Raw genomic sequence first — 139,524 nt, 5'->3', positions numbered from 1 at the left:
TTATCGATTTCTCCTACAATAACTTTTCGGGTAATCTCCCTTTGAAGTATATAACTAGTTCAAAAGGAATGGAGATTTCGAACACGACAGTGTTGACGTATTGAAACACGTAGGTAACCTTCCCATCAATCGACAATGTTTGGGCTCTTGAATTTTTCTTTTCCACCACGTTAACCATCAAAGGTAATAAGAGAGACTACTCAAGAATCCAAGAGTGTTTTTGTGAGTTTCGATCTCTTCAGCAATAAATCTGAAGGCGAAATACCAAATCTTATCGGCAATCTAAAACGTCTTCAATCTCTCAACCTTTCCCACAATGCACTTACTGGCTCCATCCCATCATTGGTGGAGAATATGACTCAACTTGAATCTTTGGACCTATCACACAACCAACTCTCAGGACAAATTCCTCAACAACACTCACAACTTGATTTCCTTGCAGTATTTAACATTTCTTACAACAATCTCTCTGGTCCAATGCCGCAAGACAACCAATTTAACAATGTTGACAACAGCTCCTATGCCGGGAACGTGGGATTATGTGGAGATCCATTGTCAAAAAAATGTGGGGATTTAAAGCCACCTTCAACAGGCTCTAACGAGGGTGAAGATGAAGGATATGATCTTCCCATTGGGTGGACAGTGTTGATTGGATATGGATGAGGAATGTTTGTTGGAATGATTGGGAAACTTCATGCTTACAAGGAAGCAAGATTGGTTTGCAAAGACCTTCAAAATTTGAATGCTCAAAAACTGGGAGGACTCAAGGTGAAGGAGAGACCCTGAATTGGCTAGACAATTGAAGAACGTTGAAGAACACTAATGCTCTATCTTACCGTTTTGTTTTTTCTGTTTTTTCTTTTCTTACACATATAAAGATATAGCACTCTTGATGTAATACAAAGAATAGCATAGGGAACTTTGGTTTAATACACATGTAGAAATCTACATTCCTATAATGTGTTTGATGTATCAGGATGCAACTTCTCAGGGACTATTCCTTCTTCACTTGGAAACCTCACTCATCTCAAGATATTAGTCCTTCATTCAAACAAATTCAGTGGCCAAATTTCTGTTTCCTTCAAAGACCTCACTCAGTTAAACTTCCTTCATCTCAGCTCCAATTATTTCACTGATGCAACACTGTCTTGGGTTGGTATGCAAACCAAACTTGCATATTTGGGTCTTGCCATATATCAGCCAAATTAAAAATGATGTATGATGTTCTATCTTTACTTTGAAACTTGAGTTTTCTTATTTACCTTGACATTTCTGGTAACTCCATTGGTGGTTTGCTTCCTGGTTGTATGGGGAATTTCACTTCTTTGGAAGTTCTTAGACTGAGCGATAACATGGAAGCATTCCTGACATGTTCATCAGCGAAATCAATCTACGAGCAATTGATTTCAGGCAAAACCAATTTCAGGATCAAGCTCCAAGATCTTTAGCAAACTGTCAAATGTTGGAAAACATAGACCTCAGTCACAATCAACTAACTGATGTTTTCCCCTTTTGGTTGGAAGCTCTTCTAGAATTGAGACTCCTAAGGCTGCAATCCAATCAATTCTACGGGAATATCGAAGATTGCACTTTATTGATCTTTCTTATATTAACTTTTCAGGTAACCTGCCACTCAAAGCATCAGTAATTGGAATGCCATGAAGATTATTACTACCCCAACTACCAAATCATCAAATATGAAAGCAAATAGTACATGTTTCTTTTTTGCAAATTATGCTTGGGCACTTGAGTATTATTACTCGATTACCATAATCAATAAAGGCTATGAGAGAAGCTTCTCCAAGATTCAAGAGGCTTTCACCAGTATGGATCTCTCAAGCAACAGATTTGAAGGCGAAATCCCAGATGAAATTGGCGAATTAAAGGGTCTACATTCTCTCGGTCTGTCTCACAATACACTTAGTGGTCGAATCCTACCGTCTTTAGGGAACATAACACAGCTTGAATCTTTGGATCTTTCAAACAGCAAGCTTTCAGGGGAGATTCCAGAAACATTGGCTCAGCTCACTTTCCTTCCAACTTTTACTGTTCCCAAAATAAACTCTTGGGTCTAATACCAGAAGGGAATCAGCTTAACAACATTGAAAGGAGTTCATACGAGGGAAGTGAAGGATTCTGTGGGAAGCCATTGGGGAAGAAATGTGGGGAATATGAGGCCAAAGACAAAGAGAAGAGAAGCGTCTTTGTTTGATTTTGGTTGGAAAAATAGTGTTGATTGGATAGCGTTGTGGGGTATTGTTTGGAATGATAGCTGGGATTTATGTAATCAAGAGAAGGGAAGCATGGTTTTTGAGGATTTATAGAGTTTGCACAACCAAAGATAAAGGTGAAAAGAAGAACAAACAATTGAAAGAGATGATAAAGTTCTTGTTTTTCCACCTTGTAGCTAGAGATGATAAGTGAGTTCTGTGATGTTTTCTAGAATAGTAAAAAGTGTTTTAAGCACTGAAGTGAATATAGCACCACTTCTTCTAAAAGTATTTATACAAATGTTTCACTTTAAAAACACATTTTCAAAGCATCTCAAAGTCTCTATAAGCATAAATCCCTAAAGAATGGCTTGAGTTTCAGTACCCTTTGTCTTCTATTTCCCTCCATAGCCATCAACACAGAAGAACTTAAACTTAACTGTGTCAAAGTAAAAAACAAAAGAACAAAAAAACTTTTCTGTTTCTATTTCCTATATTTCTTTTCTATAAAAATAAGTTTAAAATATTATTTTGATACTTTTCGGTTTTTTTTTGTTCATTTCGATCTTTATACTTCCAAAACTTAATTATAGTCATATTAACTCTAACATTTGGTCATTTGTGTGTCCATTCTTTGAAAACAAACAATCTTTTTCTTTTTAATTCTTATACAATTAAGAGGTGACCATTTAGGTTCAATTATTTGGATTTCTATCTCATTCCTTTTATCGATATATACTTTAGCTAGACAGAATTTGTTCACTAAATTTCATAAAATGCAGCCATAAATATGTGTTTAAAGAACTTTTCTATTGTGTATCAAGTTTGTTATTAAAATTATGAAAGTAAGGTTAAAAATAAAATGGTCACTTCTTAAGGGTGGGTTAAAAAAAATATTTTTGGTCCTAAGCTATTGTAAATATCGTTGGAATCAAATGTTGATCGTTGTCATACCGTGTCAAATCACTGTCTTGAAAGCAAAATTCGGTGTAACTTCAGTGCTAAATCGCATATGTCAATTGCTCCTGTTAACACAACTCCCCAACTCAAGCGTGCACTCACATATGTCGGTTGCTTCACAAGATTAATACAACTTTCCAACTCAAGTGTGCAGAAGTGGAATCAGAGAAGAAATTGCTCAAAGAAAGTAATTAGAATTTTTGGTGAGAATTCCACGCCCCAAAATCTTTTCTTTAAAATATATATGCAAAAAGAATAATGTTTTTAGAATTATAAAATATATTAAATATATCATTATAACCATAGAGCGGTTACAATATTTATAATAATAATAATAATAATAATAATAATAATAATAATAATAATAATAATAATAATAATAATAATAATAATAATAATAATAATTAATTTTCAATTCAAACATCAAATATAAATCCGTACAATAATAGTTATTACCAACAAGTAGTACAATTTAGTTTTTAAACTTGTTAGTAAAGATTTAGTTCGTATATTTTTAAATTTGTAACAATTTAGCCTTCGTACTTTAATAAGTGACCATTAAGAAGTTCACATACTTTAAAATTTGTAATGATTTAGTGTGTGAAATTTTCAATCAAAATTAAGCGTACTACTTTATTTTATAATGGAACGTTTACAAAAATAGCAAAAAAAAAAAATTATGATAATAGAATCCATGTCACACATTTTCTAAGTTGCAAAAATAACAAATTTAAAAATTGATAACCCTTTTACAACTTTATGATAATCGTCTGATATATATAATTACGCAACGTAAAAAAAAGTGTCATAGATTGTTATTTTCTAAATTTTTTTGTCGTCTAATATAATCTTCCATTTATAATTATGTAAATTTGATTTCATATTAGTTTATCAACTGTTGCATAAGAAATTTCATTAAAATCATACTAATATATTTTTTCGTAAATTACTATCAATCACAAACTAAAAAAAAAAGGACTAAATTGTTACATATTAAAATTGAGTTATAAATTTGAAAACACCATTTTAGAACATGTCCAAGTAAAGTTGGTATTTTTATACACCATTTTTCATAGGAGAGATGGGAGGGGGAGAGAAAGAGATAGGAATGGAGGGAGAGAGACAAAAAGAGAGAAAAAAGAAAAGGAAAATTCCTCCTAATAATGAAAAATCAATACAAATGGTCACCTCATTGCATTACAAATTTGCTTAATCATTATGATATGTTATTTTTCGGTTAATGAAGTTATCTTTTCAAATTTGAACGACAAAAATGTTTATTTTAAAACTTTATGAACTAAATAGACACAAATCTTAAGCTTAAGAATCAAAGTGTATTTTCAACTTAAGTTTAAGAGTTGCATCAAGAGGATAAAATAATTTAACCTAACTCAACTCAGATCAACATCAAAGTAAGACTAAGAGATCAGATTAGATAAAAAACACTTAACACATACGTAGATTGAAGTTGAAAGGATGTTTAACTAAAAATTCTAAAGCAGGACAAGGGAGGTTCGAGGGAAGGAAAGTTAGAGAAAGATCCAAGAAAAATGATCTTATTTTTAGCTTTCAAACATAAATTTTATGCTATTCATCGTCACTTTTAAATATTAAAACATACCTCTATCAATGGATATCTCATGTGCCACCATTGTCCAACTTTCTCGACTAACTAGGAGTTAAGTTTATGAGTCATCTACATGCATACTTTCTTTTTGTTCTACTATTTATTTTATTGATTCTTGTATGGGTGGAAATAGTTTGGTTCGGTTCGGTTCGGTCATCGAGTCGAACTAAGTTGATTTATTGGTTCAAACCGAATCGAACTGAATCATATTTGTGTGGTTCGGTTTGATTTAAAGTTTAGTTTTGGTAATTTTAAAACATTTTAAGAATAATTTGATTCGGTTTTAAATTCGGTATTGTTCTTTAAATTAAAAGTAGTTCATTTTTAATTTAGTTTTACTCTTCTTTTATATATAAATATAAAAATAAATATATAATAGTTAAAAATTGTTTGATTCTATTTTTAATTCGGTTTTAAATTTCTTTAAATTGGGTCGAACCGAATTTTTCGGTTTCATTAAGTATTCGGTTTGGTCTTAGGAAACGGCTCGATTTTTTGCTATTCGAATGTTCACCCCTAGATCCTTGAATTTTGATATGTGATCGTTTAGTTCCGATACGAAAAAATTAGTAATATTTGGTTTCTATTGCGAATAAATTCTTAAGATTGAGTGAGACTTCTTACATATATGTTGGTCGATAAACTAGATCGATATAAATGACGATAATGTCTTAATCGTAATAGTAGTAATGGTGATGATGATAACAACAATGTTAAGATTTAGAAACTAAATTGTTACGGAGTTTTAAATACTAAATTATATATCTCCTAATAACGCATAGATATACAAATTCCAAATACATTTGAAATGTGTCTCTAATAGATTGAATTATGAAAAACTATCGATCACACTATAACATTTTTCCTTAAAAGATTACTGTGGATATAAATTGTTTTTTTTTTCTTAATGAAATGATAGAAATGGTGACTTTGTTATTTAAAGAAAACTATGTGATAAATTTTTTTATGGATTAGACTACATTACTTGGCTATGAACTATATGATATATTATCAAATGATTTTTGGTTGTTAAGTATTATGATTATTTATTTGATATATTTTTCATATTTTAATATATTCAAGTTTTTAGTATAATTTTTAAAACAATGTTTCTAATTTTCTAAAAATAATTTTTTTTTTCAGAAAATAAGGTAGGAAATAGAATAGTAAATTTAGAGGTGTGTTTCACACCAATGATATCAATGATTATTGAAAATTAAATAAAATTGAAAATTTGAGTTTTGGTATGAACTAAATTCATAATTAATTATATTATTAATTATTAAAAGAATCTCTAATAGGTAAGGCTCTCATTAGTGACCTATTTAATGCATTCTTATTGTTTGTGTTATAGGAGGCATTAATGATGATACAAAGAACCATAGATGTAGGTTAAAGTTTCTCCATAGTAATTTCAAGATAATTTATCTTATAAAAAAAACTTGGTATTTTATTTTTATTCTTATTTAGTTTCTAACGTGGTCCTTACTTTAAATGAAAAAACAACGGTACGGTTCTATCATATCCAACATGTAAAAAAGATAAAAGAGGAATTTACAAGATCAGTGGTTTGATTATAGGAAGTTCAGTGGTTCTCTAATTCTCGAGCAAGAAGTTGTCTACCTACAAAATCAATAGGGACATTCTACACTCACAAAAGTGTTATTTAATGATGTGTATGTGGTACTAGCTTACACAAAACCTAGAAAGAACATGCTTGTTTTTTCAATGTTGCTAAACTATTACAGGAGAAGTACCCTCAAGATAACGTGTGTAGTTTAGGTTACATGTAGAACCAAGAAAAGAAAGTTCAGTAGTTCTCTAATTCTCAAGAAGGAAGTCGTCTACCTCAAAGTCGATGAGAGTTTCACACTTGCAAAGTGTTTAATGATAGTCGATAGTACTACATATGACCTAAAACAAAATTGCATGCACTTGTTTAGAGTTTCCTCGAGACTACTAATAGTTTTGGATTATATATAAAAAAGTCTATGAGTTCTTTATTCTATTTCTTTGCAAAAACTCAATCACATGACACTTTAAAACCAAATTTAAATTCTCATCGTAATAAAAATATCATAATACAAAACACATTCCCTACTCAAACTAAACAACACAACTAGCTTTTCATATTAGGTTTTTGTTACATCACCTCAATAGCACAAACACAATATCTAGTTATAAAACTTAATCGAAACTAAAGCTAATATACTCAAACTTTTAGTAGAATATAGATTAAGTTAAAATAGAGGCTAAATATTACATAGTGTCTAAAGTTATAAGTTATATAACTTTAAAAAAAAAAAGGTTTGTTAGTTATTTGTGATCATACAACACATAACTATAACAAACTATGCATATAAAATGCATGAATTAAATCAAAAACATTATCATACATTTGAAAAATGACATTTGAATAAATTTAAACAAAAAAAAAAAAACAGAGAGAGAGAAATGAAATCAATTCCTACTTTTTTTTTTCTCAAAGATTCAAATGGTAAAAATCTGATTTGATTTTAATACAAGCAAAAAAAAAAAAAAAGAAAAAAGAAAGAAAAGGAAAAATAGTAATATTCTTTATAATTATCTATAAAAGAATTAAAAATTAGAGTACAATTTAGATAAAATTAATTTATAGTTAATAAAAATGGAAAAAAGAATTAAAAGGGGAAATAATTAGTGACCTACATTATTGATTTTTAGTTTAAGCAATAAATTAATCTAAAATTATCTGTTTTCCACTGTTGATTATAATTTATAAAATGGAAAATACGAAAAAAATAAAAATGAAAATGAAAAATAATAATAATAAAGGAAAGGTGAAAATTATATTATTATACATTAAATATATATATATATATATATATATATATATATATATATATATAAAAAATGGCGCACGTTAGCAGGACGCACCATTAAATAGGATATTACAAACCCATTTTACAAGATTATATTTCATTTTTATTATTATTACATTACACTAATTTTTTTCTCCTCCTAATTTTTCCGACCGGCGGCGATCGAGGGCCTCTATCTCCAAATTCCTCGCCGCCGCATCTTCGGAGCCAGAGCCGGGTCCGGTCCGGATCTAATTCTTCCATGTCCGACCTTCAGATTTCCTCAATTTTATGAACCCTAATTTACTCTTCTGTGCACTTCCAGTTGCATTTTCCCCTCTTTTTTGAAAAAAGGGGGAAAATCCTTTTTTTTTAGGGAAATTTCTTCGGTTTTCGCGGTAGGAAGTTGGTTTGAGTGGGTTAGTGTCTCTGGTACAGTGAGATTTGCCTACAGGTGAGCTTAATTTTGCTCGATGTTCTAAGTACACGTGGCGATCTGGATAGTTACCACCTCCATTTTGCTTGCTCGGATTTCAGTGAGCTTTTTTTAGGTATTTCTTTTTTTTTTTTTTGTCTTTAATTTTTTTGTATTTGTAGCGTATGGATTCTTTATATGTGCTGTTTGGTATTTTAAATGTATTTCCTTTTTGGGTTTTAATTGAGTAAATATGGGTATTGATTTGAAAATTAAGCTGAATTTTGTGTTTTTCAGTGGATATGGATTTGTTACGAAATGGGGTTTGTGGTTTTGGTGTTAAGTGTTTGAATGCTGAGGAAAATGAAGACGGTGATGGGATTTTGAGTTTTGTAGTTGTGACTGTACTAAGTTTACTGAGAAATGAAAATGTCGATATCGTCGAATGATTTGAGATTAGGACTGGTTGATTCTTTTACTTCAAAGATCGAGATTCTCAAGACTTTGATTTTTAAATTCCGGTTACTGTAGCCAGCTGCTAAAATATCAAATATGCATGAATTTCCAGTTCAAGATCTTGTGTTTTTATTTTCCTTCCTTCTTTTTGATTACCATAATGAGAATTCTCCATTTTATTGACTCTGAGATTTTACCTTTTTTGCGTTGAAAAAAAAACTGTACAGGAAGTGTTGGTTTTCTCAAGCTTATATTCCCGTGGGAACGTTGACATTTGTGCCAACTATTAAGGAACGTGGAAATGTGGATATGTTTGAGAATGTGGCTTCATGAGCTGTTAAGAACAACTCACTGGTCATAGCCTATTCTGTCTCCCAGTTTTTGGTATTTCACTGATTAAGATTTGTAAATGGAAGTGAACAAAGAGGAGGCTCTTAAAGCAAAAGAAGTTGCTGAGAAGCGTTTCGGCAAGCGAGATTTCAATGGGGCAAAGAATTATGCGTTGAAGGCCAAAACTTTGTTTCCAGAGATGGATGGGATATCTCAAATGGTGGCAACTTTTGATGTTTACGTTGCTTCTGAGATTAGATGTAATGGAGAGGTGGATTATTATTCCATTCTTGGATTGAAGCCTTCTGCAAACAAAGAGGCTATTAAAAAACAATACAAGAAGATGGCTGTGTTGCTTCATCCTGACAAGAATAAGACCGTGGGGGCTGATGGAGCATTTAAGCTTGTTTCTGAAGCGTGGGCTCTACTTTCAGATAATTCCAAGAGAAATGCTTATGATATCAAGAGAACCTCACAATTGGGATCTGGAGTCAACCACCAGCCAAATCTATCTTCAGCTCATGCTTCTGCGGCTACAAGTTTTAACAACTATGCCAATATGTCCATGTCCCACGGTAGACTTGATACCTTTTGGACCGTTTGCACCTCCTGTAAAGTTCAATATGAGTATCTTCGGAAATATGTGAACAAGAAACTTCGGTGCAAGAATTGCCGTGGTGTTTTCATTGCTGTTGAAACTGGAGCTGCCCCAGTGAATGGTTCTTTTCCTTACTGCTCATGGTCAAATGTTGCTGGTAATCGATATGGAAGTCATGGGTTTGAGGGAGTTACGTATATCCCAGGAGATACTAGCTTTTATACTGGGCATGGTTATGAGTATGTTTCAAATGTGTCATTCCAGTGGAACTCATCATCTGGAGTTTACACTCAAACGTTGGGCCCGAATGGACCGTCTTCGGTTCCTATTGATAATGTTGGTCAAACCAATGGACATTTCAGCATGTCAGCAGTGAAAGACAAGGCAAGAGTCAACGGAAAGCGCGCTACAAAAAACAAGTTGGCCAATATGAATGCAAGCACACCCTCTAGCTGTATTGAGATTTTGGGATGTGATTTCAATGCAGCTGATAAGAGAAGGAAGGTTGTTGCAGAAGCTAGTTTGAGAAACGGTTATGTGGAGAAGGGATCATTGCCTGCTTCAGATTCAGGATTAGCTAATGGAAATGCTACTGTTAAGCATGAGCCTGTAGCTTCCTCTCCGACTGAGCTTTCAGCTAAGCGCAACCCTGTTCCTCCTGCATTCGACGCCAGAAAGCTGTTAATTGAGAAGGCAAGGACTGTAATTCGCAAGAAATTGGAAGAGATGCGGATTTCTTCAGCCAATGCAGCACATGAGAAATCAAAGACGGGGCCCCAAGTTAGTATGGTTGGAAAGACTGGACGGGCACCTAAAACGACTAATTCTGATGTATCTGGCCGTTGGTTAGAGAAAGATAGAGCTGGACCTATCTCAATAAATGTACCTGATTCTGACTTCCACGATTTTGACAAAGATCGCTCAGAAGAATGCTTTAAGGCAAAGCAAATATGGGCACTGTACGATGAAGAAGATGGTATGCCTCGCTTGTACTGTCTGATTCGTGAGATCATCTCAGTTAAACCATTTAAGATTCTTATAAGTTACTTAAACTCCAAAACTGATGCGGAATTTGGATCAGTCAACTGGTTGGAATATGGGTTCACAAAATCCTGTGGAAATTTCCGTGCTTGGAACTCTGACGTTGTTGAACATATCAACATCTTCTCTCATCTCTTAAGCCGTGAAAAAGCTGGTAGGGGAGGCTGCATTCGGATATATCCTAGAGGTGGAGACATTTGGGCTGTTTATCGTAACTGGTCATCCAACTGGGACAGATCGACTCCTGATGAAGTGAGGCATCGTTATGAAATGGTGGAGGTTCTTGATGATTATTCTGAAGAGCTTGGTTGCTGCATCTGCCCCCTTGTCAAACTAACTGGATTCAAGACGGTATATCAAAGAAATGCAGATAAAGATGCCATTCGTTGGATTCCAAGGAAAGAGATGGTACGGTTTTCCCACCAGGTACCCTCTTATTTACTGAAGGGAGAAGCTAATAACTTGCCTGAACATTGTTGGGATCTTGATCCGGCAGCTACTCCTGACGAACTGCTCCACACTGCAACAGAAAATGAAGGGTTGACTGAAACCCAGTTGAGCTAAGCAGGAGAAAGAAGATGATAATGGATTGGAGTCAATCTAAGCAGTCTTAACCAAAGTTAGGTCTAACTGTACAAATATGTCTCAAGAGTTTGGCCAAATGCCATTACAGACAAGACGAGAAATCTACAGTTGATTTGGATAATGCTCGCTTCTACGACAACGAATTTAGCTTCAAGTAAATTTCACTTTTACGAAAGGACTATCTCTTATCTGGACTTAATCTTTAAAGGAGCACTTGAAAATTTTTCGTTGGCGAGCAACTTTGAGGCTTATTATCCTGAACTGCAGCACAACAAATACAACTATTATGCTACGTTCCCTGCCTTGTTAATCAGAAGAGCTTTGTTTTTTTTTTTTTTTTTTTTTTCTTTTTTCCAGATTAGTTTCTCTTACTTTGTTCTAATGGAAAATGATCAAGAACTTGGATGTTTAATCGCTTGATTTTGTTGTAAAATTTGAAGCTTCAATGCTTTGAGGCCTCATTTCATACGACAAACCACTGTTCGTCTCATTTCCTTTATGCTCCATGATTCTCCTCGTTCACATACTCAAAACGCCATAAGTTGTGTCAGATTAAATTTACCATAATCTCTCAGCGTTCGTCAGGGAGTAATATCCATATCCTCTGTGTAGTACAATCTGAATTCTCATTCATTAAATCAAATGAGATTAAGTAATCTTTTGCTTAGAAAAGTCAAACCCATTGACCGGTCAGATGAACAGCGCCGGTCAAATCTTCAGGTTCTGCAGATAAACAAAATGGATAATGAAATCAAACAAGCAGGAGAAGAAGACCCCTTTTTCCTTTATCTTTTCCTTTTTCATTGTCTTGGGCCGATATGTCGGCTGTGGACTCAAAGCAAGGAGAGCGACAGGTCGTTTTAACTTCAAACCAACGTCATCATATGGGGAAAAAAAAGAAAGAACCTTTCACAAAATCCCTCGTCGAAGCAAACCCAAAAGCAAAGAACAAGATGAACCCACTTTACTGGCACAAAGTTGCTGCGATTTCTGGTAAAATGATTTTCCCTTCGATTCTCTTGTTGTAGCTTCGCGATTATGATTTCGATTTGTGATTTGATTTTGGCTTTAACAGGCGTTGCAGCTCTTGGATTGGGCACGTACGGCGCTCATGGTTTCAAACCCAAAAATCCAGCTTATAAAGAGGTTGATTTGATTCGTCTTTGATTCGATTTCTTTGATTTGTTCTTCGATTTGATTTTGATTGTTGGTTTGGTTTCAATGTTGTGAAGGTTTGGCAAACGGCGTCTCTGTACCATTTGGTTCACACAGCGGCTCTTCTTGCTGCCCCGTCGACCAAGAACCCTAACATTGTAAGTTTGTAGCACCACCGTTTTTGTATATAAATTTTTTCTGATCATTTTGGGTGAAGTTTATTGATAATCCAAACTTTTAACAAACGATTATTCATCTGGTCTTACCTGAAAGTAAGCCCTAATTTTAAAGTTTTGGGTATGGTGGAATTCAAAGCACGAGATGATGTTAGGTTTCTTGGAATGTTCAAACCCACAAATAAAACTACTTATATGTCTAACCCTAACTTCTTTTTTCTTTCCTTTTTTTTTTTTTTTTTTTGTTTTTGGAAAGGATTACTTTCTCACAATATGATTAGATTGCAAAAACATAAATGAGCTCTTGAAAACTATTTTATTTAGTTTTCAAAAACTGTCATTTTAATTGATCATATAGTTATCAAATGAGACGGTACATTGTAGTTTTTAAATTTAGAGGTATTCAGTTCAGTAGAGATTAATATTGAGGCTTAACTTACAAGTTTAGGTTCTTTCGAAGGGAAAAGGAAAGAAGGTCTTAGCCTATGTTAGGTAAAATATTACACAAATAGAAATATAGATAAATTAGTACAAACACAATTATACATAGTTTAATGTAAATGGTACTCATTCACATCACATGTTTACAAATATTTTATAAGATAAAGGTACTCATTCAAAATTCTCCTACTATTTACTTTGTTTGGTCCTTTGATTTTTTCTTCCCCTTTTTTCTTTTGAGACAGTTTGGAGGCCTTTTGACGGCTGGAATCCTTGCATTTTCTGGCACGTAAGTTACCCGTTTTCTTTTCCATCTTCGATGTTTGTTTGGATCTCTTCTTTTTAGCTCTAACTTTCTATGATTTACCTTTTACAACATTTCGTACTCAATTTTTCCCCTGAAGTGATAAGCCCAACATTTTATTCAAATGATAAAAAATATCCCGAAGAATACTTGATCGACTGAGTGTAATTAGATGAAAAAGAATATATCGTAAGAGATCGATAATGAAGTGTTTAACCCAAAAGCATTTGATAAACCACTTATTGGTTACTTCTTTACTAAGCACTTAGTAAAGTGCTTGATCCAATCCTCCTGGAAGAGATACTTAAATAAGTCATTTCAAACATATCCTAAATTTTTGCATAATGACTAATAGATTTGATTTCTGTTATTTTGTTCCCAACTTGATGAAAGTAAGCCATGAATAAACAATGATTGTGCAAAAGATAGCTGTGGATTCAATTTGAGATGTCCACCAGTTTCCTTCCTTTTGGCAATGCTCCATATTGAACTCATCTGTTTGTTATGTTTAAGAGATGAATAATTAAGAATGTGGGGTTGCATTGCAGGTGCTATACTGTTGCTCTTCTTGAAGATAGAAAATATTCTTCTTTAGCTCCATTTGGTGGCTTTGCTTTCATTGGTGCATGGGCTAGCTTGCTCTTCTAAATTTTCCCAGTTTCGATATGTTTACATTCGTTACTTAATACTTATCACGTCAATGTTTTTTGCTAGAGGTATCGGATTCTTGATTCAATCCATGTGTTGTGTTAAGATTTCAAAAATGGGAAATGATCCAAGTGCAGTATAAATAGAGTTAGCTTATACCATTTTTTTTGTAAAAGGTTCAGAATAAATCTAGCTCATTGAGCATACTTTCCTTTTGGGCAATCTGTACTTTACAAAAGAGAATAATAATACTTTTGTTTGCTAAAGTATGGCAATTAAACTTTTGGAACATGTGTAAGGGAAGTTTGTTTTTGTAATCGATTTTACTTTAAGGATTACAATCAAATGTTTGGTGAAAACTAATGTTTATTGCATGTAATGTTAAATTAAAATCATAAATTTATAACTGCAATATCGATTTATTGCTTAGGGAATAGTTGATGCAATTTTAAATTTAAGAGGTATCAAACAACGTTGAAACCATATATTTACTACCCTCGAAAAGGGTTTAACTTAAAAAGAAAAATAATTATTTTAATTTTCGTAGATTAACGAATGAAGTTATGTTCTTCTCTTGTTTTGTTCTCTAGTACATTAACGTACGGAGTTTAAATCACAACTTGATTTTGTTAAATAATTGTGAAGAGGAAATTTAATTATCTACATTTAGACTTATAATAAACATATTATTAAATTAAATTAAAAACGGTTAAATAGAGGTTTTAACTTTCGATTTTTAAATTTTAAACTAATCAAACGAAAACAAATAGTCTAAAGTATTATTGAAAAAATATAAAACGAAAATTGTTAAAAAAGGAACCTTAGATAAAAAAATTTATATATTTATGTAGTTTAGTTTTAAGAGGGTAAATAGTTTGTGAAATTTTTCTGTATTTTTGAAATAAAATATTAAATAAAATCCAATTTTATATTAATCTTTGTTTTTTTTTAATGTTATCTAATTGGATTTTATTTTTTGACCAAACCTCTTGCTATTATACCGAAAAATAGAAGGTTTAATACAAATTAAATCAAATAAAATATTTTCAAAATTTAATTGTAAAATTAATCTTCAACCTTGTTAAAATTAAACCTTCAATTTTTATAATTTGGAAATCCAATTTCCAAACTGCCACCATATTTGTAAGAATAATTTAGGACTAATTTTGGAATTAAAATAAGAAAAGCAACAAGGGATTGCTGGAGGTGAGTAGGCTTGACCACACTGGATCATTATTATCTCCGGCCGGAGTCTCCCGCTTTCCCGCTTTTCAGCTTTCATTTCTTTCACACTCCCAACCATAAGCCCTAAACCCTCAATTCCATTTCTTCTTCTTTTTCTTCAATTGTTCTGTGGATTAGGCAGCAATGTTTTCTCCCGGGACGAAGAGACGCAATTTAAGCTCTCGAACAGACCGCACTTCCGCTCCAGCCACCCAGTCTGATTCTCCGATTACACCAATCTCAGCCATCCGCAACCCACATCTCGATAATCTGGTCCCCAACCGCCCCGGCACCGGCACTCCCGCTCCTTGGGCTCCTCGCTTATCCGTCCTTGCAAGGTATTACTACCACCATTGCTGTATATGTCTTTAGCTTGTCAGAACTTTAATTTTACTCATTTCAGTGTATCTACTCAGTTTTTATATTCGGTTCATTATCCACAGTGGTAGATAAGTTGGTTTGTGGGCGTTATTGGTAACAAGGTGATGAATCCAATAGTTATTTGTTGAAATGAGATTCCCCTTTTGGTGGCTTTTTTTCTTTTTTTTTTCTTTTTTTTTTAAATTCCCGTTTATTTGGTAATTGGAGTGGGTTGATGGCTATTTTTAGTGGTATTTAGATAATTGTTAGAACAAGAATAATCTGACCAAGTATAAATTATAATATGCCTCTTGTTTCTTGATTTTCCTTGTTGATTTGGTGCGATTCGAGAGTGCTTGTAAAATATGTATCAAGGGTTTATTAGTTAACAATTTATGTTTTAATAGAAAGGTGTTTTCACTCATTTGCTCATCGGTTGCTTCTTGTCGTATAAGTCATAACTTGTTCCCAATGTGGAGAATGTTTAATTAAATCTTTTTTATCTTCCTAGAATTTCACCAGTTAATAGAAGTGATAAGGAAGATGAGACAGATCCAGTTAAGCCTGTCTATGTTGGAGAGTTCCCCCAAGTGGTGCGTGATGAGCAGGCTAGTCTTATACAGCAGTTTGTCACAAGTAATGATGTTAATTGCAGTAAAAAGTAGTTTATAGTTCTTGATGCTCCTATTTTCTTTGCATCATGATTGGTTTTCTTCCCTTTCAGGTGGTGGAAGCATGTCAGGTGGAATGGATGCCAAAACATCCCTTGCTTGGATTATATGCCGAGACAAGCTTTTTCTTTGGACATACTTGTTACCTGTGGCCACCATGAAGTGTGTTGTTCGCGAACTTCCAAAACACATTTTAGATAGCAAAGATATTGGCAGAAATAACAATGATCATTGGTTGCTCAGCGTTGTTAGTTGGGATAGCCAAAGTCGAAGTTTAAGAAAGTCAATTAAACACCAAAATTCTGTTGGTATAATAATCTGTAATAAAAAAACAGGAGCTGTTGCGTATTGGCCTGATATCTTCTCAGATGGAGAAACTGCTCCAGTTACCTGTCTAACATCTTCCCATGAGCCAGCTCCAATTTCGTCATTTTTTGATGGGAAGATCACTTCCCACAGAAATCAAAGTATGAATAGACCAAGGACATTCAACTCTTTGATTGCCTCTGCGGTTCCTGATTCCCAGTACGTTTGTGTCGCCCTTGCCTGTAGTTCAAATGGCCAGCTTTGGCAGTACCACTGCAGCCCTATGGGAATTCAATGTACTAAAGTTTCTCAGGATATATGTGGTCTTCACAGCCAAGAGGATGGTAGCTCGCAATATCTTGTGAATGATGGGTATCCAAGGTCTCTAACTTGGTCTCGTTCTCGGCTTCAATCAGATAAATTTAACAGGAAGTTTTTGCTTCTGACAGATCATGAGATACAGTGTTTTTGTCTTAAACTTTTTCCTGATGTACAAGTGTCCAAGCTCTGGTCGTATGAAATTGTTGGTACAGATAACGATTTGTGCATTAAAAAAGATCTAGCTGGTCAGAAAAGGATCTGGCCTCTTGATTTGCAGGAAGATGAAGAAGGTGCAGTTATCACTATTTTAGTTGCCACACTCTGTAAGGATCGCATTAGTAGTTCCAGTTATATACAATATTCCCTTCTTACCTTGCAATACAAATTTGGGGCAGACATAGATGCTAGTGGTGATAAGAGGATATTGGAGAAAAAAGCCCCAATACAAGTAATAATTCCTAAAGCAAGAGTAGAAAATGATGATTTTTTGTTCTCCATGAGACTTAGGGTTGGGGGCAAGCCTTCGGGATCAGCCCTCATTCTTTCTGGTGACGGAACAGCAACTGTCTCCCATTACTATAGAAGCTCCACGCTGTTGTATCAATTTGACTTACCTTATGATGCGGGGAAAGTATTAGATGCTTCAGTTCTTCCATCTACAGAGCATGGTGAAGGGGCTTGGGTTGTACTGACTGAGAAAGCAGGAATATGGGCAATACCTGTAAAAGCTATTGTTCTTGGTGGAGTTGAGCCTCCTGAACGAAGTTTGTCACGTAGGGGAAGTTCAAATGAACGATCAGTGCAAGATGACACTAGAAGCCTCAATTATTCTGGCAACATTGCTAGTACCCGCAGTTTTGATGTACAGGATGTTGTGGATAGAAAAAAGGCTAATATGGCTGGAATTGCACATCGAACGGCTCGAGATGAAGAATCGGAAGCTTTGCTACGCCAACTTTTCCATGATTTCCTTTCATCTGGTCAAGTAAATAACTCTCTTGAAAAGCTGAAGAATTCTGGTGCATTTGATAGGGAGGATGAAACAAATGTGTTTACAAGGATGAGCAAGTCAATTGTTGATACCTTAGCTAAACATTGGACTACAACAAGAGGTGCTGAGATTTTGTCAATGACTGTTGTTTCTACTCAGCTGATGGACAAACAGCAGAAGCATGAAAAGTTTCTTCAGTTTCTTGCTTTATCGAAGTGCCATGAAGAGTTGTGTTTGAGACAAAGTATGTTTCGACTCATTTTTAATGCTATTTTTCTGCAGTATATCAGTAGATATTTGTTATTTACTTCTAAATTGAGAACCTTTGTTAATTTTCACCTCATATGCGTTTTTTGTTGGTATGTTTTTTAAACTGGCATAAATGGTCTAGATGCTTTTTCTGTCTTCGGATGTTTATTCTAGGGCAATGAGTTTCTATTTCTGATTATTCTTGGCATTGGTTTGGACTCACATCGGAATTGGCTTGATTTGGCACTCAAAATTTTGTTCTTGGATTGGGAAGGTAATTTGTGAAGGTAAAATATCAAATATAAATTAATGAACTTGAAATGTGGCCCTGATACATGCAGGAAATTCTTTGCAAATTATACTGGAGCATGGAGAAAAGCTTGCTGCCATGATTCAGTTAAGGGAACTGCAGAACACAATTTGCCAAAACCGTTCAACTGGACTTGGCTCCTTGACTTCTAATTCAGAAACTCCTATGTCAGGTGCTCTATGGGATCTTATTCAGTTTGTTGGTGAACGAGCTCGTCGAAACACTGTTCTTCTAATGGACAGAGATAATACTGAAGTGTTCTACAGTAAAGTTTCTGAGCTAGAAGAAGTATTTCATTGTTTAGACAAGCAGCTAGATTATGTCGTAAGTGCAGACGAATCATATGTGGTCCAGAACCAGAGAGCTTGTGAACTCTCTAAAGCATGTGTTACCATTATGCATGCAGCTGTGCACTATAAAAATGAGCATCAGTTATGGTATCCACCATCTGAAGGCTTAACACCTTGGTATTGTCAACTGGTTGTGCGGAATGGGCTATGGCGCATTGCTTCTCTCATGCTTCAGCTTTTAAATGAAGTTTCTGAGCTTGATATGTCTGCAAAATCTGATTTACATTGCTACTTGGAACTATTAACTGAAGTTCTTCTTGAGGCTCATGCTGGAGCTGTCACTGCGAAGGCAGAGCGTGGGGAAAAAACCGAAAGCCTTTTACATGAATTTTGGAGTAGAAGGGATTCACTCCTCAGCTCTCTTTATCAAAGAATAAAAGATTCTGTTGAAGCTGAGAATAAGGTTTTTTTTTTCTTGCGTGATGTGTGCTTGTGACCAAGATTCTGGATCTGAATTCATATTAAACACATCGTTTTGCAGGATTTTAGGGGAGATTTGGTGGAGCAAAAGATCGAAAGCCTCAGGAAGCATTCTTCACGTCTGTTATCTGTTGCAAAACAGCATGAATGCTACAGCATTCTATGGGAAATTTGCTGTGACCTTAATGATCCGGAGCTGCTCAGAAAACTTATGGTATGTAGTTCTGTAATTTCATTGCTTCATTTGATTTTTGCAAATTTATATATTATTTTTTTTATAATATATGGTGCTTGGATTTGATTGTTTATCATGGCATGGTGCTGCAGCATGAGAGCATGGGGCCTAAAGGAGGGTTCAGCTACTTTGTTTTTCAAAAACTTCATGAAAATAAACAGTTCTCCAAGCTTTTAAGACTAGGAGAAGAGTTCCATGAAGAACTCTTGATTTTCCTGAAGGAGCATCCTGAACTTTTGTGGCTTCATGAGCTGTTCCTCCATCAATTTTTCTCTGCATCAGACACTCTACATGGATTAGCTCTGTCTGAAAGTGATGGACCTGTGATGGCCCCTGAAGTTGGGACGGAAGTTGAATCTGACCATTCTAATTTAGAATTAAGATTGGCAGATCGAAAGCGACTTTTATACCTCTCAAAGATAGCTTTAATGGCAGGTATTACTCAACTTTGGTCATGCATCGATCCTATCCTTTCCATTGTTTGTGTCCTTCCCCAAGATCTTAACATATTTATTTGTGAAAAGGGATGGAATCCTCTCTCTCATGTGCTAGTCCATCTTCTGGCCGGTTCGCTGGCTTCATTAAATATCATAGTTCATATCCCTTAAAACATTAAATATCAAAGTCGATCTTTCCAGGATTACACATTAGATCTTACTTATAAGTTATCCCTACCTACATGCTCGTAGGAATGTACTCTCTATCTTAAACGCCTGTGTATTGCCAAGATGATTCAATAGTTTATCTCTATAGTCTATGCTATGTATCATATTAGGGAAATACTGTTGTAGTGATTAAAATGTTTATCTGTAGTATTTCCATCACTTGAGATCTATCCTCTATGTATGTTAGTAACGTTGAACTCTGATGTGCAATGGTGATTGGCGGCTTCTGAAACCTAATTATCTTTATTAATTTTTTTTATTTATTTAGCAGCAGCAGGTAAAAATGCCGAGTATGAGAGTAAGTTGATGCGCATTGAGGCTGATGCAAAGATACTTAAGTTACAGGTTGGTCTTCTTTTGTAATGGTGAACTTTATTGAACCTGCTTAAATCTTGACGTCTTTGTCACCTCTGATTTTTGAATTATTTCATCTCATCTTATTCATATGATGCGCGCGCGCACACACACAGTAATATACTTATATAACTTTTTGTTAAATTGTTGACTTTTTTCTTATTCTGATTTAAAACTAAAGATCTAAATTTTGCAAATGTCCAATACTTCAGTTACTTAATCAATAGATATCAAAGAAGAGAAGGACTCATCAAGAATTACTTGTCGTTCTGGAAATAAATAGTTCATAGGTTTGATATTAAGAAAAATGCTGGTCTGCCCTTTTAATTCAAGCATGGAGACTTCAAGCTCTTTTTTCTTTTTCATTAGTTTTTCAACTTTGGTTTATAGACATAATCTCATCCATTGCCTGGTTGTTTCACCTGATTCTTTGTTTCTTATAGGAAGCCATTTTAGATATCTATCATGCCGTCGAAACAGAGCAGCAGCTTGACAGTGAACTCCTCCATCCCGATCGCCTTATTCAACTATGTCTCAAAGCCAAAAACCCAACCCTCTCATTGATGGCTTTCGACATATTTGCCTGGACCAGTACTTCGTTTCGTGAAAACCACCGAAAGCTCTTGGAAGAGTGCTGGAAAAACGTTGCAGATCAGGACGACTGGAATTTACTTTATCAAGTGTCTGTAGCTGAAGGATGGAGTGATGAAGAAACAATAAAAAACTTGAGAGAGACAACTTTGTTCAAAGCTTCAAGTAGATGTTATGGAGATGGAGCAACAGAAGTGTTTGGAGAAGAAGGATTTGATGTAGTTTTGCCCCTAAGACAAGAAAACCTTGAAGGTGGTTCTATACTGAAAGATTGTATGGGTTCTGTTGAGGCAATACTAATGCAACACAAACATTTTCCTGAAGCAGGGAAGTTAATGGTGACTGCCATTATGTTAGGAGTGGAGGATTATGATGATAGAGTGGAAAATGATCCTATTTTGATGGATTAATGTTAGTTTAATTTGATGAAATTGTAGGCCAATTTTGTTTTGTATAAAACTCCATCTAAGTCTTGGCTGCTGCTACATTTTCTCTCCCATCCCCCAAATTTTGTATATTTTCAGGTTTGAGCCATGTTAGCAAAATTTCTTCAACAACTTTTTTGTTTCTCAAAATTTTTAGGTAGGATTAAATGACTCCTAAATTAGAAATCATAAATTAGAAAAGGTAATTGTGTACTCAACTTTGATGTTTTGTTCACACCTATTAGTTTATGATTTCTTTATTATTATTACGTACGAATGTGAAATTATTCTTTTAAATCTTAACCTTGATGTTTTGTTCACAACTATCAAGATCCAAGTACACAACTATCTAATTTCACATAAAGAGATAAAATAAAATAAAATAATCATAAACTTAAATGTTTTGTTCTAAAATTCAAACTATATAGATAAAGTAAAATACACATGTATATATAAATAGATAAATTAAAGACAGTTAAAAAACTATCTTAGGATTGAAAATCAAGAAAAAAACGTTGATGGAAACTTAAAACAAAAATATTGTAGGGTAGAAAATTAATATAAATTTATTTCAAAAATATTTTTTTAATAATTAAAATATACAATTTTGTAGCGAAGTTGGAGGGAGAAGATAACAAGTGGGAAAATTGAGTCGAGAAATTGGAAATTTTCACTTAATTTACCAAATTAGACTTTTCACACATTTTGTTCAACTCTTCATTTTGCTTTTTTTCTTTTTTTTTTTCCTTATATAGAAACATTATCTTTTTTTTAATTTTTTTCATTTTTCATACAATTGAGATAACTTTCTAGTGATTTCTTTGATCAACTTTTTTCAGATTAAACATCAAATATTCGTTTTAACCAAGTCAAAACTATCATAGAAATTGTGATAGTGACATTGCTTAAAAGTCTTGAAGATTATAAAAACAAAAATATTTATAATTATTATTAGCATTTTCATTACATTTTTTTTATACAATAGTTTAGGTTAATAATTAAATACATTATTTTTATTTGATTACTTATTATTTTAGTATGTTATAAGTATAAATTTTATTTTTTAACTTAAAATTTTGATTTTGATTTTATTTGGTGAAAATTAGGATGATCAATCATAATATTTTTTTAACTTTTTTTTTTTAGTGCTCAACGGTATTATAAAATTTTTCTTTCTATTGAAAATTAAAGTATTTTTGAATTTTTTTTTATTGAGATTCATATTTTATTTAATCTATTATTTTATTCTTAATATATTATTATTATGGGACGGAAACTGAAGCACAAAAGAATCTTTTCGTTGGTGAAAACTGTTGAATAGAATGAAAGGAATGTCTGAAGGAGCTGATGGCGGTGGTGATGCTCAGCCGCTTCTGCTGCCTTCCCCCAACCCTTCTACTACTTCATACAAACCGGCTGGTTTCAAGTTCCGGCAAATAGTTTTAGGCATTCTTTTCCTACTCTGCCTCAAAAGCAGATCGACGCTGCCATTTCATACGGTCGTCAACGTCATTGATATAATCCCTTTGGAAGAGGAAAGGGAAATGAAGAAGGGTCGTCTTAAGCAGATTGTGAAAGAGAAGAATTTAGTAGCACTAGAGAAGGAATTCGGCGGTGTAGAAGAGGCTGTTTCGTTTATGCATTCCGAATGGGACACACCGGTAACCATTTTCTTTCTACGGATACTCTAAAATTTTGTGAAAAAATGAAATCTCATGTCATAAAGTTTTCTCTTCTCTTTTCTTTTTAACTTATGTTTGGATCTTCTCTATGCACTTAGCATCAATTTATTATTACAAAAACAGATTCTATTCACGTTTTTAAACTGTCAAAAAGTATTATTCTTGATGGTTTTAAAACCGTCGTTGAAGTCAGTGTCAAGAAAGTTAAAATTCTTGATGGTCGATAAAAACGTCAAAAATAGTGAATGTTGACGTTTTATAAACGTCAAGTATACAGTTTTTCGTGGCAATTTAAAACCGTCAAAAGTATAAGTGACGACTTAAAACTGTAAAAAATAGGAGTATCCATGAAAAACTGTCAAGAATATGAATGTTTATGACATTTAGAATATAAATGTTTATGACATTTAATAACCGCCAAGACTATAAGTTTTCATGACATTTAATTAATCGTCAAGAAAGTGATTGTTTATGACATTGAAAACCGTCAAGAATGCACTTGCTTATGACATTTTAAAACTGTCAAACATTTTTATTATGCTCCTATTGATTCTGTATGGTGATCTAACAATTGTTCCAAAAATACATATAAACGACAATATTCATCAAATATAGTTTTAAAACTCGAACATATATAAATATATAAAACATTTCACCATATCATTTCCAAAACTTTAAATATATGAACATTGCAGATCATTTACAAAACCAATATAAATAATTCCATCATATTGCCAAGAATTCAACTCAACATTCTCTAATTAATTAACCTAACCCAAAAGTATACCTATCTATAATAAATCTAATCTTAAAATTATACCAATCATCCCCCTCCATATGAACAATTCAAAAAATTCACCTATATTATCTATATACATAAAGTTTCAAAATGGCAACTACAACAAAAGAATTTATGCTTCCTCGCAAATCATATGTACGAACCCAAAAAATCAGCTAACCCAACCTGCATCTCATCTAACTTGGCCTGTGAGTATGATTTTTGTATATCAATTTGTAAACATGCAAAATAAACTATTGAAAGCAATTAACAACCTGAGACTTACATGGAAACCCGAGAACGGGGAGAAAGACCACGATACTTTAGTTTTTATTATTTTTCTTATGAACAAAATACAATAGATACAAAGGGAGAATAAATAGAGTACAATAGGAATAAGAAAGAAAAAGATCTAGGAAATATTTAGAAAATAAAATCTTATATATTATTCTTTCCAAAAGTACTCTAGGGCAAAGCCCTACTAATTCTAACACTCTCCCTCAAGTTGGGAGGTAAATATCAATGAGTCCCAACTTGCTAACGCAAAGGTCGAAGTGTGGTTTGAGAAGCCCCTTGGTAAGAACATCAACAATCTGTTGGCTTGAAGGAATGTACGGAATGTATATGCTTCCACTGTCAAGTCTTTCTTTGATGAAATGCCGATCAATCTCAACATGTTTAGTTCTATCATGTTGAACTGGGTTGTTAGCAATACTAATAGCGGCTTTATTATCACAAAAAAGCTTCAATAGTGTCTCACATTCCTGATGAAGATCTGACAAGACTTTCTGGAGCCAAATTTTCTCACATATTCCCAAACTCATAGCTCTGTATTCAGTCTCAGCACTGCTCCTGGCCACAAAAGTTTGCTTCTTACTCCTCCAAGTTACAAGATTGCCCCAAACAAAGGTACAATAATCGGAGGTAGACTTTCTGTCAATAACAGATCCTACTCAATCTGAGTCAGTATATGCCTCAATGGTCTTTCTATTTGTTTTTCTAAACATCAACCCTTTACCAGGTGTATTTTTCAAGTATCTCAGGATTCTGTTAACAGCTTCCATATGTTTCTCATAGGGAGCCTGCATAAACTGGCTGACAACGCTCACAACAAAGGAAATATCATGACGAGTATGAGATAAGTAAATTAATTTACCTACAAGGCGCTGATATTGTTCTTTATCAACTGGAACTTGATCAACAGAGTTTCCTAGTTTACAGTTGAATTCAATAGGAGTATCAGCAGGACGACATCCCAACATACCTGTCTCGATTAGCAAATCAAGGGTGTATTTTCTTTGAGACACGAAAATACCTTCTTTAGATCTAGCCATCTCCATTCCAAGGAAATATTTCAGATTTCCCAAATCTTTGATTTCAAATTCATCCCCATTCTCTGTTTTAGTTGACTGATTTCTGTTTGATCATCTCCAGTCAAAACAATGTCATCTACATAAACTATTAGAATAACAATCTTCCAGTCTTGGAAGCCTTTGTAAATAAAATATGGTCAGAGTGCCCTTGACTGTACCCTTGGGACTTGACAAAGGTAGTGAGTCTATCAAACCATGCTCTCGAAGACTGTTTCAGACCATATAGAGATTTTTGGAGTTTACACACCTGCTGACCAAATTGGGCTTCAAATCCTAGCGGGGGGCTCATGTAGACTTCCTTCACAAGGTCTCTATTCAAAAAAGCATTCTTAACATCCAACTGGTACATAGACCAATCTTTGTTCCCAGCAACAGATAGCAGGACTCTAACAGTATTCAATTTAGCAATTGGAGAAAAAGTTTCTGGATAGTCAATACCATAGGTTTGAGAGAATCCCTTTGCAACTAACTTTGCCTTGTGTCTATCAAGCGTACCATCTGCTTTGTATTTGAGAGAGAATACCCATTTGCATCCTATAGTTTTATGTCCCTTGGATAGAGCACAGATCTCCCAAGTTCTATTCTTTTCAAGAGCCTTCATCTCTTCCATAACAGCATTATTCCATTCAGGACACTCTAGAGCAGTGTAGATATCTTTCGGTATTATGGTAGAGTCAAGGCTTACTGTAAACGCTCTAAACTGTGGAGAGAGATTATCAGAGGAAACATAGTTACAAATGGGATGTTTAGTGCATGATCTAGTACCTTTTCTCAATGCAATTGGAATATCAAGAGAGGGATCATACTCATCAAGTTTCCTTGTATGACCCTGTTCAGCTTCACAGTTACTGGTTTCTATTCTAACCTCAGTCTCATCATCACGGTTCTTTTCTTCCATATTTTCAAGAACAGCAACATCAGACTTGTCATTCTCACTCATTGTATTATTAGTATAAGGTTTTGTAGGGTTTTCCATACCTTGGTCAGGTTCGAAATCTTGGACTGGAGCTGGCGGTTGACTAGTAGGGGACCCAACTTCCTTTCTGAGATTCTTCCTGTAATATGTTTTCCAGGGAACTTGGTTTGTGGGTAAGATTATGGGATGAGGATCAATGTCAAACACGGTAATAGGAGTAGGTTCAACAAATTCAAAGGTGCTGTTAGACTCTTCACTCACATTCTCCCCCTGAAGATGGCTAACGGGAAAGTAGGGTCGGTTTTCACAGAAAGTAACGTCCATAGTGACAAAGTATTTCCTAGACGGCGGGTGAAAACATTTATAACCGCGTTGTGAAGGGGATACCCAACAAACACACAGGCCTGAGCCCGAGGGGTAAATTTGGTCTGATTGGGACCGAAATTATGGACATAAGCGGTGCATCCAAACACACGAAGAGGAACCTCAGAAACAAGACGAGTAGAGGGATAAGACTCCTTAAGACAATCTAAGGGAGTCTAAAGGTGGAGGATACGAGAAGGCATTCTATTGATTAAGTGAGCGGCTGTAAGAATAGCATCTCCCCACAGGTATGATGGAAGGGAAGTGGAAAGCATAAGTGAACGGGCTACTTCCACAAGGTATCGGTTTTTTCGTTCGACCACTCCATTTTATTGAGGAGTGTAGGCACACGAGGTTTGGTGAACAATCCCCTTGGAGGCTAGAAATTCACTAAGATTATGGTTTTGGAATTCCCGACCATTATCACTTCGAAGAATTGCAATTTTTGTATGAAATTGTGTTTTGATAGTATGATAGAAGTTTTGGAAAATGGATGGAACCTCGGATTTATCTGTGATAAGGTAGACCCAGGTAAGACGGGTATAGTCATCAATGAAAGTTATAAACCACCGCTTTCCGAGGAGGTGGTGACCTTGGAAGGACCCCAAACGTCACTATGGATGAGGTTAAACGGTTGTGTAGGTTTATATGGTTGTGAGGAAAAAGAGACTCGATGTTGTTTAGCCCGGATACACACATCACAAGATAGAGAAGAGACATCAAGTTTAGAAAAAAGGTGGGGAAATAAATATTGCATATATGTAAAGTTTGGGTGGCCCAGTCGAAAATGCCACAACATACAGTCTTATTCAGAAGTGCTAAAGTAGGATGACAGTAAACTAACCCTAGACAAACTACTACATGAGGTATCATCATCAAGGATGTAAAGTCCCCTGCTACGCCAGGCAGTGTCAATCGTCCTCCCCGAGCTCATGTCCTGAAAATAAACCGATTCCGGTAAGAAGATAGCTTTACAATGCAACTCACGAGTGATCTTGCTTATAGATAACAAATTGTAAGACAGTTTAGGGACATGCAAAACATTCTGGAGAGCAAAACCGTCAAAGGAAACTATTTTTCCTTTGCCAGCGATCGGAGCTAGAGAGCCATCGGGTATTTGGATTTTTCATTACCGACACACGGGGCATATGAGATAAAGTGTTCCGAAGAATCTGTCAAGTGATCTGTAGCCCCCGAGTCTAAGATCCAGGGATTCTTCCCATCAACGCTAATAAGCCGAAGGGATTGAGGCATGCCTGACTGAGCAATGACACCCAGAGTCGGAGTCTTGGTCTGGCTTGCAGTAGGATCAATTGATTGAGAAGTGCTAGCAGGTGTAGTCTCACTAATGTAGGCACGCCATGAGTTCTGTTGCTCGTTGGAGGACCGTTTCTTACCTCCTAGGGGACGACCGTGGAGTTTCCAACACTGATCTTTGGTGTGCCATTGTTTCTTGCAGTGCTCACACACAGGAATTGACTTCCCATTATTCTTGTCACTGTCATGATTTGAGGACCGAGCGCTAAAGGCAGCCGAGTCAATGGTAGGGGTAGTCAACACACCCATGGCATTAGTGCGATCCTCTTCCAAGCGAACTTCAAAATAAACTTCCATTAGGGAGGGAAGAGGTCTTTATCCGAGTATACAGCCACAAACATTATCAAATTTGGGATTAAGTCCTACAAGGAAGTCATAAACACGGTCAGCCTCTTCAAGTTTAGCATATTGTGTACTGTCATTTGGTGTGTCCCAAACTGTCTCTCTGCACAAATCCATCTCTTGCCAGAGGAGAGAGAGCTTGTTAAAATAGGTAGTTACGTTCAGGGTCCCTTGTTTGCAATTATGGACCTATTTTCGCAGTGTATATAACCGAGAGGCATTCTGTCGTTTCGAGTAAAGGGTCTGAGTTGTATCCCACAAATCTTTTGTTGTGGCTGCATATATTAGAGGCTTACCGATCTGTGGTTCCATACTATTAATTAGCATGGACCGAATAAGTGAGTCCTCTCCTTTCCAGAGTCGTTCCAAGGCGTCTCCTGGTGAAAGACGTACAGTCTCTCCAGTTAAGAAGTCGAACTGGTGTCGACCTTCGAGGAACATCTTTATTGATTGGGACCAAGAAAAATAATTTTGACCATTTAATTTTTCACCTGAAATATTCCCTGTAGACGAACCCAAAGAGCCAGTTATATAATTTGACGATAAATTAGGGAACGAAGTTACCGGGTTCTTAGAATACATCGGCAACTCGGTTGATTTGAAATGCGTCGAAGATTCGCCCGCTTCAATGTCCGATTTGTTCTGGGGTTGATCAATTTTGTTACCAAAAAACATCGATTGTTATAAAGAGTCAATGTACAGCGGCTGCTTACTGTACAGATTTGACAAATTTATGGTTGAGGGTTACTGTCCGGAGCTCATAGGCGGCGCGTGAGGATGCGGATGGCCGAAAGGGTTTGACGGTTGGACATCTGACGGCGCGTAGAAGGGAACGGGCTGGGCGGTGACGTGAAACGACGGCGGCGCGTGGGCCCACGTGTCGGACACGAGCGGCACGTGAATCATCTTCTGGTCAGACGGCAGCGCGTACAGCTGCGAAACCACTCCCGTTGGGTAGATCGGCGGTTTCTGTAGGTTCTGGAGCAGTTTCTCTATGGCGGCGACAGTGATGGGTTCAATTTCTATCTGGGCTTCTCCTAGGTTATTTTCTAGGGTTTCGTTATTGCTTTGCTCTGATACCATATTGAAAGCAATTAACAACAACCCGAGACTTACGTGAAAACCTGAAAACTAAGAGAAAAACCACGATACTTTAGTTTTTATTATTTTTCTTATGAACAAAATACAATAGGTACAAATGGAGAATAAATAGAGTACAATAGGAATAAGAAAGAAAAAGATCTAGAAAATATTTAGGAAATAAAATCTTATATATTATTCTTTCCAAAAGTACTCTAGAGCAAAGCCCTACTAATTCTAACATAAACGAATTAGTATTCATGAAAATTATTAAGATCCTTTTGGCAAAGATTCAAATAGGATCAACATATAGTGTGGCTCAAAGAACTTGGTGTACCATAGGTCAATTTTTTCCTCAAAGGATCAACATATATGGTGTGGCTCAAAGAACTTTCTGCCCTATATTTTGCCTAAAGTGCCTACTTTATATAAAAGGAGTGGCTGCACAAACCTTCTTGAACTTGATAGTATTACAAAAATAAAATTAACATGTAAACAACAAAATATACCAACCTTAGTGCCAAAATGACCAACAGGTTTGTTTATATCAAGGATGTCTTTTTCCCGCAAACATAAACCCGATTGAAATGAGACTTCACTTTGATAATGAATTATATGCCAACCAATTGAAATATTTACGTAAACCAGACTCAATAATTTCCCACAATGACAAGTATACAAAGTCCTCAAAATTTAAAGCATTTGATTAAAATAAAGGATTAAGACGATAAATTTAAACCAATCTAAAATCTAAACATTGATTAGATGTGAAAGACATACTTCACAACTTCAAGACTTCAAGATTTCTAAACATTGATTAACCTTGCAATTGCCTAACCAACTGTAGTTAATTAGCAATTCATGCATAAGTCAGGTGTATCACTACGTGTAGAGATGTCCAAAACTAACCAAAAACAAGTTAAACAAATTGACAATACCTTTTATTCATACAACCATCCCCCTGTTTAGCTTACTCAAAGAGAAACTGAGAGTATAATTATATCTCTCGAAAACCAAAAGAGAAAGCTAACCAACTTCAAGATTTCCCTAGTGCACTCAATGTGGGATCTTTTCTTGTTGGTGTAATGATAATTCTCCTTGCCATTATCAATCTTGTAAAAGCATAGTTACAGCATAAGCATCGAAGGAAATAAAGAGACGACCTTTGTGATATAAAAAATAATTAATGCGATCAAATCCATTAGCAAGCAATTAAATATACTAAAATATAGGAACTAGAACAGTGAACCGTAAGTTCAGTTAAGGAATTAAAAGCTAAATTATATTTTCTTTAAGCATCAAAAGAATAATTCTAACTCTCCCTATTACTTCAACTCCTATCTAACAAATCGAAACCTTAATCTTCAACATACATATAAGCATCAATTTTATAAACAAAACTCCTAATAGAAACAAGAAAATTTACGATAACATCAGTCGACTGCTGAAAAAAAAAGGATGACTATCAAACAACAAAATCCTCCCATTTTGGTGAACTGTGAATCAAAATACAATGCAGTTCAAGTGTAGGGGCCATACTGTAGAAGCCAAATCGTCTACTTCCAATTTCTTGGCAAGTCCAAAATTCCGTACATTAAAGTCATGCAACCAAGCCAAGTCACCACGACAATTCCAAGGATAATTCTAAGTACTAATGTAATTTGAAATTTAGGACCGAAAAAAGTTGTACAACTTACCAAGACGGATATCCTTATCCTAAGTGAGTAAGATGTGGAACACTGCAAGAAAAGTTGACGTGAGCCTTAAAAGTTAAAATTGTAGAAGCACTATATGGTTACAACATCTTCAAACAGTGAAACACATACTTTAATTAGATTGCGATGCAGAACAAAGTTCGTTATACTTTGTGTTGTACTACAACCACAATTTTAGAAATGCTTCATGTAAAAGAAAATCTTAGCATTTCTTATCATTACAAGTACAATAGTGCCCAAGGTATTAGGCAACTATCGCAAATAAAATCCTCAAGGTTACGGGCTTCATGCATTAGAAAGGCAAAATTAGCATAAATATTAAACAGTGAGAGGAAAATTCTATTGTATTCATTACCTATTGCAGAATACAACTTCAAAACTTCAGCTCTAACTGAAAAGTCTGGTTTGACATATATATCATACAAAGTTTCCACCAGTTTAGCATCACTCCAAACTGAAAACCTAGAGAGAAGCAACCGACAGAGTAATGTACTTAAAAGAGAAAAAAGAGGTTAAATGCATTCAATTGGGTTCACAGCTCCAGAAAAATCTCTAATGATGCCAATCAAATGAAGAACAACTTCTAACTTGTTAAGGATCTCCCAAAGTGCTTCCTCACTTTTACTTGGTACATTTGAAATAATCAAATTCAGTGTTGTAGCATATGCTACAGATATTTGTATTTGATGAGAAGTTAGCAAACATGAAAGAGCATGAGAAAGATCTAAAATGAAAGGTTTTTATAGCAGACCAACTTTATAGCAACATTAGCTGCTATACTTGAAGTTGCCCGATTCTTATCTTCAAGAATCCACACCAAAAAATAAACAATATCAGGTAAGGAATCCTGAAAGAAATAGAGGGGTGAAAAAAAAGAAGAAGAAAATGAAAAAAAAAAATAACACAATACATAAGACACAGGTATAGCACAAGGTCTAAAAGCTTGTTTTCCCTAAGAACAAGAAGAAAACAAAACAAAACAAAAAAAGCTCAAAACAGGTAGCAACTTAACAACACAATACATAAGATACAAGGACAGTTACAGAGTTGAATGAATTATTAAGTTTTAAGCAGAATAAGCTTAAAATTAACCAGCAGCATATGAGAAAATAGGAAGAAAAAAGCATCATTGTTCTTTTTAAAATTTTGTCCACATGCAGCCTAAGATGATTAAAATAAGATGATAAAGATTTTGGCCCATAATGACTTTACTACAGGTGACAGTTCAGATACATACCAAAGTATAGTCAAGTTGCTTTAGGTAAGATAAAATTTTTTGTGTAATACCTTCAATTCCAAGAAGTTGACTAAAGCTTGAACTTGAACCATCAATTTCCTACACATTAACATGATTAAAATTGAGAATATATGGTTCTGTTGCCTTAAGAGTGAACTAAGCAAAAATGAGAAGTGAAAATGTACATCTATCTCATAGATGGCAACATTTTCATATAAGCACGAAAAACTACTCCACAATAAACTTAAGTGAACCAATAAATGAAATTGGATGTGAAACCAAAAGATAATGTAGAAGTCTGAGTGATATTGAATGGAAATAAATTAAAACTAGACAAACTTTTAAATCTTGAATTTTGTTGAGGATACCATTATACATATTGAAAATATCGACCAATCTCACAGTTTTTATACTACTCCAATTACCAATTGTTATCTAACAAATTTACCATCTACAAACAAATTAAACATATCAGCAGCATCAGCCTTTGGGACAGTATCAAACATATTGGCAGCAACATGAGGAAGATCAAAATTAATAACTTTAATCCATGGACAAGCCTTCACTAAAATAGTCAAACAAGTCACATCCCTCCTCCAACATCCACCAAACATCCAACTCCGCCAAAAATCTTCCCACACCTGCAATGACCCAACTTTCAAACAAATCAAACATGGGGTTCAGAAGCAACATTCAACAACGTTGTTCAAATTTTAATGAACTCCATTAATCGGGAAACAGCGAATGGAGTATTTACGGCGAGTCAACGACGAGTTTGGCGAGCAAGGGAGCGGCGGCGTTTGGATGGTAGCGGCGGCCTTCAACGACGTTCGGATGGTATCAGGTAGAGGCAACGTTCGGATGGAACTACTTGCAGAGTTGTTGATTGGCGTGTCGAGATCGGCGAACAGCTTGAAGGAATTGTACGTTTGGTCGTTTTCGTGAAGGTTGAAGTCCACTTGACATTTCGTGCGTGTATTGAAGGCAAAGTTTTATATATAAATATTTAATCACACTTAGACGTTTTCAAATTTCAAGAAATAGTATTTTACTTTGACATTTAAAAAACGGGAAGTAAAAATTATTTTTGTAAAATTTTTTGACGTTTTAAAACGTCCAAAATTTAATTTATATCATTTGACGTTTTTAAAACGTCAAGAAAAAATACATATTACTTGACGTTTAAAAAACGTAAAAAATGTTGAGTTTAGAAATATTTTTTATGTTTTAAAAACGTCAAAAATTATTCTTGTTCTCGATGTTTTTAAAACATCCAGAAAAAATACATATTACTTGACGTTTAAAAAACGTCAATAAATCTAAAAATATGTCTACCTCCACCTTTCATCAAAATTCTTGACGGTTTATCTTTCCAATCACCCATTTCTTGATTTTTTTTACTTTCAAAAAAGTCAAGAAATTAGAACCACAACCATCAAGAAAGACCCTTTTTCTAAAGGAGATTATGGGTCGAGGCGGGGTGGTTTTGTACAAAATTCATCAGCAAAAGCCGACCTAGTTAGTTTATAACTTGTGAATCCGACCATCGGCTGCCAAAGCTTGAATCGATCGACCAAATCGTTGGTCGATTCAGTTTTTTCTCCTTTTTTAAGTTTATTAACTTATTTCATTACTTTTAAACTAAATTTTTGTAGATATAGTAATTAGATTCAAAATAATTAAGTATATAACATTTTTAAAGAAAACTACAAATATAGCAAAATTAGTCAAAATCTATAAGTCTATCACTAATAGATCATAACATCTATAACTATAAATTATGTTATATTTGTAATTTTTTAAAAAATATTGCTATATACTCAATTATTATTCATAAACTCTATTACACACATTTATTATTCGCAAAAATGACAAAAACAAAGCCCAATATACATGTGTAAAATGTCACAAATGCCCTTGCTACTAATACACATTTGATACATCTAATATCCTTTGATACACCTAATACTTCTTGATAGATCTGATATTTCTTTGATACATTTGATATATATTTGATATTTCTTAGATAACCTTTGGACCTTGATATTCTTTGATATACTCGATATCCTTTGATATACTAATACTCTTTGTTACACTTGATTCTTCTTGATACTCCTTGTTACACTTGATTCTTTCTTGATACACTTGATACCCTTTTGGCCTTAATATACTTCAATGCTTTATGAATAAGTTAATACACTTAATGCCCTACTAATAAACTTATTATGTCTTATTGGTACACTCAACAAATTTGATACGCTTGATTCACGTGATATGTTTGAACCACCTGATGTACTGCATATACGCTTAGTATTCTTTACTGATATACTCGATTGATTAAATATATTTGATATGTTTGAGGTCCATTTATACACTTAAAACACTATTAATATACACTAGTAAACTTGATTGACCTAATAATGATCCACTTTACTAATATGTTGATATACTTTAATAATACATTGTTGATATACTTTGTAATGATACACTGAGTTATATCGTTTATATACTTACTTAATTAATAAATTACAATAATTTACATAAACTTTGAAAAAATGAAAATTACATAGTAAGTATATGAACTAACTAATACATATAAGTACATCACAACATTAATATATAAACTTGATACAAAATAAAATTAAAAAAAAAAATCAACGTAAATAAATGAAACAAAATCATTTGAAATTAGATTTAACTAAAAAATACACATAAAAAAAGTAGAGAAAAATAAAAAAACAAAGTTAAATTACTTCCATCAACAACCATTATATTTCATATTGGAAATAATGTGTCATTGATATCCTAAAATCAAGATTAAGGTAGGAAAAACAAATTGTTCCCCATATAAGAAAGGATGATTAGGACTTTAAAAAGTGGAGAAGAAATACGTACGTTATTGAAAGAAATGAATTGGTTTTCCTGTACGAGAAAGAATGATTAGGGTCATAAAAAGTTGAGGATAAATAAGTGATTATTAGAGCATTAAAAGGAGGAAAAGAAATAAATTATTGAAAGGTAGTTTCAGAATAATAACAAATTTAAGATATAGAATATTTTAAAAAAGAATTATCATATTTGTAAAATTGTAACAATGTTCTATCTTTGCTATCTGAGTTTGGTTCACAATAGCTGAGTTTACATAATATACTGTGTTTTGCAAATCTGGTCACATAATTAGGGACAAAGTCTGCGTTGGTGTATTTGCTATAAAACTTATTAATTTCATTCTTTTCCTAAATTTCCAACTGAAAACCCAAATTTTGTGATTCCATCCAATTCCCTTAACAAGGGTTTGGATGTTCCGATTCATAAGTATTAAATAATAATTATCTATATACATATATAATATTTTTAAATTTCGGTCGGGTTCGGTTGACATCGATATAAATTTGGTGGTGTTGGTTGACAAATGACAGTTTTAAGTTTGAAAAAAGTGCCAACAACTGATCGAAAGCGTTAGTTCTGTCGGTTTGATCAATTTTTCGGTTTTAGATGATTCTCCCTATTCCTTCTGTCGGAGAGGGAAGAAACAAATCCACTTGATATGGGTGTTGATGGAGGATAAGAGGGGAAGAAGAGGAAATATTAATAAGAAAGTTTCAAACTATTAAAAGATCAAATATCATGCTGCCTCAACTGTTTAGACCAACCTATCAAATTAATCGTTTTTTTTCCTTACTGTGGTGTTTGATAGTATGAAGTTCTAATTCAAAACCAGAGAGTGTTGACATCTCAACATGTAGCTACTTCTGTATTTTCGGAAAAAATAAAAAAAAACAATCTACTTCATTGCTGCTGCTTTTGTTGGGTTCAGTATTTGAATTTAGTTTTTCATGATTACAGAATGATGCAATTGGGGATTTAGCGCAAACAGTTGGTGGGCTGGGATTGCGGGGCTCATTACTCCTGTTTGTAAAAGGGTTTTGGTCATGTTTGTACAACTCCTTAAACAGCTGCACAATCTTGCTCTTGGTAATTGCTGCTGGATTTTCTTTGGCCATCGGATCCATAGAACAAGGACTTAAAGATGGCTGGCATGATTGTGTTGGGATACTCCTAGCTATTTTTCTACTTGTATTTTTCTCTTCGGTTTTAAGCTTTTGCAAGAAAAAAGCAGAGGAGAAGAAGCGTTTGAAGATTAAGAACAACTTGAAAGTGACTGTGAAAAGACATGAAGAACTAGTGGAGATCTCTGTATTTGATGTTAAGGAGGGAGAGATTATCCATTTGAAGAAGGGTGATCATGTCCTTGCAGATGGGTTGCTAACAAAAGGTAAAAACATGATTCTGGATGAAGCTATCAACTCCCACATTGACCCTCATCGAAATCCATTTCTGTTCTCTGGTTCTGTGGTTGAATACGGCGAAGGAGAGATGATTGCAGTGTCTATCAATCGCGACACTGCTTTTTGGAAAGGTCTGCTTGATGTGATTGTTCATCCTTCACAGGAAACATTGTTCCAATCTAGAATCAACAAACCATATGAATTTATTGAAAAATTCTCTCTTGTAATGTATTTGATGGTGCTGCTTGTTGTTCTAATTCGTCTTCTATGTAAAAAGAATGAGCATGGTAATTACTACAATGATAAGCCTGAAAATAAGGGGAAATTGACGGTGGCCTTTGTAGGAAATGCCTTTGAAAGAATGTCCTTTGTGTTTGCGAAGTACAGAGTTTCCTCAGTCGCAACTGCTGTCTTAATCATAGTAGTAGGAATACAGCATGGGATGCCTCTTGCAATCACTGTTTCCCTCTTTTTCTGGAGAGAAAAGATGAGAAGATCTCACAAAGTAAACTGTCAGAATCTGTCAGCTTGCGGAACTTTGGGACTTGTTTCTGTAATCTGTGTTGACATCACAGCTGAGTTGTCATTTTATGATGTTGAGGTTGATGAGTTTTATGTTGGAGAAGAAAAGATCAACCCTGGTATGGAATTTCATCTTGATATTCATCGAGGCATTGAGGCAGCATCCGGAGTTTTACGCTTTGATCCCAAGACTACTGTTCGTTTAGAAAATAAGCTGCTCGACTTCTGGGAAAATTCAGGATTGAAAATCAATAATGAACCTGATCTTGATGAGATGTTTGACATTATTGATCATAAATTCTTGAGCTCAGAGAAGGGCATTGGAGTATTGGTGTACAAAACTAGAGGGGGAGAAACTGGAGCAAATCTTATTCACGAGAACTTTTATGGTGATGCATCGACTATTCTGAATATGTGCTCAAATTACTATGACATGGGAGGCAGAATTCATGACATAGAAAACAGAAAAGATGTGTTGGAAAAGAAGATTAGAGAAATGGAAGAAAAGGGTTTAAGACCCATTGCATTTGCTGGTAATCATACAAATGATCAAACAGTTTTTGAAGGAGAGTTAAAGCTGCTTGGATATATGGGTCTTAAGATCTCACAGCAAGAAGTACTACGTGCCTTGAAAGATCTTAAAAATAATGGTATAAGAATCATATTAACATCAGAAGATAAGCTTTCTACGATCATAAACATGGCTGATGATCTTGGAATTCGGTGTGATCCCAACAACAAGGAGATTGAAGGTGAAAGATTTAGGGAAATAATGAAGATTGATGGAATGGATAAAAATGAGCTAATGAAGTCCATTACTTTGATGGGGAAAGCAACCTCTGACGACAAGCTTGTCTTAGTAAAAGAATTGAAAGCTAATAGAGAAGTTGTTGCTTTTATAGGAGGTTTGACATCAGAAGATCTTCCAACTTTGATAGAAGCTGATATTGGGATTATACAAGAAAACAGAAGTACTAAAGAATGTAAACTGGTTTCTGATCTAAGCTATGAAGATGTTACATCCTTAAACCATACACTAAAATATGGCAGAATCAATTACCTCAACATTCAAAAATTCTATCAAGTTCAACTCGCTGCTTCAATCTCTGGGCTTCTAATAACTTTGATCTGCACCATTGTCTCTGGAAAATCACCCATAACCTCATTTCACCTTACATGGATGACTTTGATTATGTGTCTTCTTGGTAGCCTGATGATGGTAATGGAATCAAGTGATGAGGAAGTCCGAAACCTTGTCGGAGGTGGCGATAGGAACCAAACTCTGATAACTCGAGTCACTCTGAAGAAGATTGTGATCCATGCTCTCTGTCAAGCTTCTGTTTTCTTGATTTTAGAGTATGTGGGGCACAAGATTGTACCCCAGATGAAGGAAGATGTGAAAGAAACCATGATTTTCAATACTTTCATTCTCTGCCAAATGGCAAATCTTCTTGGTGCTATCACCGTGGGATTGGTAACAAATAAAGCAGCTGTTTTTCAAGTTGCGCTCCACATTTTTTGGGTTTTGATTTCTGTGGTTGGTGTATTGGCTTTGCAGGTGGTGGTTATTGAGGTTGATGGAACCATTGTAAATGGTGTGAAACTAAGTGCTTTGCAATGGATTATTTGTTTCCTTTTTGCATCGGCACTTGGATGGGCTTCTTACATATTCTTCCACTTTGTTCTCCATTGAACATTAGAATCATTTTCTTGTCATTGTTTACGCCCATTAACAGGGCATTTGGGGTTGTATGTGATTTATAATAGTCTGTGTTTGAGATGTATAGTATCGTCGTATGAATTGTTACGGTTTGTGTTTGAAATGTAGATTATTATAGTATGCTTATTTTTTTTAATATTATTTTTCGAATTGTATCTCCCACTAATTTATACATACTAGTTGGAATGTATGTCTTTCTACAATTTTATATTATAACATATTTTATAGAAATTAATATGTGATTTAGCTAAATCTTGTTAATTAGGTTGTTCATTTAATAAATTTAACTACTATCTTCACAAATGACTATTAACAAGTAGATAAAATAATTTTGGAAGGAAAAGAAAGCATAAGAAAGTGTATTCTAAAAAATATTATTATAATTAAACTAAGAGTGTATTTGGAACAACTTAGAAAAAGATTTTTTAAAAATTCTTTTTTATTTGAATACTTTTGATAAAACTTTTTAAAATAAAAAACTTTTTTTAAAAAAAAGTATTTGCATATACAAATTTCTTTCTTTATTATATGTACTAAAAATGTTTTTATTAAAATTTTTCAAGATTGATCAGTGGCAATGATGTAAATCGACGTCAAGAAATTCAAAATTTCTAGTAGTGGACGATTGTTGGAGTTGGTTGTCGAAAATTAGCTGGTAAAGTCACTGGAGTTGGTGGTGGGAGATTGGCCTACGAATATCATAAGAGATTAGTCTAAACCCTAAAATTGTTTTCATTAAAAATTTTCAAGGTTGATTGGAAAGGTTGGTTCACGATGATCGTCAAAGTTTGTTTTCAAAAGTTTGTCGGTAGAGTCGTTGTAGGTGGTGGTCAAAGATTGACCGATAATGATCACCGGAGGTGGTGTTCGAAAATTAGTTGACGAACATCCAAACTCTTGAAACGGGAATAGTAATGACATGTAGGTTATTTTAAATTATAAACCTCATGTTCAACTACAACTGAACCTTGCCCCAAACAAGGAATGAACTATTATAGCGCTCATTCTACTCTACTCTATTTTTAGTTCCAAACATTGCCCTAACACTACCGTTTTTTTAACTATTATTAATTATATTAGTTTATTTATTAGTTAGTTGAAGAAGGAATAGGTTAGGAATTCTAACCTCTTAGTCAAGTGCTATGCTTAGCCTCGGGGGTTGCTCCTTTTTTTTTTTTAACACTTGCATAAATAAAATAATTTATTTGGTGGATCTTTTTTTCTTCAATTAGTCTCTCAATTGGATTGTGTGTTTGTGTGTTTTTTCTTTTTTCTTTCTGTATTGCTGTAAATCGAGAATTAATTTCTAAGTAGGTGATTATAATGAATTGTACACATAATATCTTTTTTCTTTTATTAAGGATGAACATTTGTTGGTTGAAGTCAATTTTCTTACCAAGTGGTGAGGATCGGTTATGAATTGTACTCATGATCTATTGGCTATAACGATTTTTTCTAAATGTATTTTCTCAATTATAAAATGAATGCTTATATTCTGATACTTTTTATTACCATTGTTCATCAATAGTTGGTTTGTGTGTGAGATTGCATGAGAGTAAATCGAGATATTTGTCTCCCTCATTAACAAAAGTAAAAATACCCCAAAAAATAGAGATATTTTAATTCTACAAATCGCTTTTTTCTTTTTTTTAAGTGCTTTCTATGAGTAATTACAATAAGTAGCAACTCAAAGAATACTAACGAATTATATAGCAATATTTGCCGATAGACTTCTTTCGCTGTAATTATGATTCGTCCACATTTTGAATATAATTGATAGAGTATTGGGCTTTCGAGGCTTCATGAGTTTAGTCGGCCCATTAAAAGCAGCTGATTTAGTACAATAGAAACTTAACTTGTGGCTATGTGAATGATCCCACCAATATCTTGGATGCCACGTGGCTTAGCCATACGCCATTAATAATCAGCATGAAAATCTGGGTTTAAGCAGAAGGACCAATGGGATGTTGCTGACTTGTAACAATCCTAATCCACTATATCTTTCCATCCCCAATATAACCTCCATTTTCACTACCATCATCCTCATCTAAAACCCACCTTCAGCCCTCCTTTGGCATTGCATCAAACTTCTTAGAAAGCTTCACATACTCATGGCCACCTCTGCTATTCAACAGTCAGCCTTCGCCGGCCAGGCTGCCTTGAAGCAATCCAATGAGCTTGTTCGAAAGGTCGGTGCTGTCGGTGGCAGCCGCTTCACCATGAGGCGGACAGTCAAGAGTGCTCCACAGAGCATTTGGTAAAGTCACTTGCCCTTTAGAAGTTTGTTGTGACTGTTTACATAGGTTTTTTTCAGGATCAAAGGAAGTTTAAAACTGTTCAAAAATTAGTGCTTTAACGGGTTTTTTCTGCATTTCCATGCTCTATGGTACTTTCCTGCAATGATAGGTTGAATAAAAGATCAGTTCATTCAGTACAGTCCATTAAAAGATGTTTAAACATTTATTTAATTGAATTGTGAGCACAGTTAAGTAGGAAAATTCATCTAATTGGGGAGTAAATTTTCATGTATTAGTCATTCATAAATTTTAAGAGGGGGAAGAACAAAGAAGAAAAAGTTTAAGTTTGCGCTAAAAAAGAAAAAGATCAAGTTCCATTTAAAACTCAAACGCCTGTTTTCTTGACATATCAGGTATGGACCTGATCGCCCAAAGTACTTGGGACCATTCTCTGAACAAACGCCATCTTACCTGACTGGAGAGTTCCCCGGTGACTATGGATGGGACACAGCCGGTCTGTCAGCAGATCCCGAGACTTTTGCAAAGAACCGTGAGCTTGAGGTGATCCACTCCCGATGGGCCATGCTTGGTGCATTAGGTTGTGTCTTCCCTGAACTCCTTGCAAAGAATGGCGTCAAGTTCGGTGAATCAGTTTGGTTCAAGGCTGGTTCTCAGATCTTCTCTGAGGGTGGTCTAGACTACCTTGGCAACCCAAACCTTATCCATGCTCAGAGTATCCTTGCAATCTGGGCTTGCCAGGTTGTGCTCATGGGCTTTGTTGAAGGTTACCGTGTTGGTGGCGGTCCCCTCGGTGAAGGACTAGACCCAATTTACCCAGGAGGTGCCTTCGACCCACTCGGATTGGCAGATGACCCAGATGCATTTGCTGAGTTGAAGGTCAAGGAACTTAAGAATGGAAGGCTGGCAATGTTCTCCATGTTCGGATTCTTTGTCCAGGCTATCGTCACCGGCAAGGGACCTATTGAGAATCTCTTTGACCATGTTGCAGATCCTGTTGCCAACAATGCATGGGCTTATGCAACCAACTTTGTTCCCGGAAAATGAAGAAACCTGTAGGAAACAACAATCTGTTTTACCACACTTAAGCATCTCCTGAAAATCATATGTTGATGTAATTTCTCAAGTAGAGACTCCCTGAAATTAAATCTGTATCATTAAAGTTCAAAATTTTCTATGCTTTGTGTTGTTTTCACATATAGAATATCAGCAGCATCTCGGCAGATGGCACACACTATTTATAGGTTTTAAAATACATATACCAATTGATTGATCCATAGGAAAGATAAGAGGTCGACGAAGGGATTCAAAACCACAAGGAAGGCATTTCCTTTGTTTTGTTTGAGACATAGAAACTAAAACCATGAAACTTTAAAACCAAACTTATAACCTCGAAAGACATAAGTTACACTAACTTGCAACGGTAGAAATTACCTGAAATCATGAAGACAAGTACTAGATGAACACGATGCTAGTTGCTCAAGCAGGAAGGAAAGATTTAGCACCAACTTAGATGAGAAGTCACCAAAAATCTTTACATGAACAAGACCCACTTTTAAAGTGATGGAATCGACTACCATCTCTGATAATTATCTCACGGTTATAAATATGAGAAAGAAGTTTAGTCACAGCATGGCAATCGTTGCAGATACGAAGATTCTTTATGATGCGGATAGGACTTCCATGCTTGATATTAAGAAGACCAAAAGCTATTGCTAACCTCTCACTGTGGGTTTCAAGTTCTGCTTCTTTCTCATTATCCTCTTCAAGGCATAACAAAACTTGAGATGTGTCGGGAATATGTCCCGCTACATTCAATTTCTTTTTCATCTCACGTAGTTTGATGTATATCTCTTCAGTTTGAGGATGTGACTTATCTCCCACGATGAATTCATGAATTGACCCTTGATGCTCAATGGAACTGCATCCTGGATCCTTTCTTATTCCTTTCTCCTTCATCATTTCTCTTACTTGCCGAACCTTTTCCCACAAGCCAGTGGCGGCATACATGTTCGAAAGAATAACATAACATCCAGTAGTATCCGGTGCTAAATCAATCAGATGTTGAGCTGCATATTCCCCCATTCTTATGTTTCCGTGTTTCCTTGAACCACTTAGTAGACTCGTCCAAATTACTTTGTTTGCTTTGATGGGCATTCTCTCAATGGTATCCTTTGCCTCTTCAAGATATCCTGCTCTACACAGAACATCGATCAAGCAACCGTAGTGTTCGATAGTGGGCTTGATTCCATAATCAGATGTCATCATCTTAAAGTACCGATGTGCATCTTCTGCAAATCCTGCATGACTACAAGCATTCAACACACCAATAAAAGTAATAGCATGAGGCTGCAAACCAGTTCTGCACATTTCATCAAATAACTCAAGAGTTTGCTCGACCAATCCATGCATTCCCAAGCCTACAATGATAGATGTCCAATGCCCCAATTTCTTTTTAGATATAAACCGAAAAACTCTGAGGGCACTCTTAACGCTGCCACACTTGGAGTACATTTCTATCAGTAACGTGCCGAGCACACCATCTGTTTTGAATCCATTTTTCACTATATAGGAATGAACCCATCTTCCCGTACCAAGACTAACCAATCCTGAAGCTGCAGAAACAGCTCCAAGGATAGTAGTATAATTGGGTGATATATCTTCTCTCAACATGACCTCAAACAGCTTCAAGGCTTTTGTAAACTGCTTGTTCCGCTCATATCCAGTGATCATTGAATTCCATGTAACGAGGCTTCTCTCTGGCATCTGATCGAATAATTCTTGTGCCGTGTTAGAATACCCTGCTTTCATGTACCCATTAATCATAGCATTCCAAGATACAGAATTTCGAATAGGCATTCGATCGAATACGTATCTAGCAGCCTCGAGCTTCCCACTTTTCGAAAGACCATCGATGAGAATAGTCCATGAAAAAGAATCCTTCTCTGGCATTTCTTCAAACACCTCGAGTGCCAATTCAATTTCACCACACCTAGCATACCCATCAATCAAAGAATTCCACGATACTACATCCTTATCTTCCATTCGATCAAACACTTTCCTACACAGCTCAATCTCACCACATTTAGAATACATACTGACCAAACTACTCAAAACAAACTTATCCACACCAAACCCAATTTTCAATACCAACCCATGAATCTGTTTCCCTTCCTGTAGTGCACCCAATCGAGCACAACCCTTTAGAACACAAGGCAATGTAAAAGAATCAGGCATGAAATCACAGAGCAATTTGCAGAACAACGCAATGGCATCATTTGAACGTTGGTTCTCGATGTAGCACTTGATGAGCAAATTCCAAGAAACCAAAGTGGGTTTTTGAATCCAGTCGAAAAGGGACTGAGCATATTGGAGATTGTTGATTGTGGGATGTGCATAAAGAGCCAAAAGAGGAGAAGACACGGAAGGGTGATTCAAGGAGGCTGTTTTGATCGAGAGAGCGTGGAGTTGGTTTGCTTCTCGTTCAGTCCTGCAGTTTTGAAGAGGAAAATGAAGGTTGGGCGGGAGAAATGGTTGGAGGGAATGTGAAAGTGTAAGAGATAGCATCAGAATTCGATTGAATGGAACAAGAAATTGAAGAATGGAGCAGGGTTGTGATTTTTGAATACCCAATTAATTTAAGACATTGATGAATACAATGTTATATAAGAACCAATGTAAATTCAGATTCAACATTTGTTTATCTAATCCCTTCCAACAATTTGTAGACCTCTAATCAACAACCCATTTTAAAGACCCAAAATTTAAGAACATTTTTTACACAAACCATAACTACAAAGAAAAAGACAAATAGAAAAAGAAGTAAAAATCGAGCAAGAAGTGATTTCACTAAAAATTGAGGATAAAGTGGGTATTCGTTATCTTAAAAACTTAAAAGAGAAAAAAGAAAAAGAGGTTAATTTGACAAAATATAAAAAGAGTTAAATTGGCAAATTTTGCTTCTAGATCCTTCCTGTATTCGATCCCACTTTTCTATTTATACTTTAAACCAATCCCTCCTCTCTTCCAGATCTCAACTCTCTCAACTTGCTGCGTTTTTAAATCTAATCTCTCTTTTGGATTGGTACTTTGAGGGCTTCGTTATCTGGTCAGTGCGGATTTAATCTGTTCCCATTTGACTCGTTCCCTTGGAAGCCATATCGATCGTGTTACTTTTTCACAATCTCTCCCTTTGCTTTCCAAATCTTATAGCGTTCGGGAGAACACTGGAGTAGCTACATCTTTCTTTTCTTTTTCTTTTTTTCTTTTGGGCAACGGTGATGAGCCTTTTTGCAGACCTGTAATGATTTGCGAATATGATCGCAATTTCTTATGAACATCTAAGGGACTGAGTTGCTCTTATTTATTTATTTGTTTGTGTGTTTTTCCTTTTTAAAAAAGAAAAAAATTGTATTTTTCTTTCCATTTCGATTTGGAACGAAGTGAGAACCCTAACGTGCGATTAATAAACATTATTGTTGTTGAGAAATTTGGATGAATTTAGGGTTTGGTTGTGTTCTTGAGAAATGGAGGCTGAAGAACCCAGAACAGAGTCGAGAATTTAGGGTTTGGTTGTGTTCTTGCTTTGTTTCGGTGTTAATTTCAGTTATATATTATTATTATTATTATTTTGAACTTCCAATAAGCTCGAATTTAGAGATTTGATTTTGAACATTTACTTTTAATAATGTATTTTCAAAAAATATAAATATTGTAAAAAATAAGATAGAAGTAAAACTATGATAAAATAGAGTAATTTGAAAGTCATTTACCCACGATTTCAATGTGCGTGACTCTATAAATTTTTTTTTCATTATTTAATATAATATATATATTAATATTTAAGTTTGCATTCCACGTATTTTTAACCTATTTAATATATATAATTTTAATATTTAATATATTAGATAAATATTCAAATATTCACATTTCAATTTTAAATAATGTCTTCAAAATTCTAATTTTCAAAATTCTAATTTTTAATTTTAAAAATGATATTTCCAATATTCAAATTCCAATCTCTATAAATTCTTATATATTTTAATCTTTAAATACATTTTTTGAAATTAAAATTTGAAGATTTAAATATTTAACGAAATTTGTAAATATATTAAATAAGAAAATGTATTTTTAAAAGATTAACATTTGAAATTTTTCAAAGCTTAAAACTGAAATTTGAATATTTAAAATATATATATATTAATTATCAAAAGTATATATGTATTAATTAGTAAATATATAAAGATTAATAATTAGATATATATATTAATTATCTTAAAAATAAAATGTTTGATTCACAATATATTAAATATTAAACTTATATATATATTAAATATGTTAAAAAGGTGGGGATCTACTCTATATTAAATACTAATATATATTTTAAATAATGAGATGAAAAAAATTGTGGGGTTAGGCATTGAAGTCGTGGATCCGACTTTCAAGCAAAGTCGTGTACCGGCTACATGATTTTGCCAGACATTATTAAAAAAGAATTCTTTAATTTTGTTTTTAAAAATTTATAGTCCGCCTTTTTTTTTATAATAATTACTTTTTAGTTACTTTGATGATTGTAAAAAAATGGTCATTGAGAAATTTAAATTAAAATAAACATCTGATAAATTCATAATACATTTTTTAAATTTTATAGATATATATATTGAAACCAAAGAAAATAAAAGATAAGTTTTTTTATTATTATTATTAGTTTTTTTATAGTAGAGAGGATTAGTCTACAATTTCAGGGTTTTATGATAAGAGAAACAGTCCGGACATATGATAGAAAGAGTCTTTTTAATTTACCTTTTTTAACTAATTTTTAATTATAAACAATTATTAAAAATATAATTGTAGATTTCAAAATCACTATCAGAAAAAGAAAAAAAATAATACTATGATAAGAATTAAACTCTCAACCTCTAAATTATATGTGTGTGTCTAATACATCAGAACAAGAATTTAGTTAAAATAAATTTATTTAATATATATTTTAATTTTATACTTTAAAATTAATATTAAAATTCTAATCGAGAATATTTTGTTTCTACCTAAGTAATTTCCTCGTATCTCTAGATTAGTGTGTTTGAAATTAGTTTAGGCTACGATTTGTTGACATTAGTTTAGACTACAATTTTCTTACATGGTAAGAAAGGAAGACAAAATATTATATATAAACATATACTTTCGTAAATTCAACAATTTTATCCAAATTATTTTAAATATTTATTCTGATGACTGGTTGAGAATAAGGGCAAGAAAGCCTATAAAGATTGATTTCAAGGCATATCTCGGAGCTTTCTCGACCGCGTTGAAGAACATAGTGGTTTTTGAAATGGAATTGGGGCCAATATGGGGAAGTTCTGAAGGCAGAGAGAGTTAAACAGTGTAAAAGGGAAGAGGGTACGAGGGATATTGAATAGTGCAAAAAGGGAATTAGATAACCTTGGTCTCTAATTGTGGTAATTTGTGGGGCAAACGTGGGGTGGGCTATAATAACACACTCTCACTCTAATACTCACCCCAAATGTCCCCAAAAGTTTATATCAAATTCCGAAATAAATTTAAAATTTACTTATATCAAATTGGAGTTTTTAATTTCACAATCTCACTTTTTGCACTAAACATATCTTAAATGACACTTAAATTCTATAAGGGTTAGGAGATACTAATATAGCCTTTACACTTATTTTTTAATACTGTGAATTTTAAATTAACTTTTAGGGCTTGTTTGAGAGAGTTATAAAGTGAGGATTGAGTTAATCTAACCCTTGTTTGGAAGAAGAGTTATCATAACTTTAGTCTTATCCTTCAACCCTTCCTCAACTTTTCCTTAATTCATTCTTTTTTTTCTCATTTATAATTTTTATACCTATAAATTTTGTTATTTTCATTTTTTCTTTTGTTTAAAACACAGCTTATTTTTAAGTTATCAATTTAGTATAATTACATTATTAAAATTTTAATTTCTTTCTTTATTCTTGAATTAGATAATTTATTGTAATTACAAAATTAAAATTTTAATTTAGTTACCTTCAATCAACTTTATATTCAAATTCTTATCAATATATTTGTGAAATTAAAATTTTGATATAATCTCTATTGTATTTATGAGATTGATATCAAAATTTTAATTTCACAAATATATTGATATGAATTCGAATATAGAGTTGATTGAAGGTAATTAAATTTTAATATCAATCTTAACTTCATTGTTATTTGCACTTATTTACATGTTTACTAGTTGTGTGTCATATTCATAAAAACCAATTTATTGAAATGAATGCTTGAAAATTGTTGAAAATAAACGTCGTAAGTTAAGGTAAATTGTTTTTACGAAAACTATAACTATTGAATGAATTAAATATACAAAATTTGTATATTGGATTTAGAATAAGAATTAAAAAAATTATTCGCACATAACTACTTAAAAAAGTTGAAAATTAAAGAAATTAAGGCAAATTGTTTTGTGTATCAGATTTATAATATGAATTATATATATCAATATATCATAACATTACTTTAGTAACTTTTCTCCCAAACACATTTTATGCTCAAACACATATAATCATAAGAATATCATAGCCCTACCCATATAACTATTCTTCCAAATATATTTTATCATAATACTTTTTACATAACCCTTATTGCAAACACATTTTATCATAACCCTAGTTTTATCGTAATATAGGTTTATCATAACCCAACATTTCCTCTAAATAATTCCAACGGTTTAAAAATGATAAAAAAAAAAAATAGTCATGAATGGTGATTTTAAATATGAATCTAAAATTTTCCCCTAACTTTATTAGAAAAATCTAATGGTTGTGTTTAACTAATTATTTTATTTTAAGTTCGACCTCTCCGATATACACAGAATTTCAAAGTTGTATAGTTTTTGAATAATTGAAACCAAATTGTATGGAAGAAACCAAAATTGTAATATAAGATCGAAACCAAGTTATGTTGATCGAACTGTCTCTCTCTCTCCTTCTACAAAAAGAGTACAAACATGAATTTACAAAAGACCTCAACTAACACTCTGAAGAAAATCTTAAATAAATCCAACTTTACCATTTGGGTATCCTCTCCACTCCTCTTTCAAATTTAGGCGTATGTCGTTGAATCCTGCGCTGACCCTATTCAACCCATTTCTACTCGAAAATACTACGTCTTTGTTTTTTCTTCTCTCTAAGATTTTCTTCTGAATCTCTGTCGGATTGAGTTTTCGTAACCAAAAGGGTTTGCCACTTGAATCTCTGTCGATTCGTCTTTCCTCTTCAGCGCTCTAATATCTGCTAATTACCCTTCTGGTTATGAAACCCAATTCGACCCTTTTCTGATTTCTTGCCTTTCGCGCTGCTTTTATCGACTAAGAATCTCGAATTCGTTTGGTGGGTAAGCTTTTTCTTCCTGTATTTGAGTTGGGAAGTTGATGAATGAATTGATCTGATGGTTTTTTTTAATTTTTTTTTGTTTTTACTTTTTTTTTTTTATTTTTGATCTTTATGTTCTAATGTGTTTCTGTTTCTTACTGAGGTATGAACTTGTAGTGAGGATTTGGGTGTTTTGGGAGATTGGTTTTTTTGCCTCCCTTAAAACGATTCTTTATTCTTGTCGAAGTAGTGGATTCATTGAGCTTTTGTTCAAACAATGCTGGCAGATCTGGGTCCTCAGTTCAGTTGTGATTTCTTGTAGTTGATCTAGTTTTAAACTCGGTTTGTTGCTTGTGGTTCTGTTTCTTTTGGAGTTGGGCTGTGGATATGATTTTAAACGTCTTAGAAATATGAACTCTTTTTTTCCCCATCCTTGAGTACATTGCGGAAGGGGCTTTTCTGCCATGGTTAACTGCATCAGGTTTTTCTTTGAACAATATCCCTGCCTGAGTCTGAAATCTTAGTGCTCTTTTCTTATGATTCTTATCAGATGAGTGATTTTATCACGCTCGGTAATAATTTATTTTTTAATTTTCAAACAAAGACCAGGTTTTTAGTTTTCAAAACTTGGCTTAGTTTGAAAATGTTTGTGTTAGTGATATATAATTAAATTTGCCTAAAACCACAAGCTTAAGCTTTTGGGTGAATGGGTGGTTTAATAATTTGTAAAATGTGGATAATAAAACAAAGGAACTTATGGGTAAAAGTAGTCTCTATAAGTTGGATTTTGAAGAATAAGAAACTGAATGCAAATGGTTACTAAACGAGTGAAACTTTTTGGTTTTGAGGTTAAAAATTAGCTACGATTTTCAATACACCATCGAATTTAGTGTCTTTTCATGGTTCTTTTCTTATAGCAACATTGATGGGCTTTTTTGAAGGATAGAATAACTTAGTTTTCACTTTCTTTATCCTAAAATGGAAATTAGGAGTTCTTTTTAGAATATTGGAAATTAGGAGTTCTTTTTAGAATATTGCCTAAACAAGTAAAGTGTTTAACGTATAGTGAATATTTGTACTTGTAGAGTGAAGGATGGTGATTATTTATTCATATCGTCTTTCTTTTCTTACAGCAAGATTAATGGGTGCATCATCTGGTTCCAACATTCATCACCAGCCTGCATCAAAGATGATTCCCATACGTCAACAGCCAAGACCCGAGGAACTCCAGACCTCCCTTTCATTAGTTTCTTCAGACCCCCAACATTCACCTGAGGTACCCAGATCTAATTCTGACCAAGTTCAGGAGTCACCAGCTGAGAGTGCCAGTTCTCAGGAAACTTGGCCTATTGGTGATGGAGTGATGGGAAAGAAGATGGAAAATGGAAAGGCAGATAATGACTATGTGGAACAATCAGTCATTCATCGTCTTTCTAGTGCTGATAAAATCTCCCTTCGTGACATAGCAAGAGACAGAATTGAGGTAATTGCGGAAAAGATGCATCATTTACCGGAGGATTTTCTAGAAAATTTGAAGAATGGGCTTCGAATTATTCTTGATGGAAACGGCGGTGCACAACAGAGAGACGAGATTTTTATTTTGCAAAAGCTAGTTCAGCGTAGAACTGATTTAACTGCAAAGACATTGATTAGAGCTCATAGGGCGCAACTAGAAATTCTAGTTTCCATCAATACAGGAATTCAGGCCTTCTTGCATCCAAATATTAGCCTCTCCCAGACTACGCTCATTGAGGTTTTTGTGTATAAGAGATGTAGAAATATTGCTTGCCAAAACCAGCTTCCAGCTGATGATTGCACTTGTGAGATATGTACCACGAGAAATGGTTTCTGCAATCTTTGCATGTGTGTAATATGCAACAAGTTTGATTTTGAAGTTAACACTTGTCGTTGGATTGGTTGTGACTTGTGTTCTCATTGGTCTCACACTGATTGTGCAATTCGTGAGGGAAAGATCTGCATGGGCTCCTCAGTAAGAATCGGGACAGCACGGTCTGAAATGCATTTCAAGTGCCCAGCTTGCCATCGGACATCTGAGCTACTTGGTTGGGTTAGAGATGTTTTTCAACATTGTGCACCTTCCTGGGACCAAGAGTCTCTCCTGAAGGAGCTTGATTTTGTCAGTAGAATTTTTCGTGGAAGTGAGGACCACGGAGGGAGGAAACTATTTTGGAAATGTGAAGAACTCAAAGAGAAAATGAAGAGTGGAGCTCTGGAGTCAGCAGCAGCATGCAGAGCAATATTGATGTTTTTTCAAGGTACATTGATAAGGTCTTTATATTTTTGGTTTCGCTTGATGATCATTTGTAATAGCTTTCGTGCACAATAGACTGTTAAAAGGGTGCATGATTCAGTTCCATGTAGAGAAACTGTCTAACATAAATTAATTGGTTTCATTTTCTAATTTCTAAAATGAGCATGATATATTCATTATCCGTCCCCAAGATGCTTTATTTTTCTGTTGATGAATTTACTAGGCAGCTACTCTATTAAATGCTTTGGTTTTCAAAATGTCCCTATTTCATATGGTGCAAACAAGTAGAAATAGAAGAAGATTTTCCTTTAAAAGTAGTCTTTTACTCTCTCCTAAAGTTCGAGGGGTGGAATGTTTTAGCTTATTCTTTTCCATAGTTGGAAGAATTAGTTATATGGATAGCATATTCTTGGGATACTTTGTTTAAGATAGTTTTAGTTGATATAACCTGTCTCTGGGGTGCTATTTCTTTAGAAGTAAAAAGTAAATTTCCTGGACTTCTCTATTTGGTATGGCATGAATGAGCTGAGGTTGATATTGGAGTTCAAGGAGCAATCCGTCCATTTGAGAGGAGCTTTTTTGGTATTTCTCTTTATTTAGTTAGTTGAGCTATCTTTTAGCTGTATTTGCCTTTTCACTTTGCAGTTTTACTAGTAATTAATAAAAATCTAATGTCCTTGGTCTTAATGAAGAGAACGAGACAGACTCTATGAGTAGTGTTGAAAATGGGGAGGGAGGAAGGTTAGCAGCCCCACAGGAAGCATGCAACCGAATTGCTGAGGTGGTGCAGGAGGTTATAAGGAAAATGGAAATCGTTGCTAACGAGAAGATGAGAAGCTGGAAAAAGGCTCGCATGGATGTTGAGGCCTTCAACCGTGAGGTTGAAGACAAAGCCAAGGAAGCAGCTGAAATAAAGCTTGACAGACAGAGAAAGAAGCTACAAATCGAAGAACTGGAGAAAATCGTTAGACTTAAATGTGCAGAAGCTGATATGTTCCAACTTAAGGCCAATGAAGCAAAACGAGAGGCCGAGAGACTTCAAAGGATTGCTCTTGCAAAAACAGACAAGTCTGAAGAAGAATATGCTAGCAGTTACCTGAAACAACGTCTGAATGAAGCTGAGGCTGAAAAACAGTATTTGCTTGAAAAGATTAAGCTACAAGAAAGTTCCAGAGCTTCACAAAGTAGTGGTGGGGCTGATCCGTCTCAAATGCTTATGTATTCAAAAATTCAAGATCTGCTCTATAATGTTTCTAAGCCTGACTCAGCTAAATGAATGAAAATTCTTTGGGATTAATCCCTTATGAATGCTAAGATCTAGGAGCACAATGATATGTACATTAAAATCTTGTTAGTTATGTTGCTTTGTTGTCTGGTAATGTTTGAAGTTGTTTCTCACTGGATCTTCAGATACTTGTATCGTAAATATAATCAAGTCATTGGGTGCTTCTATCATGTCTAACTTAAGTAGATTGTTTATAGCAGACCAAGATTCTGTTTGATGCCGTGGGGCTGGGTTGAAAAAAAAAACAAAAGCATAAATATATTTTATGATGAAGCCAAATAACATTAGGGCAAAATACTATGCCTTATTAGAAAGGTTGCTTAAAACTAGGAACTATTATCTAGAGAATGACTAACAAAGCTAGGTACTTATTTGAATAAACTAAGCTATGTTGATAGGAGCTGGATGAATTCAATGCAGTGAACGGTTCTTCTTCGTTGTTGCAGACGGTAATGATTTTGCCCCTTTCTTTTCATTCCTTTGAACTATAGTTTCAGCTAAATTTTGCTTGGCAGGTAAAGTTTCTGAAAAGGAAGTTTTGTCATACGAAATCGCTGTGCTTATACCATGACATCTTATAGACGAGGTTAAGCATACGTTTGGGGTGACGATTCGTGCCTCGTTTACACACACACCCATCTTTCTGCTTTTGGTTATTTTGATCATTCTGTTTGGGATGCTTGATGGAACCAAGCTGCCGTTTGGGAAGTGTAAAAGATTGTTCAGTAGTAACGATGTGGGGATAGAATGGCTTAAAACGAATTCTTCGAGTTGGTCCAGGGAAATATCAGCTTGAGAAAGTTCCTGATCAGTAGGCATGAAGAAGGTTATATCTGAATTTTGCAAGGTTTTATTGGAATTGTTTAAGATCTTGAGTAGTATGACAAAGCCATGGTAAGATTTTAATCTCATCTCATCCATGGCTGCTTGCAGGTCAGTTTGATTGGTCATTATAGCCTGAGCTTTTGCGAGTAACAAGAGAAGAACAAAAAACGAGGGTGTCATTTGGGATTAGATTAGAAGATCAAAAAGTGTATTCAAGGTACAGATACTAAATCAATGGAGACTTTGGTGAATTTATAGCATGACAAGCAAGTTTTAGCCATTTAGAGAAGGTGGATGGTTTGTGTTTTTTACCATACAATTTGAATAGTGACAATTAGTTTGGAATGGTAGTTCATGCCTTAAAATTCTATTGTTTCTTTTTCTTCTTCTTCATTAAAAAAGCATTTTTAGATGGTAGCTTTGTGGAAAATGCCACAGAAAAGGAATGGCATTAGGAATCTCATACCAAAAGTACAAGAATGAGAAGTTTCACATCAGCAAAGTTTTGCTCCATCCTCAAGAATCACAGCCAATTGGACAAATAAGGGGTTAGTTTCCATGTTTGGAAAATTTAAATTTTCTAATTTTAATGAGATAGTATTCTGCGATAACAAAAGTGAACTATATACAACGTAAAGTAGAGATTATAATACTATTCTTTTTTTTATATTCACATAAAACAGTTGAAGAAGAGAATGAGTTAATAATAATACTCTTTCTTTGAACCCTCCATTAGTGTAAAGATCCTCTGTTCTCGAATGTCAAATTATTTGCTTTGCTTTTTGCAAGTGACGAAAGAGAGAAAACTAAAAAGAAAAGAAAAGATGATACATAAAAAGTACTTTTTTGATCTCTCAATCCACAACACTTGTGATTATCCATTAAAACCTGTTTTATTTGCTTCCACTTTGTTTAGAGGAAAAGTTGGCATGCCCTATAACATTATGCACATGTTTGAAACTCTTCCCAGAGATTTTTGTCAACAAAATCCTTATTCAAATCTTGCACAAATGATTATGGTCAAAATAGCTTTTAGCATTGCAAAAGTAAGTATAGTTTAACGAATATAAGATACATTTTTTCAACCAAGAAATTAGAGGTTTGAATTATCATGTTCCATTTGAACCCAAGAAAAAAAAAGTTATTTACTCTAAAGGTTAGTTTATAGTAACTCAAATGTTGATAGAAGTGCTTTAAGGTTAAATGTGTTTTAAAACAGTTGAAGAGTCATTGGACGTCTTTGTATTATGTTAGTTTTTGTTATTATTTACCTTAGACGTTCAAATCTTACCTTTTGTTAATATTTACATTTCAATCTTGCACAAATGATGATGATGAATATAGTTATTGATATTGTCAAAGTGAAATTCTACATTAAACGTTGGTTTAGAATGACTATCCGAAGTACTCTTAAGTAAAAAGTGTTATGAAATAGTTGAAAAGTCATTCCAAATAGTTTTAAAAGTTTTTTAGTTAGTTTTTGTTATTATTTACCTTAGAAGTTCAAATCTTAGATTTGATTATTATCTACAATGAGATGATGATGAATTTAGTAATTAACATTGCTAAATTAAAGTAAGCAAATACTTTTGACGAAGATATCATAGATTTGAATACTCCGATCTTACGTATAACTAAAAAAAATTGCTAATATTTAAAGGTTGATTTAGAATTACTGTTCAAGTGTTTATAGAATTGGTTTTAAACGTAAAAGGTAGTTTTGAAGCACTTAAAAAGTCGTTATAAATAGATCTTAACATATTTGTATTAAGAATCATTTTCGCTTACCTACCTTTGAAGCTTAAATCTTAATTTATGCTATTTTCTACCTCAGAGATTGAAATCTCTCCCTTCATCTTTGAAATGAATACCACAAGGCACAAAAGTATACCTTTGATTTGGATGTACTTTAATGATTTTCATTAAGTTTGTTAGACCAAGGGGTCATATATTTCAATGTGCTTCTTCATAGACAGCACATTCAACAACTCTACCAATGGGTCTGCCTATCCTAAGAAATCTGTGATGTCCTTTAAACTATCAACCACAACGACATTGGCTTTTAAGACTTTGATCAGCTAACTGATAGATATCGAGATGCACTCACCATTAATAGAGTGGCCAAAACTTTAAAATCATTTTACACTAAGTTTATATGTGTCCTTGGTAATCTTGTATATCTAAAACTCTTCTAAGTTCTCTTAAGAAAATCTGGAAGATGGCTAAAAATCCAACCTCTTGAGACCATGTGTTGTTATATTTAACATATTTGCTAATTTTCACGAGATGGATTGGAATGTCAATTTTCTTTTTAGTCATTCAAACACCTCATGTGGATAACACGTTATGAGAGATGTTGAAGGGGGCTGATTGCTCTGTTATATGCATGCTACTGGAGCAAGTAATCAGTATTGGACATTGGTGGCCTAACAAGGGGTTGGTGTCATTCATGCATCTTTTGGGAATTCGACCGACGAGCTATAAAAATGTCCTTTCATTGTAGCAATGCTCCACCAACCTAAGATAACACCTGTTTCCTTAATGGAATGGAATATAGGGGTGGTTAGACTTTTTGTTGCATATATATATTTTTTGTTTTGTAAGTTATGAGCATATGAATCACCTTACAAATACATCAACTAATCTCAAGAGACAATCTACATGACTATAACATTTGAGTGTCAAGAATTTTTTCTTTTCTTGTTGTTGGGTTACAACACAACTGCTAAGAGTTGTAAAAATGAATATGTATTTCAGAAAGCGCTTAGGAAATATAAGAGGATTTGTTCCGTTGGGAAATGTTGATTAGTGCATTTGTTTGTTTGTTGATAAGCAACCAATTAGAGGAACCCTAGCAAACTTTAACTTTAGTGAGGAGAAATGTACTGAATAGGTACAATTTCATGTTTTAGGCAATGTTATTTACACCTCCCTTGATAGTCAGTCAAATTTTATGCTGAAGTATAGGCCGCCTTGCTGTTATGGTTTGTGCTTGAAGCCTGGTCTCGCTCAACATGTTTATGTTTTAGTGGGTCAAATGAAACTTTAGAATATAGTAACCTTAAGAAACTTATCTTTATTACTATACTGTTCCAACGGATTTGAAGATTGACTGCCATTCCAAACAAGAATCAGCTTCAGGTTACAGGGAAAAGTCCTTGAATCGTCCCGGGGAGCGAAGCGACAATAGCTGCTTCCATTAAACTTTGACTCTCTTTACTACTATGCTGTTCCAAAGAAAATTGTGGTAGTGATTTATCATCTTTTACTAATACTTCTGGTGTATAAGGCAACATAGATTCTCAAGTCTTAACCAACCCCTCAAAATGATTCTCAAGATTCATGGTCGAAGTAAGAATAAGATAAATAAATTTTATGTTTAACACCACAATAATAATTTCATTTCTTTGCACCACCTTTGATATATATGGCACATTCCTTATCTCCTTAAAACAGCTAGCAGACCATGAAATCTTCAAGTGCAATGAAAGATGAGAGAAAACTGCTTCTAAAAACATAAATTGGTTAAGGCTAAGCAAGTGATCATAGACAGTGACATGGAAATTCTTGGTTGATATTTTATAATTATAACATTATGATCAAACAGTAGTATAGGAAACCTATTGAATATCAAAGCATAAGTTACATCAATCAGGTTAAAAATGGCATACCAGAGAGAAAATCCAAGGACTCTAGCATCTTGGTAATTATTAGCTAACTTTTAACAAGCTATCTTTTATTAAAGTGCTATGAAAACCTACACGTTTGATTTTATTTTACCAGTTTAATTAATTTATACAAACTAGTTAATAATCTGACTTTAGAGCTATACCATGATTTGGTGCTGTTATTAATGTGTCTTGATTGATGATACAAATTTGAACCTGGAAGGGCATGCTACCTCTAGCTTTCGATTGCTACTTTCAGCTGCTTATTTTGTTCACTCGCAACTCCTGGGCTAGGATTTACCACCACCCCATCGAGTATAATGTCATCACTTGTTTCTGTTGCATTCAACTTCCCATTCTCTTCAATCAATTTGCCTTCAGAACCTGATTGGACGTGAAATATATTTGAGAAAATATTATCATAAACCTCTAATTTATCTTCTACAGCTACACTATTACTTACTTGAATCGCTTTGCGGATCCTTACTAGCATGAACCACCGTACTAACTGGTTTTGGTTTTGTTTCGTCACTATGGGCTGTTGTGGATCCAACTGAGTTCAACGTCACTGTTCTAATAGGTGGCAGAACATGGTCATGCTGGCCCTCATATGTGGTAAGCACCACTTTGGGATCATGAGACGCCCTCTCTACATGTTTCTTAACTGGACATCCAGGACTTGAGCATCTGTAGTAACTCCTGCCCAAAATAATAGCACAACCATGATTACCAATGTAGTTTGTATTCATTAGAAAAGTTGAACTTACATGTGTTCAAGAATCAAGACTTTAAAAACAAGTAGCTTTCAAGATTGTATGCATTGTAAGGGACTGCCTAAAACCAGACATGGGGCATGCTCTTTCTCCTTGAAAAGATTGATTCCATGTTTGAGTTGGCAGTAAAAGAAAAGAGTATGGTTATTCCCCTCGTCCCCAAACCCTCCCAATATTCATGTGTGTATATATATAACTTCATCAACGAACGAGCGTGATAAACAAGAAAAGCAAAAGAAATCTGCTCGGGTAGAATTAAGAAATTATCGCTCGGCATATACTCATTATCCGAGCACTATATGATATGCGTACATACAACCGTCCTACTTGCTAACTATATACAATCTTAGACAATATTTTGCAATTTATTAATAAATACCTAGGATTTGGATTTCCTTTCACAAATTTCTGTCCATACTTCCGCCAGCGGTATCCATCATTGACGATGTCAACCTCACTAGGAGTTTGAACAACAACCCGAGATTCAACAATTGACTTGTCTGCTACAGTCGTCACGTCAATATTACATCTTTTCTTCCTTTTGAAACTAATTAAGAATTAGTTCACAAATTTATTAATAAAGAGAGAAAAAAAAAAAAAAAAAAAAACAGTCTGTGCTTTAGCATACTCTCGTTTCAGGTCTGGTGTATCATCACTATCAATCTCATCAATAGTCCTAGACCTTTTCGAAGCTTCATCATTAGTCCGAGACCTTTTCGAAGCTTCATCTTTTACATTATCACTGGCTATAACTGATGGCGGTTGACGCATATCAGTAAGCTCCGTTTGTTGAGGAGTTGGGCTAAGCGTAGTGGAGGTTTTATCTTCAAGTACCGAGACAAGGAAATAAATCAAAGAACTTCTATATATAACCAAAACAAAATATGAGTTACACAGTTTCTTTCTTACCTTGAGAATTTCCAGAAGCATGTTCACCTAATTTTTCTTCAACCATGGTAACGACTCCAACAGGAATTGGAATATGAGGTTGAGGTTTAGGGTGATCATGCTGACCAAAGTAAACGGTGTCTGTGATTTTCCCATCATGAGTACGCTCCAGTTGTTTTTTCACCATGCAAGTAGGATGCGTACATCTGTAATAGCTTCTAACAAAGACATTGCCCTTAACCAGTTTCTGACCATATTTCCGCCAGTTATATCCATCCTCTGATACTTTCTCTCGTATACTGGAGGTAATACATACTTTCAAAACAGATAGGGGATTCTGTTCTGCAGTAATTGGCTTATGGGTCACTTTCTCAGTCACTATATTAGAGATGTCTCCTCGATCCACTAGTGCTATTGTAACTTCAGGCTGCTTGACAGCTTCTTCAAGTGTATTACTGGAAGCCCCTGTGCATTTGTGATCTGATTTCGAAGCATTAGTTCCACCAGGATCGTCCTGAGACGCTTGCGGTTGACTATCTGAACTGTTTTCATGATCCAATTGATCGGAATCAACCCCATTCTCTAACTGATCCCCTGTAGAAACCATATGCACAAGTACTGAACTTAGATCATAAGCCAGAGAGCTCTAAAGAACTCTTATTCTCCACACTTTGATTGATACAGAAACTGGACGCCACGCCACGTCTAGCTGTATACTGAATCCTGGTCAGAAATGCAACGAAATGGAAAATTGCTAAAAGTCATTTTGGACTGCCTCCATATAACCAAAATTCAAGAGGCCAGATATCAAACAAACAATTTATTATTGTTATTCGAGAATGATTGTGTCATTGTGTGCGTGGATAATTTACTTTCAGACTTCAGAGTCATGGTCATAAAGAAGACGTGAAGATTTCATGCATACTCAGCATCCACAAATTCATGCATTATATAACCCCAAGCTGTTCCTAATATGAAAATGTGTTGATACTCAAGAAAAGTGGAAATTTCAGTTTAGCCCAAGAACCCAAAAAAAAAAAAAATGGAAACTAGAGTGTCAGAGTTGATTCAGACTATAATACTTTACCATACAGAAGAAGGATTGACTTCGAAAATATACCGTACTAAAATCAAAATATTGAACATTTAAAAGTTTCGGGAAGTGGGATAAGATATATATTATTCAATACATGGAAATAATCTTAATTCTCAATTAATGACCAAAATTTTTTAATAAAAAAAAGAGTAGACATGGAAATCGAGTTCAGTGCACAATAATCCACCACTTGCACACCATCCGATGAATTCTTTCGAGGCGAACAAAGAGAAAACGGTGTTCAAAGTAAAACTCTCACTCCAACTAAGCTTATAAAGAGAAGAAAAACAATTAGCTACTAGTTTCATCCAAAACATACGGTCCAAGTAGGCTCAGTTTGAGCTGAGTAACTAGATTCTCCGGCTCCAGTACGGATCAAAATAATTGAGATCCAAATCACAAAACTCCGACTTCAATTTCAGCAACAAGAGAAAAATATCCGCATACTTATCCCCCACTAAAAAATTACAACAATAATATTGAGTTAGACATGAGAAAGGAAAAAAAAAAAACTCTACCTCCGCTTCACTGCCAAAGCCTTGGAGTTTCAAGCCCTAGAAAATCACAGAGGTGTAGTAATTTGACGTGGAAGCACAGAATTCCGCTGGAAATCAATCACAGCCGTGAATTACAAGTCAGGGTTCGGAATTGGTGCAGGCGAATCAGAGGTGCAGAAGACGAGGGAAGTGAGTAAAGGAGACGAAGAAATTGAAGTCAAATTGAAGCGGAGGCGAAGAAGAAAGAGAGAAGATACCGGGAAGAGGAAGAAGAGGAAGAGGAAGAAGAAGAAGAAGGTAGAGAGAGAGAGAGAGAGAGAAGGAATTGAAATGGTTAGAGTTGAGAAGCAGTGATTGGTGCTCCGGCTCCGATGAAGTTCCCGGCAAAGTTGATAACAGCTAAGAGCATATTCTATGGCCGTTGTTTGGTAACGCACAAGCTTCCGCTTCTTAATGCCATGATTTATATATTACTAATTTATTACCATATTATGTATTTAAAAGTTGAAAAAACAATATTACTTACCATATCATCAATTTATCAGTCATATTTACCATTTTTTTTCTTTGCCCAAATTTTTAGATATTCGATGTCGAACGAAAATAGAAAAATTGATAAAATATTTATACTCTTTTATAAAATTAAATATAACTTTTTTTTGTCTTTTTAGTAATTTTTTATGGAGATAAATAATAAAGTGTAAACGGGAGACATTCTCGATTCAACCTATTTGTTTGGTTGGTTAGATTGACAAACGGAATAACCCCGATTAATTTACCAACTCAATGATTGGTTGGGTTTTTTTTGGTATATTGTTTTTTTTTTCATTCTTAATATTTGTAAATTTTAATGAAGATGTTGTTGTACATCAAATTTTTGCACCATACAATAATCTTTATTGTTTACCCTACAAGCTTTCTAACGATCGTTGAACCTCTTACATGATCGTTTAGCGTTTAGCTTTCTATAGGATCGTTTCGCTTTTAACCTCTTACACGATCAATTAGCTTTCTACGTTCACTTCTTAGACGATCAACTAATTTTTCATACGAGTTTAACTTCCTACACGATAATTTAACAAAATAATATTTCAAAACTTAATGAAAACATAATGATAATTACTAATATATTATTATTAATTCGGGTTAGGTTGGGTTGAACCAAAATTTCCAACCCCCAACCCAACACAAAAAGATAAAGATTTTCAATCCAAAACAACCCACGTTTTAAACTAACGCAAATCTAGTGGTCGGATTATTTAGATCAGACTTACATCCCTAGTAAATAGTTTGTTTTTTTTTTCTTTTTACAAAAACTGAAAACTTTCTCTCAAAATATTGATCGGTGGATATTTCAAGAAAAATTTATAAAAACAAAATAAAATTTAGAAATTTAAAATAATATACTATCATTTTTTACAATTTTTAACAATTTAAGATGTCTATGGTTTATTTTATGTTTGCCTATATGATATTTATGGTTTTTTTTCCTTATTTTATTACACGGATCATAAATATTTTGGGCTTTGTTACATTTATAGAAATTACTCTTTAATTTAGCCAAATAATGTTAAATATGATCTAAATACAAGTGATCATGAATCAACAAATCGCAAGTTCATAGAGCCCACCAGAGAACTCTGTAAATAGAAGAGTTCTACATTAAAATTTTACACCAAAAGTCTAGAAAGAATTCTCTCCACCATTGAAGCTCCTTTGAAGTTTCTTTAATAGATTTATTCAAGTTTTTTTCAAAACAAAAAAAAGTTTGAAACTAGTCAATCTAGCTTTACAAACATGCTTTCTTTCTCTGGGTTATATTATTCTGACGCATCTCATCATCGTCGCCATCGACGATTTTAGAGAATGCAATGTAAAATCTTTAGAGTTTGTCTTCGATTATTATGCCTCAAAGCTCTGGAAAGCACCTCAAGGTTCTTAATAAAGATTCTTACGTGGAAGCGATTGAGAAGATAGTTGAGCGTGATTACTTTTCCTATATTTCAAAGCTTAGATATCATCTTGATTGGCTAGAAGCGAGAAAAGTGGCATGATAGAGTGCGCAAACCTTTATGGGGTCATTTCTAACATGAACCAAACCAATATGTAGGTGTTACTTTGTATGTGCTTGCATGAGGCTTTCAAGGAATAGCTAAAAGATGATGCAAAACGGGACAGAAAATCAAAAAAAAAAAAAAAAGAAAGGAAAAAAAAGTGAACATAAGTTTTTTTAGAGGTTTTTTAAAAAAATATAGCAAAGTAACAAAATATTTACACTAAACAATTTCGAAAATACAAAAAAGGCCTCGTCAACCACGTTGTCAACAACGGGCGCGAAATATATTTGATACAAGCTCGTTTAGATTTGACTATTGTTTGGTACACGATCATTTAGATTTGGATAGACAAATCTAAACGATTTGAATTTTCAATTCTTTGTACACAATCATTTAATTTTATTAAACAATCGTTTAGATTTGGTTACACGACTAAACGATATAAACTATTTTTTTTTCAACATTTGGTACACGATCGTTTAGATTTGTTTATACAAACGATTTTTTTGTATACGATAGTTTATATTTGACTACGCTAATTTAAACGATTTTTTTAGGATTTTTTTGTACACATTCGTTTAGATTTGACTATTTTTTTTTATACACGATCGTTTAAATTTGATTGTTTAGATTTGGGTCCAAATCTAAATGACGTTTTTTCTGAGTCTTTTATATTTATGTTTAGTACACGATCTTGAACAAAAAAAATAAATCTTTTATATTTGATACACGATCTTGAACCAAATAACAGTTGAAAAAAAGAAAGACAGTGGTAAGACGATAAAATTCGCAGGTGAAGAAGTGAAGAAAGACGAAGAAGAAAGACAATAAAAGAGAAGAGCAAACCTGAAATATTTAAAAAATGGCTAAGTATAAGAGCTTTGTTACACGGGTCGTAAATATTTTACTTTTCTGTTATATTTACGAAAATTTCTCTTTTTTTTAGCTCCCTTCGTAGGTTTGGTTTATGCTTGATGACGAAATTATAATCTAATCGACAAGTCCAATATCTAATAAGATTTAGAATTATATAAATTCTTTTTTTAATTAAAAAATCAATTATAAAAGATTTTATCTGGTATAAATCTCGAATTTAATCTTTTAAATTTTAGATTTTATCCCTAATTTTAAATTAAAAATTAACCGTATCACAAATTACACCGAATATCACCCCAAATTCAAATTAACTTGATTTGCCTAGGTTTGTAAGAGATGGTAGCTTTGGCTCTAGGTCACCTTCTGTAAAAGCATGTTCTAATCATGCTTGGTGATGTAATCTTTCCGATCAATATAGAATAAGTGCTTCATGTATTCTAACAATTATGTTTTTAAAGCCCTTCTCAATATCTCCTTTTCTTTTACAAGGTGTACGTTGTCAACGTAAAGAGCTTGCGAAGATCTTTATTTTGGTCATTTGAAGACTAATGGACAATCCATTTGATTGATTGTTCTGGAATCTTAAAATGTAGCTCTTATTTCTGTCTCTTCTGTATTTAATTTTTGTATTGTGTAAACGTTGATTTAATGAATTTCAAGCTTTTAATTACTAAGAACGAGGTCTCAAGCTTTTGATTTCACATTGCACTGGAATGGGAGTTTCATTGTCCAAAAAATGTGTATTGTATAGTTAAGTGCAAGTAGTTCTCTATTGAAGATCGTCGAAAGAACATGAGGTACTAGTAAAATAGTTTTTGGTTGTAGGCTCAAATTGTATTATATATTCATGTGGTTTTCTTTTCTCTAATTTTCTAATGGGAGGCACAACATGGTCATGTTGGCCCTCATATGTTGTAAACACCATTTTTTTCTGGGATCATGAGACGTCTTCTCTACATGTTTCTTAACTGGACATCCAGGAGGACTTGAACATACATAGTAATTCTTGCCCAAAATAATAGTGCAATTGTGATTGCCAATGTAGTTTGTATTCTTAAAAAAGTTGAACTTACATGTGTTTAAGAATCAAGACTTTAAAAACAAATAGTTATTAACATTGTATCGTGCATTGAAAGGGACGGCCCCAGACATGGGACATGCTCTTTCTCCTTGGAGAGACTGGTTTCATGTTTGAGTAGGCAGTAAAAGAAAAGAGTATGGTTGTTTCCCTAGTCCTTAAACTTTTTCAATATCAATGTCTATTATCGACAAACAGTAACATTTTGTTAAATTTGTAAATATTTCCAACAATTTTATCTTCTAAAACAATTACTCTCTCTCAATATATAGGTTATTATATGTATTTAATAATTATGATTTTAGTAATATAAAATTGGTTTTGTTTTATTCAACCCCAACTTCAATAATCTTCACTAGTAATATAATTATGATTTTGTTTTATTAAACTTTGCCCATTAACCAATGAACTCTACCGTCCAACGTTTCTAATGACTCCACTTGTTAGCCACTGTCGATGGTAATTAACTTTTGTGACAAACGACAATTATCTCCCCCTACATGCTACAATGAATATCTTGGTAAGTTGAAGTGTTTTTAAATACAAAATTATAATGAATAGTTTATGATGTTTAATAATCGTTTTATATAGTAGTTTAAATCCCCGTGAGTCTACTTTTGGTTTTACCCAAAAGAACTTATACCATGGGTGATAATTGTTCTCCTTTATATGATTATGAATCATGGTAGTTGATTCAAAATTTTAATTGCATTTTTAACACCAATGTATATGCATAGTGAACCCTAAACTCGAATTTTACATATGACATAATAAAAAAAAGTCCTAAATCTCTCGATGACCAACCATTTTTTGTCAATATTACGATTTTTTTAAAAATTAATACGGTGAATACTACTTTCATTTGAGTTTTTTCTTATAAAAAAATTGATTAAAATTAAATGTCTCCTAAAGTATGTTGAAATGGTAATCAAACAAACCATGAAAAAGAAGTAAATTAAAAAGAAAAATATATAATTTTACCAAAATTAGTGGATCTTGTACAACCAACGTGTCAACTCAATTATATGCATTAAGGATCAAAAGGTTCATGGTTCAAACCCCCACCTTATTTGTAAAAAAGAAAACAAGTCTTATTAGTAAAATGAAGAAAAACGAGAAAAGATTTAAGGAAAAGAAAATAAGAATAGAAATCCATAAAAAAATAAGCAAACTATAGAAGAAAATATTACCCATGATAGTTTTGTTCATGTTTGTTAAAATTTCAATTCCACGGTGTCAAACAAATTTATAAACTTAACTAGAATTAAGGTTCGTTTAGTAACTATTTTGTTTTTGTTATTTGAAATTAAGTGTATCCATATAATAAAACTATTAAAAGATAAAATTTATTATACTTGATTTTTCTATGAAACGTAAATATTATGTCAAAATGTTATATTTTCTACCATTTTTCCTTTAAAAACTTATTATTTTTTAGAATTATAAAAAATAAAATTGTTAGTCAATAAATAATTTCAAACTATCTTATTAACGCTTAGACCCAGGGCCTCGTTTAATATTATGAACAGTTTAGGGAATTACCGGAAATTTCGAAAACTTTAGGGCCTTTCAGCAATAAAATAAAATTTGTAAGACACGCGCGTGTATCAAATTCGCACGTGTTGCAAACCATTGGCCGTATGAGTCGGTAATGCTTCAAATTTTTGTTTCGTAAATTATTTCGAAACCCTAGAGACGCCATAATTTCTTCTCAATCTTCTTCAGATTCAGATCGTGGAATTTTCTCTGTCGATTGATTCAAGTTTTCTTTTTCCTTAAATCGGAATTTGTTAATCTAGCTTTGCAATCATGCTTCTTTCTCCGGGTCATTCTCCTCGGCACATCTCATCACCGTCGCCATCGGCGGTTTCCGAGAACGTAATCCAAAATCTTCAGAGTTCATCTTCAATTACTACGCCTCAGAGCTCTAAGAAACACCCCAAGGTTCTTGATGAGGATTCCTATGTGGAAGCGATTGAGAAGATTATCGAGCGTGATTACTTTCCCGATATTTCGAAGCTCAGAGATCGTCTCGATTGGCTTGAAGCTATTAAAAGCGCAGACCCGATTTTAATCCGAGATGCGCAGTTGAAGATCATGGAGCGTCGTGGTCAGAAGGTTAAACGTTTGAACCCTGATGGTAAGTCTCAAACACCGGGTTCCACTTTTATGAGAAGCTTTACCCCTTTTGATGAATTTGAGGGCAAAACCCCGAAAACACCCGGCTTTGGTGGAAGCGGAGTCGTCGGTGTAACGGAGGAGGGTGGTTCAGATGGTAAGGTGGTGGATGAATCGCTGTCGCTTGATGAGTTTTTTAGACAATATACGAGCGAGGATAATTTTAGTTTTTCGAAAATTCTGGAGAAAGATAATAGGAAGAGGAAGGAGAGATATGCTTATTTGACTGAGGGTGAAAAGGAAGATGTGAAGTCAATTGAGGATGTGAAGAGAGATAGAATAACTGATGGTTATGGGACTTCCGATCAGCCGCCGAGTACCTTGGAAGGATGGAAATATACTGCTAAAAATTTATTGATGTATCATCCGTCGGATAGAGGTGAGGCTCCATTGACAGAGGAAGAAAGGGCTGTTAGATTGAAGGGTCTAACCAAGGAAATTAACCGATCAAGCACTCGGTTCCATGGTAAATTGATGGATTCAAGGCCAAAGGACGATGGCTCGGTTGAAGTGATTTATACCCCAGTGGCTGGAACTACACCGCATCCTGTGCTGGATAGAGATGGGGATAGATTGAAGAAGTATGATTTGGAGGATTTGAGGAAGACCCCAAATCCATTTTATGTAGAATCGGGTAAAAAGGCTGAGAATGGCTACAGTTTTGTCCGAACGCCGTCGCCTGCACCTGGTGTAGATGAATCTCCATTTATTACATGGGGTGAAATCGAAGGAACGCCCTTGAGACTTGATCCTGAGGATACGCCTATTGACATTGGCGGTTCTGTTGATGGACCACGTTATAACATTCCATGTCCAGCTGCAAGAGACGAGAAGGCTCATTCACTTTCAAGGGAGGCTGCAAGAAAGCTAAGGGAGAAATCGAAGATGTTTCAGAAGCCTCCTTTGCCATCACCTGTTAGAGGGGGAAGTGCTAGCCCAAGTGTAAAGAGGACTCTCTCTCCGGCCGCCCAGAAGTTTGTTAGGAATGCAATAGCCAAATCGTCATCTTCATTTGATGAAACCCTTCGTGCCAGTTACAGAGGTGGAAGCCCGAGTGCTGCGACACCGAAAAGCGGGAGGAGTTTGTCTAGGTTTGCAAGAGATGGTAGCTTTGGCTCTAGGTCACCTTCTGTTAAAGAGGGTTCTAATCCTGCTTGGTGATGTAATCTGTCCAATCAATATAGCATAAGTGCTTCATGTATTCTAACAATTCTGTCTTGAAAGCCCTTCTTAATATCTCTTTTCTTTTACAAGGTGTACATTGTCAATGTAAAGAGCTTGCTAAGATCTTTATTTTGGTCATTTGAAAACTAATGAACAACCCATTTGATTGATTGTTCTGGAATCTTAAAATGTGGCTCTTATTTCTTCCTCTTCTGTATTTAATTTCTGTATTGTGTAAACTTTGATTTGATGAATTTCAAGCTTTCAATTACTAAAAATGGGGTCTCAAGCTTTTGATTTCAAGTTGCACTGGAATGGAAGTTTCATTGTTCAAGAAACGTGTATTGAATAGTAGTTTTATATTTGAAGATCGTTGAACGAACACGAAGTACTATTTTTGGCTGTAGGCTTCAAATTGTATTATATATTTCTGTGGTTTTCTTTTCTGTAATTTTCTATTCAAGGCTTAATGGATGACAGGAAGAATCTTGTCTTTGAAGTTATTAGAGGTAGCGTAAAAGGAACAGTTGATTATTAAAGAAGTTGTACAGTATCTCACTCTGCAGTGAACTTAACAAAAGTAAGTTTTGGGATTGAGAAAAATGCTGCAAGGAAGCAAGGGAGGGCCGCGCTTTTTCCAAAGCATTTTCTCAAGCTTTCAGAAGCCGTGCCGTCTTGGGTGTATTAGCCTTTGAAATGTGACTTCTTCCATAATTCAACTCTTTCTCATTATTGTTTAATCTCTTTTACTAATTTTCCTGATTCTTTTTTCCAGGTATTTGTTCCCTGTCAGATCTCATTCACCTGCTCAAATGGGAAAAAAATTATAATATATGAACGAATACAAAGGGATAGGGACGAGTAGAACCCAAAAATATGGTTCACATGACAAGGGAAAGAGGGAGAAAGCCAACCTTATTCTATTGGCCGAGGTGTTTTACAAGTTCAAGAATTCAACTTTTCAGCAACCGAGAACGTTTTTGAAGCCTTAAAATATGGGGTATGGAGATTACACTCGTGTGGATTTGACTTTTGACTTTGAAGGAATAAAAACTGCACGAATGTATGTGGACAAACTTACATTTTTTTCCTCTTTTCTCTCATCCATTTTCCTAATTTAACACTGGTTAATGGATTCTAGAATCTTTGGTTGTACTTATTTCTTCGATTCCTGAGATGGGTGCCTGTCATTTATGGCCATAAGAAGGCATAACGTTGTTCAGTATCAGAATTTGCTTTAGTTCAAAGAATCCCCAACTCACTTAGCTATTTGGAACTTTCATAAATTCTGGTTTGGAGGTCCTTTAGGAGTTCTGTTGATGGCAGTGATCAGCCCCAAAATCAGCTCAGTGGCTTCTAGTCCTTTCACTTCACCGAATATTGGAGTTTTGCTCAAGATCAAGATTATTTCATGGTTGGTTTCACTGTTTTTAAGATTATATTGCTTCATCTATGATTTTACCTTGATTTCTGATTAAGTAGATTATGTCTCAGGAGCCAAGAAACCGGTTTGCCTGTTTCTGTTCGGATTCGAGTTGGTGATCGAATCTTCCACCTCCACAAGGTAAAGATGATCTCTGAAATATACCAGTGTATCCTATTCTCTTCTTTCTTTTTTCTATTTTCTTTTTCCCCCCTCTAAATATCCAACATTTCTCTTCATATTCAACTATGAGAATATTTTAAATTTTTACCATGTTTGTTGTCACCCTGCAGCATCCTCTCCTATCAAAGAGTGGATACTTCCAGAAGAGATTGAATGAATCGACCGAGTATGAGCTCCCGCCGAACTTTCCTGGAGGACCTGAAACCTTTGAGTTACTTGCACTGTTCATCTATGGCTCCTCTACTCTAGTTGATCCTTTTAACGTAGCAGCCCTCCGATGCGCTGCAGAATTTCTCGAAATGACAGATGATTACTGTTCCAGTAACCTATGCGAACGATTCGATATCTATTTGAATCAAGTGGTTTTCCAAAGCTGGGACGATACACTAATTGTACTCCAAAAGTGTCAACAATTGCTTCCTTGGTCTGAGGAGCTGTTAATTGTTAGCCGTTGCATTGAATCGCTTGCCTTCATGGCTTGCATGGAGATCCTTGACCCTGAGAGAAGACGAGACCAACCAGTTGTCACGATGGATGCATTGGCTAGTCAGGTTTGGAGCTGTGAAATCGTGAAAGAAATCTTGTGCCAAGATCTTTGGATCAAGGACCTTATTGCTCTGCCATTTGAATTCTTCAAAAGAGTAGTGGGATCCCTCAGAAGACAAGGTATGAAAGAAAAATATGTCAGCCCCATCATCGTTTTCTATGCAAACAAATGGATTCTTTCGGAAAAAATGCGCCAATTCTGGGAGAGTACTGATGAGAAGATTGTAGATGATGAAGCAAATGAAAAGGTTTCATATATTTTGCAAGGTCTCCTTGATCTTCTACCTATGGGACATAGGACTAGTAGAGTGGTTCCTGTAGGCTTTTACTTTGCATTGCTTTCAAAATCACTTGAAATTGGTCTGAAAAGTAACAACCTTCAAAAACTGCAAGACCAGATAGCATCAGTATTACATTTTGCCCAAGTGGAAGACTTTCTTCTACCGAAAACAGGGGCAGACTCGGTTTCTTCCAGCATCGAGTTAGCTACAATGGAGAAGATACTAGAGTTATTTGTATCTTCTAACATGAAGATGAATCACAACCATTCAGGAAGCAACTCAATTGTGGCAGAGTTGTGGGATGAATATCTGACCTATATTGCTCCTGATCCAAAACTCGAACAGAAACGATTTGTGGAACTCATTGAAAAAGTGCCTGGGGCGTGGCGAGAGAATCACAATCACCTTTATAGGGCAGTAAATACATTCCTGCAGGTAAATCTTGATGAAACTCTATATTCTTCATGACATAACTCTTCAATAATCTGTTTTTCTTTTCTTGAAACGCCATTCCAAATGAGGTTTAGACACATTTACTCATCTGTATAGACCAATAAACAAGATTTTAAAGCATTGATTTTGTCAATTACTACAGTACGAATGAGTCGAACAAATTTGTTTTATCTTGGAAAATGTCAAGGCTCTACCAGCTCCTTAACTGTGAAAGATTTGGTTTCTATCTTTTGTTCTTCAGGCACAGTCGCAACTTTCCCAAGAGGACAAATGGGCAGTATGCAAGTACCTCAACTGCCAGAAGCTATCACAAGAGGCATGCATTGAGGCTGTTCAAAATGAGTTGATGCCCCTTCGTTTGATAGTCCAGGCGCTTTTCGTTCAGCAATTGAATACCCAACAGGTATTCAAAGAGTGTTCAAGCTCATTTAGGTTTGCACGTTATGGCGAATTCTCAGGGAGCCTTTCAAGCTCTAGATTTCCAAACTCAAACAGCCAGAATCTACGAGACAGTCCTTACACAGATGGAGCTGATCCAAACAGAAGAACCTTAAGCTTCTTGCTACAAAAAGACCATGTGATCCAGACACATGAATCCTCTAGAAATGAATACGAGTCGACCAGTTTCCGAATTCAGAATCTGGAACAAGAGCTGATTGCCTTGAAGAAAAGCATTCAGTGGCAGACGTTGTCTAAGAAAACGGAGACGTTGTCGAGCAGCAAAGCAGAAGGAAGAACAAAACTACCTGATGTGGAAAGTAGATACTCGAACAAGAAAAGGAACTCACACGAACAGGTAACGGGGTGCATCGGCTCTGTTAACTTTTCTGCTCAACGGAACTATGCAAGTCGTCTATTTAAGATCTTCAGTGGAATACGTCTATTTGGAAGTAGGAAACAGAAAAGAAAGTCGGGATTTCCGGCCCTTTGGCGCAGATCGATGTATCAGATTAACCATCGGCTGGATTTGTAAATGAAAACTCATAACAGTTCTTTATGGAAAATGTATAATCAATCTCTTGTAACCTTAAGTGTGTTAAGAAGCAAAGGAAATAGCCATTTACTATGAACTTCGACTGCATGTTTGCTTTTTCACCGTTGCATGCACAAATTAGTACAAAGTTGTGGCAGCTTTTATTCAAACTGCACTCAGTTTAAATATTTGAAGTTCCTAACAAAACCGTCAACAAATGAAGTTATCTACGATGTCGTAGATAGCTATGGATCTATTAAGGGCTAGGGCACGTACTCTCTCAAACAATGACATTTTGTACATAGTACATAGTTTTTTCTATAAAATATACAGAATATATAAAATCGAGAAGCCCATAACACCTACCTTTGTACTATCCCTCTCCTTTCCTCTCTATCGTGGATTTTTGGATATACGATTGAACGTAGAACATGAGGCATAGATTAAATGTTAGATTTTTTATTCTTCCACAATTTATTTAAAGATTCAAGAATTTAATATTTTAATTCGAAATTTTTACTCTAAATGGACAAACAATGGTTTGACTTTAAATGGCAAATGCTCTTAATTCTAAACTTATGAGCCTAACATCTCTTGAAGTTAAAAATGTCTATTAGTAGATAGTGGCGGATCTAGGGTTTTATGCAAGGGAGTACAAGTTCATATAAGGATTGATATGATGTTCAAATAATATAATATTGTCAAAGCAAACATAACTGGCTAGCATACAAAAAATTGTTGATCTAAAATTTTCATTTTTCTCAAGTATAAGAGTTGAAAGCTTTGCCAAATTTTAAAGTAAAAACAAGTTTTTTAAAATTAAAAGTCTCGTTTGGTAACCATTTTGTTTTTAAAAATTTTGCCTGTAAACACTACTTCCACCCCATATTTTCTTCTCTTGTCATCTACATTCTATCAATGGTTCCAAAATTTCAAAATTGAAGTAAATAACTTTCATAAAGTTGTTTTTGTTTTTAAAATTTGGCATTTAAGAAATATGCAAATCATTATGAGATATTAAAACGAAATAGACTTAGAGTGCATTTGGATTATTTATGGAAAAAAATGAAATATTTTTTAAAAATACGTTTTTTTTTAAACAATTTCTTTAAAATGAGTTTAAAATTTAAACATATATATGTTGGGTTATATCTTTTTATTAGTGTTTATATAGATAATTTTGTTTAAAAAACTGTTTTCTCAAATTTGGTTTTGAGTTTTTTTTAAATGAATTATTTTTCAATTTCATTTTTTAAAAATGCATTTTGAAAAGTTACCAAATACGTCAAACTTTTTAAAAATAATTTTTTTTCATATTTAAACATTTTATAAGATAATCCAAACACACAATTAATTTTTGAAAACAAAAACAAAAAACGAAATAGTTAAATAGGGTCAACCTTTTTTATTTAAAATTTTTGCTTGATTTTTAAAATCAACAGTAAAAAAAATAGATAACAATAAAAAGAAAGTTCAGATATAGAAGTATTCTTTATAGTCTTAATTTAAAGAAAAAAAAAACAAAAACAAAATAGTTATCAAACAAGATTTAAATAGTTACCAAACAAATTTAAATTTTTTAAAATATTTGTATATAAATGAGTGAAAAATAAAATTGATTTTGTTTGTATGTTATGAATTGTCCTAAATTTAGTTATTACAGCTTAAAAATGATCTCTATAACGAAATTGTTAACAACTAAATAAGTTAGCAAAGAAAACTAATAAACCAACTCTACTAAGATAGAAAATTTAAAACTCATAATGAGGTAAAGTTAACGGGTCGGATTAGGTTATAATATCAATTTCACGAGCGGCAATTTATTTCTCTAACATCAGTTACTATTTTATATCCTGAGAACTTCTTATATATAACAAATAAATTAAGACTATTTACAAAACATAGTAAAAAAAACTTAAATAGGCTAGAAAAAAGTTAATGAATTTTGTTATAGTTTGTAAATAGTTTCAATTTCTTTTTATTTTTTTATTTTCTAAAATTTTTTTACCAAACCAAAAGAAAAAGAAAAATTCTAATTTTTTTTCAAACTAAGTCGTCAAGATGGCCGAGTTGGTCTAAGGCACCAGTTTCAAGTACTGGTCGTCCAAATTTTTTTCTCTTTTCTTTCTATTAAAAGTAAATTCTAATTTTAAAAAACGTTCGATTATAGGAATCACATTTATAAATTATAATTCTTTTGTCACATAATATATGGACTTATTTCGTACGTATCATATTAATCCAACTACAAGATTTCAATGTATACTCACGTCAAACATGTTAAATACTTTACTTAAAGTTAAGTAAACTAATATGTTAGTGTTAAACAATTAATTCCAACATTCAAGAAGCACGATAATTTTAATTTGACTAATGTGTCTTTTTAACACCCATTAGATATTTAGACAATTGTTGGACACGCATCAGACACTTGTTGAGTAGAATAAAAAGTCAAATATATGACAATAATAATAACTTTTTGAGTGTACGATACATTAAGCTAAGTTTTTATAAGCACGTAAATGCATCAACTCATTTACGTTAAATTTTTTTATAATATATATTTATAAAAGTGTATCATAGATTTATAAAAAAAATGGTGTAAATTAATAATCATAAAAATACTTGTCTGAGCCCGGGTTCGAACTGGGGACCTCTAGTGTGTGAGACTAGCGTGATAACCAACTACACCACCCAGACAAGATGCTTTCAAAGGTTTACTAAATAATACATTATATCAAGGAAAATTGTTTTGTTCGATAATAATTTCAAGTATAACAAACTTTACTTTCTAAAGATATATGTCGTATTAGTTTATTTGTATCGTTTTAATTTAATATGAAATAGCTTCTTAAATTTACAAAAGGGTTCTTGTAACATTAGAGGTGTTGGGACAATCGTTGCTAGAGTTAAAATTTTCTCTTTCGAAATAACCATTTTTTCACAATGTTTCTCATCAATTCGTTGAACGCAATTTATTTCGTATGCCAAATATAGTTTTTTAAGAACTCTATGAAATCTTTTTTAGTGGTGACTCTCTCACATGTTTCTTTATGATTTTTTATTCACTCTTTATAAAACTATATGAATTCTAACCGTATGGTCCTTTATTAGAGTACATTATCATCTTATCTGTTAAAGTGACATTGTACTATTGAAAAAGACTTTTGATTCTGTTAATTTTTAAATCACATTTTTGTAAAATCATAGGAGGTAACATTAAATGAAAAATTGTGGAAAAAAAAAAGATAACGTTTTGTTGGGCCATGTCATTGGGTTAATAATAAGCCACATCATAGGAAGTTATTCATCATCAGTGCAATGTCAGACAATATTCTTCCATATAAAACATAAAGTTAAATTTCATACGTTCTGAAATTGTCATATTTATTAGAGAAAAAAAAACTCAACTTTGTGTTTATTTAATAAATCCAAAACTTTTAACTTTACGTCTAATTAAAGTTTATGCGAAAAGGTTTGAGTTAAAAGTAAACAATTTAAAAGATAAAGTTGAAAATAAAAGGAAAAAAATAATCGTCGCCTGAGAGATTCGAACTCTCGCGGGAAAATCCCATGTACTTAGCAGGCACACGCCTTAACCACTCGGCCAAAGCGACAATTCTTTGTGAACCATTCAAAAACTTTACATTTTATACACAAAAACACAATATATATATGATTGTAAATAGATAAATACCGAAAATATTTTTAAAAAAATGAAATTACATAGTAAAATGTTAGATTCTATCAATGTATTATTGTCTATTAATGTCACCGATATATACTGATAAAAGCCTTTCAGTATCTACTAATGTCTATCATTAATAGAATCTAAAATTTTGCTATATTTTATAAGTATTTTTGTTCATTTTATTGTTCTTGAAAATACCCCTATATTGTAGCTCAATAGAAAAAAAAAATAAAAGATATAAATATTTTATAGGTTTCTTTTTAGGAAAATTGCATCAAATGATAAAAATTAGAAAAAAAAGTACCCCATAGCACCTCTTTTTTTTTGCATATTGCAAATATTGCAAATATGATAAGTAATTAGATATATCAGACTATAAGAGGGATATAAAATGGCTATCAAAGAGCTTTCCACTTTTAAATGTGTTACTTTTACAATTTAGAAAATGTAGTGATATAGACCCTATTATCATAAATTTTTTTGCTATTTTTGCAAACGTGCCTTCTTTTTATTACTCTCAAATGTTTGGATGTTTTATTGATGCAAAATCTTTTTTCGAAGGAAATTTTTGGGAAATTACAAAAAAATATAAATAGAATATTTACCCCTAAAAAAATCTATAATGAATTTTGTTTTTAATTGTTTTGGTTTATAAAAGGTAAATAATTTGTTTTTTTTTTTCTAATTTTGAAATAAATCACTTTTTATATATATAAAAAGAATTGATGTGTGAGATAAAAAGATTTAATTTCGTCTATAATAATAAATATTCAAATTAATTGTCAACAGAGGAGGTAAATTTCTAATTCTTCATCTAAATTTTTCGACTACCAAAATTGTACACTTCTTTATCACAAAATCTTTTGCTATATTTACTTTTCTTTCTCAACCAACTTTATAAAGTATTCAACTCAAATTTGAGTAATAAAAAGAACTGTTCCAAATCAACACTCCATTTAGTTCAAACCTTACCAAAGATAGGTATAGAAAATCGTTAGAATACAATGAGTTAAAGTCACGCTTACTCCAAAAATGAAAAATGGTGTAATCTCTTAGTTGATTTCAATTGAACTATAAATCGAAATGGACCTTAATGGTAAATCAATGTGATTGTGATTGTTAGTGTTTTACTCATCTAACTTTTTAAATGCTGTATGATTTTGATTTAATATGTTTATTTCGCATCATCAATTCAAAGGTAGAATAAAAAATGAGTAAACTGCTCTCGTAACACCATTTCAGATGGACAACATCAGACACGTCCCTTCACCAACTTTTCAAAACAAGTTTTTGACTGTTTTAGACTACTCTTCGTTTCAACGCGATTCAACTTGTGATTTTCATTGTCCAACGTGCATAACATATTCTACCATTAACTTTGATTTTTTACTTTGTTTTATCTAACGTAATGATCGTCTTCGATTATCTATTCATACATCTTCAATTAGGGACTTTGAGAAATGTACATGACTCGATAATTTATTTGAAACTTGAACTTGCATATTGCTGTCGTTACTTTCCAAGTATTAATTACAAGTCATCGTTAATCTTGTCACAATAGTTTATTTACTATTCCCTTCGTTTATCAATACTAACATAAAAACTATCTGATGTATTATATGTTCAAATAACACTTATCAACTTAAAAATCAACCTTCTTATAAGCTATTAATATGAATTTGTATTTTGCTGACGATCATGTTGATTAGGTCATCTAAAAGTAAGTTGATAAATTGAAGGTGATAGGTCGATACATTAATATCGATTCATCGATAATAATAAAACTATAACATAATTGATTAAATATGCCATAGATTTATTAGATTAAAAATTTATAGACAATTAAAAGCTCAAAACTTAATAACTATGATATGAAAAAGTGAGGGACTAATAGTTTAAAAAGAAAAGAAAATATTTTAGGGATCTATAGTTGTTTTTTAATTTAATATTTGGAGTAAAGGATTGAAATAGTGAGAAGTAACCCTAAATTTCTAGATCTTTATTAAGATATAAAATCTATTTTTTATAATGGTTTGAATATATAAACTAAGAAGAAAGAGTAATTTTAAGGTATGAGCGAAACAAGTCTTCTATTTCATTTTTATCCAAAATATATATGACAAGAACTTTACTAAAATTTTTAGAAATAAAAATGAAAAAACAGAAAACTCACTATAAATACTTTTTAACCCAAAAATGAAAAAAGCAAAACAATCTCTATATGTCATCTTCTTTTTCATCTTCATTTCGGTTCCTCTAGTTATGGCTTCCACTTTCCTTCTCAGGAACTCCGATCAATCCTTCTCTTCTCATCTTCTCCTCTTGCGATTTTCTACAGAAAACCACCCATGAATTCACCTCCAAACTCACGCAAATCCCTACCAGCGTCGAAAGCCCTAAGCAATACGCTAATTTCGCGTACGATCCACTCGCCCCCATCGCTTCAAATCCTTGGAACACATTCACCGCTCCCATCACCACACATGCGTATCCCACGAAATGATGGTATGATTTCCAATACTTTCTGAATTTGTTCGTCGTTTTCGGCCTGAATAGCAGCGCCAATGTCTGTATTCCCCCCAGCGCAAAAACCCCAATCCCTAATTTTCTATGCAGCGAGTACTCCACTCCTGGTGAAAGCTCTCCCAATCGGATTCCAATCACGAATCCGATTGTTCCTAGAGCGAATCCAGCTAGTTGGACTCCTGCGTGCGCGTAGAACCACGCCGGGCCTAGAGTTTGTACGTGTCGGAGGTATCGCGCTGTTACGGCGCCGATCGGGAGTAGGAGTCCCCATGATATGGCGTTCAGGATGCCGTGGATTACTTTGAGTGTTTCGATGTCGTTGGTTTGGCTTGCGGCGGTGCCGGAGGCCACGTCGAGAGTTGCAATTGAAGAGAGGTCGTCGGATGTGGTTGGATGGATGGTTGGGGAATAGCCTTGGACGTATAATCCGCGGTTCCAGATGAGATGGATTTTCGTTTTGTTTGGGATGAGTTTGAGAGTAGCGTAGATTTGGAGGGCGGCGCCGTTGTGTACGGTGGCCATTTTCCCACCGTACAAAGCTGCGGAGGAAGAAAGTAGACGGATGTCGAGAGGGCGAGAGAGAAGAGGGGTTCTCTGTAACTTTACAGTCGGGTCAAGAACGTAAGGGAGGACAACAATTTGGCCGGAGTTGGGATCGGAGAAGGCGATGAGAACACGAGCTCCGGTCATCCCCGGCGACGTGGGGTTGATTCCCCAGCCGACCCAACCGGAGGGAGAAATGAAATTGCCGAAGAAGACAAGGTCCAAAGTGGCATTGTGAGGGTGAAAAGTCCAAGCAATGGAGGCTTGTTGGGTTGGGAGATTCATACATTGTTGGAAGGTTTTGGTGGCGGTGACGGTGGTGCAATGGGCTGCAAGTGCGGCGGAGATGGAGGAAAAGAGGAGGAGAAGGAGGAGATGACGACGGAGCATGGTGGCCGGAGGTGAAGGAATGAGAGAATGGTGGGTGAAGTGAAGGGGGTAATGAAATGAAATGAAGTGGTAGAAGAAGAAGTGGAGATTATGAGTATGATAATGTTGGTAAACGTAATGATGTATTTGGAATTTGAGCAATTTAGAAGCATTGAAGGATGAAAGTGATGGAACATCATTATGTCCACTTAGCTAATACTTTAGGGAAATTTTCTTTAAAGATAAGTAACCCTTCATTAGTATGGTTTAGTAGGTAATTAACACTCTATTTTTCCACTTTCATAGTTGGGTTAATCTTATATATGATGTCTTTGATCTAACTTCCTTTAAATGTAAAGGTTAAGTTATGTTTTCAATAGCCAATTTTGAGCCTAAGAAATTGCCATTATGTTTTCTAAAATGTTATTGTTGGCTACATCTTTGAAATGTTTATTAGTGAATAGCATGATTATGAATAATTTGTATTATCTATAGCAGAACAATATGGAAAAGCAGAGAAATGACGAAATACATAAGCCTACACTAATTTCACTTAATGAATGAAATGCAAAAGTGATAAATACCCCATGTCTTTCTCTTCTTCACCGGATGTGACTTCTCCTTCAACTTACTTGCTCTTCAACTTTAGTTTTCTTCGTCTTACCTGATTCATATACCACCAAATATTCTTCTTCTTCTTCTTCTTCTTCTTCTTCTTCTTCTTCTTCTTCTTCTAATATAGTGTGTAGTATATAAAATCACTCACAAACCTTTCTCTCTCTCTCTAATATAGTGTGTAGTATATGAAGTTGATTTTAGAACACAAACAACTATAAGTTGATTTTTCATATGCTAATCATTAGAATCAACACAAATGTACATATAATATAAATAAGAAAACATATTTAGTGTACGCTATTTTCATGATGTTAGATGATGGTAATGTTGTATATACACACATACATGCTCATGATATGTATTGTGAAAACTAGAAAAATGATGAAATAAGAATTTAGAAAACATTGAAACAATTAAGTGAAAGAGCCAAATAAATGAAATATTAAATATGTGCATTTAATGTGTAATTTTAAAAAATGATAAATAAATATTTTGAAATATGAGAGTCTTTTAACTTTTTAAGGAAACTAAATTAGTCAAGTCAAACATTTGACTTAAATAGTATATAAGTATGTTATCAAATGATGTGAAATAAACATTAATATCTTAACGAGCCCAAAAAATCAGCTTAAATCCACTGATGGAGGATAACTTGATGTTTAGACGTTCATGAAACTATTGTTGTAAAATTAATTATTTTACTTATTGATGTCTGCTCTCAAATCACTAATTGATCCAAAAAAAATTAAGTTGATAGGTAAGGATAAATTTAATATAACATTTAACAACTACACTTTTTTATAAACTTTGCAATGGATGGAGAACGACCGAGAGCTAATGAATGTGGAAGAGGTTGGGGTTATGAAAGTTATGAGTTAGTATTTGGGAATTTAAGGAATTTAGAAGAATTATGGTGGTGAGAATGATGGATCATTATTATTCCCTATAAGCTAAAGGAAATTTGCTTTGAGGATAAGTCACACTTCATTGGTATTTATGGTTTGGTAGAATATGAAGGATTTCCATTTTTCTTCAATCTTGGGTTAAACCTAAGTTTGGATTCAAAATAATGATGTCTTTGATTTACTCTAGTTTAAATGCAAGGGTGAAGTTACATTTTAAGCACTTGATAAATTTTAAGTCCCCTACAAGAAGATCAAATTGGTGTCTATTTTGTTGTTAAGGCTGTTGTTATTGTCAAAAACTTTTGTTTTTTTAATTTATCGTAACATAAAATTAACTTGTGTTAATGTTAACGGTTAAGTTCATCATTCCATCTAAAAGATCATTCTATTAAAAGTTCTAAGCCTCAACTAAAAGAAATAAGATAAAAGCACCATAAGACATATAAATTATCGGTACACAAATTAAAATTAACAGATAACAAATACAAAATTAAAAGATTAAAAATCCAATAAATGACAATTAGCAAGTAAAATAGCAACATGAACATAACTCAACCGATTTGCAATTTGTTCTATCAATTCTTTTGTTCAATATCAAGAATTTGAAGATAGTTAAGTCAAACAATACTACGAAATTCAAAATAGCTAACAAATATAACAAGTAAGAAAATATAACAAAATTTAGAAAATTTAGTATCCCTAAATCTTCTAAGTTAATGTTAATGGCAATGGCGTCTTTTCCTAGATGAACCCCAAGTTAATTGAGCCCACTCAAACGGAGCGACGGATGTTGGTGGGCTTCTCTTGGAAATGGCAGTTGGGCTTACTCTTCGCCGTCTTTGCTACTGCTTTCTTTCCTCCTCAAATGAGTAGTGTCATCATGAATTCAATCCAGGAAAGTCTCTGATTCACACTGGTTGTGAGTCCAAGTGGGATGGGAGAGATGAAGAAAAATGGGGTGAGTTTAGAAGGGGAAAGGGTAATTTTGGTGCCTTACATGGAAGAACACGTACCCAAGTATCATCAATGGATGAAAGACCCAGCTCTTCTTCAAGCCACAGGCTCCGAACCCCTCACTCTTGATCAAGAGTACCAGATGCAACAATCATGGACCCAAGACCCAAAAAGTACTTCATTATCTTCATTTGTTTGTTTCCTCTCTCAATTTTATCAAATTTTTATCTGGGTTGTTTTTCAAATTCTTGTTATGTTTGTTTTTGCAATGCATCTTATCATGGTGTGGATTTGGGGGTGGCTTTTTCAGAGCAGACTTTCATTGTATTGGATAAGGAATTGGTCGAGGGAAAATTCATCCATGGGAATCCTGGTGTTGAAGGTTAGTTCTTTGGTCTTTAGTTTAACTGATAATTTTTGGGTTGGGGGGTTGCTTTGTTTATACGCTTTGTTTCTGTATTCCAGCCATGGTTGGTGACGTGAATCTTTACATGAATGATCTGGATGATTCTCGTTTAGCGGAGGTCGAAATAATGATAGCTGAATTCAAGAGGTACCAGATTTGATATTTTTGTCATGTGATGTTTTTGTTCCTTGATTGTACGGTAATGCTCTTTTGATCTCTAATTTTCTTCAATGACTGTGGTTTGTGAAGTTCTGTCAATATAAACAGCCATTTATGGTTTGCCTAACTCTATGCCATGGATCTCTTCGTAGTGTCTTGTTTATTGGTTATTGCTTCTTCTATAAGAAAATTTCTACGTTTTGTGTTTTTCTGGCTATTTAAAAGCACTGAAGTACCAAATTATGGGAAGCAATGAAGTGTTCTATTCAAGATAAGAAGTAAATAGTATGCTTGAATGAATCTCCAAATGTGCATGTATTGGTAACCATCCTATTTTTCCAAGCTGACTATAGCTCACTACTTGAGGCATATGCCCACACGTTGAACTAAAAAAAATCCCTTTTTCCTTGCAATGTTTTGGGTTGATTCCTGGCCATGTATGTGGATTATTTTGTGATGAGATTTTGTTCTTCATTTGCTAGTTTCATATATTTTTTGGGATCAATGTTTTACGACGTCCACTAAACTTCCTACATCTATGTTTTTGTTAGCATAGCCGTGGTAAAGGACTTGGGAAAGAATCTGTCCTAATGATGATGGCATTTGCAGTCAAGAACCTCGGGATCCATACTTTCCGGGTTAAAATTGGAGACTCGAATGAAGGGTCTCTCAGTTTGTTCAAGAAATTGGTTGGTTTCTCTGTCCAGAAAAGAACTGATTTTTTGAAATAATATTTATGTCCTACTGCTAGTAGCTAAAATTTTCGTTTGTTGGATACAAAAGAATCCACACCAAACCAAGTCGGCATGTTTTGATATTGCCAACAAATTCACTCTTAAAAATTGATATTGCATTATTGTTAGTTTTCTTTTTCTCTAAAAGATCCCTTTTATTTGGTGTAGGGCTTTGAAGAGACTTCTTACAGTGAAATCTTCAAGGAGGTGAGCTCTTTCTCTATTTTCCTCCTAATTGATAAGCCGCTCCCAAGACAACTTTGCATCTATCTAAAACGATGTGACCTATGCTTTAGTTTATTATTCAATTTAGTGACGTATAACAACTTACACGAGTCTTTTAGGATGTTAAAGATATGCAGATAGCTAAAATCCTGCTGACTATTTAATTTAAGTAAAACCTTCCGTCTTGATTGACTGTGAAAAGTTTATTAATATGAGCCGATATGTCAAAATCTATTTGACTAAGATGCATATGTGGATCCTTTAGTTACAATTTTCTTAAAAGAAAAGAAACCGATCACCATTACTTGTTGATTTATTGACTACACTAAACAAATTTATGTGTGTGTACATATACTATAGTTGGTCTAATAATTGCGAGACAATCTTTTTCACACGAACAAATTATTATTTTTGTTCCATTATAGAAACACTTGATGGCTCGGAAGTTTTTTCTTGTTCTTTTTCCATCTACCCACTTTAGAGTGTTATGCTTTTAGATATTAAGCCTGAACTAAGTAATCATATAAGTGGGCCATATTTGATTCTGACTTAATTTTCTCTTGCATATTTGAAAGGTAACTCTGGAGTTAAAGGTAACAAAGTCCAAGCATGAGGAGCTGCTTGATGTGTTTGGCAGAATAGTAACTTACGACTAGCGCTCCATTGAACTTCCCTGCCGGTTCTAGATCTTCTTTTTCTAACATTAGATGTGGGAAACTCTTGTGGATTATCTGATATTATGTTCAAACATCTGATACTTGAGCAAGAAGCAAATCAATATAATACACAAGAAACCTTCTATAAAAAAGGGATCAAAGTTATGACTTATTTACGAGACATCCTTTCCCTGCTCACCTCATATAAACGTCACATTTTCATCATGTTATGTATTTGTTTGTTTGCTTTTGTATCTTTTGTGTTTCTGTAGGTTTTCAAGATGCTTGGTTTGACCTTCTGATGTGGACTTTTGGAGATCAGTCTAGAAGGTCCAAATCTCATACCCCCCAACAATTTTGGCATCTTCATAAAGACTTAAATGGCTCGGTAGGTATGAAGTCTCTGTTTTAACATTTCCCATCAAATGATATGTCTTTAGTTTCATAGTAACAATTAGAATATATACCTGAAGCTATTGAAATTTCACGGTTTCGTCTATGTGAAAATGTTGACATGGGGCAGGGTAATTGATGTCGCTTGAATATTCAAAATATTCGTCATAATTTTGACAAAAACTTACCCTGTCAATTCAGCATATTTTTATTTTCCTTTGGTGTGAACTCAATGGGTTCGAGATCAATATCTTTGGAACAATTAACATCCAATCCTATTACTTTAAAAGGCTTGATTCTTTTACATATTGTATAAACCCCACTTGATTAATTAAAAATCAGATCAGGAAGACCAATATATCATAAGCACCCCTTTGTTTGGTGATGAACAGATCTAAAAAGTGAGAAAATTTAGACTTGTTTATAAGAAATCTTGATTATTTTATGGAAATCACGAGGAGTCCAAAAAATTAGGCAATTGGAATATGAATTCAAACCATGTTAAAGAGGATATTATGACTTCTTGGTGGTAGCTGCTCTGAAAAACCTAAAAGAAGGGGGGGATGTTTTTGGTGGGTATGAATATAATTCTGAGTTCAAAATGATGGATAAAGGATTTATTTATTTATTTATTTTTCCTTTTGAAAGGGATGGTTTAAGTATTTAATTCCCTAATTTTCCAAGAAAAAAAAAATTGTTTGTACATGGAAATTTTTGGCATGCAGAAAAGGCATAGGTCCAAAAAGGCTGTGGAGGCTGATTAGGGCAATTTCCTCTCATTTTCCACCTCAGCTACCAATACCTCTTGGCTTAGGTCAATTGATGTTTTAGGATCATGGATGTACGAAACGTCTATAGAAATAGACCGCAAATATAACAATTAAAGTTCAAAGTGTTTTTTAGATGTAACACAAAATGCAAAGAGAATTTGTAGATATATAGAGTCCATTACTAAAAGTGCTATCCAACATAATTATTGTACCATCACATTGAGAGAAATTCACATTATACTTAATGAAGTACCTTACATTTTTGCATATAGTACAACAAATGAAGTACAAGAATTCGAACTTTCGATCTCAAAAGAAGTATGACATGTAAATAATCACTAAGTTATATTCTCTTCGATATGATATGATGTATTGCCCGATAAAAAAAATAGAAATATCTAAGTTGGTATGATGAGAAAGATGGAGAATAGTAAAATATGCTTAGGACGATTAAATAAATAATAGAAGCAAAGAGACCAAGACAACAAAGAAAAAATAAAGTAAATGGAGTGGTGGGTCTGCTCCAAATGTAAAACAATTATTTGAACACTTAAAAGATTGTGTAATTGGAATATTAGTTTAAAATTGGGTTAGATAGGATGGGAGGCACAATAAAGAGGGAGCAGTTGGGTATATAATATTTGTAAAGTATCATTATCAACTATATTATAAAAAGATTTCAACCTTATAATTTCAATTAATAAAAGCTTTCAAACAATATAGCCTTCAATCAACTATACAATAACCCTTGAGATGTGATTTTGACTTTGATTTGAGTTGCATCATGATTTTTTTTTTTGAAGAAATTTTAAATTTTCATCGGACATCGTTTTCTCAATTTTTATTTGTATTTGGAGCCAATAAGTTTATATTTAAGATGTAAAGTTGTAAGATCGAGTTTCTTGACTAATTACTCGGTAAATGTGAAAATGTAAACTATAGATACTTGAAAACCTCTTAATGTTAACAAATCTCACTCTAGTTTTAAAAGTGTATTGACGTAGCACTCAATAAATGAAGGTAATATCCAAGTCTTTTTAGAATTCGATTAAGATTTCTAGTGTTTAATTTCTTCATGAAATATAATATCATAAGAATAGAACATTTACGAAAAAATAAGCATAGATTTCAAAATAGAAATTAAATCAAAATCTAGAAGTTATTATATTTTAAAGAATCATAACAATTACAAAGTTGGTTATTGAATAAAAGAGAAAAGTCATGCAAATGCAAAAAAAGAAGAAAAAAAACGTTTTTCTATTTGTTATAAGATTGTATAGTTTTCATTCAACTTATTAATCTCTTTTATTTTCAACCACATGACCTTTAACATTTCAAATTATGTAATCTAAAGAAACTTAATATTTGTTATTAATAAAAATTTATTAAATTAGAGGAATAATCTAAACGTGCAATAAGACTCAAAAATCATAATATAAAGTTAAAAGTTGGTCGAATCTATACATTAAGACGAGAAAAGAAATAAAATTGTTAAAAAGGGTATATTCTAATTTCTAAACATGCATTGAAAATAAATAAAAATTGGACAAGAAAAGGAATTAAATAAATAATGTGGCTAAATACCGATAATAAATAAAGGTTAAGAAAACATTTTTGATTTTTAAAATAAGAAAAAGGAAAAGAGAAGAATTGGAAAATGGGTGTGAACACTTCATGAAGCGACGTCGTTGGAATGAGCAAATGCGTTTTGTAGAAAGTTGAACGAAGCGATCAACACGTTTCGTACCTGCTTTTAGTCAAACTTGTACAAAATCCCCATTCCTTTTTGTTTTATTACAATTAATTCACTCAATATTATATATATTATACATAATAATAATAATAATATATTCATTTTTCCTATTTTTGTAATTACTCAAAAGAAAAAAAAAAGGGTTTAATTTTAATGTCCTTTTTTTTTTTAACTTTGATTCCATTCTTTTCTGTTATTTCTTTACTGAGTCAACAAGTGCTATTCTTCTTCCCTTTGCTTCCTTCCCACAGCCTCACCTAATTCTAATTTTATATCTTCCAATCTTTTTCTTTTCCTTTTTTTAGTTTTTCTTATAAGTAAAGGAAAGTAATAAATATTAGGGGTTCGGTTGGATTGATTTTCTAACTGTTTCATACTTATAAACACTTCCACAACTATCTTTTTATGGAAATAGATAGATTAAATCAAGAATAAATAGTACAAAGGAAAAATGTCCTTGGATAAAATAGAGGGCACTATGTTCGAAAACCCATCACCCTAAAACAATTACTCAAGAGTCTCTCGTCAGAGGAAGAGAGTGAAGTCAAACCAAATACTTATTTAAAGTTCGATAAAAAGTCAATCCAAACACAATCTTAGTTCCATGCGGAATGAAAGACATTGACAATCTCACCAAAAAAATATGAAATGAATATTCCATTTAAGATTCTAAAGCTTGAAATTGGAATGTTGAATCAATTTGTTATTTTGTTTACTCAGCATATACAGTGTTCATCCTAATTTTTAGAAATCATAAGCTCACAGACAAAATGAAAACACTATTCAAAGTCAACATTTAAATCTTACTTTGATTTTTCAACATTTTGTTTGTACCACAGCTATTTTTTTTTTCTAATAAAGAAAACAAATTAAACCAAGATCAAATTAGATACAAAGAAAGTCCCTCAAATAAAATGGAGATCATTAGATTAAGAAAAAATCACTCTAAAACAAATCTTCAAGTCTCTCATTAGGGATAAAGGAGTCTAAGCCTCTGCTGGCACAACAGCATGAGCAACCTTATTGTGAGTCTCATACCATCAACATAATGAACGAGGAGAAGAATATCCTAAGCAACATTTCACATCTCATATAAATCCACACAATCCTTGTTAAAAATTAAAACGATCTCCAAAGAATATGACTCAATCTCTAAAAGGATAGTAAATAATCAAAATTGTCTTTAAAGCATCTCAAGCATTCAAGAATGGCCAAACCTTCAAATCAGTCTCTGATCATTGTTTTAATCATCAATGAATCATTAATATAGTTTTTCATCTACGAAACTAACTATAGATTTGAAATTCCCATAATACCATTAGTCCAAAAGGAAATCTCTTAATGGCCACAAAAATGAAGATTTGAAACCCAAAAGTTATCTTGAAAAGAAAAACAAAACAAAACAATCATAGATCTAATTCAAAACCTAGAGTTAATTAAATGAAGTAATGTGGGTAGGTAAAGGGGTGGGAAAGATTATTTTCAAAGAGAACACAAGACTCAAGGTGGGTGATTTCTTTAAGATTTTTTTAACAATGGTGGAAGTTGGAATAAGTCAACATTTTCAAAGTGTTTTTGCCTTCTCTTTCCCTTTTAGGTGGCTCCTATTCTATAAAAATAGAGAAAAAAAAATCCCAAACACAAGCAAGTTTTTTCTAGAAGAATGGTTGAGAGAGTAGAAAAATTAGGTTAACAAATGTGAGTTGTTGAACATGGACAGAGACACATGAAGCAACCAAGAAGAAACAAAGACTTTCCCAAACCCAAAACAAGAACAATACAAATTCACATAGTTGAAAAGAAACATCCCTTCAAGAATACAAATTTATGAAACTTTCCCTTCAATTATACCCTATAAATACTCACTTTTTTCTTCCTTCTTTCTCCCCCAACCAATAATCCCTATTCCCTCCATCTCAGAAACAACATCTCAACAACAAAACTGAAAACAATTACCTGAAATCCATTCAGTCCACCATGGGAATGAAGCTCCAAAGCTATTTCTCTGTTTTGATCCTCTTCTCTTTATGCCTCTCAGCCTCAGCTCAAACTTGCAGAAGCTACAATGGATTTACCAACAACGAAGTATTTGCAGCTTGTGTAGATCATCCAGTACTCAACTCTTTCCTTCATTGGACCTTAATTCAATCAAATAATACCTTGAGAATTGCTTTCAGACGCCCTTCTACCGGTCCTAATCAATGGATTGCTTGGGCTATTAACCCACAAAGTCTCAACATGATTGGCTCTCAAGCTCTTGTAGCTTACAGAAATTCCTCTGGAATCGCTCGTGCTTACACTTCCAATGTGGTTTTGCCTGGTCCAACCCTGCAAGAAAGCAGCATAAGCTTTGAAGTTCCTCAACTCAGAGCCACTTATGTCAATAACGAAATGACCATTTTTGCTACCATTATTCTTCGAGAAAATCTAACCACAATTAATCAAGTATGGCAAGAAGGCCCTTTGAATGGAGATTCTCCGGCTTCTCATGCCATAACAGATGCCAACAAAGCTTCAAGAAATACCCTCGATTTGCTTACTGGATCAAGCACAGCAGCTTCGGATACCGTTCAAAAGAAGAGAAACGTAAGTGTTCGATTAGGATTTTTTTTTTCCTGATCTGGGTCTGTTGATTGTTCTTATTGGTGAAACCCTTTTGAAGATTTCGTGAAATTTCATCGTCTGATTGAAGGGTTTTAATTTTTCAGACTCATGGAGTTTTGAACGCTGTTAGTTGGGGAACTATGATGCCTATGGGAGCAATTTTCGCTAGATACTTGAAAGTTTTCAAAGGAGCAGATCCAGCTTGGTTTTACCTTCACGTTGGTTGTCAAGCCTCCGCCTACGCCGTCGGTGTCGCCGGTTGGGCCACCGGTATAAAACTCGGCAGCGATTCCCTCGCTGTTGAATACAACACTCATCGCAACATCGGAATCACCCTCTTCGTCTTCGGAACTCTTCAGGTAAAAAAAAAAAAAAACACACACACACACACACACAAAAGCCCTAAAGTTATCAAAAATCAAAAAGTTCAAAAAATTGTTGAAATCCTCACTAATTATGATTTGGGGTTTTTCCATTTTAGGTTTTCGCTCTGCTTTTGAGGCCAAACAAGGATCATAAATACAGAATTTATTGGAATATTTACCATCACTCTATCGGATACAGTGTGATTGTTCTTAGCATCATCAACGTCTTTAAAGGATTAGATATCTTGAACCCAGATGGAAAATGGAAACGAGCTTACACCGGAATCATCATCTTCTTGGGCGCCGTCGCCGTCGTTCTTGAAGTCATTACATGGATCATTTGCATCAAGAGAAAGCGATCCAACTCTGATAAGTTTCCTCATAACATCAATGGCGTAAATGGGATCAATGGAAATGCTACAAGAGGAGAAAACAGAGTTTGAGTCTAATCTTCCCTGATTTTGGAGGGTTTTCTTTTTGTGTTTGATTTACATTTTGAGTGTTCTTTATTTCTTTTTTTGTGTTTTTCTTATTTGGGTTTAGTAGTAGTGATGATCATATTGTAGAATATTAATTTTGTTATTATATTTATACATAATTCTTTTTTTTTTTTTCTTCAAACTCATTTATCTCTGTGTTCTTCATGATTCCATTTTTATGAAGTTGAGTTATTAGTTTGGAGGTTATAAATGGGAAGAAATGGGGGAATGCAAGTAATCTAAAAATGTAAGAATTTGATGGACAAAATGGAAAAGAAAAGAATGAAGTGAAACAGTGGATCTATTTGCAAATTGAGAAGCTCTAGTTTTAGCTATAAAGAGATAATGTTTGTATTGTAAAGGAATATAATGGAATGTAATTTTAGCTTTTTTGTAATACAAGTTTTTGTAGATTCTTCCTCTAACTTCTAATTTATAAATGCATTTTATATAGAGAAAGTTTTATTCAAATTGAAGAGTACAAGTTGAGTGAAAAAGACGAGGAATTTGTTTATTTGACAATTTGGTCTCTGCGGAGATCGTGTAAGTTAATTGCTTTCTAAGACTAACAAGCAAACACATATCTTCTAACATGTGCTCGAAGTAGGGTGATTTGAACTATCGATCTTATTGTTATTAACACATTTGTATGTCAATCAAGTTATGCTCGTTTTGGATGGAAAAACAAGTTTTAAGGTTAGAGTGTGTATAAATTGCATATAAAACTAAAGAGAAGACTAGCTCTTAGATTAGTGTAAATTTATATTTGTGAAATCAAAGTCAATGATTTATTTATCATTAGGTTGAAATGGACAAACTTAGTTTAGTATATGCAATAAAAAGTGAGCATATGCATTACAATTCATGAAAGGTAAAGTTAAGTTGGAAGTTGGAAGTGCTTCCATCCACAAACTTGTTAAATTAAAGAGAAAAAGAAGACTAATTGATTTGTAGATTGTTGTTTATTTCTATTTCAAAATGCTCTTAGCAACACAATTTGCTTTTATAAAATTAATTTAAATAATAACAATAAGCTTTTCAAATGGATTATTTTCAAATTTTAGTGACTAATTAATTATTTCTTTGTGGCATTTTTTTTATTCCCTTGTCACTTGACAAGACTTTGCCATTTGGTAACATTATATCAAAAGATTCCAACAACTCTTCATGAACTTTTATTTCTTTAAAATGGAAATAATTGAGAGGCTTTTATTAAAAAAAAAAAAAAAGAAATTATAAAAGTAAGAATGAAACAAAATTTTGAATTAGGTATCAATTAACTTAGGTTCACTTTTATATATTATATATAAAAGTTGTGTTGAAATTAAAGAATATTATTTGAGTGATATAATCATAGATTCACACACACGCATGTATATTTAGAAATCATGGAATCATATTTGGTAATTAATTCTCTTTTAATTTTGGGCCTTTCTCCACTAACTAAGCCCACTTTGTTAGATGTCAATTGGGACTCGACCCATATTTTTGGTGATTGCAGTGGATAGTAATTTTTAGAATGATTATTAACTATGTAATAATATTTTTAAAAAATTACAAATGTAGCAAAATCTATCGGTGATAGACTTCTATCGTTGATAGACTCTATAGTTTATCGGTGATAAATTCCTATCATTGATAGATTTTGACACTCCTATCATTGATAGATTTTAATAGATTATGCTATATTTACCATTTTTTTAAAATGTTGCTATATACTTAATTATTTTGAATATAATTGCTACCTTTGCAATTATCCTTTTACTTTTTTACTTTGTACGCATATGCCTATCTAACACAAAAGTTTAAACTTTTCGAAAACTTTGGCTGAATGTTTATCTCTTTTGTCCTCTTTATCATTAAGTTTTTTCAATATACATATACGAGAGAGAGAGAAAGAGAGTGTGATAATCGTTGAAGTACACAAAATAGTGATTATGGTGAAGTGAAGGTGGAGGTGATCTATATTGTCAATGTAGTTTTGAACCTATTCATATGCTAGGAGAAGACGTGTTATTATGTTTAAAGCGTACATCATTTGACAAAAACATTAAAAAAGTCAATATAGTATATGAATTTAGGCTATAAAAAGATTAATAAAGCTCGTCACGGGTATGTTAACAAACATTTTGTGTTTACAAGTGATGCTAAGCAAGGGTTTTACCTCAACGATCCTAAAGGTGGAAATGATTGAAAAATGGTGTAAGTAGTCCAAGATAAAAGTAGATGGGACGTCCCAAAAGTAGAAGATAAGAAAGTGAACAAGTTCAGTTGGTACAAGTTGCAAATGACATTCCTAGCTTGTACAATTTATGAATTAATTGTTTGAGTTGAGGTTCTAAATAAATTAATTTCAGTTTCTTGAAACAAGTTTAAATTTTCTCAAACCACCTTACCTTATTCTTCATCTAGTGTAGTGTTGTCATGCAATCTTACAAATGGCCTAAATTAAACTTGTGTTAAATGGTTAAGAGAGAGAAGAAACTACAAGTGAAGTTAGAGAAACAAATATAAGCAATTTATAAATACAATACAAATTATCAATAAAATGAATAACTATATGAAGAATGTGTATAAAATGTAGACTTTACATTGCACTTTGGTGATTGATATATGTACTTGAAAAAAAAGGTACATATGTATTCTATCAAATTTCTATGAGTATAAATGTAGATGGTATAAAACATTCTGCATGATCGTTACACATCTCTCGTGCTTTTCATGTAAATAAGTAGAAAATCGGTGGGCCGATAATTACCTTTGCTCGCTTGCAGTTGCAATAACAAAAAGATGCATCTGAAGCCGAAACTAACATTCGATCTCATAGTTTTACGTTTCTGAGGACGATGGATCACTCGACTCGAGAAGGGAGATTTGTCTTGTAATCTCAGCTTTATCTTCTTCGAATCCTTCATTTACTGAAACCAAAAAGTGATGAATCATCCATATATATGTAAGAAATAATATTAAGTAGGTAGAGAAACAAAAAGATATTTCGTTGTTACCTTTATCTGATTTAAGATCGTTGAGAAAACGGAGGAGTTTGGTTCTATTTGCTACAAGAACACTTGTGATCTCCGGTGGCTTGTTTTTATTTGCAACAAATAGCTAAGTAAACAGGAAAAAGAAAAAACAACATTCTTAGTGGAACGAAAAAGAAGTTAATAGTGTGAATTGTACAACAATCTTCAATGACAGTACCTTGAATACATCGAAGGCGTCTCGTTGTATTGCCTTGTTTGGATCCTATATAAGTACAATATATGTGGTGTGAGCAAAAAAACAAGTGTGTAAATCCTTAGAAAGTTTGTATAAAGGTGAGAGAGTTTACCCTGAGAAGGTTCATCAAGACCCTCATGTTATCCAATGAGCTCACATATTGAACCATCACAGCTGAATAAGAATTATCAAGTAGTATGTCTCCCAGCAACTGCAGCAGAGTACCCAACTTTAGGATCATAAAATGCAAATGCCTTCTTGAAAAAATATGATCTTTGAGGCAATAAAACCAGAAGCATCGAATAATCGGTGTAACGTAAAGGATATGTTCATTAGTTGAAAATGCAATAAAGTGAATCGAAACGTGTAAGTAAATAATTACAATACTTGCTCATTCTCTTTACCTTCACAGCCTGTCGTTTGGTGATGTAATTAGTCGATTCCAACAATTTCACATTGTACTCTTTGAAGAACTGAAAGTTAGGAAATATTGAACATTAACTTCAATGAGCTTGTTCATCCAAGTGAAAACCAACAATTACCGAAACAGTGAGATAAAATAACTTCTAATGCTTACCCAATCATAATTTTTAGTAAAGAACCCAGCGACGGTAGATTTATGCCTTGTCAAAAGTTTCTGCATAAAATTAGTTCAAGATGTTTTTAGCTAACAAACATCATTTTCTCAATATGCCAAACCGGTAGTACACATCAAAGAAAGTTATTATTCTATTTTTTAGTTCAACTACGTATAGAATGAATGAATTCAAACCTCTAACCTCTTGATCGAAAGCATAGACTTTTACCGGTTGAGCATGTTTAGGTTAGCATGATCGTGTGGTTATTACCATCATGAGCATTTGATATATAAAAAGGGTTTTATCGTTCGCCAAGTTCATTAAATTGGTGTTAAACAAATCAATTTCAATACTAAAAACGATTAAAGTTTGCACATTAATCGAGAAAATCGATATTATAATTTGCATTCCAAACATATAATTCCTAACACCCAACTTATTAACTCTAGACTTCATAACTCAACTCAATGCCCCAAACATGTTAAAAACACCAAGCTAGAAAAGGCATAATAGACATAAGATATGTTAAAATAGAGAATATGGAAGAAATTCACAATCTTACTCAACTCTAAAAGTTGCAGAAGCATCTGATGCTACGTAAAATATTGGATTTTGAATGTAATCAAAGAAATTCCTCATATGCTCTGATTCCAGGACATACCTGAACCGTGTAGGATTAAGGGTAAATAAGAAAAAGGAAAAAGAAGATCAAGATATGATCATTACATAAAGCTATTCACAATGCCATGGTATATACAGCACTTAATAGTTTTGGCTATTACTCAAGATTTTTTAAACATGAGCACAGAAATGTAAAAATGATACTTCTATATAGATTCAAACTCAATGCATTGCATCTCAATGAATAATCTCTCTTTGAGAAGGATGTTTGCATTTTGAAGAAACAAGTTTAACTGGTTCATACTTAGCAACACACTGATGTCGGATGCATTCTCTTGCAATTGAGCCATAAGTTATAGCAATGTCGCAGTCTTCGTACCTAATCAAGCCAATCATAAAACCAACAATGGATGTATTTGTAATGTTAAGTTGTTAACAATGTAATGTTCAATTCAATCTCAAAACAACATCAACTTCTTACCCTGGTATAAGAATGTCCATAATGTCCATGTTGTTTTCAAAGTACTCGGAGGCAATTATCCGCGACTTAACCTGCTGCCGCTGCAGATTGGCAAGAACATGAGTTGCACATTGTCGCAGCTGCACGTAAGGGAAACATTAGTCAAGCTACAAAACTTCAGAACTTGAAGGTTTATGAAATGAATCAAGGGGAGGGGACTTATCAGAAACAACATTTTAAATGAAAATATGACGACCATAATATAGTTGCAAGTTAAAGCACATTATTTATTCACCCCAGAGTTCAGCTTCGGAATGCAAGTGACAAAAAGGCGGAACATATTCTCCTTGAAGAACTCTTGAGTCAACTGAGAACAAGCATCTGGACTTGGTTCTGCTTCAGCATCTCCATAAAGAATCGTTCTCATTTGAGAGATGCTTTTGTTCAGTTCAGATATCTGCATAAATTCAAATCCAAACACAAAAGTCATTTTCAACATCAAGAGAAAACAATCATAATTCACACATTCAATTTCTTGCCAATGGGTAATAACAAAGGTCATTACACGAGTTCAAGATTTATAAGAGCAATAGCAACAATCAACAAACAAAATTCCAAGAACAATACTCCATTCTCTAGCTTAAAGGGAAGGAATAATGAAGAACCCAAGGGGCAAACATCGCAGAAATCGACAAGCATATAATGAAAACAGAGTGACCCAGATGAAAATTTCAACAAAATAATGAATAAGAACATTAATAATACCTTCTCAGCTCGTTTTTGCTCCCGAACCTCCTCATTCCTGTCAATGAAAAGAAGAAGCTCTTGCGAGTACCGGACGAGCTCCACCGGGGATCGTATCTTGGGCTTGAAAAGTCCTTTCATGATTTTCAAATGGGTTGTGATGAATTTTGGTGGGGTTCTTTGATCTTTTTTCTTCTTTAAGGCTACAGAACCTGGGAGGGAAATGGGGAGATTAGAACATTGGAAGAGAAGAACGGAGCGTCGTTATGTACCGGTTTTGTTGGGCATTGTAGAAATGAGGTGTTCGTTACAAATATAGCAAAAAGGAATCGGCTTTTCACTGCGGTGGCGCGTGAAGTTTTGAACTTCGATCACAACCGATGATTCTTGCAATCCTAAAAAAATAACTTCAAAATATTATGATTTGTTTTACTAATCTAATTAAAATATCATTTTCAATTATTCCAAATCATCAAACTAAGTCTGTTTTGTGAAGACTAAAAAAAACCAAATTGTATTTCATGGTTTTAGATCTTGATTTAGTTACAAACTAGTTGCAGTTATCCACAAAACAATAGATTAATAATAATTTGTTAATACATATTGTTATATCATATAGTGTATAAAATAAATTGGAACTTTGATCCCAATAGTTTGGAATATATTAAACCTAGATTCAAGATTTAGAATTATAATTTATCAAACTATATGAACGAAGTTCTAAATTTTATAATAATGGTATAATACATATTTTAAATTTTTAAAAAGAAAAAAATTAAATTGGACATATAACATAAACATGTTATACTTTTAAATGTTATTTATCTTTAATATAATTCTATTGTATAAAATTTAAATTATTTATACAATAAAAGCATAAAAGTATTTGTTTTCAATTTTATACTGTTTAGACCACAAAATATAAATACATTTTTTTAGAGTACTAAACACATATTCTCTAAAAACATAAAATAGAATTCAAATTGTAAACCAAAAATAGACTAAGTCTATGGGAAAAAAGATTCTTCCGACCTCAATCCATTTTATAATTATATAAAGTTATGTATTTATTATTATATAAACAATACATTAAATTTTCAAGTTTGATTGTTAATCAGGTAAGATGATAGTTTAACTAATTTATCTCTAAATTCAAATTGTAATATAATAAGCAATTTAGTGATACTGATATGTTTTAATTATTTTATTAAAATTTTTCAGCACAAGTGATTTAAATTTATTGATTTCTTTCAAAATAATCATTGAGAAAAAAATTTCCACAAAATCTCGATATCCTCGCAAACTCCTCCACTCACGTGAAATTTCATTCATAGGAACAGAGAATGATATCCCTATCCCACCCCACCCTTAAATATCTCTATAAACGTGAACTTAATTTAACGATAATTGACTTGAAAGGACGTGGTAATATAAATTTGAGAAGGAGCTTATAAAGATTCAGTTAGTTTGTAATCGAAAATAACGAGGAAGCAGTTTAAGTCTAATCCCATTAAGGGTCTACAAATAGTGTATCAAATTTCCAAATCAAATCCCTATATAATTGGGATTTTATTTATTCATTTTGAAACATATAGGATTCTCATTTTCAATTTAAAGATTTCCCTTTTCTTTTGCAAATAATCAAATTAGTTTCCTAGAGAGAGTATAAATATCCTTTTAAATAAAGTTATATATTGGAAGTTTTATATATATATAATTTTGGCTTAAACAGAATAAAATCAAAATTAATAACTTTTTTTAAAAGATAAAATATTTTAGGGAAATGGTAAAAAAGGATCAATTCACAAAATAAAGTAAAATTTTATATTCTATCAAATGAAATATGAAATTTTACTATATCATTATCTATTATTGTCTATCACGAATAGAATTTAAAGTTTTGGTATATTTTATAAATATTTTACTATGTTTTGGTTTATTTTGTTATATTTAAAAATATCCCAAAATTTTATTTTAAAAATTTTAACGAAAATTGTTATGAATAATATAAAAAATGAAACTATTTACAAAATACAGTAAAATATTGAATTGGACTACGAAAGATTTGATGAATTTAACTACATTTTTGTAAATAGTTCGATCATTTGGCTGTTCTTTGTAGTACCTCAATTTTAATGGATAACAAAATGATTTTTTAAAAAAAGAATAATAATCAACAATTATGACTGAATTCAAAATTTATTTGATGTAAACAAAATTTACTGGTTTAAGTGGGAGGAAGTAAAACTGCACAAAATAGCAAAGCAAGAAAAGCTGTTGAACCAAAATGAGAAAGTCTAAGTTCAAATTGAGTTTTTTCCATTCAAAATCTTTCTTCATTCGATTGTTAATAATTGCTTTCACTTTTCTAAGCTAATTAAATTGTCCTAATTTATTCATATATATTCAAATTATTTCTAACTGCATTAAAATCTAGAAAAATATTAAGTGGAATATTTAACTTTCAAGCGTCTCGTTAAATATTCATTGATTCAATTTTAAGTTGATTAAAATAATATTCATCTACAATATGTAAGCTAACATAATCTATTGCTTTTTGGGATTAACATACGAACTAGTGTCATGAATTGTAAATTAATTAAAACAATCACCATAAAAGTCCTCAAGCATACGGTTGTATGATAATAATTAATTAAACATAGAATTGAAACCGACAATACAATATGGTTCGGCTCAAAATCTTGTAAATACATGAAAATTGGAGAAACTCCTAAAGATCCAACTAGAAGCAATTACCTTCATCCTTCCTTTTTTGTTGATGTAATTTGATTAATTTTTAGTTTGTTTAAGCTCCATTCCATTATTAACACGTAACCCTATTTTTAATGTGTGAAATCCAAAATAGATACCTATAAAATAGCAAAATAGATACGTAAAATCCAAAAATAATCTCAAATTTAGCGGAAAATATAACAACACATTTTCAATACTTTCATACAAAGAGACAAAAAATCGACAACCTTTAAAATTTCGGACCAAATATTTTGATTTTTAACATAAACATAACAAATAAATCTTTTCTAAAATAACTCCGTAAACACATGCAATACAATACAAAGGTGTGAAATTTCGTAGTTATAATTATTATTTTTAAATAGTGATCTTTTCTACATATATAAATAAATGTTACACAATTGTTTTAGTAACCATCCACTAGTAATTAAATTTGTTCCAACATTGAAATATATATGATGTAATAATTTTTATTCTTATGTTATTATATATCCACTGTGAAGTTTTTGCATCATTTCTTAAATAGTCATCCTGTTAACATTAATAACAAGTATTCGATCTAGTACCTTCAATAAAGTATATTAATTTATTTTATTAATTAAAAATTAGAAAAGTCACCCCGATCCTTTCTTGAAGTGACGTCTATACTTGAAAAGTCAATCCTTCTAAAAAAAAAATGACAATATGAAAATTTTTGTAAGGCAAGAAGAAAAATAACATGTAATGGTTTTAAAAATAAAATACGAATAATAATAAAAAAAATTATCATAAACAACAAAACTTCTTAAACTTCTTGAAATACTTTAACAAATATAAGAAAATATCATATCATAAATAATATTACACAAAATAAGCAAAATTTTGGATGAGACAAATATCCAAAGTTCCACCACACACACACAGCAGCAGACTCATATCTTCTCCGCCATCTGCTCCCTCTTTCTTTCTCCAATGTTTGTTCTTCAAAGAATGGCGACTACCACTGGCTTACTCTTACACTCTCCTCTCTTAACACCCATTTCCCCTAACGTCTCTGCTCCCCGGTTCTTCCTTGCAGTTTCGACCAAATTTGCAGGAAATAGGGACAGATCTTTTTTCCCTCGCAAGAAGTCCAATGTGTTTTCCACTTCCATTTCTGTGGCTACTGATTCCTCAGCACCGTCAGTTTCGACCCAGAACGAGGATTTGGTGGATGCCCACAAGGATCAAACCGGGAAGATTGTTCTTCCAACTAATGAATCCTCAGAGAAGCTTCTCAGAATTCGCCACACGGTGACTGTTTTTTCTTTGATTTTTCCCTGTGGGTTTTGGGATAAATGTTATTTGAATGTGGGTATGGATTCTTATCTGGGTATATGAGGTCTTTTTATGCTTAATGAAGGATTTTCTTAATGGATTTCCCCTGGGTGAAGTTTAGGTTTGAACTAGGCAGGAGTTTCATTACTTAAACAGGGTGTTGCTAACCTAGAAGGGGTTTTCTGAATTCCATTTTGTATCTTGGAGTTAAGATTGATTGCGGACTTTAGGTTTCAACTGCTTGATATATGCTTTTCAAATTGCAGTGTGCTCATGTAATGGCCATGGCTGTTCAGAAGCTCTTTCCAGATGCTAAAGTGACAATTGGACCATGGATTGAAAATGGGTTTTACTATGATTTTGATATGGAGCCCTTGGGAGATAAAGATTTGAAGAAAATCAAGAAGGAGATGGTTAGTATTATACCAAATCAATGAGCACTGAAGTGACTGTTTTTTTTTTCTTTATTATTTTACATCACATGATTTGGAATATATACATTAGTTTGTGCTTTTAGGCTCTGGGGTTTATTTCTCATATCATCTCTAGGAACGTATTATTAGCAGAAACTTACCACTTGTAAGGGAAGAAGTTTCAAGGGATGAAGCTCAAAGAAGAATTGGGGCAATCAACGAACCTTACAAGATGGAGATTTTGGAAAGCATAAAGGAGGATCCCATAACCATCTATCATATTGGTAGGGATTGCAATCATCTTTGGTACTTCTCTGTTCCACCTTTTGAGATCTTGTATTTCATGCTTAGCAATGTTTGATACTTTTCTTGATTGAACACTCGATTCTTTTATCTTCTTTGTAATTGAAATTTATCTTTGGCGTATGATTGGCTTGAGTTTAGAGTTTTCTTTTTCTTTTTGTTTCCCGGAGTGATATAGATTGGGTCTTCACAAGCAAAATATTGAAGAGAAAATACCCCAACAAAACTTAGTATTCATCACAAGATTTTTTTGGCTATACACCATTAGAAGTAAGAGCAGTGTTACGATCGTTGATTAATATTGGAGATGACTTGAAAGCTGCTAAAAAAGATATTGACAAAATATTTTTGGCGGGTAAAGGATATATTTATTGTTCTTTATTTAACAGATCTCTCACATGTGCTGTGGAAGTAAAAGGTGCTTATGAATTGAACAAAAGTATAAAGTGTTCTTGTAAACACCTGAATGTATTTTCTTAATGTGCTTGTAATTTATCTTCCCTTTTTTCTTTTGTGGAGAGATTTAAGGTTGACAAAGATGCAGTTTTTTCTTGTTTATATTCATGATCCCGATTGATTTTCAACATTTGAAGTCATTCCAATTAGTTCATTTTTTGAAAACTGAAATTGTTCTTTTGCTGTGTTATGATCATTGATTAGTATCACTTAGCTGTTAGGATTTTAATGAAAAGAAAGTCTGGAGAGAATCTCCCATGCTTGAAATTAGCAAATTTCTCTCTTTTCTCCATACTCTTCCAACGTTCAAAATGTTCTCTTGATTGCGATTAAGAGGATATTGGTAGCAGCAAAAGACGGCAAATGGTAGATCAATTGTCTAGTAAATTAAGAACATCTTGGTCTATTTTGATCAGTTTTGGTAATTCTATCCCGTAACCTTAATTGATGATTAGAATTGTAATGCTTTCTTAAGACTTTAATTGGTTCAGGGTGAAGTTGAAACTTTTCCTATTATCTTGATTCGTAGTAGTACCCTATATTCTTCACAGGAAATGAATGGTGGGACCTTTGTGCTGGCCCCCATGTTGAATCTACTGGGAAAATCAACAAAAGAGCTATTGAACTTGAAACAGTCGCTGGTGCATACTGGAGAGGAGATGAGAAGAATCCTATGCTACAGAGGATATACGGCACTGCTTGGGAGACAGAAGAACAATTAAAAGCATACCTTCACTTCAAAGAGGAGGCCAGACGTCGTGATCACAGACGGCTTGGGAAAGATCTTGATCTATTTTCCATTCAGGTGTATACTTCCTCCAAAACTATTATAGTGTTCTTGATTGTAGCGAGAGTATGCTCTTAGATTTTGTTGGTCTGAATTATTTTAGAGCATTGGCTGAACACAGGATGATGCTGGGGGAGGTTTGGTATTCTGGCACCCGAAGGGTGCTGTTGTGAGGAGCATTATAGAAGATTTATGGAAGAAATTGCACAGGGAACGTGGTTATGATCTGCTATATACTCCGCATGTGGCAAAAGCAGAGCTTTGGAAAACCAGTGGTCATTCAGATTTCTATGGAGAAAATATGTACAATCAGATGGACGTTGAGAACGAGCTTTATCAACTTCGACCTATGAATTGCCCCTACCATATTCTATTTTACAAAAGAAGGCTTACTTCCTATCAAGATTTTCCTATTAGAGTTGCAGAATTGGGGACGGTATATAGATATGAGCTGTCTGGTAGCTTGCGTGGTCTTTTCCGTGTCAGAGGTTTTACCCAGGTGCACTTTATGTTGGATGCTGTTATTTTCTTTTTTTGATAATTTAGACTCTACAAGTTGTTACCTGCTCTATGCAGAAAATCGAAATTTCCGAGCTGTGAAGGATTAAAGTTATATTGTGATTGTTTATCGTTTGTGGCTTAAAGAATAAAGATTTTTTTGCTGCTTTATTTACATGTTTTATGGGTTTTGCAGGATGATGCTCACATATTTTGTTTGGATGATCAAATCAAAGATGAAATTAGAGGTGTCCTAGATCTAACAGAAGAGTTATTACTTCAATTTGGTTTTAATGAATTTGAAGTCAATCTCTCTACTAGACCACCAAAATCAGTGGGGAATGATGAAATCTGGGAGAAAGCAACATCTGCTCTTAAAGATGCTCTAGGTGACAAGGGGTGGGGCTATCAAATTGATGAAGGTGGTGGAGCCTTTTACGGACCAAAAATTGATATTAAGATCGAGGATGCGTTGGGAAGGAAGTGGCAATGCTCAACTATACAGGCAATCCCTCAACTTAATATGGGTTTTTATCAGTAGATCTAATCTTAGTAGAATCTCTTTCACTGTCCTGAAATCTTACGATTTCTACAAACTGAAGTTCATGGCAGTTTCTTTTGATGTATGAAAAAGCTATCTGACTTTACTGTGGTTAAGTAAAACTATTCTTTCTTTAATATATAATATTTTATTTCTTTCAGGTTGATTTCAATCTACCTCAGCGTTTTGACATCACATATGTTGATTCAAACTCTGAAAAGAAGAGACCTATCATGATCCATCGTGCAGTGCTAGGATCCCTTGAGCGATTCTTCGGTATTCTAATAGAAAATTATGCTGGGGACTTCCCATTATGGCTTTCTCCAATCCAAGTTCGAGTTTTGCCTGTAACGGATGCCCAGGTATTATATATAAGCATAAAAATTCCAGCAGCTTGTGTCATATTAGTTAGGATGTCGCAATAATTTGCATGGTCCTGTCTTGATTATGTATGAAAGCTTATTGCCAACAAACCCATGCAAGATATTCATCAAGTTCTTAGGTAGAATCACGTCCCCAATGACGAGGTTAATTATGCTTGAAACAGGATCGTGTAAATTTGATTTGCTAACTGAATTAATTGCAGAGGTTCATTTTAGGAATTAAAGTAGTGATGTTTTTCACTGAAATCTCCATTGCTTTTCTATCCCAGCTCTCATACTGCAAAGAGGTGTCCGAAAAACTCAGAGCCAGTGGAGTTCGAGCAGAAGTTTGTCACAGTGAGCGATTGCCTAAGCTTATTAGAAATGCAGAGACCCAAAAAATACCATTGATGGCAGTTGTTGGTGCCAAGGAAGTCGAGATGCAAACTGTGACAGTGAGATCAAGGTTTGGTGGGGAGATAGGGACCATAACAGTTGATGATTTTGTTGGAAGAATCAAATTTGCCTCAGAGAATAGAACGCCATTTTGAAGTGTTCTTTTCTAGGATGAACCATCGCCATTGAGAATTTGCCTTATTATCTGACTTGAAATTTCCTCGTGTAGGTTAATCCATCCCCTCAATGAACATATTCTCATTGTACTTTTTAATATTTTTTCCCTCAAGATTTTGGCTGTAAATGTCTGTAATCTTGTAGTTATAGGAGACTGATTTTGAGGATTTCCCCCCCTCTAAAGTGAATAATGAAAAAAAGATAATACTTAGGGCCTTTTGATTATGCTTTCTATCCTAAATCTCTTATTATTTTTTCCATGAATAGTCTAATGTCTTATAACATTACAAAAAAATCAAGTCCAGAAGTACATAAGATCTCCATTGTTTTATAGCATTTTTTATTAAAAAAAAGTAAAAAAGGTGCAAACATGAAAAAAATATCGAATCACTTGTCTCAAATGAGTCTTTCCAAAATTTCTCAATATTGACAGTTGAAAATCTCAAAGTTGCGGTGGATTGTATTTAATACATAATTGTAATATTAAATTTTTGTTTTCAAATATATACCAACTTTATTTCAAATATATACGAAGTTGTTTCAAATTGTATATTTAAAAGTATTTAGAAGATTTATAGATATACTTTCTATTATTATTTTGACCTCATTTCTACTAAAGACAAATTGTAAAATCTAGAAATAAAATATATTACAATGTTGGGATATTTATAAAATATTGTTAGTGAACTTGATTAAATTTCTAAAACTTTAAACCAAACATATATGGTGTCTCTTAAATGATTTAGCAACACATGCCATGGGACAACATTTACTTACTCCATAAGGAATTTTAACTGCCATTCACACAACCAAGTGTATATGAAGCAAACTCCATATTTTTTTCAAGCATGAATGGTAGAGCCAAAAAAGCTTGAGGTGAGGTTGAATGAAACAAAAGTTTCTTCACCACCAAAAGAATTTATGGAAAAGCTAAAAACTTTATCTAAAATTAGTCATAAAACTTTTTTGTGGCTCATGACTTTTCTTCATTCTACTATAAAAACTTCACTTTTACACTCACATTTTCATCAAACCATTCAACCATGTCTTCATCAACAATATTCTCAAGATCAACCACGTTCATCCTCTTCTTATTCATTGGTCTCATCACAAATGTCCAAGCTGTTGATTTCCATGTCAAAAGATATGGAGCAAGAGCGAACGGAAACTCCGACGATAGCCAGGTGACGTTTTCATATTCTTTCCAATTATTACAATGTAGATTTATGAACAGGGATAGATTATTGTGATGGTAATGCATTGAATAATTATTATTTTGGAGTTTGTTTTGTTATTAGGCCATAATGAAGGCTTGGAAGGATGCTTGTAGTTCAACAAAGCCAAGCAAAATAGTGATACCAGGAGGGAGATATGTGGTGGATTCAATGAAATTTCAAGGGCCATGTCTGGCTCCCATTCATGTTCAAGTGGAGGGAAGATTGCAAGCTCCAACTAATATTAAAAAGATGAGAAATGATGCTAGTTGGATTGTTTTTCAGTACATCAATGGCTTAACTGTCTCAGGAAAAGGCACTTTTGATGGCAGAGGATCTCTTGCTTGGAAGCAAAATCAATGTGCTTCTTCTGGCAAATGTGGTTCTCTTCCTATTGTGAGTCATTCCTTTTTCTCCTTTTACTGTACGTTCATTTGGTTATGGTTGTTTCTTTGCCACTTACCATTTGGTAAAAGGGTATTATAAAAGATAACCAAACCATCATAACAACTTTAACTAATGGCCTAATATACCCTTCATATATACTCTAATTATTTGCAACAGAGCTTGAGATTCTTCAGCCTCAACAACAGTTTAATCAAAGACATAACTTCAACAGACAGCAAATTCTTCCACATGAATGTGCACAACTGCAGGAACGTGACCCTTCGAAACATCAACATCGATGCCCCGGGCGACAGTCCAAACACAGATGGAATTCATATTGGTGGATCGAGTGGGATAACCATACACGATGCAAGGATCAAAACCGGCGATGATTGTGTCTCAATCGGCGATGGAAGCCAACAAATTAATGTGGAGAAGGTAACATGCGGACCTGGACATGGAATTAGTATTGGAAGCCTAGGAAAGTACAAAAATGAGAAACCTGTTTCAGGAATCACTGTGAGAGATTGCACAATTACCAACACTATGTTTGGAGTTAGAATCAAGACTTGGCCAGCTTCTACTAAAGGAATTGCTTCTAATATGCAATTTGAAAACATTGTCATGGACAATGTTGGCACTCCCATCTTGATTGACCAACAATATTGCCCTTATGGAACATGCCACCACCAGGTACTCACATATTTCTAATAATTTTCTTTTGTTTGGTTTCTGAAAATTAAGTTTCATATGCTGCAGGCTTAATTTTTGAGCTGTATCTTCACTTTTTAAAACCGGACTTCGGTACATTAATTTATACAATTAGGGTATCTCTTGATTGGGGTCTTTGTTAAAAAATTTTGTTTTGAAACATACAGGTTCCATCAAGAGTTCAAATAAGCGATGTGGGATTCAAGAACATAAGAGGAACATCAACAACTCAAGTAGCTGTAAAGCTTGTATGTAGTAGAGGATACCCCTGCAAGAATGTGAAGCTGTCAAACATAAACTTGAAATATAGTGGAACCAATGGCACAGCCATTTCAGAATGTTCCAATGTTAAGCCTGCCGTTGTTGGAAGAGTGGTGCCACCAGCTTGCACTAGGGCTTTTGCAGCTTGAGTCATTCATCAATTCAAATCATTTTAAATATACATACTATATATGCACCCTTTTCACTGCTTTTCCCATCATGTATATGAGAGCATGATGAGAGGTGAAGTTTAATTCAATTAATTGTAAGTTGTAACCCCCCCCCCCCCCCCCCCCCCCCCACATTAATGGGGCTTTTCTTCTTTAATAGATCATATATACACAAAATATATTATTCAATTTAATTCTACTTTATTATTGCATTGTTTGAGGTTTGGACAAGTACTATTTCTTATATCACATTACCAAAACAAATATCATAAGATGCTACTGTAGTCTTTCTATAGCTCTTTTAGAATGTTGTGATAGTGCATGTTATTATGAAAATTTTCAAGTTTTTTTATAGTGTCTTTTTAATGCTATAGTGTAAATTTGTTTTCATCCAAACTTTTCATACCGTTAGGAAAGTGCTATAAATGATACTGTAGTATTTTTTATAACGATGAAAAAATGCTGTAAAAGATTTTCTACAGCATTTTTAGGTATGTTGTAGTAGATGTTACTGAATTTTTTTGACTTTCTATGGCAGTTTTTTGTAATGCTATAGAAAGTGCTATAAAAAGCTGATTTTTTGACGGAAAGTTTAATGTTTTGAAAATTTTTATAACGTTAGCTAAAAAAGCTATAAACAATAGCTTCTATGACATTTTTTTAATAGTGAAAAATGCTATAAAAGACTTTTTATAACATATTTTGATACACACTATTGTAGCCAATGCTATTAAAAATGTTTGAATTTTCATATTCTTTGAAATATTTTATTATCTTAAGGAAGGGTGGTTTTGAATCTTTTGATATGTAAATGACAAAAATGTTGAAATTCTTATAGAATAAATTGGTTGTAATATTATCATGGTGAAGGTTTGATTTAGCTAATGATAAAGTTTACTTGACATCATATCCATGCCATCATACATGTGAGTTTTTCAACTGCAATTGTTGTACGGTGTGATGACACACTAATTCAAAATTGACATCATTTCTAATTCAATTATATTAGTATAAATGGAGTAGAAATTCTAAGCCATTATTTCAATTGAAATTGATCCACACAAATGTTTGACGTAATTAACAAACACAAATCCAAGAAACAATTTGTTATTTCACTTCAATATTGAAAAATTAATAATTGAGTCTCAAAATACCAACTATCTCATAAAAATCTATACAATATGTTCCAAATATAAAAAAAAATTATAAAATACAATTAGACACAAATGGTTTCAAACCTAAGGAAAATGCAAATATACTAAAACAATTTTTTTTTTTATAAAAAAAACTCCAACTTAATAAAAGTTTAAAGTAAACCCAAAATATTACATGCGTACCATCATTTGATATGGATGAAATGTAAAGTTTAACACACATTCCATCTACTGGTTGATATGGATGAAATGTAGTTTAACACATATTCCATCTACGTTTAACACATATTCCATCTACTGGTTGACATGGATATGGAATGTAGTTTTACACATATTCCATCTACTTAATCAGTATGTATTTACGTCAAGTGTGAAAGAGTTATGAGTACTAAACTACAATTATTATAGTATATAAACTTACTCTTAACAAGTACAATTTATATAATAGTAGTAAAAAAGAAGAGTGTGACATATGAGAGGTTTGATATTGAATATATGAATGATGCAAAACCTCAATCCCTCATGTATTCATTACATGACACATTCTACATAAATTTGTTCAAGGAGCACTAAAAACATAGAAATAAACAATAATCTTTTAAAATTTTTTGGATTATACAATAATAATGGCAATAAAAAAAATCAATCATTTTCTTCACCTTTAGGAGAAACCAACTAGTCGTTCAAAATACAATTTTCCATTTTCATTTACAATTCTTTACTTCTAACCATACAAATCATGGATACCCTAAAACATCATCATTTCATACAAAATTTCTAAACATCATACATAAAGAAGAAGTTAAAAGAGAGGAGGAAAAAAGACGATATGGGTGTGATCAAGTATTTGAGCTTATTAGTTACTACATTCATGATGGCCTTGCTATCATTTACTATTGAAACTCGATCTTATGTTGATGTTATTTTTCATTTGAGGAAGTATGACAATATTGTGTCTGGTGCCGATGTCACTGAGGTATAAACACACAATAAAGTATATATCAAAGTGATTACTTATTGAATTAATTAATTATTTTCACTAACTTGTGTAGTTGTATTACTTATGAAACATAGGATTTAAAAGATGCATGGAATGACGCATGTGCATCTCTTCGTCCAAGTGCAGTGGTTATTCCAAAGGGAACATTTAAAGTAAGAGAAGGAAAATTTAAAGGCCCTTGCAAGAGCCCTATTGAAATTTGAGTTCGTGAACATTGCAGGCTCCAAACCACCCCTCATGGAGATAGTTGGATTACTTTTGCATATGTTGATAGAATGACACTATTAGGTGGAGGAGTTTTTGATGGACAAGAAAAGGCAGGTTGGGAAAAGAATGATTGCCATAAACGTATAGATTGTGCTCGCCTCCCTATTGTAAGTTCTATACCTTTTGTTTTCTTTTCCATTAACTCCATTCGTCTTTGTTGATTCTCAAGAGGTTTGTTAGATTTTGTTCTCTATTATTTTCATTTTTACAATTTAGGTAAATGTTTTCTTAATTCCATACGATAACTATTGATAAATTAAATATTGAACTAAATTTGAACATAAAAAATTAGGCAAAGGAGCTACTTTTTTTAAATATCAAGACTAAACATATTGAGAAAACTCATAATTTTCATCCTTCCTTAGAAGTTTGTTCATGGTTTTTCACCTTATTTCGGACACGACTTATTGATCGTATAAAATGAGCAGAGTTTAAGATTCAACTTCATTACCAATTCAATTGTGAGGAGAATAACATCACTTGATAGCAAAAACTTCCATGTCAACATCCTAGGGTACAACAACCTCACATTTAACGGTGTCAACATAATTGCACCAGAAGATAGTCCCAACACAGATGGAATACACATTGGTCGATCAATTGGATCTCAATCTTGAAATCTCGAATAGCAACAGGAGATGATTGCATCTCACTTGGAGATGGAAGCAAACGAGTAAAAGTCACCAATGTGACATGTGAGCTAGATCATGGAATAAGCATAGGAAGTCTTGGAAAATACACTAATGAATAAGCTGTTGAAGATGTCATAGTAAAGAATTGCACAATAATGAACACCACTAATGGTGTTAGGATCAAAACATGGCCAGCCCTATTGCTGGTACTGCCACCAACATGCATTTTTTAGACATTATAATAGTCAATGTTAGCAACCCAATTCTCATAGACCAAGAGTATTACCCATGGAATCAATGCAATCGCAAGGTATTGATCCCATTTTTGAAATTCTTCATGCATGTCAACTTCATGAACAAATTTGAATTTTCACTTTGATTTTTCAGATTCCATCAAAGATTAAGATTAATAAAGTGAGCTTCAAAAACATTAGAGGAACTTCTGCAACTCCAGTAGCAGTCAAACTTTTTTGTAGTAGCAACCTACCATGTAAAGAAGTAAAAGTGGCTAACATTGACCTCGTTTCTAATGGAATAAAAGGCTCTCTTACATCTGAATGCATGAATGTGAAACCAATCATTTTAGGAATACAAAATCCTCCGATTTGCTCATCCTCTTACACTATTGCTTCAAAATGATGGACAACCTTAATAAGAATATAATTAGAAGACTCCTTTGTCTTTTTTTTTTTTTTACACTTTTCCAAATAAACAAGTGGTGGGAATGTTTGAGGGAAGCTTGGTAATATGAGTACCCTAGATTTATTAATGAAAATTCTTGGGTAATTAATATAATTAGTAGTCCTAAATTTAGATTCTTTCTGTCACTTTGAATGAAATGCTAATATTTGTTCAAACAATTTTACCAAATATTATGAAACATTTATGTATATATATATATATATATGAAATCGTAATCGACTTAAAATATAATAACTATAAATTCTTTCCAAGCTTTACTTGGACTATGCTTTCATAATCAATATCCCATAATGTCCTCTTATTTGGATGTGAACGCCTATTCATTCATGTACTCTCACAAGGTAAAAAAAATTAAATAAAAATAAAGTAAAATCAATATACTTTCCATTCTCGAGAGAATTAATATGAGTTTAATATATTTAAAATATTGTTACCAAAGTTATTTCAAATACACACTTGTTTATCTATTAGATTGAGCTTTGTTCACAATCCAGGTTTAAAAATTTCATCGAACATCTCAATTTTCATTTGTGTTCTTATTTATTGTATAATTGGATTAACATTGTGTGGTGTGGACATCCATATTTGTCTTCGAGCAGAAATTTAAGGATATTGGAGTGAGAGAACTAGTCCTTCCAAAAGGTTTAAGAAAAAATTAAGTTTTTGACAAACGAATAATGGTTTAACTACATGTACCTCTCATTGATCCTTGACAAATTTAGCAAATAAAAATTGAGAGGAAAATTTGCTTCTCCCACATATAAAAAAGGTTAGAATGATTGTGCATATGGAAGACTTGTTCTAATTTTTAAGTTAACAATAAAAGCAAAGAGAAGAGAACATAAGTGGAAGGCAAATAGAAATGGTGGGATTATTGAGATCAAACATTCTAATATTACTATCCTTGTTATCATTGTTTGGTACCTCCACTTAAAAGGTCAATCTGTTTTTTATGTTACTACGCGATGGAACCTTTTACTGTAGCTTGAAATGAAATTTATATTATATTGATCAATTAATCTATACTATATTAAGTAGTACAACTGATAAGACCATGTTGATATACAGGAAGATATGCAAATTAATGATTAATTAGTTTCTCGTAGTATATTTATTCTGTTAAAGAGATAGGTGGGGTTGGTATGGTTTGAGATTTGAATATGCATAAAAGTAAAGACATGAAAAGTATAACTGATAATCAAATTAGAGGAAACGTTGTAGCCTAGAGGATGTTGAAGAAATTGGTACTCAATGAAGAGACACTCACTTGGAAGAAAGAAAGTTTTATTAAGACAATTTACAAATAAGAGACACCTTTAGAGAGAACACTCATTCACTTTCACTCAAAGTTTCTTACTAACTCTCTTTCTTTCTCTCTCTCTTCCTCACTTTGCTTACTTGCTTTGATTTTGCTTGGTTCACAAATGAGGATCACACTTCTATTTATAGGCATGAATTCCTTGGAGCCCAAGCCAAAAGAGTTTTTCAAAGTTCTACCTATTCTAGATATTTATTTACATAATTCTAGATATTTCTCTCTTATCCTTATCTAAAAGAATTCTCTAGAATTCTTTTTCCTAAAAAATCTAAGATATTTCTAGGTTTCTTATTTAGTTTACATAATTTTTAATCTACTCATTTAATATCTCTAGAAGATTTTAGTTAGAGTTGCTATATACTTTAACACTCCCCCTCAACACTAACTATTCTTGGTCTTTCAATCATCTCGAGTTGTTGCAGAAACTTTTTATGCTTGCTTGCAGGTCGACCTTTCGTGAAAATATCTGCAATTTGATCTTCAGTCTTTATTGGCTTCATTTCAATTTCCTCTTGAAGTTCCTTTTCTCTAATGAAGTGATAATATACCTCCATATGCTTGGTCCTTGCATGGAAGACTGAATTCTCAGCTAAGCGGACTGTAGATAGGTTGTCACAGTATAAAATTGTTGTATGATTAATCTCTTGGCGTAAATCCTTCATTAGTTGCTTTATCCACATATTCTCTTGTGTTGCCATGACTGCTGCTCTATACTTTGCCTCTGTGGTAGATAAGGTAACTGTTGGTTGTCTCTTGCTACACTGAGAAACTTCTCCACAACCAAGTTTAAACAAGTACCCAGTAGTTGATCGTTGTGTGTCATGATCTCCTGCATAATTAGCATCACAGAAGCCTTCTAACTTGCAATCCTGCCCTTTCTTATACAAAAGGCCATATTCAGTTGTTCCTCTGAGATATCTTAAATTCTCCAAACTGTTTCAAGATGAGGCTTCTTTGGTTTCTGCATGTACAACTTACAACTCTGACAAAGTATGAGATATCAGGTCTTGTTAAGGTAAGGTAGATCAAACTACCTACCAACTGACAATACATTGTTGGATATGCAAGATCTTTGCCTTAATGCAACAGAACTTTTTGTTAACCTCCGTTGGTGTGGATATTGGCTTGCAGTCACTCATACCATGTAGAAGATCTTTCACATATTTTTGTTGTCCAAAAAACAATCCTTTTTCTGAGTACTCCATCTCTAGTCCAAGAAAGTGCTTTAGTTCTCCAAGTTCCTTCATCTCAAAGCGGACTTGTAGGTTCTGCTTTATTTGTCAAACTTCTATGTGGTCTCCTGTTATGATTAGATCATCCACATAGACTAATATAATTGAGACCTTTGAGTCTTTGAGCTTTGACAAATAAACTGGAATATGTTGAAGCTACTGTAAAGCCACTTTTAACAAGAAATTCTGCAATCTTTCCGTACCAGGCTCTTGGCGCTTGCGTCAAGTCATATAAAGCCTTTCTTAGCTTGCAGACATAGTCATGATGAATTTTATCCTCAAATCCTTTTAGTTGCTCTATATATATATATCTCGATCCAACTCTCCATTTAAGAAGGCATTTGTAACATCCATTTGCCATAGCTTCCAGTCCTTACTAGCAGCCAGTGCCAATAAGACTCGAACAATGGTGAGCTTTGCTACTAAGTTGAACGTCTCATCATAGTCCAGACCATACTGTTGAGAAAATCCTCGAGCGACCAATCGAGCTTTGTATATCTCGATTGTTCCATCTACTCGTGTTTTAACTTTGTAAACCCATTTACATGAAATGGGTTTAACATCCTTAGGCTTCAACACCAAGTTCCATCAGAAGCTTCATCGCAGTCCGTCATATCAAACACTCGAGGCCATCGAGACGAATACACATCATGATCTATGTCAGGCACATGACTGCCCTGAAAGAGTCTGTAGCTCAGTGATAATGTCTTAGGATCAGGGCCAGGTGCGTCCGAGGTGGTCAATACAGCAGCATTTAAATGTAGCAGTAAACCAGAAAAGAACCTTGGAAGAGCAATCGGAAGCTTGACACCAAATGATCTAACATGCCTTAACAGCTGATTATAGATAAATGCACTAGCGTCTACCTTGTCATCATTGCAGATGCGATACAAGAAAGTGTCTAACGCAGCAGAAACACTAGAGGCATGGGATGAAGGGAACCAATTGGCAATACCAATCTTATGTAGTATGACATACTTAACACTTAGAGCAACTACAGGTATACCATTCACAGGCCACGAGGATAATGTCCCTCCAGGCAATACATAAGCCAAAACATCAGTTGATGGGGATGATGGAGAAAAGTTAATTGAAACAGCATTTCCCAGAAAATCATTTATCACAATAGGGGAAATTGTAAATTTGAAACCCCTAATATGAACCGTCTGATAATCCGGGCTATTTGGGTAATTAAAATCAGCTGGCAAATTAACTATAAGATCTCGAATAAGTTGAGGATAAAACGGGCCCACATCTGAAATAGTTTTAGACAATTCAACCTTCTCTATTAGATTCATAATGCTCACACATGAATGATGTTTTTCTGAAATATTTACCTCGTCTGCTATCCTGCGTTGCACAACAAATTTCCAACGCTGTACGTTTTCCTTAAGATGAAATGATATACCATCAATTGGGACTGATGGAATATTGAGAGGAATTTTCTTTCGACTAGCTTCGGTAGTAATGTTTCGTCGAAGTTGTTGACCTTTCTTCCTAGACGCCTTTGGTTCTGTAGGAACTGATGGAGTTTTTTGCTGAGCACTTGGATCGACAGTATCAGCAACAGGAACTTCGTCATTACGATCACTAGGGGTAACAGGCTCAACACCGTCGACATTTTCAAGAGGGGTTTCTTCACTTCGACCTTCAGTTCCTCCTTCAGGTATGTTAGATGCAGCAGGTGGAGCAGCATGTGAATCAGACGGAGCAACATTGACCGAAACGGAGCAGCAATGTTCGAAATGGTCCTAGTTCTAGAGAAGACATTTGACGAAGACCAGGAGTAGGGACAAACACACCTTCAGACGACGAACTCTCTGAGAGTGACCAGACAAGACATGATCAGCAAATTTTTCAGGAACAACATCAGATACAGTAACCTTCTTCACTAATCGGGCCAGAGGAACATCATGTAGGTCATCAGAGTCCATGTCAGAGAGATGAGCCTCAGATACACCCGGTGCAGTTTCGACATCTTTCATAGCATTCCCAGAAACTATTTCTTCGTGTACCGATTCAGTCGAACCACTAGGAATGTCTGCATGTGCTTTTTCAGACGGAAGTTTATATGGTCTCCGTGGCAAAGTGCTTTTGAATTACCGTCCACGAACTCGTATGCCATGCACAACTGCTCTTGGACTCGGAGCTTCAAGCACTTACTCAGTGGACTTGTCAGTGTAGGTTCCCTTATAAGTGTTCACCATTGTTGAATCTTCTTAAGAATAATAAACTTCAACCAAAATCAGAGTTGAATATAAGAAGATGAAGAAGTCTGACGATCCGAGAATGAAGCGTGTAGCTTAAAAAGCCCTAAAGCCTTCGTAATTACTCTCTCTTACCGAGAAGGATTACCACAGAAGCCGAAGAGATAGGCGTTAATCCTTATTTCGACGCAGACAAGCCCATCATTAAGGAACGTGCAAAAGTGCTCCATCATTTTAGCTAATTAAGGAGCTATATTTTACAAACTTCTAAACAGGCTCGTAAATGCTCAAACGTGGTTGCATCAAGGGGTTTAGTGAAAATGTCAGCCAATTGTGAGTTCGAGCGAACGTGTTGTAATGTAATAACCTTATTTTCAATGAGATCTCTAATAAAGTGATGCCTTATATCAATGTGCTTAGTGCGACTATTATGGACTGGATTTTTCGATATATCTATGGCGCTCATATTATCACAATATAAGGTTATAACATCTTGGATAATCTCATATTCATTCAACATATTTTTCATCCATATCATTTGAGTACACCCACTCCCTGCAGCTATAAACTCCGCTTCTGCCGTTGATAGAGATACACAATTTTGTTTCTTACTCAACCATGAAACAAGATTATTCCCAAGAAAAAAACATCCACTAGAAGTGCTTTTCCGATCATCAGCAGAACCTGCCCAGTCTGCATCACAATATCTCACCAGTTCAGAGGATGTACCGTAGGAGTACAGAATCCCAAAATCAGTTGTTCCGTGAACATATTTTATTATTCGTTTAACTGCATTTAAATGAGAGGTACGTGGATCTGACTGATACTGAGCACATGTTCCCACAGCATAGGCAATATCAGGTCTGCTTGCTGTCAAGTATAAAAGGCTTCCAATCATGCTTCTGTACAATTTATGATCGACTGCAGTACCTACTGTATCCTTGGTAATTTTAGCATGAGTCGCGACTGGAGTCCTTTTGTACTGTGACTGATCCAGACCAAACTTCTTGACTAAGTTCTTGACATACTTCTCTTGTGATATAAACATTCGCTCACTTCTCTGTTTGGTCTGCAACCCTAGAAAGCAGGACTGTTCGTCTACTAGGCTCATTTCGAATTTTGATTTCATTATGTTAATGAAATTATTAACAAGTGTTTTAGGAAATCCACCAAAGATGATGTCATCAACATAAATTTGAGCTACAATGAGATCAGTGTTGGTTTTATTTATGAATAGTGTCTTGTCAGTCTCACCCCTGGAATATCCTCTTTCACCAAGATACATTGTTAGTCATTCATACCAATCCCGAGGAGCTTGCTTTAATCCATATAGAGCTTTATTCAGCTTGTAGAGATACTGAGGAAATTCAAAATCAACAAACCCTTTAGGTTGTGCTACATAGACTTCCTCATTTAAGTATCCATTTAGGAAGACACTGGTAACGTCTATTTGAAACAATTTAAATTTTCGAAAACATTATATACTGAGCCAAAGCGTATAGCTTCAAGTCTAGCCACAGGTGCAAAAGCTTCATCAAAATCAATACCTTCTACCTATGCATAACCTTGAGCCACTAATCGGGCCTTGTTCCTTATTACACTCCCAGATTCATCCGTTTTATTTTTAAAGATCCACTTAGTTCCTATGATGTTCGCCTCATCAGGTTTAGGAACCAAAGTCCAAACGTTGTTATGCTTGAACTGTAATAACTCTTCTTGCATGGCATTTATCCAGTATTCATCCTTGAGAGTATTCTCAAAAGATGTGGGTTCTATTGCTGACACATAGCATAAATCAGCAATCATTTTCGTATAATCTACCTTTTCTTTTCTTCTGGTAGTAATTCCAGCTGACGGATCGCCTATCATGGAACTTGAAGGATGATTCTTTTTCACATGTGCAGAGGGGAAAAGTACAGTTTCATTGTTTATGACCTCATCAGTTATGGTTGAATCGGTCTTAGCATTGTCTGGCTGCGAATCACCTTTAGGCATTTCATCAAGAGGGGTAGAAGTAACATTAGGTGTAACATGGGTCTCATCATCTTCAATATTAAACTGATTGACATTAGACTCAAAATCATTAACCACAACATTGATTGTTTCCATGACTGTTCCAGATTTAATGTTAAAAACTCTGTACGCTTGATTATTCTAAGAATAACCAAGAAAGATCCCTTGATCAGACTTCACATCCCACTTCCGATGATACTCTCTATCGGCTAAAATGTAACAAGTACTTCCAAAAATATTAAAATACTTAACATTTGGTTTCCTTCCCTTCCATAATTCATACAGTGTAACTGTTGTACTAGATCTTGTAGGAACCCTGTTGTGAATATGACATGCTGTGTTTACAGCTTCTGCCAAAAATTCAAAGGCAAATTTTTGGCATGTATCATAACTTGAGCCATTTCTTGTAATGTTCTGTTCTTCCGTTCAACTACACAATTTTGCTGAGGAGTTATGGGAGCAGCAAATTCATGATGAATTCCTTCAGTCTGACAAAAGTTATTTAGATTTTCATTATCGAATTCCTTCCCATGATCACTACGAATCCTAATTATCTTTTGCCCCTTTTCACGTTGCAAGTTCAAACATAGACTGATACATAGTTTAACAATATCTGATTTTTCTTTTAAGAATCGAACCCAGGTGAATCTGGAGTAGTCATCCACAACAACGAACACATACTTCTTTCCCCCCAAACTTTCTGTTTGCATGAGATCTATAAGGTCAAGATGTAGGAGTTCAAGTATTGTATAACATTCGTTTAGCCTTCGGTGAGAAGTTTTGGTTTGCTTTCCAACATGGCAGTCACCACAAAAGAATTTGCCATTTATGTCTAACGAAGGAATGCCTATAATCGCCTTGTTTCTGATAACTTTATCTAAACTTCTCAAGCTGATATGCCCCAATTTCCTATGCCACAACCAGGTTTTACCAATTTTAGTTAAGTGACATATGTTTGAGCCATTTGAACTCCAATGATAACAATTATCTGCTTCTCGTGTGCCACTCATGAACACTTGATTATTCTTGTTTGTAACTACACAACCAGTGTTGTTAAAGTTTACACTATATCCTTGGTCACATAGTTGACTTGTACTAATCAAGTTTGTCTTCAGTCCATCAACATATCTAACTTTATTTAGACAGGGTAGATTACTTTTGTCAATGTTTCCTTTTGCAATAATTTTTCCTTTGGCTCCATCTTTAAAAATGACATGACCTGAGGCACATTCTTCTAACTCAGTAAAGAAAGATCGATTGCTAGTCATATGTCTTGAACATTCACTGTCAAAGTACCAAGCATCAACATGGGTTTGAACTATTGTAAATGCAACATTGCACTTCTCAGAAGTCTTCACTCTCCATATCATGTGAGTTCCCCTTACATTATTGTTCCTTTTGGTGAGCCTACACTGATTTTCCTGGTTTATAAGTTTTGATTTCTGCTGATGTCTTCTATCTTTCAGTAATTTGTAGCAAAATGACCGTGTATGACCTCTTCTGCCACAATAATAACAGACCCATATGGAGAATTTAGCACTTGTATCGGTACTTAACTTTTTACAACTTGGGTCTGTTGTTTCTTTTACTGAAGCTAGAACAAATTTTACTTTTAGCGTAATCTTGACACTCCTAGTTAAAGTATCAAATCCGAGGTCATATTTACTTGAGTCGATCTGTCCTGAATTCGGGATTGAGTCTAAGCTGTCAGTTCCAGAATTCAACATTTTTACAGACTTAATTGTCTGATCATACACATTCTGAACCTCTTTCAACTTTACTTTCAGAGATGATATGACTCCCATCAATCGTTCATTTTCGTCCATCAAATCTTGAATTCTTTCTTTTTGAATAGCTTTGGCTTCTGAGGCTTCCTTCCTCAGTATTTTGAGTTCTTCAAGTGTTAGCTCTTCATCCTCATCAATATCGGAACACTCACTATCAACTTCAGAATTGATTTCTGTAATACACGCGGTGAAAGCATTCATACCATGATCATTTTCATCATCATCTGAGTCCTCATCAGACAGGGTAGCACAATAATTTTTCTTTTGTCTTCTGAGATAAGTTGGACCTTCGGCCTGATAATGACCAAACCCTTCACATTCTCTACATCTAAACGACCTCCCTACATTTTCTTTTTTCTTACCATGGTCGCTATTTCTTCTGTAAGAGAAGTCATTAACCTTTCTTATGGAGTTCTCACCATCATGTCTTCCAGTTTTTTAGTTTTTCAAGCAGTATTCAAAATTTTGAACTTCCTGGCCATCTTAGAGAATTGCTTCGTTAAGAGAGCTATTGACTCATCTTGATTAGCTTCATTACTAGACTGATTTACAGTCGTCTCCTGATCATAAGCTGATTTAAAGGCTATCCCCTTACCTTTCTTACTTTCTCTATCCGACATAGCCATTTCAAACGTAAGTAGCGACCCAAATAGCTCGTCAAGTTTTAACGTCGTTATATCTTGGGCTTCTTCTATGGCAGTGACCTTCATGTCAAACTTCCTGGGTAAAGAGCGTAACACTTTGCGAACAATTTAGACTCAGATATCTTTTTACCAAGTAGTAGCGAATCATTAGCTATCTCCAGGACCCTCTCATTGTATTCAGAAACTAACTCATCTTTAGTCATTTTCAAGGCTTCGAATTTTGAAGTATCAACTGCAGTCTGGATATCTTCACTTTAGAAGTTCCTTCATATGCAACTTCCAATATTTTCCAAGCTTCTTTAGCAGTAGTGCAAGAATTAATAAGTTTGAACATGTTTAAGTTGACACCATTGAAGATAGCATTTATGGCTCTTGCATTTCCAACTGAAGCTTGTTCTTCAGCATCTGTCCAGTCAATTTCTGGTTTTGGCACTGATACTCCATTCACAGTGACCATTGGAGGTTCATAACCACCAATAAGTGCTCTTCATGCTTTTCCATCCAAGGTTTTAATGAAAAATATCATGCGAGACTTCCAATAAGAGTAATTTTTACCATCCAGTATAAGAGGACGTGAAGCTGATGGTCCCTCTCTGATTATCTCCATGATCTAATAACCCACTCTGATATCAATTGAAAAAATAGTGAGATAATCAAGTAAGTCTTCAGTTAATACTAAAGCTAATAACAGTTGTAATAGCTAGCAGGACAGCAGAAGAGAATAACACATGAAACTTTGTTAACCCAGTTCGGCTAATATTGCCTACGTCTGGGGAGCTGCGTACAGCCCTGATGAGTAATTTTTATTAATATTCACTTGAGTTAATATATATCGATACAGCATATGGTACTCTGTTCAATAATATAACTTAATAACATGCCTCTTAACATTAAACTCCAGACTCCCCCTGAATTATTTATCTTCACGATGTCTAGCTTCAGGCTCCCGTTGAACACATGAGTGAATATCTTTGGCAGCGTCTCTAGATCCCTCTCAAGATCCTCGTGATCATACCAATCACTTGTTTCATCTGTTACTCATCAATTATTGTTACTACGATCAACATGACGACCTTATAGACATAAGATCATCGTACCTTTGAAACCCAGTAGCTTCTGCGGACGACCCTGACGTGAAAGATCTTCTTCAACTTATGTTTTTTTTTGTTTCTTCGTTACACACGTAACAACCACGTAACGTCCTATTTATACACATATATAATATATGTATAAATCTTCTTTTCTCAACAAGATTCCTAGAATAGTGAGAAATCTCACTACAAGAAATTTGGCCTTTAATGTCGGTTTAAAACCGACATTAAAGGCCTTTAATGTCACTTGGCGACCGACATCTTTGTGAGCGTTATTAAAGGGCTTTAATGTCGGTTGGGCTTCAATGTCGATTTATAACCGACATTAAAGACATCTTTAATGTCGGTTATAAACCGACATTAAAGGCCTTCAATGTCGGTTATAAACCGACATCTTTGAAGGTGTTATTGAAGGCCTTTAATGTCGGTTTATCTTTAATGTCGGTGGATAACCGACATTAAAGATGTCTTTAATTTTTTTTTAACCGACAATAAAGCTGTCTTTAATGTCGTTTTTTCAAATTTATTTTTATTAAATCCTTGCATTATTGTCCATTTTGTAAGACACCAAATAGTTAAAAATGAAATCTTTTACTTGTACATATACAAAATGAAATCTTAATAATGTGTACATTTATATACAACTTGGCTCCAAATACAAAGAAATTATGAAGCTTAATTATTATACACTGTTCATCCTTTGGAAAAAAAGAAAGAAAGAAAGAAAAAGATATATTGAGAGAGCAATAACTAAAATTGCAACTAATAGCAAACTAGAACGCTTCACAAATGACCATCTTCAAGATCTTGTCACAAAGATAAGGGTCTGGCTAATTGTACTCACTTGCAATCATTTTTTCTATTGCAGTCATTTGTTTAGTGATATCTCCCTGTAAAAGACATCAAGATGGTTGAATTGATAAATAACAATTTTATGTCCTAGTTATAATTGCAAGTCTCGCAACCGAAACCTACGTAACTAAGTATCCATATCACAAACAAAACAAAAATGTAAAAAACAGAAACCAACTTATTTAAGAGAAAAAAAGGTCGTTCAAAGCAAGCAAACCACATATCACAAAGATTTTTTTTTTAATCTTCAAAAGAAAAAACACCACACCAGGGCCAGCGGTATTTCCTCCTTGCCATAACCTGACTGAAAAATATGGCAACAAACTAGAAACAACAATGAACTTTGTGAATAAATAATAAATATGGCATCCTGTTGGTTGTTACATGAAAAATATTTCCTACACCTACCTTTTAGATATACATACATCATATCCTCTGAGAATTGTGATGAAGAGCAATTCTACAACACCTTTATTGCTCCATCAAGAAAGCCAATGCCAAAGAGCCTTGAGCAGGCAAGTTACAGTACAATGAACCAACCACCAATGACTAAATCTTCACCACAAACACAAACTATATAGTCAGACTAAAATAGCCTACACCCCAAAGTCAAACTATTCTAACTCCACAAAACTATTATATAATCCCACAAATTACAATAACCACAAACTACGACAACTCTGAACCCAAACAACTCCAAAGACTCTATAGTCAGACTAAAATACCTAATTTCCCATGCAAACATGAGTAAGAGATGATAATGGCCATAGATTTGAAAGCCACTCAACTCTCCGGCAGATATGATTGAAGAAACAGAAAGCTAAGACAAAAAATGAAAATTACCTCATATGCACATTGAAGCTTCTTAAATGACTCACTCGCCAATGGGCTTCCCATATTTTTATCAGGATGCACAAGCACAGCCTAAAAGAAAAGACAAACATTAGTACAATTTTTCCTCAAGAGATTCTAGGAGTGACTAAATACTAGAATGTTGGCATCAAAAGCAAATGGAAAGGAATTTCATTAGCCTCTGACATCATTTTACTTTAATATTTTCTTTCGAAAAAAAAAAGCAGTATACCAGTGTACCAAAACTGATTAAGAGTATCATAAATATTTTAATATGATACAAAAGATTAAGTGTAGCATCTTGTCATATGAAATAGCATAGACATGAGTCACATGACATACAAGAAGCCTTTTTTCTGTATTCCTTTTTTAAAACTATGACATCAATCTTCTTGTGACGTGGAAATCCCAGCGCTTCATAATGGTCCCCACTATTTAAGATCCTTTTCATCTCATCAATTGAATCAGTCTGATCTTTGGTCACCTTGCTACAAGAAGACTCTTTTTGGTTATCAACAACAGATGTCACAACAGTTGGGCTGGCTGACTTACATGGATGAACCTTCTCGGACTCACTAGTAGGAATAGAGTATTCACACTCTCCTGAGAATTCATCTCCCGAAACTGTTTCAGATTGTTTCTGCTCTTCAAAATGTGAGCTTTCACTCGCCTTATCACACCATTGGAGCAAATAATTTAATGCATCATTGGATAGAAATGCAAGATTTATTGAGAGAAAGACACCCGGCCATCCAACACGAACTTTAACACAATATATAGCATATACAGTTGCCATCAAGACCACCAACCGTGCATGATTAAGAGAGAACAAATAACCTGCAAATAAGAAAGGATAACCAAAAACCCAAATCAACTGACAGAATTTCAAGATTCATATAGCAATCTGATTGAAGTGGAGTACAGATTCATCAAGAAAATTTACTCTTATGGGAAACGGATATTAAAGTGGGCATAAGGGTGAATAGTCGTGTGTAGAAGTATAAAAAGTTCATATAGATCTTCATTGCAACCACCACAAGTAGTGTGCAGTAAATTTGGAAAATATTAGAAACATCTATCTTCTCTACTTGTCATTTCAAAATTTAAAATAATTATATTAGAGATAATATGCCCATAAACATCTTCCCTCCCAGTATTATGGACATTTTATTCGTACATGTAACTCCATACAAAAGGAGAAATTAGTTGATACTCTTTGTAACACCTTCGTGACAATTCACAGATGGGATATCAATCTTGGAAGATGCACAGACGACATTTGTATGCAAAATAGCACTTGTTCAGTCAACATAACATCTAATATGGTGAAAATTTTGCCATACTTCCCCTTCCCCCACTATCTCCAATAGACTTATTTATGAAATACATGTGGAAGATGCTTTTATTTTTTCCTTTTTACCCCGCTGATTACAGAAAAAGTTATGGCATTGTGGAAAGCCATACCACAGATTGGAACATTGAACCTTCAATCACAAAAAAATAGAAGTAAACTATGGTTATCGGCTACTATGAAGACACACAAACCACAACCATGGAAAAGATCTAGTAGTCAACTCTGTACCACAGTTTTAATTATTAATATGTGTTTGTGTAGGAAACCGAGAACGAGAAGTGTGAAAAGAAACATGTATCATAGGGAGGGAAAAGAAATGGAGTCTCAACCCTATAAACAAGAACAGACCCTAATCTAAATGAATTTATGAGACTAAACTGGTAATTACAAAGAGCCCAATTTATGGAAAGAAGTTTGTACCTCCAACTATAAACAACGTCCCTGTAATCCAAAAGTTAGCATACATCCACAAGACTAGAATAGCAAAGAGCCCCACATTAAAAAGTCCAGGAGTGTAACCGAGATATTGAACAGCAACTCCTGCAGCTCCCTGAAACAGTGGACTAAGCTATAAATATAATGAAATGAAATTTCATTTTATTGACTTATTACACTATTAAACTAAAATAGAAGGAACCTTGTAAAGCAACTTAACAAATAATTCTATGAAAGTAACTTGAAAATATATCGACTATTGCCCACTTCCATGACATTGTAAATCTACTGGGATCGTAATTCAAAGAACAGGACTATATGCTAGAGAAGGGAACAGGAGAGAATTCTCGAGTCAAAGATGCACTTTTACAAACGGCTACCAATACCGAAGAGTCAGCTATTAACAGAACAATAAACCTCAAAGTACCTCTACAGTGATGTTTTCAACAAACTTACATCATGAGAATAAAATCTAAATCATTCATCGTAACCCTAACTCAACCACGAGTAGCAAAACAACGGCACCACCAAGGATTATATGGAAAAGTAAGGTAGTTGAATACAAGTATGAACCTTTGTGGATGGAATGTTAAACATCTCAAGCTTCTCAATTGTCAAATTTATAACAGTGAAGATCCAATGTAAAGTTTTAGCCACAAGTCAATCATTTAACCAATTGTTGCCGTTGGGAACTTAACTTCATAAATCTCGTTATCATTTCAAGCAACATCCAGATCCTAATTCTGAAATAACCCAAAATAACATAAAAAAACTTTTTATCGGGTATCAGAGAGGAATATACCATACTAAGAAGAACGTAAACCAGGCAGGACATGGAGGTTAAACTAAGAAAGCAACTCCACATTATAAGAAGCAATGCAGCAGAGCCTAATCCAATAAGCGATCTGAAGCCTTTTATAATGCAATCCCACCATTGAAGCACTGCTAAACGTAGTAAACTCCCCATCCAGGCACAGCCACGACACACTGTTGGCCAATGTCTCTCAATAAACATCCCAACTTTGTCTCTGAAACTAAAAAACGCAGTTCGAGCACGCGAGTAAGTGTGTTTCTGCGACTGAAACCATTTCCATCCTTGCTTGAAAAGACCTATATCCTCCATGGCAGCTAAAAACCAAAGCCAAACCCTTTATTGAAATACCCTAGAAGAGAAGCTACTGCTATTGCTCATTAAAATCGAAACAGAAACTCAATGGAAGGAAACCCAATGAAAATCGAAAATCAAAATCGAAGATGAAGAATGGAAAATGTAAAATACGAATTTACCTCTACAGAAAGTGGATGAGCATGCCTTTGGATGAATATGGGAAGGATTCAGAAAAAGAAAAGAAGATGAGAAAAACAATGAGAAATCTGTGATCTTCCTCAATCACTTTCTCTCTGCCAAACTAACGCCAAGGATGCCGATTGACTTTTGAAGGAGAGAGGTTGAAGAAGGTTTCCAAAACCAACGCCAAATCACAATAGTGGCGACAAGCTCAATGGTGGCAGCGATTGTTATTCGGAGAAGGAACGGGCATCGGAAAAGAAAAAGTCGCCGAAGAAGAAATGGACGAATTCATTTGGAGAAGAAAAGGGATTGCGCGAGTAGGAGAGGGTCGAAAGAGTAAAGTAAGAGAGACTGTTATTTTTTCACAAATAAGCCCAGTAGCTTCTACGGACAACCCTGACGTGAAAGATCTTCTTCAACTTATGTTTTTTTTTTGTTTCTTCGTCACACACGTAACAACCACGTAACGTCCTATTTATACACATATATAATATATGTATAAATCTTCTTTTCTCAACAAGATTCCTAGAATAGTGGAAAATCTTTTATCTCTTAAATATCTCATCTTTTAATTCATTAATCAAAGATATTTAGTCAAAGATATTCCATAAAATCTTTTAGACAAAAAACTCCAACATAACTAATCACATTAGCTTCAGGGATTATGCTAGGATAAATTTCTAATAGAAAAAGCCAAATTAGAAATTTAATATGATTTCCTCAAGGTTAGTATATAGAACAATGATTTTGTTGTCAACCACAAATTACAAGCCTATCTAACCTATTTCTTCTTGGAGATTAATTAACATATACAATGTAATTATATTTCACATATTATACGTTAATTTAAAGCATCAAATTACACAATCAAACATTGGTTACAAATTTAAGAATGAAAGAAATGGATCATGCACATTCTTTCAATAATTGTATATATATATTCTTCAAAGAGATATTACAACTCTAGGTCATTTATATTATATCCTTGTAATTAGTAACAATTTTGCTTATTTTTATTTATGATTCATGATTTTCTTTTGTAATATAATCTAAATTTTGACTATGAATGAAATTGTCAAACACTTGAGGAGAATTTAATACCACATAATTGCCGAAGATTTTTATCGTCCATTAAAACATATAGATCTAATTTTTGTTCAACTTGTTTTAAGCCACTTATGTTGCACATTTTGAGGTTTGGACATGACGTGGTCTCAAAGAGAAATTTAAGGAATCAATTTTATTGGATTGGAGAGAATTAGAAAAGTTCTTCAAATGTTCAAAGAATTATAACTAATTTTTTGACAAATATAAACAATCATTTAACTTCAACCATTCATTCATCCTTGACAAATGTAGTAAATAAAATTTGGAAGAGAATTTTCAACCCACTATTGATTTTCTTCTCCTATATAAAGATGGTTGAATGCATTTGCATATTCATCCCATTTTTAAGTTAGCATTAGAGCAAAACAAATAAATTAAATTAAATAAATAAAGTAGAAGGGGTAGTAATGATGGGATTGGCATTACTACCTTTCTTGTTATTATTATCGTTGGCATCTACTATTCAAGGCCAATCCATTTTCGATGTTACTACATATGGTGCCAAACCTAATACAGATATTACTCAGGTAAGTATATATGTAAAAAACATCGATGAAAAAAATTGAATATATTAGAAAGAAGTCTATAATTTGATGATATAACTCAACTTGCAGGCCTTAGCAAATGCATGGACCGAAGCATGTGCGTCTACGACTCCTAGTACATTGTTGATTCCAAAAGGAGTTTACCAATTAAGTCAATCTAATCTTAAAGGACCTTGCAAGAGTGTTCCTATTCAAGTTCAAGTGGAAGGAACATTGCAAGCTCCTATCCATACAAAAGGAGACGGGTTGGTTCTTTTTTCATACATTGATCAACTAATATTATCGGGATCCGGAGTTTTTGATGGTCAAGGAAAATCAGGTTGGGAAAAGAATAATTGCCACAAAAAGAAGATATGTACCAAACTTCCCATGGTAAACTTGACGACTATATATATTAGTTCAAACTTTTTGCCTCATTTCATATACAATTTAAACATACATCATTTTAGTTAACATACATGTGTTATTTTAAATTGAAAGTTTTTTAATTTTTTTCTCTTTATTCGTTTAAATCGATCAGAATTTGAAGTTCAGTTTCGTCACCAATTCAACAGTGAAGGACATAACTTCTTTGGATAGTAAAAATTTCCACATCAATCTTTTGGGTTGCAAGAATGTTACTTTTCAACATGTGACAATCAATGCACCAGATGAGAGTCCCAACACTGATGGAATTCACATAAGTAGCTCAGAAGAGATATACATTCTCGATTCAAAAATCGCAACTGGAGATGATTGTGTGTCTGTTGGAGATAGTAACAAGCAAGTAACTATTACCAATGTAACGTGCGGACCAGGACATGGTATTAGCATAGGAAGCTTAGGCAAGTACACCAAGGAAAAAGACGTGGTAGGAGTTACGGTGAAAGCATGCAAAATATTCAATACTACCAATGGTGTCAGAATCAAAACATGGCCAGATTCTGCCGTCGCATTCATGGCCTCTGACATGCATTTTGAAGATATTGAAATGGAAAATGTGAGCAACCCTATCATTATAGATCAAGAATACTGTCCGTGGAATCAATGCAACAGAAAGGTATATTTTGTATTGAAATTATTTTTTATTTCATTTAAAATTTAATTAATTAGTTAAACTTCATGAATTATTCTTTTTCAAATTAAGTTAGATAAGTGCAAACTTGAAGTCATTTATATCAATATTTTTATGGGATCATTTTAGGTTCCATCTAAGATTAAGATCAGCAATGTGAGCTTCAAAAATATTAGAGGCACTTCTGCTACTCCTGTCGCAGTCAAACTTGTTTGCAGCAAAAGTATACCATGTGAAGGGGTAGAAGTTGCTGATATTAACCTCACTTATAGTGGAAATAGAGGACCGATTGTGTCTGAATGTGCAAATGTAATGCCTACCATTACTGGAGTGCAAAACCCTCAAATATGTGCTAAGCCTGCTACTATTGGTGCTCCATCAACAGACTAAAATCTTTTCAACCAATGGCACACAAAGTCAGCAAAGCCATATGTGAAAGTTTATCATCATTTTTATTTCCCTTTATAGCAACATTCCATAGGTTTGCTGATCATATGTACCTTCTATTTTTCCTTCCACTTTATTCTTGGTTAATGAAATTTAATGAAAATAAACCATACAATTTTAACCTTAAACTGTCTATTCTATTATCCCTTTTAAACTTTTTAGACGTAGACCTATGTGAATCGTGTTATAACAATTGACAACAATTTTATGGATGTTTATATACTCTTAACAACTTGAAACGTGTTATCAAACTCTCTAGGGTTTAGAAATTTTTTAAATTAATTTCTTATGTATTTAGCAATGATATTAATCTTTACATAGTTGAAATTAACACATATAAACAATCAACTTAGCTGGTTGTTTACTGTAATTAACATACAATATCAATTATAACACATCATAAGTTAATTAATCAAATCAATGATCAAACACCCCCAACAATTTAATTCTTGATCGTTCCGAGAAAGCACACAGTCACATAAAATAGCTTGCTTAATTATTTAAGTTGCTAAGTCACTTTCTCATGCTTTAACAGTCAATAAGAACCAAGCAATACTCGATCCTCCGATTCAAGACAAGCAGCCAATTGATGCACATTTAAAATTCTTTCTCCAAATCTATTCATGCATAAAATAGTCCAATGCCCTTCTACTTAAGTCCTAACAAAATTTGGAATTGACAGGCTTAAAGGACCCTCAATCTGGTTTTCCCTACAATAATAATAAGATAAAAATGCAATTTCCTAACACAAAGTGGCAATGCATTCAAATCGAACAAATCAACTTCATTTTTTTCTTCTCAACATCTTTTTATTTTAATTACTCATTAGCTACAAATTTCGTCTTGGGTGAGGGATTCATACCCTAAACTGATCAGGAGATTTGTTTTTAAATAAGTGAGAAAGTTGGTTGGTTGTGTCCTATTGAATACACTGCTAAATTGTTATGGACCCAATAAAACTACTCTAAGCATGCAAGACCTAGGATAGTCAGGTGAAGAACTCATAAGTGTGCATGAGAGATGGAAGAGAAAAATTTAAAATATGTTTAAAATTAATCATACTTATTTTCTTCACAATGCTTTACACATGCATGATTCTAAAAGTGTATGATAGGCAAGCCATATAGAAAAGTACAAGACAACAAAGCAAGCAACAAAGAAGCATGTAATAGCCAAGCTCAAATACTCAACAGCTCTAGCCATAACACAAACGTATCCCACCCCAACTTAAAATCTAACATTGTCCCCCTCCTTTTAGAAAAGATATCATCGGTCTATATTGGGATGGTACATTGTGACCGATTTTCTCATAAGAATATGAATATATGATAAATAAATAATTAAAATTTTGGCACATATTTTTAACCTCTTAGAAAGAATGTTTCCAAAGTTACTTTCTCATCATTGTCAAACATCACAATTATTTAGGTAAAAAAGTGATTTAAGATATGTCAAAGTGGTTTCTTTAGTGCAAGAGAAAGGGATTTAAACTAAATACACCACATGGTTACTAATAATCATGTATGCCAGATGAATGTGCTCCATTTGATATATCCAAAAATGACTTTAATCATTGACAAATTACTCTCCTACATGCCCTTAACTAACTATATAATAATAGAGACGTGATTATAATTTTTTTTTTCAATTTCTCAAAGGTTGATCTTCAATTAAATACAATCCTTATATGTTTTTTCACCAAAATTATCGATTCTTTCTTTTTTGAGTTGGTCTCTGATAGAAATTTTATTGAAGGGAAGGAATGATTAGTAAATTCCATTTGTTATGAAATGACTAATTTTATGACAAATAGTTAATGGTTTAACTTCAATCTTTCAATGATCTTTTTTAAATTTAGCAACCAAAAGTTTTTGGAATGTATAAAGAGGGGTTGGATGACCTCATATTTGAATCATTCGTTCCCAATTTCACAGCTAATTAACAATTAGAATAAAGAGAAGATAACCAAAAAGTAGAAGGCATATATAAAAATGATGGGATTGAGGTCAAACATTATAGCATTACTATTACATTTGTCGTCAATGTTGGCATCAACTGCAAAAGGTCAATCCATTTTTGATATCACTATGTAGGGTGTCAAACCTAATATTGATATTACTCAGGTAAATATATACATTAACTTGATAAAATTTCTATTTTATGTAATTTTTTTTATGTGATGAAATAATTCAACTTACAGGCTTTGGCAAATGCATGGAAGGATGCATGTGGATCGACCAATCCAAGTAAATTGTTGATTCCAATAGGAGTTTACCAACTAAACCAATCCATTCTCCATGGTCCTTGCAAAAGTACTATTGAGGTTCAGATGGAAGGAACATTACAAGCTCATCCCGATCCAATAGGAGATGGATTGGTTCTTTTTCAATATATCGATCAATTGACAATATCAGGCACGAGTGCTTTTGGTGGCCAAGGAAAAGGTTGTAAAAAGAATGATACTCACTTGAATAAAATATGCACTAAACTTCCCATGGTAAATTTTCTAATTATATTGTAGCCACCTAATTTTGTCCGGCCTTATTTAAAATCAATTTAATTGCTAGATTAATTTTTACCTTAATTTGGCTTATTTTTAATTTTGTGATTAACTACATTTTTCTTAAAAAAAGAGTGTTTTTTAATCACTTTTAAAGTTTTGTGGGTAATTTGGTTAGAGTAACTAAATCAATTAGTTAGTCTAACTAACACTAGAAGAAATATGACATTTAATGTCAGTTGGAAAAAATGGAAACGGATCTTTAATGTCGCTTTTAAAAATGCGGATGTTTAATGTCTGTTTTAAACCGACATCAAAGATATAGGATTAGTGTCGGTTTAAAACCGACATAAAAGACCCAGTTTTTTTAAAACCGACATTAAAGATAAGAATTTAAAATTTTTTCTCTCCTCACTTATTTTTTTAAGGAGATATACATTCATATATTTAGTAAGAGATGAAGGAGAGTGTGCGAGTGAGGGGAGTGCAGCCGACAGTCACCGTAGAGAGAGAATTCGATCTCTCACGAGGAGGACGAGACACACCCTAGGAGGCACACCAAGGTCTATAGGGATCTGCTGTCTCGGCTGAAAGGGGAATCAATCAATCGAAGTGAGTAGGGGAAGAAAGCCCTCAATCTCCAGCTCGACCTTCCTCAGTTAGTGGGTGGATGTTGCGACCGAGACAAGTGAGTGTAGAGGCTTTTTCTTTTGACCTTGCTGCAAGAAGCTAATATTCTTTGTCACATCCCGTTCTAAGTTTTCCCCTCTAACCTAGATCGTGGTGTGAATCTACTTCTTAAAACAATCCTCTTTAAACGTAAGATTTATAAAATGCTTCCCAATTAAACTATCCTTAAATCTTTGTACATTTGACTACCTCATCTTGGGGCACTAAAATGGCATACTTGGACAATCAATTGAAATAATTATCATATCTTACCCTAGATATAACTTCTCATTCAAGTTTCAGAAATTCATTCTGTTTCGCATCTCAGGATGACCACAAATAAAGTTATCATGAATAACTCACTGATGTTCTTTCTAACAAACTAGTCTACCACTAAGGCATAACTTAGTATAACATCATCAATACTTTGCCCTTTTCTACAACAAGAGGATGACAAATCCAACTCGCCTATCTTATACCAAAAGTTGTTGTTCCTAGAGCCTTTAAAAGCTCAAACACTCAATTTTTCTTAGGATTGGCTCATAAAATTCTCACACCAACTGATATTTTGAGTCAAAAGAGACATCATCAGCTCACCAAAATTCTTTTTCCGCCTGAGGGTAAACTAGTGTCGCCTTAACTTCCTCAACTCCATGTCTAAACTATCAAGAGCATCATGAGTTTCCTTAGTAGGTTGCCTAGATCGTATGCCACAGTTGTGTATGTTTCAGTGCAACTTACTTATGCGATTTAAACTCTTGCTAAGTCTCTAGTGCATAAACTCTTGATTTTCCAAACTCTTGCTCATAACCCTTAGGTTTCCCAAAACCATGCTCTGATACCAAATGTCACTTTTCCAAAGTTCTTTTTTTCCTCTTCAGCCTCAATTTCACAAAACCTCCCATCTTTCATACATAACCTTATGGGTAATATCAAGTTTATGTTAAAACTAAATGGGTATTCACAAAACTTACCGAAATTACCCAAAATCTTACAAAACACTTATCAAAGTAGCCTTAATCTTAATGGGCAGCACCCTATCGACTTCCTAATTCGAAAACAAGCATCCACCATCATGAGCTATTCAATTTTTAACACTTAAATTTAATGGGTATTCAAGACCCGCTCCATAAAGCATAGAATCTTATCCAACACTCTATTTACAAACATAATAATCTCACCTTTACTAATTACTTAAATCTTGATAAAATCCTTATCGAACCCGCTGGACAACAGCTAATCAACACGACAACTCTTCAAACTTACATCAAAACGTGATAAAAACTAGTCATTCGAAGCCAAAAGCTATTGGGTATTATAGATCTTCAATTAAACCAAACCACAAAACTCGTCAAACAACTAAAACTAACCTCAACTTCTAAATTCAGTGAGGCTAGCGATGACAGAGGGTGGCCCAGCACGACGCAAAGTAGCAACCAATGTGGTGTTCGACAGTTGGGCGACAGCTGGTCAGTGTGTGGCTCAACGAACCCAACACCTGGAGCTTACAAATCAGTAATGGGTAGCGCATAAACGAACATTGGACGGCCGCTGGTTTTGATGGTCGAGAAGAGACGAAATGGTGGTGGCTCTTTGGTCAGTGGCGAAGAGATTTTCGAAAGAGAGGGGGGTGTCGTCGGTCTCTCTAGAAGAATGAAGAAGACGAAGAAGAAGAAGAAGGAAGAGAAGAAGAAGAAGAAAAATCTTCTTTTTTTTTCTCTTTATTTTTTTTATAAAAGCTTAATAATAATAAAGGAATGACAAAAATGCCCATCTCTTCAAACTTAAACTTTCTTTTTACCCTCCTTCATTCTTTTCAACATCTATACAAAACAATTTAAGTTTTGAAACTCCATAAATGTAGTTTTAAAATTTCCTTATCACACGAATAAATCTTAAGGAGATATTAAATAAATAGATAAAGTAGAAGAGAACGAAATGAGGCTTACATTCTTTTTGATTGTATATGCTTCACGAATCAAATCTGTAACGTCCCGAACTTTCGAGGTAAATTTTTTTTTCGTTTTATATAATTTTTCGGGAATGTTAAATTTTGGATTAATTTCTGAAATTCTGAATTAATATTTGTAAATTTATATAATAATAATATAATAGTAATTATATTATTAATATTATTAGTATTTATTATTATCCTTATATATAATTTAATATTAATATTTTCTTTTATTATTATTATTATTAGTATTATTATTATTAATTAATTTTTAAAAGTTAGTATATATATGTATATAATAATATTTTATATATTTTTATTATTAATTATAATAATTAAAAATTAATATATATATATAATAATATTCTATTTATTATTATTATTAAAAGTTATATATATATATGTATAATAATAATTTTTTTTAAATCTAACCCTAAACCGCGCGCGAGCCCCCCCATCCATTTTTTTCCCTTCCTTTCGTCTTCCCCGCGCGCCGCAACATCTCCCTCTCCTTTCCGTTTCGCCGCCGCCGTCGTTTTTCTTCTCTTTTCCCTTCCGTTCGTGCACACCTCCATCTCCGTCTCCGTGGTGGTTGTTCGCCTCCGTCTACACCGTCGAACTCTCCAGCTTCACCTCCTTCGTCTCCGTCGTCGGAATCTCACTGCTCCAGCCGTCGCGGCCGCCTCCATCTCCGATCTTCTTTCGGTCTTAAGCAACTACGGATCTGCCGGCTGTCTCTGTCTCTACTACAAGCAACATCTCCTCCTCCGTGTGCCGTCCGGTGCAACCCATAAGGTCCAGGGTAAACCGAAGACCGTCGCCGCCATCGCCGTGTTAATTTTTGTCCGTCGTCGCGCGCAGCCAAGGTAGTCGTGAATCCCAGCCGAGCCGCGAGCCGTACCTGAGCTGAGCCGAAAAATTGAGCCGAGCCGAGCCGAGCCAAGCCGAGCCGTAAACTGATCTAAGCCGAGCCGAGCCGAGTTGAGCCGAGCTGAGCCGAGGCCAAGCCGAGCCAAGCCGAGTTGAGCCGAGCTGTGAGCCGAGGCCAAGCCGAGCCGAGCCGAGAGTGAGCCGAGCTGTGAGCCGAGGTCAAGCCGAGCCGAGAGTGAGCCAAGCCGAGTCGAGCCACCTAAGCCTTCCTTCCTCCACTCCGGGTCACGGTGAGTTGTTCGGTGAGGATTATTTTGATGAACTTCCTAATGTTGCTCGTCCGATTCGAATTTGAATATTGGAATAAGATTTGGTCCCACCTTTTCTCCCTTGAAGGTATTAAGGAATTGACGTTTAAGTTCTCGGGTTCTGCGGCAGGCTTGTTTGGAGATAGTTTTCCTTTCCTCGGGTAAGTCGACGGATGTCGCTTAGGACCACTTAAAATGACTTCTACTAGTATCTTCGATTAAAACCTGCGTGTTTTCGTTTAGGTGGATCTGTTGAGCGTGGACTCGATCGAGGGGCATAACCAAGTTTCAGGTAAGGGTTCTCCTACTATTGGACCTCAGAGTGAGGCTGGAAATGTAGTAGTCCACAGGGGATTACACGTTGGTAATTGTACCGAATAAATATATGTGTGTTGACTTTTAAGCATTGTTATTATATTCTTGTCTGATGTAAGAGAAATCCGATCGCTAGTGGTAACTTGTGCGCTATCGGGTATAAGGGGTTTCTTGCTAGCAGACCCCGATGCTAGATGTCCGGTATAGTGTGGTTATGTTAACGGGTTACGTGGTAGATTGGAATTGCATGTCGATGGACCTTGAAGTTACGGTTACGCGTATGGCAACTGAGGATGTAGTTGTTTAAATCTGTACTAGCTGACTGGCAAAGCCTATGGTGAGATTGTAATATGAGTGTTGAGGGGGTATGACTGTTGTAGACGGTTTAGTATGGACTGAGGGGTAACGGTTAGCTTCATCTATGGGGTAGTGTGCCTTACTGGTATGTGCATCCTTCGGGAGCACTAGACTGATATGTGCATCCTTCGGGAGCACTAGACTGATGTGTGCATCCTTCGGGAGCACTAGACTGATGTGTGCATCCTTGGGGAGCACTAGACTGATGTGTGCATCCTTCGGGAGCACTAGACTGATACGTGCATCCTCTGGGAGCACTAGACTGATATGTGCGTTCTACGGAACCACTAGACTGTTAAGTAGGGTACCCCCTGAATAGGAAGTTAACTGTTGTTCCCTAACGGGCCCAGTAGTGGGTCCCTTACTGGGTATGTTTATACTCACCCTTTTCTCTTCTTAAACTTTTCAGGTAAGGGCACAGCGAGGGGCAGACCGACGAGAGGCAGGAAGGACGCGTGAAGGCCATATGGACGCGTCTGGTTTTCTTATTGCTTCCGCTATGTATTTTTGTTAGAACATTTGGTTGTGAATTTTGAACTGACGACTTGAGTTTTTTTTTATTTGAGACTTTTATGATTGATTTAAAATAGGGCCCGAAACTGTCTTTTTGTAATGTCTCTAACGTTTTTAATGAATAGTAACCGGTCCGTTTTAAATTTTATGTTGTATGGTCGAGTTTTGGTATTTAGTAGTGACCTCAGCTTAGTCCGGAAAGTTGGGTCCTTACAAAATCCCTCCTTATCGTCGAATCAGGATTCAATAGCAGACAGAAACAGAGAAAGCCTAGGGTGTAAGAAGAGAGAGGCACGAGGGAAAGGCCTATTTTCGGGTCAGACTGAGTCGTGTCCGCTCGACTCGTATTCGCACATCCATCCGAACAGTGAGTTTTCTCCCTGCAATCCGTGAGCATCGTCGCCACCGACCGATGAAGTATTGACGGGTTGAATTATCGCCATCGTCGCCACGACTCCCAGTTCACGCCATGGCTTCTTTTCTCCTCTGCTCCAATCCCTTCTCCATCTCTTTCCATTTTTCTACGTCGCCCTTATGTTTTCCAGCCATTTCTGCCATCTATAGTAAGTCTCTCTTCGTGAATTTCCCTTTCCCTTCCTCTGCTCGATGGGGTCGAATGAATGTCTTTGTCTAATTCTAATTTTTAACTTCATTTCTCTTTTTACTTCATTGCTTGTTGTGCGATTTATTCAAATTGGTCATTTTTTTCTTAAAATCGATAAACTATGTGATGTTTGAGAGAATTTTCTTGTTTGCAGTCATTTATCCATCAGGCATTTTGTCAAACAGTTGGCGTCTTTATTTTAAGACTCGATTTTTTAAGCTTCTCTTTTGATGTATACTGGATCTCGATTTCGCTTGCTTGAATGTGTTTGTATTCTCTATCTTGTGTTTTTTATGCTAGTTGCTCTTTTTCTTGTTCATCATCCTCAATTTCACATATAGTTTACAAGTTTTCTAGCTTTGGGTACTTTATTAGGAGAGTTGTTGAAAGGAGTTCATTTCAACCCTGAGCTTGAAGTACTCAAATCACAGGTTGAGTTTTTAATTAAAGCCATTAATGGATAAGGTGAGCTTGGTGATGATTTCAAGCTTCAATATTCTGATCAAACCTTGAAGATACTCATACATAAGCAACTTATTAAAGAATGCAATAAAGCTGTCCTTGTTGTTTTACCATCACAAGAGACTCAAAGCTAAATTATAAGTATCATTATTAGCTAACCTTATATTCACGATCATCACCATCACAACATCTTCATATGTTCTTTTAAGTATATATATTAAACATTGTTTGCATGATATTATTAAGTTGCATAAGTGCAGGGAAAACCGGTTCTGTAATTTGATTCTATGAGTGGGTTAGTGAAGAGTACAAGATTGGTACTGTCGGAAGGGTGAATGAAATAGGGATTGGTATATTGGTCAAGAAATATCGAATTTAGAGGGGAGGGGTTGGATTGGTATATTGGATTCGCGACATTTTAATCATTGTCTCTGATCTGGTTTTTTCTTGATTGTTTTGCAGAAGGCTGGTATGCTATTAATTGTCTTTCTTTCATAGATCTGTAGAGTTTGTAACTACATTCTCTTATAACTACATTGTTTAGGGAAATAAATTAACTAAGGATAGTTGTGATTTTAAGATAACAAGATCTGTTGTGCTTGTGGCCAGATTCATGCGTGTTTTTTAAATTGTAGTATTTCTTCCTAATGATGATATTTGCCTTGATTTTTGGCAGGTGGCTTCAGTGATTGCTGTAAATCTTTTAACAAGCATACAACTCATAGATTTGTTATGCGTTGTAGTGACGTGGGTGTTTCCTTGTTTTCTGCATCTTTAACTACTAATGTTAAATATTTTTGTTCTTACGTGATAGATTTGTTGCAAGTTATGAGGATGCTGCTATTAATACCTCTCTTGAATCTGATGCTTCCTGCCTGAGGTAACTTTTTCTTATTTCCTTCTATGTTTGTTTACGACATTCAATTGTCACTCCACCACACATCTATTTTTGGGATACTATTTACATTATCTTTGTTTGTGCTTTACTACACCTCACTTTATTTTGTATGTTTCTCTACTTTATTGGGCTTATTCTTTCCATCACTATATACATGCCATTTCTTGTCTCATACACAAACTGATTAATTCAAGCTAATAGAGATTAATGCAACCACTCTTTAAAACTCAAGGAAATAGTTTGTAATGCCCCAAAAATTTAGATAATTTTGGAGTCAGTTATCTTAATTTTGTTTATCTAGATTTAATTTATTGGGCGTTATTTTGAATCCATTTAATGAGAATTATTTGATTTATGTGGGAATTAAAATTAATTAAATATTTCTTGGATGAATATTTAATTAATTAGAGGCTTTGACACGTGGTGTTTGTTGAGTTTTTATTAAATGGTAGGTTAAGAGGATTAAGTAAAATTGTGGATTTTAGTGTTGTTGAAGTTGAATTTAATTAAATAATTATGGACGTTATTTATTTAAACCGTAGGGTGGAAAGTTTGTTGGAGATTTGATAATTATATGTATACGTGGAAATATATATATAATTATTATGTTAAAGGAAAAGATAATTATATTTGTTAAAATATAACTATTTAAGGAAAAGGTAATTGTATTTTGGAGAAAAGATATTTGGTAAGGGAGAAAAAGTAAAATAATTATATTTTGGGAAAATATAATTATTTGTAAAAGGATAATTATTTTGGAGAAAGATAAATAATAATTAATTATTGTGGAAGATAATTAATAATTATTTTGGAGAAAGATAAATAATAATTAATTATTGTGGAAGATAATTAATAATTATTTTTGGAGAAAGATAAATAATAATTAATTATTGTGGAAGATAATTAATTATTTTTGGAGAAGATAAATAATAATTAATTATTGTGGAAGATAATTAATTATTTTGGAAGAAAGGTAAATAATAATTAATTATTGTGGATGATAATTAATTATTCTGTAGAAAGATAAATATTGTTTATGGAGTGAAGTTGTTATGGTTGAGTTAAGATAATTCATTAGTGATTTATTAGAAAAGATTTGATTGATTAAATTAATTGAGGACTTAAGTTAATTTGAGATTTTGGAGGGAAAAGTTAGTTTTGGTGGAATTGTAATTAATTGAGTATATATATATGGATATATATATTTAATTAATAATTTGGAAAAGTGTAGTTAATTATATTATGGAATATAATTATATTTATTTGGAAAAGAAAATAATTCATGAAGAGAGAGATGATTGATTTTGATTGGACGAAAAAGATATATATTTATAAGAGAGAATAATGGTTTAAATAAATATATATTTATTGTAGATTTTGGTGAGAGAAAAATAATAATAATAAAGAAGTATTATTATTATTACTAATGGTTATAAATGCCTAAGATTAAGGCATTGATTTAGGAAAGATAATGGGAATAAAGATATATGTATATTTTTTTGGTATTATATATATATATATATCCTAAAAAGAAAAGGAAAAGGAAATAATAATAATAATAATTATTATTGTTATTATTTGGGTCTATAAATAGCATTGGAATGCTTAAGATGGAAATAAATGAAAAAGAAAAAGGTTCTTTATCTTCTTCTCTAAGATAACCCTCTGCTGTCGCCACCTCAGTTGAAGTTAAGATTGGTCTCTTTGGAAGCTTGAGGATTTAAAGTGATGAATTTTTTCATCAAGGATAAGAGGATTTTCCAACCTCCATCTGAGTAACCTTGGTAAGCCAATAAAATTAAATTAATATTTTATTAATTTAATTTTGGATCTATTTGGGTTTTCTGTAAAAGGTTC

The 139,524-nt window shown here is 33.8% G+C and overlaps 18 protein-coding genes, 2 long non-coding RNA genes, 3 other non-coding genes and 1 pseudogene across 35 annotated transcripts in view; 16 read left to right on the top strand and 8 right to left on the bottom strand.

Moving 5' to 3' along the window:
• LOC103500516 (uncharacterized) overlaps nt 1-2,529 on the top strand; it is a 4,354-nt gene extending 1,825 nt beyond the window's left edge. The window contains exon 2 of the long non-coding RNA XR_007821359.1: nt 1,622-2,529. This is a non-coding gene — a long non-coding RNA (uncharacterized LOC103500516). The remainder of the gene's footprint in view (nt 1-1,621) is intronic.
• Nucleotides 2,530-7,747: 5,218 nt separating this feature from the next.
• Nucleotides 7,748-11,537, top strand: LOC103500519 (uncharacterized). Its single transcript, XM_008463857.3, has 2 exons — nt 7,748-8,188; nt 8,736-11,537. The coding sequence occupies exon 2, from the start codon at nt 8,918-8,920 to the stop codon at nt 11,039-11,041; it is 2,124 nt and encodes a 707-aa protein (XP_008462079.1). The 5' UTR covers nt 7,748-8,188; nt 8,736-8,917; the 3' UTR covers nt 11,042-11,537.
• A 145-nt stretch (nt 11,538-11,682) lies between these two features.
• Nucleotides 11,683-14,070, top strand: LOC103500518 (uncharacterized). The gene is made up of 5 exons (XM_008463856.3): nt 11,683-12,055; nt 12,138-12,208; nt 12,295-12,375; nt 13,080-13,123; nt 13,687-14,070. Exons 1-5 carry the CDS (start codon nt 11,881-11,883, stop codon nt 13,784-13,786), a joined length of 471 nt encoding a protein of 156 aa, XP_008462078.1. The 5' UTR covers nt 11,683-11,880; the 3' UTR covers nt 13,787-14,070.
• A 925-nt stretch (nt 14,071-14,995) lies between these two features.
• Nucleotides 14,996-21,390, top strand: LOC103500520 (nuclear pore complex protein NUP133). Of its 5 annotated transcripts, none has more exons than XM_017047325.2 (8): nt 14,996-15,348; nt 15,882-16,006; nt 16,095-17,903; nt 18,250-18,971; nt 19,050-19,202; nt 19,316-19,658; nt 20,163-20,233; nt 20,686-21,390. In XM_017047325.2, exons 1-8 carry the CDS (start codon nt 15,155-15,157, stop codon nt 21,241-21,243), a joined length of 3,975 nt encoding a protein of 1,324 aa, XP_016902814.1. In that variant the 5' UTR covers nt 14,996-15,154; the 3' UTR covers nt 21,244-21,390. The 5 variants fall into 5 exon arrangements, with proteins under 5 accessions (XP_016902814.1, XP_008462081.1, XP_008462080.1 ...); XM_008463859.3 differs by having other exon boundaries at nt 14,997-15,348; nt 20,160-20,233; XM_008463858.3 differs by having other exon boundaries at nt 14,997-15,348; nt 20,157-20,233.
• An 11,415-nt stretch (nt 21,391-32,805) lies between these two features.
• LOC103500558 (calcium-transporting ATPase 12, plasma membrane-type-like) lies at nt 32,806-38,565 on the top strand. Its single transcript, XM_051079852.1, has 3 exons — nt 32,806-32,984; nt 36,018-38,346; nt 38,431-38,565. The coding sequence occupies exons 1-3, from the start codon at nt 32,806-32,808 to the stop codon at nt 38,563-38,565; spliced, it is 2,643 nt and encodes an 880-aa protein (XP_050935809.1).
• A 1,919-nt stretch (nt 38,566-40,484) lies between these two features.
• Nucleotides 40,485-42,024, top strand: LOC103500523 (chlorophyll a-b binding protein 151, chloroplastic). The gene is made up of 2 exons (XM_008463862.3): nt 40,485-40,849; nt 41,243-42,024. Exons 1-2 carry the CDS (start codon nt 40,704-40,706, stop codon nt 41,892-41,894), a joined length of 798 nt encoding a protein of 265 aa, XP_008462084.1. The 5' UTR covers nt 40,485-40,703; the 3' UTR covers nt 41,895-42,024.
• Nucleotides 42,025-42,057: 33 nt separating this feature from the next.
• Nucleotides 42,058-45,565, bottom strand: LOC103500522 (pentatricopeptide repeat-containing protein At5g48910-like). Its single transcript, XM_008463861.3, has one exon. It carries the CDS (start codon nt 44,412-44,414, stop codon nt 42,369-42,371), a length of 2,046 nt encoding a protein of 681 aa, XP_008462083.1. The 5' UTR covers nt 44,415-45,565; the 3' UTR covers nt 42,058-42,368.
• Nucleotides 45,118-45,205, top strand: LOC127144332 (small nucleolar RNA SNORD25). The gene has a single exon (XR_007815986.1). It is a non-coding gene; the product is annotated as a small nucleolar RNA SNORD25 (small nucleolar RNA).
• A 3,191-nt stretch (nt 45,566-48,756) lies between the features above and the next one.
• LOC103500525 (OBERON-like protein) lies at nt 48,757-52,941 on the top strand. 2 transcript variants are annotated; one of them, XM_008463864.3, is made up of 3 exons: nt 48,757-49,241; nt 50,353-51,495; nt 52,184-52,941. In XM_008463864.3, the coding sequence occupies exons 2-3, from the start codon at nt 50,361-50,363 to the stop codon at nt 52,765-52,767; spliced, it is 1,719 nt and encodes a 572-aa protein (XP_008462086.1). In that variant the 5' UTR covers nt 48,757-49,241; nt 50,353-50,360; the 3' UTR covers nt 52,768-52,941. The 2 variants fall into 2 exon arrangements, with proteins under 2 accessions (XP_008462086.1, XP_008462087.1); XM_008463865.3 differs by having other exon boundaries at nt 48,782-49,237.
• A 3,500-nt stretch (nt 52,942-56,441) lies between these two features.
• LOC103500526 (WRKY transcription factor 1) lies at nt 56,442-60,974 on the bottom strand. 5 transcript variants are annotated; one of them, XR_540112.3, is made up of 7 exons: nt 60,545-60,974; nt 58,952-59,653; nt 58,671-58,866; nt 58,422-58,589; nt 57,733-57,968; nt 57,434-57,653; nt 56,442-56,828 (listed from the first exon to the last, which is right to left on the bottom strand). XR_540112.3 is itself a non-coding variant. In XM_008463866.2 (6 exons), exons 2-6 carry the CDS (start codon nt 59,535-59,537, stop codon nt 57,505-57,507), a joined length of 1,335 nt encoding a protein of 444 aa, XP_008462088.1. In that variant the 5' UTR covers nt 59,538-59,653; nt 60,545-60,974; the 3' UTR covers nt 57,155-57,504. The 5 variants fall into 5 exon arrangements, 4 of the variants coding, with proteins under 4 accessions (XP_008462088.1, XP_008462091.1, XP_008462090.1 ...); XM_008463866.2 differs by lacking the exon at nt 56,442-56,828 and having other exon boundaries at nt 57,155-57,653; XM_008463869.2 differs by lacking the exon at nt 56,442-56,828 and having other exon boundaries at nt 57,155-57,653; nt 58,422-58,580.
• A 5,199-nt stretch (nt 60,975-66,173) lies between these two features.
• LOC103500528 (uncharacterized) lies at nt 66,174-68,057 on the top strand. Its single transcript, XM_008463873.3, has one exon. It carries the CDS (start codon nt 66,344-66,346, stop codon nt 67,871-67,873), a length of 1,530 nt encoding a protein of 509 aa, XP_008462095.2. The 5' UTR covers nt 66,174-66,343; the 3' UTR covers nt 67,874-68,057.
• Nucleotides 68,058-68,361: 304 nt separating this feature from the next.
• On the top strand, nt 68,362-71,832 carry LOC103500529 (BTB/POZ domain-containing protein At5g48130). Of its 4 annotated transcripts, XM_051085377.1 has the most exons (6): nt 68,362-68,574; nt 68,652-68,939; nt 69,018-69,290; nt 69,371-69,440; nt 69,593-70,744; nt 71,004-71,832. In XM_051085377.1, exons 3-6 carry the CDS (start codon nt 69,196-69,198, stop codon nt 71,733-71,735), a joined length of 2,049 nt encoding a protein of 682 aa, XP_050941334.1. In that variant the 5' UTR covers nt 68,362-68,574; nt 68,652-68,939; nt 69,018-69,195; the 3' UTR covers nt 71,736-71,832. The 4 variants fall into 4 exon arrangements, with proteins under 4 accessions (XP_050941334.1, XP_008462100.1, XP_008462099.1 ...); XM_008463878.3 differs by having other exon boundaries at nt 68,362-68,876; XM_008463877.3 differs by having other exon boundaries at nt 68,362-68,939.
• A 2,529-nt stretch (nt 71,833-74,361) lies between these two features.
• Nucleotides 74,362-74,435, bottom strand: TRNAV-CAC (transfer RNA valine (anticodon CAC)). Its single transcript has one exon. It is a non-coding gene; the product is annotated as a tRNA-Val (tRNA).
• An 835-nt stretch (nt 74,436-75,270) lies between these two features.
• On the bottom strand, nt 75,271-75,352 carry TRNAS-GCU (transfer RNA serine (anticodon GCU)). The gene has a single exon. It is a non-coding gene; the product is annotated as a tRNA-Ser (tRNA).
• Nucleotides 75,353-77,499: 2,147 nt separating this feature from the next.
• Nucleotides 77,500-79,416, bottom strand: LOC103500530 (cytochrome b561 and DOMON domain-containing protein At2g04850). Its single transcript, XM_008463879.3, has one exon. It carries the CDS (start codon nt 78,883-78,885, stop codon nt 77,683-77,685), a length of 1,203 nt encoding a protein of 400 aa, XP_008462101.1. The 5' UTR covers nt 78,886-79,416; the 3' UTR covers nt 77,500-77,682.
• A 1,777-nt stretch (nt 79,417-81,193) lies between these two features.
• LOC103500531 (uncharacterized) lies at nt 81,194-83,693 on the top strand. Its single transcript, XM_008463880.3, has 6 exons — nt 81,194-81,514; nt 81,652-81,723; nt 81,807-81,894; nt 82,463-82,595; nt 82,809-82,847; nt 83,441-83,693. The coding sequence occupies exons 1-6, from the start codon at nt 81,322-81,324 to the stop codon at nt 83,519-83,521; spliced, it is 606 nt and encodes a 201-aa protein (XP_008462102.1). The 5' UTR covers nt 81,194-81,321; the 3' UTR covers nt 83,522-83,693.
• Nucleotides 83,694-88,164: 4,471 nt separating this feature from the next.
• LOC127149589 (uncharacterized) lies at nt 88,165-89,735 on the bottom strand. Its single transcript, XR_007821264.1, has 2 exons — nt 89,586-89,735; nt 88,165-89,394 (listed from the first exon to the last, which is right to left on the bottom strand). It is a non-coding gene; the product is annotated as an uncharacterized LOC127149589 (long non-coding RNA).
• LOC103500533 (cytochrome b561 and DOMON domain-containing protein At5g35735-like) lies at nt 88,415-90,027 on the top strand. Its single transcript, XM_008463881.3, has 3 exons — nt 88,415-89,023; nt 89,146-89,400; nt 89,523-90,027. Exons 1-3 carry the CDS (start codon nt 88,415-88,417, stop codon nt 89,847-89,849), a joined length of 1,191 nt encoding a protein of 396 aa, XP_008462103.1. The 3' UTR covers nt 89,850-90,027.
• Nucleotides 90,028-92,422: 2,395 nt separating this feature from the next.
• Nucleotides 92,423-95,888, bottom strand: LOC103500534 (putative MO25-like protein At5g47540). Its single transcript, XM_008463882.3, has 11 exons — nt 95,529-95,888; nt 95,059-95,220; nt 94,785-94,903; nt 94,608-94,682; nt 94,250-94,343; nt 93,682-93,741; nt 93,509-93,577; nt 93,217-93,315; nt 93,087-93,131; nt 92,891-92,993; nt 92,423-92,803 (listed from the first exon to the last, which is right to left on the bottom strand). Exons 1-11 carry the CDS (start codon nt 95,646-95,648, stop codon nt 92,715-92,717), a joined length of 1,035 nt encoding a protein of 344 aa, XP_008462104.1. The 5' UTR covers nt 95,649-95,888; the 3' UTR covers nt 92,423-92,714.
• A 3,232-nt stretch (nt 95,889-99,120) lies between these two features.
• Nucleotides 99,121-103,715, top strand: LOC103500535 (threonine--tRNA ligase, chloroplastic/mitochondrial 2). The gene is made up of 8 exons (XM_008463883.3): nt 99,121-99,533; nt 99,824-99,970; nt 100,107-100,254; nt 101,281-101,534; nt 101,638-102,015; nt 102,211-102,519; nt 102,717-102,917; nt 103,208-103,715. Exons 1-8 carry the CDS (start codon nt 99,213-99,215, stop codon nt 103,466-103,468), a joined length of 2,019 nt encoding a protein of 672 aa, XP_008462105.1. The 5' UTR covers nt 99,121-99,212; the 3' UTR covers nt 103,469-103,715.
• An 816-nt stretch (nt 103,716-104,531) lies between these two features.
• Nucleotides 104,532-106,445, top strand: LOC103500536 (exopolygalacturonase clone GBGA483). Its single transcript, XM_008463885.3, has 4 exons — nt 104,532-104,674; nt 104,789-105,100; nt 105,269-105,784; nt 105,970-106,445. Exons 1-4 carry the CDS (start codon nt 104,534-104,536, stop codon nt 106,210-106,212), a joined length of 1,212 nt encoding a protein of 403 aa, XP_008462107.1. The 5' UTR covers nt 104,532-104,533; the 3' UTR covers nt 106,213-106,445.
• Nucleotides 106,446-108,216: 1,771 nt separating this feature from the next.
• On the top strand, nt 108,217-109,925 carry LOC103500559 (exopolygalacturonase-like; annotated as a pseudogene).
• Nucleotides 109,926-119,740: 9,815 nt separating this feature from the next.
• LOC103500562 (uncharacterized) lies at nt 119,741-124,956 on the bottom strand. Its single transcript, XM_051079838.1, has 5 exons — nt 124,576-124,956; nt 123,759-123,888; nt 122,334-122,821; nt 121,976-122,056; nt 119,741-119,812 (listed from the first exon to the last, which is right to left on the bottom strand). The coding sequence occupies exons 1-5, from the start codon at nt 124,894-124,896 to the stop codon at nt 119,741-119,743; spliced, it is 1,092 nt and encodes a 363-aa protein (XP_050935795.1). The 5' UTR covers nt 124,897-124,956.
• A 1,455-nt stretch (nt 124,957-126,411) lies between these two features.
• LOC103504322 (exopolygalacturonase-like) lies at nt 126,412-128,345 on the top strand. Its single transcript, XM_051085350.1, has 4 exons — nt 126,412-126,698; nt 126,786-127,088; nt 127,237-127,755; nt 127,900-128,345. The coding sequence occupies exons 1-4, from the start codon at nt 126,579-126,581 to the stop codon at nt 128,158-128,160; spliced, it is 1,203 nt and encodes a 400-aa protein (XP_050941307.1). The 5' UTR covers nt 126,412-126,578; the 3' UTR covers nt 128,161-128,345.
• Nucleotides 128,346-139,524: the final 11,179 nt, after the last annotated feature.

Source organism: Cucumis melo, chromosome 1, assembly GCF_025177605.1.
Source record: "Cucumis melo cultivar AY chromosome 1, USDA_Cmelo_AY_1.0, whole genome shotgun sequence".
In the NCBI taxonomy this organism is placed as follows: Eukaryota; Viridiplantae; Streptophyta; class Magnoliopsida; order Cucurbitales; family Cucurbitaceae; genus Cucumis; species Cucumis melo.
The sequence above is the reverse complement of the archived record's forward strand: the minus strand, read 5'-3'. Positions and strand labels throughout refer to the sequence as shown.

Coding starts and splice junctions, on each gene's coding strand:
- LOC103500526 (XM_008463866.2), bottom strand. CDS start 59,537: ATGGTTTCTACAGGGGATCAGTTAGAGAATGGGGTTGATTCCGATCAA. Junction 58,867..58,951: donor TGCTTCTGGAAATTCTCAAG/GTAAGAAAGAAA, acceptor CGGTACTTGAAG/ATAAAACCTCCACTACGCTT. Junction 58,590..58,670: donor ACACCAGACCTGAAACGAGA/GTATGCTAAAGC, acceptor ATTCTTAATTAG/TTTCAAAAGGAAGAAAAGAT.
- LOC103500535 (XM_008463883.3), top strand. CDS start 99,213: ATGTTTGTTCTTCAAAGAATGGCGACTACCACTGGCTTACTCTTACAC. Junction 101,535..101,637: donor TTGATCTATTTTCCATTCAG/GTGTATACTTCC, acceptor GGCTGAACACAG/GATGATGCTGGGGGAGGTTT. Junction 102,520..102,716: donor GGCAATGCTCAACTATACAG/GCAATCCCTCAA, acceptor TATTTCTTTCAG/GTTGATTTCAATCTACCTCA.
- LOC103500558 (XM_051079852.1), top strand. CDS start 32,806: ATGGAGTATTTACGGCGAGTCAACGACGAGTTTGGCGAGCAAGGGAGC. Junction 32,985..36,017: donor GCGAACAGCTTGAAGGAATT/GTACGTTTGGTC, acceptor CTCCTTAAACAG/CTGCACAATCTTGCTCTTGG. Junction 38,347..38,430: donor GTGCTATCACCGTGGGATTG/GTAACAAATAAA, acceptor TTGGCTTTGCAG/GTGGTGGTTATTGAGGTTGA.
- LOC103500528 (XM_008463873.3), top strand. CDS start 66,344: ATGCTTCTTTCTCCGGGTCATTCTCCTCGGCACATCTCATCACCGTCG.
- LOC103500523 (XM_008463862.3), top strand. CDS start 40,704: ATGGCCACCTCTGCTATTCAACAGTCAGCCTTCGCCGGCCAGGCTGCC. Junction 40,850..41,242: donor AGTGCTCCACAGAGCATTTG/GTAAAGTCACTT, acceptor TTGACATATCAG/GTATGGACCTGATCGCCCAA.
- LOC103500525 (XM_008463864.3), top strand. CDS start 50,361: ATGGGTGCATCATCTGGTTCCAACATTCATCACCAGCCTGCATCAAAG. Junction 51,496..52,183: donor AATATTGATGTTTTTTCAAG/GTACATTGATAA, acceptor GTCTTAATGAAG/AGAACGAGACAGACTCTATG.
- LOC103500536 (XM_008463885.3), top strand. CDS start 104,534: ATGTCTTCATCAACAATATTCTCAAGATCAACCACGTTCATCCTCTTC. Junction 104,675..104,788: donor GAAACTCCGACGATAGCCAG/GTGACGTTTTCA, acceptor TTTTGTTATTAG/GCCATAATGAAGGCTTGGAA. Junction 105,101..105,268: donor AATGTGGTTCTCTTCCTATT/GTGAGTCATTCC, acceptor TATTTGCAACAG/AGCTTGAGATTCTTCAGCCT.
- LOC103500519 (XM_008463857.3), top strand. CDS start 8,918: ATGGAAGTGAACAAAGAGGAGGCTCTTAAAGCAAAAGAAGTTGCTGAG.
- LOC103500529 (XM_051085377.1), top strand. CDS start 69,196: ATGGCAGTGATCAGCCCCAAAATCAGCTCAGTGGCTTCTAGTCCTTTC. Junction 69,291..69,370: donor AAGATCAAGATTATTTCATG/GTTGGTTTCACT, acceptor ATTATGTCTCAG/GAGCCAAGAAACCGGTTTGC. Junction 69,441..69,592: donor GAATCTTCCACCTCCACAAG/GTAAAGATGATC, acceptor GTCACCCTGCAG/CATCCTCTCCTATCAAAGAG.
- LOC103500534 (XM_008463882.3), bottom strand. CDS start 95,648: ATGAAAGGACTTTTCAAGCCCAAGATACGATCCCCGGTGGAGCTCGTC. Junction 94,683..94,784: donor ATGGACATTCTTATACCAGG/GTAAGAAGTTGA, acceptor TGGCTTGATTAG/GTACGAAGACTGCGACATTG. Junction 93,742..94,249: donor ATGCTTCTGCAACTTTTAGA/GTTGAGTAAGAT, acceptor AATTTTATGCAG/AAACTTTTGACAAGGCATAA.
- LOC103500533 (XM_008463881.3), top strand. CDS start 88,415: ATGGGAATGAAGCTCCAAAGCTATTTCTCTGTTTTGATCCTCTTCTCT. Junction 89,024..89,145: donor CCGTTCAAAAGAAGAGAAAC/GTAAGTGTTCGA, acceptor TTAATTTTTCAG/ACTCATGGAGTTTTGAACGC. Junction 89,401..89,522: donor TCGTCTTCGGAACTCTTCAG/GTAAAAAAAAAA, acceptor TTTCCATTTTAG/GTTTTCGCTCTGCTTTTGAG.
- LOC103500518 (XM_008463856.3), top strand. CDS start 11,881: ATGTCGGCTGTGGACTCAAAGCAAGGAGAGCGACAGGTCGTTTTAACT. Junction 12,056..12,137: donor CAAAGTTGCTGCGATTTCTG/GTAAAATGATTT, acceptor TGGCTTTAACAG/GCGTTGCAGCTCTTGGATTG. Junction 12,376..13,079: donor CGACCAAGAACCCTAACATT/GTAAGTTTGTAG, acceptor CTTTTGAGACAG/TTTGGAGGCCTTTTGACGGC.
- LOC103504322 (XM_051085350.1), top strand. CDS start 126,579: ATGATGGGATTGGCATTACTACCTTTCTTGTTATTATTATCGTTGGCA. Junction 127,089..127,236: donor TATGTACCAAACTTCCCATG/GTAAACTTGACG, acceptor TAAATCGATCAG/AATTTGAAGTTCAGTTTCGT. Junction 127,756..127,899: donor GGAATCAATGCAACAGAAAG/GTATATTTTGTA, acceptor GGATCATTTTAG/GTTCCATCTAAGATTAAGAT.
- LOC103500520 (XM_008463858.3), top strand. CDS start 15,155: ATGTTTTCTCCCGGGACGAAGAGACGCAATTTAAGCTCTCGAACAGAC. Junction 16,007..16,094: donor TATACAGCAGTTTGTCACAA/GTAATGATGTTA, acceptor CTTCCCTTTCAG/GTGGTGGAAGCATGTCAGGT. Junction 18,972..19,049: donor CTGTTGAAGCTGAGAATAAG/GTTTTTTTTTTC, acceptor ATCGTTTTGCAG/GATTTTAGGGGAGATTTGGT.
- LOC103500530 (XM_008463879.3), bottom strand. CDS start 78,885: ATGCTCCGTCGTCATCTCCTCCTTCTCCTCCTCTTTTCCTCCATCTCC.
- LOC103500531 (XM_008463880.3), top strand. CDS start 81,322: ATGGGAGAGATGAAGAAAAATGGGGTGAGTTTAGAAGGGGAAAGGGTA. Junction 81,515..81,651: donor ATGGACCCAAGACCCAAAAA/GTACTTCATTAT, acceptor TGGCTTTTTCAG/AGCAGACTTTCATTGTATTG. Junction 82,848..83,440: donor ACAGTGAAATCTTCAAGGAG/GTGAGCTCTTTC, acceptor CATATTTGAAAG/GTAACTCTGGAGTTAAAGGT.
- LOC103500562 (XM_051079838.1), bottom strand. CDS start 124,896: ATGGAGGATATAGGTCTTTTCAAGCAAGGATGGAAATGGTTTCAGTCG. Junction 122,822..123,758: donor GACGTTGTTTATAGTTGGAG/GTACAAACTTCT, acceptor TCTTATTTGCAG/GTTATTTGTTCTCTCTTAAT. Junction 119,813..121,975: donor AGCTTCAATGTGCATATGAG/GTAATTTTCATT, acceptor AATTGATATCAG/AGTGGGTTATTAGATCATGG.
- LOC103500522 (XM_008463861.3), bottom strand. CDS start 44,414: ATGCTATCTCTTACACTTTCACATTCCCTCCAACCATTTCTCCCGCCC.